The 117982-nt window shown below is 41.2% G+C and overlaps 2 protein-coding genes across 3 annotated transcripts; one reads left to right on the forward strand and one right to left on the reverse strand.

The window, feature by feature from the left end:
* Positions 1-25928: 25928 nt before the first annotated feature.
* Positions 25929-94569, forward strand: CNOT6 (CCR4-NOT transcription complex subunit 6). Of its 2 annotated transcripts, none has more exons than XM_041762552.1 (12): positions 25929-26049; positions 49601-49714; positions 72325-72511; positions 74835-74920; positions 82388-82492; positions 82575-82643; positions 83696-83853; positions 84610-84764; positions 85346-85500; positions 86399-86629; positions 88140-88342; positions 90551-94569. In XM_041762552.1, the coding sequence occupies exons 2-12, from the start codon at positions 49603-49605 to the stop codon at positions 90761-90763; spliced, it is 1674 nt and encodes a 557-aa protein (XP_041618486.1). In that variant the 5' UTR covers positions 25929-26049; positions 49601-49602; the 3' UTR covers positions 90764-94569. The 2 variants fall into 2 exon arrangements, with proteins under 2 accessions (XP_041618486.1, XP_041618487.1); XM_041762553.1 differs by having other exon boundaries at positions 82388-82477.
* On the reverse strand, positions 61536-62161 carry FIGLA (folliculogenesis specific bHLH transcription factor). Its single transcript, XM_041761099.1, is given in 2 exon segments — positions 61536-61613; positions 61616-62161. Coding segments are annotated over 2 exon segments (624 nt in total).
* Positions 94570-117982: the final 23413 nt, after the last annotated feature.

The following is a 117982-nucleotide window of genomic DNA, read 5'->3' on the forward strand; positions in this document are numbered from 1 at the left end:
CAAGGGCAAAGGGCCCTAGGAGGGACAGTCTTCCCAGTCAGAAAGATTTTTTTTCAAGATGTCAAAACCTAATAATAAACAGAAAATAAAAAATATAAACAATACAGAAGCCAACTCAGATCAGGAGGGCAGAGAGGAGGAGACTTACAGAGAACTGGAACCAATGACACCGGCTCTTTTTTCCCTCCTCCTCATCACATTCTGAACGTGTATAGGCTTCATTCACACAGACCAGCTTCTCCCCAGGTGGAGACGTGGCAACCTCCGTTCCAAGATCAGAGGGAAAGCCACATCTCTCTGTTCCAGGTGGAAGGAGCTCCCATGGACCTTGGCTCTGCCAACATACACACCTCAGATCCCTCTGACCAGGGGTGGCTACTGTGATTGAATCAGCAGGTGTCAAGGGCCTAAATCTGTGGCTGGTGGGGGAGGAGGTAGGGGGGTCACTCAAGGGCATAGCTAAGAACAGACCCCCTTCTAGGTCTTGCTCTTGGCCTTCCTTCTGCCTGGAAGCCTCTTCCCCAGATAGAATGCCTCCCTCTCTTGGTCTCCCTAGTCTCTGCTCAAATGTCCCCGTCTCAACAGGACCTTTTCTTGTCCCTCTCCTGCAACTGGTGCTCATTGTCCACTGACCTGGCTTTTGGTTTCTCCATGGCATGTTCCCCCACCTGGCTCCCATTTCTGTCCCTGTCTCCCCTCCCCACACTGGAATATAAGCTCCTTGGGGCAGAGCTTTTGTCCAGGTTGTTCACTGCTGTATCCCTAGTGCCTAAAACAGAGCCTGGTGTGTAGCAGGTAATCAGCAGACACGCAGATTGTGTGGCAGAAGGCAGCAGTGTGTATAGGAGAAGTCTCTCAAAAGAAGGAGGAATAGCACAAACATGGCGCTGGGGTATTGTTGAAGAAAGGTGAGTGGTGTCTCCTGTAGCTGAGGTCTAGGAACACCACACCCTGAGCTAGCATTGTCTTCTTGGGCTTCAAGGCCTGCACCCTATTGGGAAGGCTCCTTCCACTTATTCTCCTCTCCCATGGACAGAACTTCATATGGGTGCTCGGGAAGAGAGATGAGCAGGAAGGGAAGGGGTGGGAGCTGTGCCCATAGAAGCAATGGATAGCCATCTAGCTGGCCCCTTGCAGGAGTCAGTGGTAAAGCCACATGGACTTCTGGACACCCGTCCTATCTGACACATTCCTCTCTTGTGGACAGGAAGCTGTCTTGGGACCAGCTGGGGATGGGGTCATGGTGGGGAGGATGACACTTTGTTAGGACTCAGAGTGCCCAAGACAAGGCCCTGAGCTCTTGGGAACAGACTCCACTCTGGGGAAGGGAGGGCAGGTAGAAACAAAGAGTGGTATCCCTCCCGGTCCTCTGCCCTGCTTGGTCCTGCTGGTGAGGTGGGCTTTCATCCTTGATGCTCCAGTGGACACAGCGTAGCTCAATCCTAAACACCCACGCCCTAGAAGACTAGCTCCAGGGGTCCATAGATCTCTCTCCTTTGTTCACAGAGGTGTCCCAAGAGTGTGGATGGGGTGGGCCCTTCACTGATATTTGTGGGGCCATGGGAAACACCTGGGTTTGCTAAGCAATCGATCTGAAGGGACAGTTGAGTATCCTTTGGGGTAGCCCCAAGACCAGAACATGGTCAATGTGTCATCTTTTCAGAAGACCACTTTCCAGTAGCAGGGCTGCCCAGGATGGGGGAAACCAGCTGGACAGTTGGCCAGATCCTGACTCTGGGGTGCTGAAGAGGGCTTTCCACTTTGGTAGGCTTATCTCTGGTGAATTCCAAGGGCTTTGCACTTGGGAACACTTCTGTTTCTAGGCTTACCTGTCAAAGTGTGGGTGCTGCTGCTCACCTGATGCTGGGGAAGTTCTGTTAGACTCACCCTCCTGCTCCACGCCCAAGCTCACAGGACCCCCAACATCCTGACCTGCAGAGGTAAGAAAGAAATCTCTCTGAACACAAGTAGCCTCCATGACAACAATCTTCAGGGGAACCCTATAGTTCATCTCGTCAGATGATTATACCCCAACTGTCCTCTCACTTCATTAGCACCTGAGTCCCCTGGGAGCTTGTGAAAGACTCAGATTCCTGGACCTGGGAGTCTGCTTCCCTAACAACCACCCCATGGAACTGGGAGTGTGAAGGCCATGTGCTTCAAGGCTCTGCATCAAGTAGAACCAATGTGTTCCAGCCATTCACCAGGAAGCTACTCAGCCTGGAACTACTCACTACGCCTTGGGGAGCCTCTCCGGGAGAGTGTGGGGTTGAGGCCACAGTCACCCCCAACTGGAGGGTGGGGTGTCCCAAGGAGCTGTCTCCTCCTAGGAGCCCAATCTTTAATACCCACAGTGCCAAGGGACCCTCCAGCTCCAGGACCAGGGGTCTCCACATGGGGGTGGGAGTGTGGGTGGTAGGCTGAGTAATAGCCCCCAAAGATACCCAGATCCTAATCCCTAGAACCTATTAATGTTGCCTTATATGGAAAGAGTCTTGGCAGATGTGATTAAATTAAGGATCTTAAAATGGGGAGAACATCTTGGATCCTTGGGGCCAGCCTAAATGCAACACAAGTGACCTTATAAGAGTGGGCAGAGGAAGAATAGACAGAAGAGGAAGAGGTAATGTGAGCACTGAGGCAGAGACCAGAGCGACACAACCACCAGCAAAGGAATGGCTGCAGCCACCAGAAGCTGGGAAAAGCCAGGAACAGATTCTCCTTGGAGCACCCAGAGGGACCCAGCCCTGCCGACACCTTGAATTCAGCCCAGGGAAACTGATTTCAGGCTTCTGGCCTCCAGAACTGTAAGAGAATAAATGCGTCTGGTTTTAAGTCTCCAGTTTGTGATAATTTGTTACAGCGGCCAAGGGGCCTCTCTTCCAGGAAGCTGTGACCTGGTGCCTGGCTGCTCTGTCAGCTGGTCGGTGGAGGGATTAGCAGGGCCTAGAGAGGAGTCATCCTGGGGGTTCAACTCAAAGCCAGCAGCTCCAAAGACCACCGTTCCCCTTCAGGGTATTGTTTTCAGTCATCTGACAAGCTGGGGGCCCAAGAGCAGATGTCAGCCTATTGGCACAGCGGGTCCCCAAGTCCCTGGGCCAGGTGGGTAAGGGCCCCCCAGGGCAGCCTAGCCTGGCCTGAACAACTGCTGAAAGGCAGGGTCAGGTCTAATTGGGCTCCTACATCTACTACCTCTCAGGGATGGGGTGAGCCTGAGTCTTTGTTCAATGAGCAGTCCTGTAGACCCCGAGAAAGCTGATTTATTCAGGAAAGCTTCAGGACCATATTCCCAGTCTCATTCCCTAGCCTCAGGCCCCCTCCTGTAGGCCTCTCTCTTGCCCACTCCTAGAAGCAGATCTGAGTGTCAGCAGGAGGGGAAGCCCTGGTACTTCACTCTGGGAAGCCTCCCTGGACTTGTCCAGAACCCTGCTTAGGGCTTCTGGTACCATCAGCAGATTCCTTCATTTCTTGGCTCAAGACCCTGCTTCCCCCTCCTCTCCCTGCCCTCCTGCACACACACACTTCTGTCCACCCAGCCTCCACCTAGAACTTCTCCTGTGAATTTGCATGGCCACGCTCCTCTCCTGTCGGAAATCCAAGCTCTGGTCTCAGCCTGCTGGGCTCTGAGCCTTGCTGTGCTCTTCCGGGCAGGGGCATAGACTGGACTCAAGACCAAGGGCATTCATTACCTGGGTTGACTGAAACCCGGTGGGCAGACAGCAGGCATCCCTGGTCGGTGGCTGGTACCTTGATCCCCAGGCCTGTGCATCTCCTCACCACCCTGCCCTCTCCCCACTCTGCCCTGGCTTCATGCTCAAGCAGATCCCAGGCATTGAGATGTCCTGTGCCCAGCGTAGCAAGCCCACAGGAAACAGTCCCTACAAAAGTCCCTGAATGGTGGGACTTTTGCTCCTGGGTTGAACCTCTGCCCACCTCAGAAGCAATAACTTTGGCAGGGAGTGGAATTCTCTGAGTCAGCCTTTGGGCCTGGACCTGGTGCCTGTGGGTGCTGGGAATGGCGATCTCCCTAGAGCTTCATTTACCAAGAGTGGGACCAGGGAGATGCCTGAGGGAAATCTCCTGTAAGAGGTAGTGGATGCTGGGTGGGCAGAAAGAGCAAATGCTTCGCCAGAAGATGCCCACATCTGCTGCGACCTCTTATGGCACCCCTTGGCACTTCCCGCCTTCCCACTGCCAGCAGCTGCTCAGACCTGGCTCTGGGGCTGCACCTGGCCACCGGGTATTCTGTTTAGACTATAGGGCTTCACCAGCGCCTATCTTGGTCCCAGTGCAAACACTATCTTCCTTTGTAGGGACCAGACAGAGCCAATCAAGTCCTGCCATGGGACTGTCCTCACCTTCCCCAGCTGGAAGAGGCCCTAGGGGGCAGCAGGACAGAGAGACATGCCTGCCACTTGAGATGGGAGAATTCAGTGTCAACCTCCCTAATCTCAAAGTGATGGGCAGTAATCCTGCTTACCTGCTTGCACCAGGGTGAGGACAGCCATGGAAGGAGGCTTTGCAGGCTAGGTGCATTGCTGACATGTGAGCTGGCCCATGGCCTCCCATGGCAGTTCCCCTAAAGCGACAGACACAGAGCTTGGAGTTTGTGCCTGGGCCAGGGTGTGGTCCCCAGATCCCACCCCATGTGAGGCCACCGGTGGAGGGCATTCTGGAGCCTTCTCTGCCCTGCCTCTACCCCTTGGCAGGGCTGGGAGAAGCAGCATTTGTCTTGGTTTCCTTGGCTGATTGGCATCCCGCTCAAGCTTAAAAATTCTATGTTTTCAGGCCTAATCCACTCTGAAGGGAGCAAGACTGGGGGGTTGAGAGTTCCTAAATGCTTCCCACAGCTCCACTTAGGCCAGAGTAGTTGCTCATGAGTGTCTCTGATCTGTTCCTAAGAGCTGGAAGCTCTAAAGGGTCCCTCAGAACCCACCAAGCCTATTGGCCTGTGTGTAGGGGAATGGAGAAGAGGCTCATGGCAGCCACCAAACACTGAGCACTTGGCCAGGCATAAAGGGGAGACTCCACACTCCAGAAAGCACCAAATCAGTGAATGGAGTTTTGCATAAAGCCCAACATTATCCAGTGCAAGTACTACCTTAAGTGGCACAGTCCTCAGAGGAGGAGAGAGTCCTGGGGTTTGGGGTCATCAGGGAGGCTCTCCAGAGGACAGAGCTGGGCCTGGGGCTGAAAGAATGGGGAGCAGCTGAGGGTGCCTGCAGATGAGGCCAGGGTGTGGCAACTTTGACTGGAGTCAACGATGATGACTCTGGAATTCCCCTAGGGCTTTCCAGATGCTGGAGAGCAAGGGCGGAGTGGGTTGTCCCTCCTGTCTTGTTCCTTCTGCACCAGCCACAGCTGGGAAACTCTGGGTGGTACCTGCCGCCAACTGGCACATTCTATCTTTCCCAGAGACTGGAGGTGGGCTGAGAAGAGTGATGGAAAGGTATCCTGGATCCGTGCACTCAAGATAAGAATGGAGGTAGTCAAGGGGAGAAGGTGATGAAAGGGGCTCCCCCCTCCACTCCTGCCACCCAGATGTTATGCAAGGAGAAAGGCATGCCTCCTGTCAAATTTTCTGGTCACAGGTCAGCTCCAGTGGGTCTCCTCCCCACCAGTCCAGAAGATCTAAAGTGGGGAAGGTGGGGGAAGCATTTCATGTTCATTGTCAGAGAGGAAGCTCCCTCACCCCAGTTCACAGACAAGAAAACCGGACTCAGAGAATAGATAAAGCTCCTGAAAGGCTGGGCAGGTGGGAGCTGACTAAGAGCAGGCTAGGGTGGCTGACTGCTGACCCCCTACAGAGTGGAGGAGAGGCTGGAGGGACCCTGGAGGGAAAGGGCAAACCTCAGGAGCAGGTGTAGTTACTGATCTGGAAGATCACATCTGAGAGTCACACCATCTGACAGTGGTCGGGGCAGAGAAGCTGACGTGGGCTCAGATGGGGCTGCAGCAGATCAGGGTGGGGAAAGCCTGGCTGAGGACTGGGCTAGAGGCCAGGGGAGGCATCAGGACCAGAGCAGGTGGCCCAGCAGTACCACCGGGATCCAGCTGAGAGGTCTCTGGGGCTTTCTGGGCCCGGCCTCATTATCTTTGGCTTTTACATCCCAGAGCCCCTCCAGGCACATTCCATGATTCCCATTTGGGCACCTCAATTTCTCTGCTTTCCATAAGCACGTTCCAGCATCATCTCACAGTTGACCCTATCTATGAGTCTCTACTCACAAACTACAGCTTACCCAAACTCAGAGCTTTACCCCTCTTCCCGCTTTATCTCTGGAAGTATTTCCTGAATTTCTCAGGGTCCTGGAACGTGTTGGCCAGTCACTAGACACCAGCAGAAACACAAATACGCGGTGGGCACCTGCTACCTTCACAGTGTAGAACCCACAGTACTGGGGACCACCAGGGGAAGGAGCAGATACACGGTAGTAACGCTGCTATCTGTGATGAAGGAAAGGCTCAGTGTGTCAACAGGGGGTGAACAGGGAGGGGAGGCCTCTCCAGCCGGGGATGCAGGGGAGGAGCTGCTATGATCTGCAGGCCACCCTCAGCAGGCCTGGGATGCAGGAGGATGGAGCGAGGCTGTCACGAGACACAGTAGGGAGTGACCCAGGCAGAGTGGGACAGGTTGCTGGGCTGGACTCACACACACTGGGTACCTAGTGGTAGGTTTGACTTTGTGCTTAGCGCCACAGGAAGCCACCAGTAGAATCCCAGCAGAAGTAGGGGGTAACCGACTTGCCTCTAGGAAACTTGCTCTGGCTGCCCTGGGCAGAGGGAATTGGAGAGATCGATAGTGTACTCTAGGAGACCCCTTCGAGGTCATGGCAGTCATGTGGTTCAAGATACGCTCTTGAGAGAGAACGCTGGGAAGAAGAAGTGGATGGATTTGGGGAGCAGGATCAAGTTGGCTTGGGGGATGAGGAAGGGGAATTGCCCAGGAATAGCCTGCATCCAGTAAGGGGAGGCTGATACAGCAGGGAGCAGTGGGAAAGAAGTCCATATGTTCTGGGGGGTTAGAAGCAGCAAAACAGATATGAGAGGCCAATCAAGGTGTGGATGGACAGGCAGGTGGACAAGTTGTCACAAGGGTTTGGCTACTCAGAGGAGGGGTCCTTGGCAGGTGACACAAGCCTGAGAATCCCCATGGCAGCAAGGACACTTGTTTGAACCACAGGCAAGTTCTGGTTCTCATCACAGAGTCAGAAGAGCTGAGTTGAAGTCCACTCTATCACATAATGGGCTTGTTCACCCAGACACCCTCACTGCTACTCACCCTCTTGGAGGGATTTTTATCAGCACTTGAATGATCACAGGGGAACTCCTGGCTCCCACAGCAGCACCTCCCACCCCAGCCTCAGGTACATGCCCAGGTCCTCCCAGACAGTGTGCCTGGGTGTCCTCAGGTACCCCCGAATCCCATAAGCCCGAATGAAACTTACAGAATTTCCCCACCTGCACTGACTCCAGTGGTTCCTTTCATCCACACCTGCTAGGTGGTTCCTCTTGCATCCTCTCTCGGGGTGATGGTCATGACAGATGGAAACCTAGTCAGCACTCTGGACCAGAGGTTTTGGACTTCAAGGTACATATCAATCACCTGGAGGTCTTATTACAATGCAGTTCTGGCTCAGCAGGTCGGGGAGGCAGGAGATTCTGCATTTCTGACAAGCCCCCCAGGTGCTGCAGCTACTGTTGATCCTGGGAGCACAGTTGGAAGCTTGTGTTTTTTCTAGGCCCTTCTCCCTTGGCTCCTGTCCCCATCTGCATCCTGCATCCTTTCTGAATCTGTCCCCAGGGATCCCTGGGTGGCGCAGCGGTTTGGCGCCTGCCTTTGGCCCAGGGCGCGATCCTGGAGACCCAGGATCGAATCCCACGTCGGGCTCCCGGTGCATGGAGCCTGCTTCTCCCTCCGCCTGTGTCTCTGCCTCTCTCTCTCTCACTGTGTGCCTATCATAAATAAATAAAAATTAAAAAAAAATAAAGTTGTTGAATGTGTCCCCAGTATTCTCCTACCATACCCCACTGTCTTTAATCTAGATGGTTACAGCCACCTTCTCCACCAGAATTCCTTCGGTTCATGCTGCTGATGGGTGTTCCCAGGAGAAACCAAAGGTTCTAGGATCAGTATGACTTATCCAGTTGCCTTGGTCGAAGTCGACAACAGAGGGATGGGGGTCCATGCCTTCACCCTATGGCCAAGGCAGGTTGCAGAGTCCAAGGAGCTCCTCACCCCTGGCACTGTGCATGGGGCTGGGAGATGCCCACAGAGCAGATTTTGGAGGGACTGCCAAAATCCAGGCCCTGAAATGTTCTCTAACAGGCTCATACCATTGATCCCAGGGGCACATGTCCGATAGTGGGCCTAAAGGTCTGAGGCTAAGGCAAGGAAGAACCAAGGATGAGGCCCTACTCTAGGGGAGGGAGGGAGGGAGGGAGGGAGGGAGGTCTGGGCCCCTAGTGCTCTCAATCAGTCGTCTCAGATTTTCATCGTGTGGACTAAAATCATAGCTGTAGCCCCAGAGGTTTTGATTCTGTCTTCCTGGGGGAGCCATTATTCTCAAAGAAAAAACAACCAACAAAACTGACTCAAGGGGGCAGCCCGGGTGGCCCAGCAGTTTAGCGCCCAGGGTGTGATCCTGGAGACCCAAGATCGAGTCCCACGTCAGGCTCCCTGCATGGAGCCTGCTTCTCCCTCTGCCGTGTCTCTGCCTCTCTCTCTCTCCTCTCTGTGTTTCTCATGAATAAATAAATAAAATCTTAAAAAAAAAAAAAATGACTCAGAGACGCAGATGCCCACCTGGTAGAGCGCAGCCGCTCCGGGTCACTGATGTCAATGGCCCCACCTGGCGGCCTTTGGGTGAATTACATGGTGTCCCCAAAGGAGGGCTCCCAGGGCATCCTGTTTGTCCCAGGATGATCTTGCTATGCACAGGATCTCTTCTGATAGCTCCAACAACCCTTTCCCCATGTCACTGATGGTGAAAAAGAAACTCAGAGAGTGGAGGTGATGGCTCCAAGTTCATGCACCTGGAGGGCAGAGGAAATCAGGGTGAGATTCCAGGTCTGTCTGAACCCCAGCTCTGTCATCCATGCCAGTAGCTTGCAAATCTGGCGGGGAGGCAAAATCACTCAAGGACTTTTTTCAAAGTAGAGGTGAGGACTTTAGGATCAGCCACATTCATGCGATTACTTCTCCCAGGCAAGGGAGCCACACAGAACAATCATAGGCAAGGAGACCATGGCCACCCAGGGCAGAGGCTGGCCTCAGTGCTGCGATGGGCTCTGGAGAGCCCTCCCTGCTAAGCCAAGCCTTACCCCATCAGTTTCTGGATCATTTGGAGTGCCTGGGGGATCTCAGGGAAGGGGTGAGGGCTGTAGGGGACACTTCGAGGCTCAGGGCAGCATCTATTTACCAACCAGTGGTAGGGGATGTATTTTAGTGTTTTAGCAACAGACATATGTGTGTATACATACACACACACACACACACTCACATAAATCTGCATGCATGGGGAGAATAGATGGGAATAGACAAGGGAGCAACAGCAGTAATACCATTTCAAAAGCCAAAAAGCAGACACTTGAGGGGCTACTGACCTACCAGTGTGCATTGGCTGGGTGTCTGCTGGTTTCCCAAAACCCTATTAACATGAGCCTAAAGGAATAAAGGCCCTATGGGTCCCTAATACAAAGAAAAAGGGGTGTCCACAGCTAAAGGTTTCCACGGAGGAATCAGGAGTAGGTACATTGAGCTTCAGGGGCTCCCAAGCCACCCAGCCCAGAGGGAGTTCTGGTGCCTAGGGCACAATTGCCTTCTGCAACCCCGGTCTCCAGGCAGAGCTGGCCCCATGATGGTGACTGCCAGCCAGCAAGCCCTGCCCCCCAATATCCTGGTTGTTTCTTTCCCTATATGTGAATGGAAGAACAAGAGCCTCCGGACACGAGGAAAGCCAATTTCCTGACAGAGAGAGATGGAGAGATAGGAACCTGCATGGACTCCTGGAGACACAGGGATAATCCTGGGAATGGGCAAGGGATCAGAAAGGAATACTCTGATTAGAATCCTCAGAGAGAGGGGCACCTGGGTGGCTCATTTGGTTAAGCATCTCCCTTCAGCTTGGGTCATGATCCCAGGGTCCTGGGATGGAGCCCTGAGTCCCCAGGGTCCTGGGATCAAGCTATGCATTGGGCTCCCTGCTCAGCAAAGAGTTGGCTTCTGCCTCTGCCCCTCCCCCTGCTTGTGTTCATGCCCTCTCTCTCTCTGTCAAATAAATAAATCTTTTTTTAAAAAAAGAATCCACAGAGAGGTCACAGACAATAATACATATTGTATTGTCACCTAAAAGATCGCTACAACATGCTTTTTCCTCTCAGCTGTGTTTTTGAGATTTACTCATCGCAAATAAATCAAGTAGTTAAATTTTTCAAAGTTCCTTTGTGTGTATATCCCACAATGTATTGAATGACACTTAGGTTGATTCTGTTTTGCTTTGTTTCGGTTTTTCAGTTACAAATAATGCTTAATTGCCCTGCACCTTTTGGAAAGTTGCTTTGAACCTCTCTGGGCTTCGGTTTACAGACACTTTCTCAGTCTACAGATACTCATCTACAAAAATGGGAACAGTAGAAACTACCAAATAGGCTTCTGATGAGGATTCAATGCACTCATAAATGTAAGCCAGCGGCGGATCTCAGTCAAGGGCAATTTTGTACCCAGGGACATTTGACAATGTTTGGAGACGTTTTCAGTCATCATAACTTGGGTAAGGAGGCCACAGCTATTACTGGCATCTTGTGGGTAGAGCTCAAGGGTGCTACTAAACTTATCCTACACTGTGCAGGATAGCCTCCCACACAAAGAATTACCCAGCCCAAAATAGGAGTAGTGCCCAAGTTGAAAACCCTGGAATAGTGCATAGCACCAAATAAGCATGAAGTAAATATTAGTTATTTCCTGAGTTGCAATGCAAATTCTTTTTCTTATCTTCTATATACAAACATAAGAATCTCTCACAGAATGATTACTGCCTTCAAGTACTCATGGAACATTTGCCAAACTTGTTTTATTCAGCCATAAAGAACACCTCAGTAAATTCTAAAATGTAGACATTATACAGAGTATTTTCTTTCTTTTTTTTTTTTTTAATTCTTATTTATTTATGATAGTCACAGAGAGAAAGAGAGGCAAAGACATAGGCAGAGGGAGAAGCAGGCTCCATGCACCGGGAGCCCGACGTGGGATTCGATCCTGGGTCTCCAGGATCGCGCCCTGGGCCAAAGGCAGGCGCCAAACCGCTGCGCCACCCAGGGATCCCTACAGAGTATTTTCTTACCATGAAGCAATACTTGAGAAATTAACTACAAAAGGAAGGCTTATTCCTGCCTCACTCCTATTCCCCTACACCTTCCAGAATTCCAGAGCCATCCAGAATTTTTAAAAATTTCATAGGTAACTATTTTTAGAGAAGAAACATGAAGTAAAATATTAAACATCAATGATAATATCATATATTAAAAGCTATTTCACATAACCCAACTTATAGGAAAAAAAACACAGTCTTGTGTAAGTTTATAAAATAAAAAAAAAGAAAAAAAATTTGAGAAAAAAAAAAGAAAAACAAATGAGTTAAGCATTTACTTCTAGAAAGAAAATAAATAATAAAACAAGTACCAACAGAGTAGGAGGAGGAAACTAGTAAACTTCAAAAAGAAATTAATGGGGAGCCTGAATGGCTCAGTCACACGCATCTATCTTTGGCTTAGGTCATGATCCCAAGGTCCTGGGATCAAGCCCTACATTGGGCTTCCCTGCTCAGTGGGGAGTCTGCTTCTCCCTTCCCCTTGTTCATGCTCTCTCTCTCTCTCTCTCTCTCACTCTTTCTCTCAAATAAATAAATAAAATCTTAAAATAATTAATGAAATAAGAAGCAAGAGTAGCCCCAATAGATATTCCCTGAAAACCAATAAAATGGACAAAACTCTGACAAGTATGTCTTCAAGAGGGGGGCGGGAGCTAGAAACAGAAATGGGCAATATTAGGAATGAGGAAAAGGATGTGACCATAGATATGTAGGAAATTAAATGCTCTAAGAGAGAATTCTGTTCAAGATAGAGGGCTGAGTACACCCATCTGAGTTCATTCTTACGGAACCACACGAATACTACAGTGACAGGATGAGGAGAGAGGTAAATAGGCCCACAGTACAAAAACAAGGAGGACAGTGAGGGGAAGCAGCAATACAAATTTGACCAGTGGAAAGCAGTTATTGGAGTTATAACTTATCTAGACTTCAGACCAGAAAAAAAAAAAAAAAAAAGTAACCCAGCTGTGGGGAAAGCAGAAAGGCTAGATTAAAACCTCAAAATCTAGCTTCTGCACCACAATGCAGGGCATTGGATCCAGTGGCAACAGCAGAGCAGCAAAGTCTCCAGCCATTCCAGCTTTCATTCCATAAGCAGAGCACTGGTGATGGGGCAGGGGCAGCAGCAAGGCCTTAGGCAGGGTGGGGTCCTGGGCCCCTCTGGGGAACCAGGGACTGGTTGGTGCCCTGCAACTGCACAGCAAAGCAACTACATCTCCCCACTGTGTGCCCAGAGCCAGTAGGAGATTCAGGTCCAGTAGCTTCTGTTTACCCCTATCCCCTATAAGCAAGTCACTGAGAAACAGCAGTCAAACCCAAGAAGTGCCTCCTGCCCTTTGAAAGGGTAGCTGGCACTGAGCAGGAGCCCAGAAGCACCAGAATAAAGCCAATCAGAATAGCACAGTAAAGACTCAGAAAACAAAACTGTCCTTAGAACTAAAGCCTGCAGGGACGCCTGGGTGGCTCAGCGGTTGAGCGTCTGCCTTTGGCTCAGGACGTGATCCTGGATTTCTGGGATTGAGTCCCGCATCGGGCTCCTTGCTTGGAGCCTGCTTCTCCCTCTGCCTGTGTCTCTGCCTCTCTTTCTGTGTCTCTCATGAATAAATAAATAAAATCTTAAAAAAAAAAAAAAACAAACCTAAAGCCTGCAAAAGGAGATACATTCGGCATTCTAAATTGGGCGACCCCTGCTGACACAGAAGATACAAGTGGGATGAAGAGTTCTCTCACACAATAACCAAAATACAAAGGGTACTATAGAAAATCAGCTGTCATTCCCAGAACATGGAAAACCACAACTCAAATGAGAGAAGGCAATGAACGGAGGCCAGTACTGAGATAAATCACATGTTGGAAATATCTGACAAAGATTTTAAAGCAGCCAGCATAAAACACAAACAAACAAACCATGATTTGACAGTCACTTACAAATTCTCTGGAAACAAATGAAAAAATGGAAAGTCCAAGCAAAGAAAAAGAAGCTATAAAAAGAAAGAATTGAATGAAAATGATGGAACGAAAAAAAATACAATATCCAAAATAAAACCTCACTGTATACACTTAGTGGAAGAGTGGAAATGAAAGCAGATAGGCTCAGTGAGCCTGACACTAGTAGAGCTAACTCATCTGAGCAATGGAAAAAAAATAGGCTGAAAAAATAATCAATAGAGCCTCAGGGACTATGGGTGCAATAAAGGACATCATAAAACTCCCAGAGGATAAGGAGAAAGTGTGTGCAATGGAAAAGGTATTCATAGAAATAATGGCTGAGATTTTTCCAAACTTGGAAAAAGACGCAAATCTACAGATTCAAGAACTGATGAGATCTCCAACTATGAAAACCCAAAGAACTCCACACCAAAACACGTCATAATTAAACTCTGGAAAAAAATCTGAAAAGCAGTTGAGGAGGGATCCCTGGGTGGCGCAGCGGTTTGGCGCCTGCCTTTGGCCCAGGGCGCGATCCCGGAGACCCGGGATCGAATCCCACATCAGGCTCCCGGTGCATGGAGCCTGCTTCTCCCTCCGCCTGTGTCTCTGCCTCTCTCTCTCTCTCTGTGACTATCATAAATAAATAAAAAATTTAAAAAAAAATTAAAAAAAAAAAAAGCAGTTGAGGAGAAACAACGTACTGCCCCATGAAGGAAAGCAATTCAACTGACAGCAGATTTCTCATCTGAAAGAAAAACTGTCTACTTGGAAGGCTACATCTGGCAAAATTGTCCCTCCAAAATTAAGGGGAAATAAAGACATTTGCAGATAAAGAACAACTAAGAGAATTTGTTGCTACCCTTAAAGAATGGCTGGAGTGCCTGGCTGGCTGGCTCTGTAGAGTAGGTGACTCTTGATCTCTGGGTTGTGAGTTCGAGCCCCACATTGGGTGCAGAGATTACTTTAAAAAAAAAAAAAAAAAGGACTGGTTAAAGGAAACTTCCCAGAAATGAAAAAAATAAAATGATGACAGAAGAAACCAGAGCACCCAGAAAGGAGAGGAAAACAATGTAATGGGCAAACAGAATAGGACAGCCTTCCCTGATGAGTTTTCTTCATCTTGTTTTACGTTTGGAACAAAAGTTATACCACAATCTGATATGGTGTTCAATGTATGTAGAGAAAACACTTAAGAAAATTATATTTTGTAAATTGAAAAGATCAAGGAACCTAAGTGGAGGTAAGTTTTCTATAGTTTGCTCAAAATAATAGAATGTTGACACTAGCAGGCTATGATTAACTTCCTCGTGTGAGCACATATGATAACATCTAGAGAAAATGACTAAGAAAAGTATGTAGTGAAATACTCAAAAAATCTATCAGTAAATCAAAACGAAATTAAAAAATGTTCAGGGCACTGAAAGGAAGCAAGAAAAAAGAAACATAGGAAGAAAAAGAGACTGTGAACATGCAGAAAACACAAAACAAAGTGGCAGACTTAGCCCTAATGTATCAATAATTGCTTTAAATTTAAATAGTTTAAATACACCAAAGAAAAGATTTGGAAGAGTAGCTTAAAAATAATAACCGAACTCTATTGTGTATAAGAAATTCACCTCAGGCATAGGCAGGTGCAAAGTTAAAGAATGGGAAAAAATAGTATCTCTATCTCCAAGATAGTTTGACTGGAGTATTTTACCAAACATTTAAACAATTAACACCAATCTTACACAATCTATTTCAGAAAACAGGAACGGAGGGACACTTTGGAACTCATTTTCTGGACCATTACTCTGATAGAAAAACCAGACAAACATAACACACGCAAGAAAACTACAGACCTGTCCCACATGAAGTTAGATGCAAAAATCCTCAAGAACATTTTAGCAAGTTTAATCCAAGAATGCATAACAAGAGTAATACACCATGATCAAGTGGGATTTATTTCAGATATGTAAGGTTGGTTCAACAATTGAAAATCACAAAGGAGTATATCAGTTTACACAGAAAAAGCATTTTCTTGAATTCAACCACTAAATCATGATAAAAATTCTCAGTACACCGAATAAAGAAGGATTTCCTTGGCCTTGTAAAGAACATCTGCAAAGCCTATTGCTAACATCATTCCCAATGGTGAAGACTGCATGCTCCCTCTCCAGGATCAAGAACAAAGTAAGGATTTCTGCTCTCACCAGGCTTATTCAGCATAGTACTGTTAAGAACTCTGACACTGTTCTTAAGAACTGAGCACTGTTAGAACTGTGACAAGGCAAGAAAAAACAAAACAAAACAAAGGCATAAAGATTGGAGGGGAAGAAATGAAAACATCTCTACTTGCAGCAGCATGATTGTCTACATATAACATTCCAAAGAATATGCCAAAAATCACCGAGAACTAATATATGAGTCTGGTAAGATGACAGAATACAAAATTGCTGCACAAAAATCACTTATATTTTTGTATACTGACACTAAACAAGTAGAAATCAAAGCCAAAAATACCATTTAAAATTGCTTCAAAGCAATGAAGTGCTTAGGAATAAATCTAACAAAACATACACAAGATCTGTTGGATAAATTTCTAAAATGCTGATTAAAGAAATCGAAAGAGATTCGAGGGACATACCATGTTCAAGATTTGAAAGAGTCAATAGAGTCAAGATGTCAATTTTCCCAAATTGATCTATAGATTTACCTCAATTCCTATCAAAGTTTCAGCAAGGTTAATTTTATAGATATAGAAATGCTTATTAAAAATGCTTATTTTTTATATGGAAAAGGAAAGGCTCTACAATGGCCCAAACTATTTTTTAAAAGAAACATAAAGCAGGAGTAATCATTCTTCAGATGTTAAGGCTTTACTAAGCTACAATAGTGAAAACACTGTGATATCAGCAGAGGGGTGGTCACATAGATCAATGGAACAGAAAGAGAGTTAAAAAACAGATCCACAAAAAAACAAAACAAACAAAAAAAACAGATCCACAATTAATTTTTGTCAATTAATTTTTGACAAGGGAACAAAAGCAATTCAGAGATGGCCCACCTTTTCAGTAAATAGTACTGGAACAATTGTGCATTCATAGCCAAAACATAAAAGCAAATAAAACCCTTGAACTGAGCCTCCCATTTTATATAAATTTTAACTCAAAATGGATCATGGACTTAAATGTAAGATGTAAAGCTATAAAACTTCTAAAAAATAAGAGAAAATATTCTGTATTCATATTCTGTAGTCTGACAAAATATTCTGGCAAAGCGTTCTTATATTTGATACCAAGAGCATGATTCATAAAAAGACTAACTGGATCTCATCAAATTTTAAAACTTTTGCTCCGTCATAGACCCTGTTAAGAGTATGAAAACACAAACTGTGGACTGGGAGAAAATATTTGCCAGTTACATATCTGACAAGGGACTTGCACCTAGAATACACAGAGAACTCTAAAAACCTGACATTAAAAAGACAAACAATCCAATTAGGAAATGGGCAAAAGACACACAGAGGCATTTCATCAAAGAAGGCATAGAGAGGCAAATAAGCAGATAGCTAATGGAAAGATGTTCAACATCATTAACTGTTAGAAAAATGCCAACTAAAACCACATGCCTATCAGAATGACCAAAATGAAAACTAGTAATAACACAAATGCTAATAAAGACAGGGAGAAACTGGATCACTCCCCAGTGAGGTATGAGTGAAATAATGTGAAATAATACAGGATAATATAATTTTTAAAAATGCTGTCTGGCTAAAAAAATGCTGGCTGGAGGCTAATCAGTTCTCTTGGAGCATCCAATTAAGCCTGCACCCCAGCCACCCTCTTTATTGAGCTATCAATCTTCTGCCCACTATACACCTGCCTTAATTACCCCGGGGCCAGGTACCAGACGACCAAGGACAGCTCCTATGCCCCAGAACCCACCAAAATGATTCAAATAAGCTAATCCAAAACTTATTTAACCTTGCCTTGCCCATTTTTTTCCTGCAGAAATCACAACAAACACAATTGCCCATAACTGCCCTCTTTCTGCCTCCTGCCCAATCCTGGTGCTTCCCCATGTAGCCCTACACCTACATGGTGTGTTATATTCCTCCCAATGAGCCTGGGTCAACAATACCATAAAATTCTTTGTTTTTTCTCTTTTGATCTGTGTCTGGCCTCCCTGTACCTCACCCAAGGTAATACACTTGAAACATATGGCCACTCTGGAAAATGGTTTGGCAGTTCCTTTTAGAACTAAAAATGTATGGGCAGCCCCAGTGGCCCAGCAGTTTAGCACCATCTTCAGCCCAGGGCGTGATCCTGGAGACCCGGGCTTGAGTCCCACATTGGGCTCCCTGTGTGGAGCCTGCTTCTCCCTCTGCCTGTGTCTCTGCCTCTCTCTCTCTCTGTGTCTGTCATGAATAAATAAATAAAATCTTAAAAAAAAAAAAAGAACTAAAAATGTAGTTATCACATGAGCCAGCGATGACACTCTCCAGCCTTTATCACAGAAGAGTGAGAGCTCATTTTTAGCGGAAAGTTGTATGTGAATGTTGTGCGTGAATGTTCTAGCAGGCTTATGCATAATAGCCCCAAACTGGGGATGACCTTAATGCCTTTCAACTGATGAATGGTTAAATAAACTGTGGTATATCCATACCGTGGAACAGTATTTAGTAATAAAAACAACTATTGTTTCAACAACTCAAATGAACCACAAGGAAGTTATGCCAAGCCATCACCAAAGGATACATGCTGCATAATTCCACCTATATGGCCCTTGTGAAAGAACATAATTAGAGAGATGAGGTTAGTGGTTGACCTGGGCTAGGGACGGGTGGGGAAGGGGAGGACGTGTCTGTAAAAGCACATTGCAGGAAGTCTTGAGGTGATGGCATAATTAAGTATCATGACTGTGGTGGTGGTTCCATGAAGCTACACACATGACAAGATTGCATAGAGCCACACATACATGTACGCTTGCATAGCCAAGTATATGTAAAGTGGTACAATCTGAATAAACTCGATGATTTGTGCCTCATGTCAAGTTTCTGGTTTTGATATTGAACTAGAGCTCTACAAGATGTGAGCATCAGGGGAGGTTGGGTGAAGGGTGCATGGGACCTCTTTACACATTTCCTTGCAATCTCATGTGATTCTATAATTAATTCAAAATGAAAAGTGTTTTTTTTAAGCTGGAAAGAAACTTCCATAAAGGAAAATAAGCACAGCAAAACTTCAAAATCTTCAAAAGTCTCAGAAATTGGCATCAGCTACATATTCAACTGAAAATTATGTTGTTGTTGTTGTTGTTGTTATTTTTTAAATGTAAGAGAGGCTAAAACCAAAAATGAAAGAAAGCACTCAGAAGAAATCAGACCCCAGGTCCCCTCCTCTACTCTGCTCAGCCAGGTGTTTGCCCCTCCCCCACTCTGGGGTTTTTTATTCTCTGATGAGAGTAAAGCAGAGGGTGTCTCAATATTTATTCCTACACAGCTGTAAGAATGCTGGCAACTGAAGGGATGTTGGAAAATTTCATCTTTATTCTGGAAGAAGAGTTATCCTGTAGTCGCAGTACAAGTTAGCCATTTGGCCTCTTTAAAATAACTTTAAAAAGAGGAAAATGGGAGGATGGTTAGCTATACAGCAGTCACTGGTTCTTGCCCATCTGGTTTTCTAGGAACACTTCTCTGGAGGTAGAGTAAGTTATTGGTCAGCCCACCTGGCAGTCCTTTGTCCACTGGCCTCTACAGCTTTACCCCTGCCTTCTACAAGGTACGTTATCTTTCGTGTTCACATTAGACTTGGGAATTAGAGTGCCTGCTTCCGGCTGGTGCAGATTTGAGAAATTGGGTGTTGCTTACAGGGTTAAAAATTGCGGAGTCATGGGCCATATTGGTGGTTCTCTTGGCAATATATTTCCCTCCAAAACCTAGTAGGGTTCCATTCTATTCACACTTTATTAAGTCCATATGAAAGTACTCATAGCCAAAGATATTGCTTGGACACAGTTTTAAAATCTTAGGAATTGAGTCATTTCCTTATTTGCTTTTGTGGTCTGCTCATTACCAAATTTCACAACCTAATGAAACTGAGGCTATTTTTTAAATAATCAACTCAGTTTGAAAGGCAACACTCTCAGTCTACCTTTCTCCCAGCAAGCTTTTGGTTTCTGCATGATGGGGCATCAATCTTATTTCCAGCCAAAGATACACTTTGATTCTAGAAGAATTTAGCCTTGAGCTGGTATTTTGTATCTCCGTCATAAAATGCTCAGCAACTAGGTTTCTTCCAGCTTCCATTCTTATTCTGACGTTGTGGGCTCATTCTCATGGTCAAAGATGGTAGCTTCAAGTTCCAGGCAGCAGGACAGCAGGAGGACTAAGGGAAGGAGGCAGCAATAGATGGGGGCTTCTTTGGGGTTGGGAAGAGGAGGCTCCCTTTGTTAGAAGAAGCATGCATGTGGATATCTGGTACACAGAGGGATGACCGTGGCTGAGATGGTCGTCTGTTCAACAAAATTCACGCTGTTCCTTCCATTTGTATAGGTTCGTTGCTGAGAAGCAGCTGCTCAGACAGAATCAAGTTCTAAGCTTGTGAAATCTTTCCCAAGGCTTTTTTGCATTTCGTGGGATACATGACTAGTTCTCGCCAGCAGAGCACGGGAAGGAGTGCTATGAGTAACTTCAAGCTAAGCTAGTTAAGAAGCACTTAGGCTTCTCTCCATCTCTGCCCTGTTTACCAGGGGGATACAGAGGGCTCCAAAGCCTAGGGCAGGGATTCTTAATGTTTTTTATGCCACAAGCCACCTTGGTAGTCTGGTAAAGTCTGTAAACCCCTGTTTACAGAATAATGACAGAATAATGTCTTCTAAAGACATTATAAAGACAGAATAATGTCTTCTAAAAAGCATTAAATATGATACATAGGATTACAAAGGAAATCAGTTACACTGAAATATGGTTACCAAGATATTCTATTATGACATAATTTCTATGCATTTGAATAGCATATCAAATCACAAGATCTACTGGAGGCTCTAATAGCTACTGCATTTTTGAAGTAATAAATGAATGAAAATGATATTTCAGGATATCCCCAACATTTTCTATTAGGATGAAGACAATGTTTTCAAACTAGAGAGAGAGGGTTACTCAACATTGTGAAAGCACAAAATATCATTGAATTGCAAACTTTAAAATGGTTAATTTGGGGTGCCCAGGTGGCTCAGTCGGTTAAGCGTCTGCCTTCTGTTCAGGTCATGATCTCAGGGTCCTGGGATCAAGCCCCACATTGGGCTCCTACTCAGTGGGAAGTCTGTTTCTCCCTCTGCCGCTCCCTCTGCGTGTGCTCTCTCACTCTCTCAAATAAATAAAATCTTTAAAAAAAATGGTTAATTTTAAGTTATGTGAATTTCACCCCAATCAAAAAAGAAACAATTAACTGGGGGAGGGGAGATCTCCCCAACTAATAGGATAGAATATTAAACTGTCAGGCTGGGGTTTCCACTGGTGATACAGGTACTACTTATTCTACTGGGATTGTTACCTAGATTCAAAATGGCAGGAAATGTGAAAATTTTTTCATCTGGGTTCACAGCATCCTACCTTGAGGTCTAGGCACAGATCCCTAAGGAGTACCTGGACCGCCCCCCACCCCCACAAAAACTCTTGAACTAGGGATGACAAATCCACAAGAGGAAGGAGCTTGGGTCCCCAGGTCCCTGAATCACTACATGCAAGAAACTCGTTTGCTGATAAGAGTTGTTACATGAGCAAGATATTTTGTATTTGTTTATTATAGCAGCTAGCATTACCCTGAGGCAGTAAGTTCCCATTTCTGCTTAATTATGAGTCAGGCTATTCCAGAAACTGAATAAATCCTAACAAATTCAGAGAGTGACCATAAATCAAATTACACATTAAGACTCTGGAGACTCTGTCACCTCAGCCCCTCCCAATGAAGCCCCATGGCCCCTACCATCTCTGGAGAGACCCACAATTGGTCTCCTGCCATCACTCCAACACCCCATATGTCCCATAATAAGTAGCAAAGGAACAAAATATTTTTTACCCAGGGTAGTAGTATCAGTGATGAATCTGCCCATAGAATTTGAATCAAATAACCCTGTTTGGACTTGCAGTCTCAGAGTCAGTAAGCATCTCATCCAGTAAGCATATTTGAAGGGGTTTTGGTGTGTTTGTTTTGTTTTGTTATTTAAGGCCAAAGCTTTGTAATTAATTCAAATCTTACTAGAGAGTGTGGCTGGAGTAGGGCCAGAGATGAGACATTAATTTTCTTCTTCATGCCTTTCTGCTGTTTGGTTTTAATCATTTTTGAAGTTTTTTGTTTTTCTTAAGATTTTATTTGTTTATCCATGTGAGACACACAGAGAGAGAGAGAGGCAGAGACATAGGCAGAGGGAGAAGCAAGCTCCTGGTGGGGAGCCTGATGAGGAACTTGATCCTGGACCCCCGGGAATCACACCCTGAGCCAAAGGCAGATGTTCAACCGCTGAGCCACCCAGGTGTCCTGGTTTTAAGCATTTTTGAAACCATGACCGCAAATTACTTATACAACCTTAGAAAAAAAATACACTTGAAAACAGAAATGGATTTGCAGCCTTTGCCTGTTCTCACTACTTCTTTACAGTGAGTCTTCAGGTAGAGAATCCAAGCTCTGAAATGGGAGAACCCCACCCTGTCTCCCACATTCTGAGGCACCAAGGCACTTTCTCCTCACTGTGTACTGGTAGTTGAACCAGGACTGGATGGGTTCCCAGAGAAGCAACTAGCAGGAGGTCTGAGCAGGTACAGCTGATACAGAGGCCTTGGACCTCTGCTTCTTTCTGCCTTTCTACATCTATTCCTTTCTTCGACAAACAGTAGCCTCAGTTTTTTGGGGGGATTCTCTCCCCCCACCAGTTCTTTTCATATATGCTTTGAGTGATGTTGAAGATAATCCAGGTCCAAGAGTGGGCATGTGACATCTTCCTGGCCAGGATGGAACATTGCCCTGAATGTGGCATTTGGTTCAGGGATGGAAATGAGGCAGGCCCAGATGTCTATGGAGTCTGGCAGGAGCTGGCATCCACTCTGCTTCAGTGTGGTCCCTGATGATAAAAACCAACATGGAGGTGAGCAGAACTGAGTGGCATTAGCCCCCAGATCAAGCCACACCTAAAGCTGATGTCTATTTCCTGGCCTTTTAAAGCTGTTTAGGCCAGCTAATTCCTTTCTTGTCTTACAGCTGTTTGAGTACAGTTTTCAACCAACCGCAGGTTAAAACAATGGACAAGGGACCTTTCTGAAGAAAACCGTGACCTGAAGGCCTTGAGCCCAGAGAAAAAGAGACAGATGACTAGGGTGGATCCATGTCTTTGGGGAGTCAGAGATCTTGGTCATCAGTTCTGGTCCCTAGCCAGCAAGTCTCCACCCTGAGAGAAAGCATCAGATTATCAAAGATGAGTGGCCAAGGTTCTCATAACAGAGAGGAAGAAACTGGGAAAGCCTGCAGGTTGGAAAGCCTCAAAAGCAATCCCAGTTAGTGGCATGGAGGCGACAACGTGAGTCAGACTTATATGCGAGCTCACAGCATGGCAGGAGACATAAGAGCATCTTCTGCTAAGTCCCCTAATGGAGGGACAGAGGGTGGAGAGCTGAGGAGACAGTGACCAACTCTAACCAGGGAAGCCATCTCAGAGGTGTGAGATGCAATCTGCTCCTGTTCTTTAGCTGTCCTCAACTCTCCCCAAGGAATCCCTTGCCCCGTCTCAATACATTTGGTTCATGAAGGGCTGACCTCATGCCTTGTTACACAGAGATGGGGCTTAGGCCAGGCCAGGCCAGTGAGAGACTGTCCTGGGCTTTTTGCTAGAACAATGAGGAAAGAAGTACTCTATCCACATGGAGAAACTGGTATAATCTGGTAGAAGCAGATGCTGGTGGCCATCTTCCTTGCCTGGTCAAAAGTCTGTGAGGACACTAGTGTGGAGGAGCAGAGCAGAGGAGCAGAGTGAGGGAGTCAGACTGATTTTTGAGGACATCTTATGATGCCTGAACTTTTCAGTTACATGACATCTGTGTACATAAATGACCTCTTTTTTTTTTGTTTGTTTTTTTTCATAAATGACCTCTTGCTGCATAAAGCCTATTTGAGTTGGGGTTTTATAACTTGCAATGGGGAAGTCTTACCTAACACATGAGGCTCTTTGATCTGGATCTGGAAAGGTGAGGCATTTGACGGTTTCTCTTCACAGAGAACAAGATGTGCTTAGGGAGGGCCACCATTGGTACCTTCTCTGTGGTACCTAGCCTAAGGAGATGGCCCCGAATAAGTCTATCCTCCCTGTATGTGCATGCAGCTCCTGACTTACTTGTATCTTCTCTTCTTGAATCTGGCTTGGGCTTGTGACTGCTTTGACCAATAGAATACAGAGAACATGATATTCCTCAGAAGGCCTGCCAGCTTCTTCTTCCTTCCTCATGGAGCGCTAGGTTGCCAAGTAGGACATCTAGAATAACCTGCTGGAGGAACAGGCCACAGAAAAGCAGAATGACACATTACACAGAGATACAGGTCTCACTGGGGGGCCCTGAGATGGCAGACATCCAATCCCTAGCCACCACCTCAGGTATAGGCATGAGAGACCTCCAGTGAGACCAGTAGAACTGTCTAGCTGGACACCAGAATCATAAGATATAAAAAAGTTGTTTTATGCACTAAGTTTTTCGTTATGATTTCCCATCCTCCATATACACTGTGCCGATTATAAAAAGTAGCTCCCTCTAGGTGGATGAATTACCAAAAGGCACCTGTCTGTCCAGGCTACAGCATCGGTTGCTAGGGCACAGTGCTCAAGTGGGGGGAGAGACCTAGATGGCTATCAGTCCCTCAGGTAGGTGATACTGAATAGCAGGAGCTGGACGCCAGTACTTGGTGGTCTGGGGTTGGAGCGTATGGACAGGAATGCTTAGGGGTCAGTCTGCACTTGTCTTATCAATCCCTCACCCCTGTTGGGCTTTTGGTGCTGCCCAGCCCCCTCCCTCCAGTGTCCTCTGGCACTTGAGGACTAGGCTGTCACTTGACTTTTTGGAAGAATACAGGTAAGGACCATCCCAAGGCCATGCTGGAGAAACAAGCACGGAACTCCAGCAGCTTCAGTCCTTCCTCTTTTCCTCGCTCTTCCTACTCTCCTCTGCACCTCGGCAGCAAGCAGCCATCCATTTCCCATAACCTCCTAGCCCAAGTCCATCTTCCCTGAGGGGATGTCTCACTTCTTTGCTACTGTTAATTTCCGGAACCAATCTCACACCCGTTTATTTCTTCAGGGCTGACTTTTCCAGGAGCCAGTGACCCATCCCTGCTTGCCTATCCTTGGTAGGTGGACGGGCGGCCATCCTTTCCCCATGCATGCCTCTCTAAAGAATGTTTGTTGGACGTCTCTCTTGGCCTAGACGGGGAACTTACTAGGGCCAGGGTGGGGCCGGATTCCTCTGTACAGTCTGGCTCCAGCACGGGGGCTCAGCACCTGTCAGGAACGTGCCCCGAAGCAAGCACCAGCCCCAGTGATCTCTGCTCGCCTTCCGTCGCCACCTAAGGACAACAGCTTGATTTCTTTTTAAAAACATTTTATTTATTTATTCATGAGACAGAAAGAGAGAGAGAGAGGCGAGGGGCAGGGGCAGAGGCAGCAGGGAGCCCGACGTGGACTCATCCCGATCCCGGGCCTCCGGGATCACGCCCCGGGCTGCAGGCGGCGCTAACCCGCTGCGCCCGCGGCTGCCCGCAGCCTGGCTTCCGAAGGCCGCCCTCGGGCCGGGGCGCTGGCTGGGACCCCCCACCACAACCTACTTACTGTACTGCTCGGCCGTGAACGGGCCGACCCGGGGCGCTAGTTAATGCTTTTCCTGCCTGTTGGAGGCAAGAAGCCGCAGCGACCGCTCACGGTCTCGCTCGCAGGTCTCCTCCGGCAGATGAAGGCGCCGCTGAAGTCGTCTGCGAGCCGCCCCGCATCCCCGCCAACGGACAGGGGCACGAAGGGGAAGGAGGCCGAGGAAACGGTGGGGAGACAGCAAACAAAAGTGAACAGCCTGGGACAAGAGAAGGAAAAGAGGATGGATGGCAAAGCGGAGGGCAGCCGAGGGAGAGCGGGGACCCCGCGGGACGGCAGCCGAGCAGAGCGGCGAGCGGGCGGAGCGGGCCAGGAGAGCGCCGGGCCGGCCCATCGCCGCCCAGCGCGGAGGGGGGCCAGGGGGCGGGGCTTGGGGCGCGACCCACCCGCCGCGCAGCGAATGGTCGCGCCCGGCAGCGGCGGCCAATGGGCGGCCGGGATGTTGGAGCGGCGGCGGCGGTCGGGGTGCTCGCTGGCTGGGGGACGGCGGCCGCCGCCATGATGCTTGTTTGCTTTCAATGAAAACGAGGGGGGCGCGAAGGAGGAGGCGGCGGCGTCGGTGGAGGCGGCGTCGGCGGCGCGGAGGCGAGGGCGGCAGCGGGCGCAGCGAGGAGGGCGAGGCGGGAGGCCGAGGGGGCGGGAGGGCGTAGCGGTGGCCCGTCGGGGCGGCTGACGCGGTGGCGCTCGAAGGGGGAACAAAGAGCGGCGGCTGAGGCGGCGGAGGCGGCGGAGGAGCGGCGGCGGCGCTGCAGCGGCGGGCGGGACTGGTATGGTGGTTCCACAGGTCAGACCCCGCTGCACTCACCGGGAGGAGGCGGCGGCAGCGGCAGCAGCGGCAGCGGCGGAGGAAGGCGGCGCACCCCGAGAGGTGAGCAAGGCGGGCCCGAGGCCCGGCCGGGCGCCGCTCCCCGCACTGGCCGCGCGCGGGGCCCGCTCGGTCGTGGCGCGTGGGGCCACGGCGCGGGCGGTTTGAGTGTGAGGCTGGCGAGCCCGCAGCTCGGCCGAAGCGGCGGCTGTTGGGGGCCTCCGAGTGCCGCCGTGCCGATCCGGCCAGCTCCCAGGCCGCGCCCCCGCGCCCAGCCCGGGGGGCGGGGGGTGCTGATTGACGGCGCGGGCGCGGGCGGGGGCGGGGGCGCGGGCGGGGGCGCGCCGGGGGCGGGGCGCGGCGGGGCGGGGCGGGGCGGGGCGCGCCGGGGGCGGCGGGGGTATCCGCGACTCTTGGCCGGGATGGGTGGCAACTTTGGCGGAGTGGCTGTGTGGGATCGTGCGTCGTGGAGTGTGGAACTTCGCAGCTACCGCGACGCGGTCAACCAGCGGTTGACCCCCTAACCCGAAAGTATTTCAAATTCATTTGAACGCAGATTTGGGGGAAGTGGGCGGGACTGACAGCGACCTGATTCAAGAGGCCCTTAGCACCCGATGGAGAGATTTCTGGTATCGCTCAGAACTTACTGGAAGCAGTTTTCTCCCGTCACCCCGACCGCGTGTCTCCCTTTTTATTTCTAAACACCGATCGTTATTTTCTTTGGAAACTTTTTCTCTTTGACACTTTTCTCCCTCCCTTTCCCCCCCGGAGAGCCTGCTAAGGAACACCTGTAATCGTTTCTTTAACTGTTGCCGCAGATGACAACATTGTGCAAGTACCCTTGCTTGACCCATCTTGCATTTACTGTGTTGAGCTGAGGTAATTTAAATAATCTGCTTGAATTTGAGTTCCCACACTTACTGTTTTCTAGGTGCGTTGTCTCATTCGTGCTAGTATGGAATTTCTTACATTCTTGTGTCTGGAAATTTCATTTTAGGGAGGAAGAGAGGGAGTATGAACTAGTGAAAAATAAAACGGCGGGTGATGGCACTGATTGTTTTTCACAGGACGCTAGGGTTTGCCATTCCAGAACAGTTCTGCAGGCTTTCCGGGCTGATGTGGTCATAGATCAAAAGGTTTTGAAGATTTTCTTTGTAATTGCTGTCAGAACAGTTGTCACAGTCTTCAGAATGTGATGTCTGTTAGAGTTAAAATTGCTTCATATTTTTTTGACCAGTGATCTAGTCTAGTCAATATGCTTTAAACAATATTTGAAAAGCTACGACTGTGGAAACAGACCTAGAAAGGTTCATTCAAGTGACTTGGCCAACATGCTTGCAGTGAAGAGGGAAAGCACATGAGTATATGAGGTATTTGCTGGAGATTAGTTCTTTTGGGAGGGCAGAAGGTGTTTTAATGGGTAGAAATTATTTGTGGTAGTTGTGTCTCTTCAGTTCGCCATTAAACAAGATACTAAAGTAGTCAAAACAAGAATGGAATAGAAGACAAGTTTTCTTGTGAGACTGAGAAGATTTGCTCTGAGAGTTGATACGTGCATAGCTTCAGAAGTGTCTCAATCAGTGGTAATGTGGATGAAGAAACCCTTTGAATACATACTTGGTTTGTAGGTGTTTTCAGGTTTCTTAAATCTTGGTGGCAAATTAAACCTACAATTTTTGTGAAATTTCAGACTGTTAAGTTGGTTATAGAACTTGGTCCTGGCTGCAGATAAAGGCATTAAAGGAATTTGCCCGCTGTACTTGTAGTGATAAATTCACATTTCGGTCAGTGCTTAGGCATTCCACTAGGTACATGTTAACCTTCTTACATTGTTTGAAGCTTAAGCGTTTTTCATATCCTAGTGCAATGAAAGGCATAATGTATGTAAGGCATACTGGAATAAATGGTCAGTGGTGCTCACTGCTGTAGACCTTGGGTCATAAGGGCAAGAGACCAATATTTGCACACTGGCAACTTCCCCATATGCAGAGTAGACTGGTTGGGAAGCCCTTCCTTTTTTTATTTTTTTATTTTTTTTAAGATTTTATTTATTTATTCTTGAGAGACACATAGAGAGAGTCAGAGACATGGAGGGAGAAGCAGACTCCCTGTGGACTCCATCCCAGGATCAACCACTGAGCTACTCATGAGCCCCCGAGAAGCTCTGCTTTTAAAGTGTTTATCGCTTTGGAAAGGTCCAAATAGGTTCAGCTAAGGACATGTATTTTAATGCAGAAAAGGCTTGGATTTGTAGGTATGCAGTACTTGTATATGCTTTATTGTTGTGAATGGAACTTAATGTTATTGTCTAGAAAAATGTTCCAATTTCAGTGTTAATCCTTAGCTTCCATCTTGATGTACTTGTTTCCTTAAACTTGGCTGCTACTCACTTTACCAAGTAGCCATTTTACAACAAAGTGTGATTAAGAAAATGCTATATGAAATTAAGAAATACTGAATAAACTGTAAACTTATTTATACAGAGGCTGGCGCATTAGAGTACAGTGGAATGCACCATATTTTAGTATTTGAACAAATATTAAAGAGGAGAAAGTTACTTGTGTCCAAAATGGGGACTTATACATACATTGCTTTAACCTTACCGCTTCTCTGGCCTTTACCTCTCCTTCATCCATCTGTATTTTCTTGATAACTTCATTTATGTGTCAAGGAATAGCATATTCTGGGTACAGTGTTGGACTCAGAGAATTCAAAAATGAATTCTACTCAGTTTTTGCCATGTAGTCTATAGGCATAGAAGGTGTACATAGTGCAATGAGAGAATAGAAGAAAGGATCATTAAATTTGTGGAAGACGTGTGAGCAGCTTACAGAAAATGACCTGGAATAGATGTTTGTCAAACTAGGGAGAGGGGATCATTTTAAATGGAAGAGAGTGGTGAGTGTACTGAGATGACAAGAGTTGGGGTAAGGCCAGTAGTGAGGTGTACTAGAACAAGAGAGTGACTGGAGAGGTGTGTGTCCTAGGTTTTGAAGGACGGTGTTTGCTCAACTAAACATGAAGTTTATCTTTATCCCAAAAGGGAGGAGCCGAAATATTTTTATTAGGGGAGCAAGGTGATTTAATAGACTACTTTGACATCCAGTGTGGAGGATTTAGTGGAGGCCCTACATATAAAATATAAAGTCACTTTTGAGACAGTATGGAGTTAGTGACTCTCAATCTTTTTAACCTGGATATAGTGTCTGTTGTGTTGCTTATATAACGAACTTGAGGGTTTGGCCAATTGCTTTATAATAGAGGGTTATTTGAAATTAAAATGTCAGGATGTTTTAGAAGTTAAAAGCAGTCAAAATAATGAAACCCATAAAATGGTACACTTGAAAATTCGGGCATTTGTTTTTTGAGCTAGGCTTAGGCATACTGTAGAGCTTAAGCTGGAGAAAACCACCCTCTGCTCACTAGAAGTGAGGGACACCAAGTTTAAAGGTTGTGACTGTCCTAATAGTCTGCTGGGACATGGGCTGTATGTATGTGAATCTTGTGGGAGGGCAGAATTTTCTCTCCAGTAACTTACTGCAGTTGGAATATTGAAATTTTCTTAAAGTCTAAGAGCTCATCATAGAGCTGATAGTTTATGTAGCCCACTCTGCTGTGAAGCAGCATAGAGGTTCATGAAAGTTACCATGCTATGCAAAATTGTGCAGTAAAAACTATAGGCCCAAAGGAAAAAATGAAATCAAAACACAACACTAAAAAACTTAGTGGCTTATTGTTAAAAATAAACCTGATGAAAATGGTAACACGGTTTTAGACATGTGAAATGGTTAAGGAATGAATATATAAATGCTGTAATAAATGGGACACTTTACATTGAGAAAGTTTTGCTTGTGGAGAGGGGCATGGAAAGGTTTGCTGCTTGTGAGTTTCTGTGAAATGGTAGAAGGCAGGTTACCTGAATGGTAACATGATTACATGGTTACCTGAAGGTTAACATGGAATGTTAAGAGTAACTCCAGATATGGGTGGGTAGGTGTGGCTTATCATACACATAGCGAACTCATGGGGCAGATAGTGTTTGAGGTATGTGTGTTTTGTTTGTTTCTGCACAGCTCATTTTAGCTAGGTGCAGTTTTCTACCTTCATCTAGTGCATTAGATGCAGATAAATGGTATGCAAATGAGAATTTCACTTTGTGCTCACATTCCCTGATATATCAATCACGTTGGAACAAATTCACATTTCAGAACAAGCAATATAGCAGAACTAATTATACGTGAATACAGCATTTTAAAATAGTACTAAAACTTGGTTCCAAAAATACTTAAACACCCATATGTCAGGCGCCATGTATAGACTTGCTATCCTTATGGGGCTTATGGTCTTTTGTCCCAAGTGGATTTATAGTGGGGTATAAAGACGAATGATCCAATAAAGCACTCATCAGATTATACAGTAATGAGGAATATACAAAGCATTTGGGCCATGCTGAGGAAGGAACAGCTAATTTTTTTTTTTTTTAAGATTTATTTATTCATGAGAGACATACAGAGAGAGAGAGGCAGAGACACAGGCAGAGGGAGAAGCAGGCTCCATGCAGGGAGCCTGACGTTGGACTCGATCCGGGGTTTCCAGGATCATGCCCTGGGCCGAAGGCAGGCGCCAAACCGCTGAGCCACCCAGGGATTCCGGAACAGCTAATTTTGTTTGGGAAACTTGATGGAGTCATCTTAGAGGTCTTTGAGCTGAGTTTTGAAGGGTGAATAGGCACTTGTCAGGCTGAGTAGGACTTTTCCTGGAGAAGGGGAAGCATGTGCAAAGTGAGGTTACATACAACTTGGACTGTGAAACAAGATGCAAGGATGAGGACAGGAGGGGTGGCCAGAAAGAGTCAGTGAATAGTCTTAGGCTTTTTCTTTAAATGTTAGGACTTCTGTCTGTCTATAATGGGGATCCATTGAGAGGTTAACTGGATAGGAGTGGGGAAATTGTGACACACTTTTTTAGGAGACACATAGTAAAAATGTGGAGGTTAGATGAAAGGGGTCAAGAAACTGAGGTCAAAGAGTTCATTTAAGTCCTTGTGAGAGGTCAGGGACATAATAGGAGCTGGAAAAGAATAAGATAAATATGGGGCACCTGGGTGGCTCAGGTCGTGATCCTGGGGTCCCTGGATCCAGTCCCACATTGGGCTCCCCATAGGGAGCCTGCTTCTCCCTCTCCCTATGTCTCTGCCTCTTTCTCTGTGTCTCTCATGAATGAATAAATAAAATCTTTTTTTTTTAAAGGATCAGATAAGTTTGAAAGATAACAGAATTAGGGATAGATTAGCGATGAGTTACAAAAATAGCGTACCATTCAGAAGTTTTTTAGCTTGGATAACTTGGTATGGTTTAACTTGGGAAGTAGAGGAAGAAGAGCAGGTTTGGACAAGGAAAGTGGAATGGCTTGCTTTTGATTCTTCAGTTTCACATGGCCTGTTGGATATTTAGGTGGGTATGTCTAATAAGTATTATCTGGACCAGAGAGTGCTTAGGGATTTTATAGATTTGACTACTATATAGTTAGTGTTGGAATTTAGAGCATCACTTGGGAAGAGTGTATGAACAAATGCTTTTCACCTTTTTGGGGGTGGTAGGGTTCCCATTTGAGAATCAGTTGAGCATTTTTGCATGTGCTGAGAATGAAAGTACATGTAAGTGTGAAACTTACTCATGGAGCTCACGTTAATATAGAAGAGGAAAAGGAGAGGGCCAAGGGAACCCTTAGAAACAGCCAATATAAAAAAAAAAAAGAAAAGAAACAGCCAATATTACATTTTGGACAGGACTGCAATAAAATGATTAAAGAGGTAGGAGAATAGGAGAGAGCAAAATTACAGATGCTAAGAGAAGTAGAAGCGCTGAGCAAGAGGGTGTTTTCAGTGGTGACTAGTGATGGCCAGGTTTAGGATAGGATGAGCTCTGAGAATGGCTTAATAGGATTTGGCGGTTAGGTGAATATAAGCAGAGAAAATTTTTCTGGGACTTGGGAGCGTGCGAGTCAGACTCTAGGTTAGGTTTTGAGCAAATGGGAGGTTAAGAAAAAGTTTATAGACTGCTGTTTGAAAAATTTAAAGTGGAAAAGAGGGAAAGAAGGTAATAGTTTAAAGAAGAAGACAGGATTGAGAGAAGGTCGACACCTATATTTTTCAGTCTTATGTTTTCTTTAAGTCCAAAACCGAGGAAATGAATTTCTAATATATATATATATATTAGAAACATATATATGTATAGATAGATATCTAACATATATATATCTATATATATTAGGCTTTTCCCTGATATGATTGGCTGAAATGATTGACTTTGGTCACATGAAGTTATTTTCTTTGTGATTTCAAAAACAAAATTTTCCTCATTGGAGGTAGATCTGATGTAAAATCATAATGTTAGAACTTTCAGTCTTAAATTACTGGAAGACTAACATTTGCTTTTCATACCCCTTGCTAGGTTTGTGATTGTCCTGTGCTCAATAGTCCAGAGTTGAGTGAAGTGTCTGATGCACTTTTATTTTTATTTTATTATTATTATTTTGGTTTAGAGAGGGGGAGTGCAAGTAAGAGTGTGAGAGGGAGAGGGAGAGAGAACTTTGAAGCCAACTCCCCTTTGAGCACAGAGCCCACACAGGGCTAGATCCCTCCACTCTGAGATCATGACCTGAGCTAAAAATCAGGAGTTGGTCACTTAACGAACTGAGCCACCCAGGTGCCCCTAAATGTAGAATAGTATCAAAGAAGGAATCATTAGGGATCCCTGGATGGCGCAGCGGTTTAGCTCGGCCTAGGGCGTGATCCTGGATACCTGGGATGGGTTCCCCACATCGGGCTCCCTGCATGGAGCCTGCTTCTCCCTCTGCCTGTGTGTCTGCCTCTCTCTCTCTCATGAATAAATAAATAAAAATCTTTAAAAAAAAGAGAGAGAGAGAGAGAGAGAAGGAATCATTAGGCTTAGTCATTTTCTTTCAAAGTCATTTGCTACAAAAATATACCTTAAAAAGTAAGCATGTGGAGATCTAGCCAAGCAGAAATTAACCCGTGATCTTTTATCCAAAAAGAGCGTTACAGGTGATTCTCTCCATTCATCTAGCTGTTGTATATAGGTTTTTTAACTAGGCAGATTTTGAGTGGGGGACGTGTGAGTGGGATAGATGAAAAAGGGTATTAGAGGAGTCCCTGCTAATTAAAGACCAAGCAGAAATGAAGATGAATTCATGTTAAGTCAAAAATATTATTTGCACTGAGCTTTTTGGGGGGCAGTTTTTTTCTTTCACAAGACGGTATAGTTAGTTCTATGTAAATACCACAGCATCATAAAACAGTATCTGATGAAGCCAACTGCCATATTTTGTGGACCAACAGCTTTTCATATATTTTCATTTAAAATTGTTGAAAGTGAAAACCGTACTTTATTTGGGACATTTAAAGAATTACCATTTGGTTTCTAATTTTAGGGAAACTAGAGAAACTCAGACTTAGGGATTTGTAGTCACAGGAAAAAAATAGCTTTGTTGAATGCTACTAATGTAAAAGACATTGTGCTTTACATGTGTTATCTTATTTAATCGCCATACCAAAACTGTGAGATAGATAGCTTCTTTGTAAATGAGGAAGCTTTAATCTTAAAGGTGAATGTAAACACATCTTTCTTGAGATAGGTCTGTTTGACTCTAGTTTGTATTCTTAATTTCACTGTACTTCCCCCACTTCTGTCCTGACACACACTCATGGTGCTGTGGCTTGGAATGGACCTTTGATACAGATTTGAAAAATACAGGGAGACACAGTTGCTGCCCCAGACTTATAACCATTTACACTGGTGGCTAATCATGTTGATAAAATAGAGCTGCTTGGCAGATTCTTATTATTTTTGATTCTGTTTTAGGTTATAAATAAAAAACCTCATGAAAGTCCACATAAGAATACTATTCATGCTGGTCCAAAATCCAGTTTTTTAAAGCATTTCACTGTTTTAGGAAAAGGCAATCACATATGCTGTCAAAAAAGCCATGTATATAAAAAAAAAAAAAAAAAAAAAAGCCATGTATAGTGGAACTCCATTTGGACAGAGTTGCGCTAGATTTCTTTCCAAAGCTTCTGAAACATCGTTCAGTAGTTTTAGAGCAATATTTTAGTGTTATTAAAGGCTTCTTGATGATTTGTAAGGTCAATATCATGAATAATTTTATTTTTTTATTTTTTTATTTTTTAAGATTTTATTTATTCATGAAAGACAGAGAGGCAGAAACACAGGCAGAGGGAGAAGCAAGCTCCATGCCAGGAGCCTGACGTGGGACTCGATCCCAGGACTCGAGGATCACGCCCTGAGCCAAAGGGAGGCAGGTGCCAAATTGCTGAGCCACCCAGGGATCCCCAATAATTTTCTTTAAGAGGAAAAAAAAGAATGAGTGGGTTAAAACCTCCCAAGTGATTGTATATATGAATTAGCAGCTAGAATAAATATTGAGTGCCTCAAGAGCCCCAAATCTTCACTAAATAGTGGTAGCTATGTTATTACAAGTCATTGTAAAGAGAGGGAGAAGCAAATGGATTATGGAAAATCTGAAAAAAAAAAAATAGAGAAATGAAAAGATTTTTGTTCGCTTCCATCAGCTGTTATTTGGTGCCGAAGCTGTAAACCGGATGGTTGTTGGTAATCTCATGCTAAGGAGCACACTTAGGATTGATGGCCTCACTTGTCTTATCTTTTTGATCTTGGTTAGGTTTTACCACACAAATCATGGTTTTGGCATAACACTGTATTAAGTGAACACTCAGTTTTTGCTGATTAGATGGCAGATCACATTTGTCTTAGTATGTTGTTCTGTACTTTATGTTTGACTTCAAATGTAGAAGATAAAAATCTAACCTTGCAAATATTTGTATTTATTTTGGGTTGAAATTTGTGAGTGGCCTATACTTGGTGTCTTTATGGTTGTATTTTGAGTTAATTTATTGGGTGGAATGAAATTGCTAGAATTTGAATCGTTTTGGCCTTTAAAATTGGTGGCTTCTTGAGGTTATCACATAGGAAACTTCTGTGTACTACTCTCTATATTCATTCATGTGTTATTGGGGCACATGCACATGGTTAGAATTGTGTTTTAACAGCAGTGTAGTCCGTCTGTTACAGGCGGTCTGTTCTGGGTTGGGCACTGTGGATACAGATGGGTTTGCCAGTCTTTTCCTTTTAGAGATTGGTATTGACTGCTACATCCTGCTGTTCAGCTGTGTTTTTGGAGGAATATTTTACCATAATTTCAAGATCCCTGTTTTCAAGGAGACCTTTATTTATTTATTTATTTATTTATTTATTTATTTATTTAAATGTCTTTGATTTTTTTTTAAATTTTATTTATTTATGATAGTCACAGAGAGAGAGAGAGAGAGAGAGAGAGAGAGAGGCAGAGACACAGGCAGAGGGAGAAGCAGGCTCCACGCAGGGAGCCCAATATGGGATTCGATCCCGGGTCTCCAGGATCGCGCCCTGGGCCAAAGACAGGCGCTAAACCGCTGCGCCACCCAGGGATCCCTTTTTTTTTTTTTTTTTTTTTTTAAAGATTTTATTTATTTACTCATGAGAGACATAGAGGCAGAGACATGGACCTTGGGAGGACTCGATCCCAGGACCCTGGGATTATGTGGGACTTTATGAGGGCCATGTGGGACTCGATCCCAGGATCCTGGGATTATGACTTAAGCCAAAGGCAGATGCTCAACCACTGAGCCACTGAGGTGCCCCAAAGAGGTCTTATTGATTGGAAATTTTAGTTAAACCAATTTGTCCTGAAACTTATTTTTGTACTACTTAAGGATTTATTAAGGAAATTGTGTATGTGATTTTGGGGGGAGGAGGAGTTGGCTATAGTTCTTAGAGATATTACTAAGATGGTATTTGTTTTTTTTTCATTCTTACTCTCTTACAAGTGTACAGTGGACTTTTCCAGAAGCCAAAAAAAAAATGATGTGTGATATCTGATGAGATTCAGAGTAGATGTGCAAATCCAGCTATCTTTAAGTATGTCATACATTAAAGAGATTTGCAACAATATAAGACAGTGTCATTCTTTTTATGAAATTTTACTTTGTTTTTGAAAATAGTTTTCATAAATTGTTAACATATGGTAGGTTTATTATATATAACAAGTTAATGGATATTTTGAATTTTCTTAGTTCTGGTTTCTAGGACAGCAAATGTTGACAGGTATAACCCACATAGATGAAAGCTCTTTGAGGTACTTGTGAATTTTTAAGACTGTGTAAGCATCCTGAGATGATAGTGTTTGACCTCTTCTGTCTTAGAGTATTAGACAGAGTTTGGGAGTAAAGAAGGCAGGTGTGGACTAGCTCTGGAAGATGATACATCTGAGAAGGAAACTGGAGGGCTTATGGTCTCAGCAATACAATATTTGGAGATGGAACATGAGATCTTGGCTTTATCAGTGATAGAATTCTAGAGTTGGTGAGGGGGCTTTGTGGCTAGATTTTACTAGGTTCAAACCCCCAGCTCTATTACTTACCAAGTGTGTGTGACCTTGAGCAAATTATTTAAACCCTATGTCTTAATTTAAAATAAAATGAGGATAGCATCTACCTTGCTTTGAGAATTAAATTGAGAATAATACAGGTAAATGACTAATGGTTGAGAGCACAGACTTGTGGATCAAACTTGGATTTAAATCATAGTTGTGCCACTAGAATCTCTGTGACCACAAGCAAGTAAGTTATTCTCTGGACCTTCCCTGTGTTTGTAAGGAGAATGATAGTATTTATTTGCAGGAGTCCTGAGGGTTAAATGATATAATGTACATGAAAGGGCTGCATAGCCCTGTCACGAGAATTAAATGCTCAAATAACATTGGTTGTTCCTGCCTAGTGCCCTGTGGCAGATAGGCATGCAGCAGTTTTGCCCTTGCCCCCATTTGTTCGGGATTTGCCCATATTTTGCTAGAGCATGTCACTAAGGTTATGTTTATACAATTCAACCTTAAGTTTGTCTCCTTGATTCTTATCCTAGGCTATCCTAGAACCAGTATTCTCAGTTTTTGGTCCTTTCTGTTTGATTTTTCTAGATTTTGCCTTCAAGATTAGAAGCCTAGGTATTAGTTTTTCTTATTGCTGGTAAAATTGGCACTGCTTCTGTTGATACACCTGTCTCTTACAAAATGTTGCACTTTTTTTTTTTTAAACTATCACATCTTCTTTCCTTGAATTTTAAGAATTATTTGCTTAAAATTACTCATCAAGAACTTATTTGCCAGGCTCTGAAGAGATAAAAATTAAAATATAAACACAGGGAGCTGTATTAGAGTAGGTGAGATGTTAAAAAAAAAAATAGGGTTAGAGTTAAAGATACTCTTATAGAAATATCTTCAAGGTTCGGAATAGCTCAAAGCAGGGAATGATAAGCTCCTGTGTTTGGGAGGGATAGGGGAGAAGAACCTTTTTGAAGTTGGATATCTGATTGGCATTTGAAGATGCCTAGAATCCCTAAGGTATCTGGAGGGGAGGAGAACAGCATTTCAGGCAGAAGCAACAGCATATGCTAAAGCCTGGAGTGTGGTGAGAGGTAAGTGGGAATTGGATAAGACTGGAGAGGCATGCAGAGGTTGGGTCAAAAAACTGTTTTGTAAATGAGTGTGGGTCTCCTCTGTGTAGTTCAACACATTTTTTAGCCTCCTTTATGTCAGCACAGTATCAGTCTACGGGTACAAAGATGAAGGAGATGTGGTTTTAGGACCTGGAGGTAAGTACTTGTATTTTTAGGAGGTCACACTGGGTGGTGTTTAGGCTGCATTTGAGCTGAGGGACAGCAGAAGAACATGGGTCTGAGACTGTTGGGTTAGCTCATATCTCAGGGAAGAAAGAGCCTAGGAAATTGAGGCAGGCAATTGAGAGGAAGATTTAGGTTGTTAAAATGGGCTGGGGGACTGGATGTGAAGGCTGGGGTTGGGTGGGAAAAAGTAAAGGATTGTACTCCTGTTTCTGGCTTTGAAAACTGGGGTGGGGATCATAGAGGAAGGACCAAGATGACAATTTCAGTTTTTAGTAAGATCCTTTGGGTACCTTGTTTTTTCCACTAGCTTTTTATTCTCTCTCTCCAATTCAGATACCTGTTTGAGAAATTATCATGAGTTGTAAGATACCTGCAGTAGTATCATTAGTTATTTATGAGAGTAGCCCTTGAACTCTACAGATCTACAGTTAGGAGTTAAGTTTGCTTTTTGGATTAGGATAGTCCTCTTTTGCAGAGGTTTTAATTTATTTTTTAAATTTTTTAATTTTTATTATTATTATTTTTTTTTGCAGAGGTTTTTAAATGCTTGGTTGGCCACAGTGAAACTAGACGTGGTGGTGGTAGTTTTGCTGCTAAGGACAGCTCCTGAATGAGGTTTATTGTCTGTGTGAACTTTTAATCAGTCATGGTGGAAAAAGAAAACGAATAGTGATGACATTGAGAGTCAGAATGATTGAGGTTTAAAGTGAGCTGTAGCAGGTCTAAAGGAGACTTAACAATCTAGTACAAGGGGGCTGGTGGCTTTTATTAACAGAGAGTCCAATGTTTTTCATGTTTAGAATTCAACTAATAAACCTGGAAAAAACAGAAGGTAAGTAATTTACAGGGTGTGGTTAGGCCTGCCATCTCAGCCATAATTACTATTAATTTAAAATTTCAGAGTTTTGGGCAGCCTGGGTGGCTCAGCGGTTTAGTGCTGCCTTTCAGCCCAGGGCCTGATCCTGGAGACCCAGGATCGAGTCCCATGTCAGGCTCCCTGTATGGAGCCTGCTTCTCCCTCTGCCTGTGTCTCTGCCTCTCTCTCTGTGTGTCTCTCATGAATAAATAAATAAAAATCTTTTAAAAAAATAAAATTTCAGAGTTTTTGTTTTTTTAAGGTATCAAATTATTGTGTTATTGTGTTTATATAACATCTTTTTTATATTTTTATTTATGATAGTCACACACAGAGAAAGAGAGAGAGAGAGAGGCAGAGACACAGGCAGAGGGAGAAGCAGGCTCCATGCACCGGGAGCCCGACGTGGGACTCGATCCCGGGTCTCCAGGATCGTGCCCTGGGACAAAGGCAGGCGCTAAACCGCAGCGCCACCCAGGGATCCCGTTTATATAACATTTTAAATGTCATACATGCCTTGGTAGGAACAGAATCCAGGTTAAACTTGTATTTATTGTTATGCACAATTTTGCAGTGTACCTGTGGATAAATTGTTTGGATTGTATTCAGAGGGGAGTTTTTTCTTTGAGTTGTTTTTTTTTTCACCTTTTTTTTTTTTTTAAAAGATTTATTTATTTATTTGTTTGTTCATGATAGACATAGAGAGAGAGAGAGAGAGAGAGAGGCAGAGACATAGAGGGAGAAGCAGGCTCCATGCCTGGAGTCCGACGCGGGACTCGATCCTGGGCCTCTAAGGATCATGCCCTGGGCTGAAGGCGGCGTTAAACTGTTGAGCCACCGGGGCTACCCTGTTTATTTGAGGTTTTTGTTTTGTTTGTTGTTTTTGTTGGAGTTGTTTTTTTGTGGCATTCATGTAATGGCTTGGTGTTTTTGTAATAATTGGGGAATAGAAGGAAGATAGTGGAGTTATTTGAAGGATGGCAGTTGTCTGCCAGTTGTATTGAAAGAATAGTACTGGAATAAAGTCTGAAAAGTAAATATTTTAAATTCTAAACTAAGATGTTTGAATATTTTCTAAGCAGTAGAAAGTTGAGGGAGGGCCAGTGATGGGAGAGAGGGTGCCATAGAATCATAGTTTTAAGCTTGTATATAGGACCAGAAATCATTCCAGACGACTTTCCAGTTCTTTACAAAGAATAGCTCTTTTTCCTAAATTTTGCAAAAGTGTAATGAAAACTCAACTTGAGGAAGAATAATTTGAGAGTGGTACCTAGGTTAGTTGTAATTTTAAGGCATAAATTCCAAATATAAGAGGCCATTATATTAGTTGGAAAAAGGCAGGTAAAGATCTTAGATACAGGTACACTTAATGAAAGTAATGCCTGTAAAAATGAGGGATGCAGTGTAATTATATACATGGTTGTGAAACTTTTGTTTGCTCCCTTAGTGGATTAAGCTCCACAATCATATATTTCTTATTTATTCTTTATTCCTAGCACCTGGCAGAGTACTTGGCACATAGAAGGTGATTAGAAAGTATTTGTTGACATCAGGCTCCCGGTGCATGGAGCCTGCTTCTCCCTCTGCCTATGTCTCTGCCTCTCTCTCTCTCTCTCTGTGACTATCATAAATAAATAAAAAAATTAAAAAAAAAATTAAAAAAAAAAAAAAAGGGGGATCCCTGGGTGGCGCAGTGGTTTGGCGCTTGCCTTTGGCCCAGGGCGCGATCCTGGAGACCTGGGATCGAATCCCACATCAGGCTCCCGGTGCATGGAGCCTGCTTCTCCCTCTGCCTATGTCTCTGCCTCTCTCTCTCTCTCTCTGTGACTATCATAAATAAATAAAAAAATTAAAAAAAAAATTTTAAAAAAAAGAAAGTATTTGTTGAATGAATGATTCTGCAGAGAAAGCTAGCTAATGAAGCATAATTCAGATGTGCTTAGTTGCTTTTGGATTTCTCTTCTAGGAAAACCTGCTTCTGGATCATGAGAGAAAGAATGTTTAGTCCAGGTCATTAGTGTAATGTGCTAGAGCTGACGAGACACTGGGCGATGCCAACCTTGTGGGGTGATAGATGCTGGAGTAAATGTCCCGTGTGCAGGGGAGGGGAAATGGTGAATGTGTGCTTTTGTTGGGAAGAGCTTACAAAGGCTCCACCACATGGCTTGAGTTTGCTTGTCAGCTTGGTGGAGTAGGAGTTTAAGGTGAAGCTTGTTTGGTGAAAGGATTAGCACATACTGAGAAACTACGCCTTAGAAGTAGGTTTGCTCTAATCAATTTAGGACCTTATAGGGTGGCCTGTGTGTAAGTGGATGAAGAAAGGTGAAGACGTGGTTGGCTAAGTGTAGATTGTAAAGGACTTTGAAGTTTGGACGTTAGGCAGATGGGCCATCTTATTTTAAGCAGGAGAGTGGACGGACTCCTTCTGGGACTCTGGAAGGTAGATGTAGAGGAGATTGTTTAATACTTGAAGCTGAGAAATGACGAGGGGCAAAATGAACCAGTAGCAGTGAAAATGGAGAAGAGAGATTTAGAAATCCTAAAGAGGTAAAAATCATTGGATTTAGTGAAAAATTGGATTGGAAGAAATAAATTGACACTAAGGTTAGTGTCACTACATTTTCAAATATAATTGACTCTTGGGACGATGCCTGGATGGTTCAGCAGTTGGGCGCTGCCCTTCGGTTCAGGTTGTGATCCCGGAATCGAGTCCCACATCGGGCTTCCTGCAGGGAGCCAGCTTTTCCCTCTGCCTGTGTCTCTGCCTCTCTCTTTCTCAATCTGTGTCTCTCATGGATAAATAAATAAATCTTTTAAAAATATATAATTGACTCTTGAACGATACTGGGTTTCAATTGCATAGGTTCATTTATATGTGGATTTTTTTTTTTTAACAGTACAGGTATGTAGCTGTATTTTCTCTTACGATTTTCTTAACATTTTCTCTAGCTTACTTTATTGTAAGAATACAGTATACTACATACAACATACCAAATATGTGTTATATGTTTATGTTATCAGTAAGGCTTACAGACGACAGTAGGCTCTTAGTAGTTTTCGAGGAGTCAGAAGTTACATGTGGATTTTCAACTATGTTGCTCAGGGGTCAACTGTATACTCTAACTTGTAGCTCTGAGAGGAGCCTGTTGAGTTGAATAAAAGGGTTTTTCTGGACATGAGTTTATTTCTTCCTGGTTCCCTTCCTTCCTTTCCTCTGTCCTTCTCCTTTTTTTCCTCCTTCATGTTTGAGAAAGAAGTAAAACATAAAGAATGGAGGAGAAAATGTAAAAGGGAAAAGAGAGAGGTTAAATTTAGCGTTTTATTTCGTCAGTTGAGAATGGCTGTAACTCCCATTTCCTTGAAAAAGATCTGGCCAATATAATTAAAATAAATTCTTTAACTTCAGAGTGCCTTTTAACAAACATTTTTATATATAGCCAAAATAACATGATTTCATAATTACTCATTAATATTTTAAATATGAACTGGGTATTAAATGTTTTTCCAGCTGTTTACAAAATGTCTTTCATTGCTGATTTGTAGATCCTATATAGGGACCATTTATTGCATCTGATTATATCCCTTAATTCTCTTTAAATCTAAAGTAGTCCAGCTTGTTGAAGGCAGCAGACCAGTTATCTTGCAGGATCCTGCATTCTCATTTTGTCTTATTGTTTCCTTGGTGTCATCTGGCCAATTCCTCTAGTTCTTAAGGTAAACCTGCTGATGTGTACTTCATGTTCTGTGATGTCGTTTTATTGAGAGACTCAGTATCTGGTTAGTGTTGCGAAAATTAATGAAGCAGGTAACCTTTTATTTTCCTCCTTTGAACATTTTCTACCTTACAATCAGAAAACAATTTGGGTGATGGTATTACTTTAGCATTACACCACTGCCAGTGATTCATATAATGGTTTTAACACAATTTGTAATCCTTGCCCAGAAAAGGAATTACAAAATGATGTTGCCTTTTTTTTTTTTTTTTAATTTTCATTCTTCATTTATTAGTTGTCATTCTTTTGTAAAGCAGGACTATTGTTCGACTGGAGCTGTCTGGTCACCAGAAATGTGGTACCCGCTGAAAAGATGAACACTCAAATATTTCTCTTTAGTTACCAGTTTTCTTAGTTTAAAAGCTGCCTCAGATGGTGGCTGACATGCACCTATTATGGCTTTCCCTTTCCTCTCCTCTCCCCTCCCCTCTTGCTTTTTTTATGTCTTGATTAGTGCTGTAGTTTCCTTCTGCTACTAATCCTGCTTGCTCTGTTTTCTGCAGCACTAATAATGATCATGTTATTCAAAAGTTTTTGATTCAGTGGATTTCATTCCATTATAATTATGATTCTTTTTGCTCAAATTGTCACAGCTTCAGCCAGTGAGGACCCCTTTTAGCTGGCTCTGTGTCATATTGACTTGTGTTCTTGGCACTAAAGGATGTGTCAGGCTTTACACATTTTATACATTTCCTGCCCCAAACTTGTGATTGGCCATTTTACACAAAGAACTTTGCTTTCTTGGTAGTAGAGGTCAAAACTGAGGATTAGGGGTGTTATTATTCCAGAAATAATAATATTTCTAGAACATGTCAGTGTGTCGTTAAAAACAAATTTAAAGTAATGAGTTCAGGGGCGCCTGGGTGGCAGAGTCCGTTAAGTGTCCAACTCTTGATTTTGGCTCAGGTCGTGATCTCAGGGTCCTGAGATCGAGCTCCTCTCTGAGCGCAGAGCGTGTTTGTCTTCTTCCTCTGTCCCTCCATTGTGTGGGCTCTGTCTCAAATCAATTATAGAATCTTTAAAAAAATAAAATCATGAGTTAATACTGATATTCTCAAGTCAATTTGTTGTTTTCACTTAATTTCCTTGATTTATAAATGTTTTCTTACCCTGAAAATCTTGGGTCCTAACATCTTTAACCTAAGTATACTTATTTCCTTAATCCTAAACTGTGAAGTGAACAACTCAGTATGATACCAGTAGTTAATATTCTTTTCACAGCTGCATGATTTAACATAGTATGGCTGCATAGTAACTCATTTAACCATACATTCTTATTAATGGTCACTTAAATTGTACTTTTATCATAAACAGTACTGTAATGAGCAATTCAGAAAAGTACATGGGGTTGTATGTTGTTGGTAATTGCTTGTCTGAAAATGTCCTTTTGTCTTCACACTTGACCAAGTGTTTGAGTTCAGAATGTTTTTAGCTAAGGGAAAGTTTATATAAAGTGAAATATATAGACCTTAAATGTATAGTTTGAGTTTGATAAATACGTATATCAGTATAAATCACCCTCATTTAAGATACTGAATACTTTCATCAATTCCTATAAGGGCAGGCACTGTTATCACTGCAAATTCATGTACATGGAATCTTTTGGGTCTTTTTATATTCGGTGTAATGTTTGAAATTCATCTATATATGTGTATATGTGTATGTATCAGTTGAATTTTTTTTATTTGCTAAGTAGTATTTGGATATATCACAATTTGTTTTTTTTTTTTTATTTTTTTTATTTTTTTTGATATATCACAATTTGATTTTCCTTTCATTGTTGATGGTTTCAGTTTTCGTTTTTGACAACTATGAATAACACTATTATGCACATTTATATAAATGTATTTTCTGGAAGTACATTTTTTATTTCTCTGGTAAATACCAAAGGGTAGGTATACTGAGTTACAACTTAGGTTATTATTCTCTTAGATATTACATTATCATCTCTTGTTTTTCCATAAAAAAGTGTGTTTGAGTTTTGCCGTTTGCCTTTTGTGGGAATTATGTTTATGTATTCTGTGACTTTCCTTTATTGCCTAATCTTGTTTTAGAGATTCTAATATTCAAATACTTCTTCCCCTGATAGATCTGTACTCTTTTTATTTCAGTTTGTGTTGTCCCATAGTTGACTTCTTTATTTGTAATTTTTGTTCATCAGTGTTTTCTTTAGCTTCTTTAAGCACAGGAAACAATTTTTTGCAGAATATTTTTCTATTTCTGTAGTTATTTCTTTTTTTTCTCTTGTAGTAGTGATTTTATATGATCATTGTGCTGTGTGTTACACTTATGTTTGACCAGTCAGTATTGACTTTTTATTCAGATATGGCGTGGGTGGGTTCTTAGGCACTTCTGTTGGTTTCCCCTCAGATTGAAGATTAGGTATGGATTGGGAGAGGCAGGCTGTTGGCACACCTTTTGACTATGGAACGTTATGATTAGTGGATTTCAGCTCCCGATTGACAGTTTTTGTAGTTACACACTCTTTTCCCATGGGGAACATTCAGATATTTGGTTGTCCCCAATTTTGATTGTGAGTATAAGTTGATTCCTGGCAGAAAAATAGACCAGAGTCTCCTATCCCTTATCTTACGTCCCTGTCTCCAGTGGCTGTTCCAGTCTTAGCCAAAGAATGGTTAAAATTGATTTACTATAAAGGCTGTAACTAGGGATCTAGGAATCTTTTTGGAGCTGTGAGATAATGTAGAACTTTTTGCAAGGACCTTTGTGAAGGTATTATTCTAGTCTGCTTCTCTAGTTGTTTTTTCTCTCTACCTTAGATTCTGATAAAATCCCTTATAAACCCTCCTTATGATTCCTCTCATAGCCCCCTCACTGCGTCTGTACACACACATACACAGCATTTCTGGAATTGTAGGGTAGAGAATATGTGGATTCCAAAATTTTTTTCCCCTATTAGGATGACAGTTTTTCTAAGTTTGTGCTATGCAGATAGAGTACTCTTAGTTAAATGCTCCAGGATAGTTTTATTAGTTATGTTGTGGTTCGTAACTCTGCTTTGCAGCACTAACTTTCCCACAATGGTTATAGTTCTGTATTTTTAAGCCGTTTCTTAAAATGTTTAATTATGAAAGCATATCTTTCTGTGTTGGTAAATAATGTTCTGTTTCTTTAAGGTGAATAATTATTCTAAGATAATGAAAAACTTTCTCTGAGATTTACAGTGGGGATGGATTTTATGCTGCCAGGATCAGTTAGTGATGCCTGGCATTGGATTGGAGGAATAGGGGATTATGAAAAGTCAGGTGCTACATACCTGCTGACTCTGGCGTAGCTGTTTTTAAAAGTCTTTTGTAATCATTGGCAGTTTTCAAGTCTGTTTTGGAAACCTTTTAGTCTTTTTAGATAAAAATATGGTATGTCACTGCAGATTGTTTAGAGGAGAGATCTGCTTGTTGATTTCGAAGTCTTGGGAAACATTCTAAATTGTATGCATTCTTACATCTTTTTCTCTACCAATGCTATGTTTTTGTCATACCCCCCCCCCAAAAAAAAAGTGGGAGTAGGGTGTTGCTCAGTGAGCAGATGTGTTCCTCTTGCTGCTCCAGGAAAAAGTTTGTCCAGTTTGCTACCTTTTTTTTTAATTTTTATTTTTTGACTATAGTTGACACACAGTTATATTGCTGACTATAGTTGACACACAGTTATATTGCTTATATGCTGTCATAATCCCCCCCTTCCAAATCTTTACTCTCAGGAATTGGAAAATAAAGATGATCTCCTTGCTGCATCCGAGTTTAATGAGCTGTCTCTTAATTTTAAGGCCACCCATGCCACATTATGAAAAACCAGGAAAAGGAGTGGCTGGCTACCTAGACAAAATTATGACTCTGGTGCAATGATACCAGGTCCATTGCCTGGTTTTCAGATTTCTTAGTTCAGTAACACTTCTGTCCATTCTCTGAAGTGTGATCAAACTCTAGACCTTGATTTAAACTAAGTAGGCTTGCATGAGGTTGATAAATCAAACTTCTCAACTTTTTTATTTCCTCTAAAGATTTTATTTATTTATTCATGAAAGAGAAGAGACATGGGCAGAGGGCGAATCAGGCAGGGAGCCAGATGTGGGACTCCGGGATCATGCCTATAGCTGAAGGCAGGTACTCAACCACTGAGCTGCCCAGGTGTCCCCAGACTTCTCAACATCTACTGAGAAGTCAGATAATTAATAATAAGACCAAAATACTAACCTTAGCCTGACAGAGCCAGTTTCTTATATTGTTAAATTCTATTGGGAAAAGTCAATGAAGATCAGATGGTTTTGTTTTGTTTTGTTTTGTTTCAAGTAGAATTTAGTTAGAATAATAGTGTTTGGGTGATCTTAAGGGCTGGTCTCATCAAGCTGTGGTAGCCTGACACAACACTCTATATTTTCTAGGTTATTACTGAAGTATTCATATCATTCAGAAAGGACACTTGCTTTGCCAGATTGTCCCTCTATTCAGGAACAGTTTCTGACTTTATAGCTAGCTCTCTGTATTAGGTATTTTGTATCATCAGTGGAAAAACTTTAGTCATTGTGTTTCTATTTTCAAGAAGTTAACGTATAAGAGAACAGTTTGTTTTATCAATAATATTTAACAAAACAAAAAATAGATGTGTTATTTCTTGTGCTGATGATTAATCTCACCATTTATATTTCTTCAAGCAGCCTTTTAAGGATTATTTTACCTCCTGTGTTTTGACTACCCAATCAAAGCCCATTTCTGTTTCAAAAATAGCTTCACTTCCATCAGTAGGGAGGCAGCAAAGCATAATGAAAGTTGCTTTGACTTTTTTCCAGTCTTTTTTTTTTTATTGTGGCAAATACACTTGAAATTTACTATCTTAACCATTTTAAGTGTAGCATTCAGTAGTATTAAATACATTCATAATGTTGTGCAACCATTACCACCATCCATCTCCGTAATTCTTTCATAATCTGAAATTACCGTTCTACTTTAGTACCTCATGTAAATGAAATCATACAGTATTTGTCTTTTTTTTTTTTTTTTTTGTAATTGGCTTATTTCACTTAGAAACTAGCTTTAACTTTTAATCAGACACAAAGCCTGACTCTGCTGCTTCTCAGCCTTAAAATGCTGGTTAAATTGCTTAAATCTTTTTTGGGCTTCAGGTTTCTGTCGGTAAATGGAGTTAATTCTGACTCTGCAGAAAGAACTAGCAAAAGACTAAATCTAGTGAGATAAAAGGAAAACCAAGATAAAAGATCCTGGAAGCCAAGTGAATAAGTATGTCTACAAATGAGTGATCATCTACATCAAATACTGATCATAGGACAAGCAAAAGGAGGTCTAAGAAACAATCATTGGATATAACAATATGAAGTCACTGGTTTTCTTCTTGGCAGTTTTTGGTGGAACATTAAAAGCACACACTGATTTGAATAACTGGGAAAAGAGAACTAGGAGGCAGAGCATATACAACTCCTGAGGATAATTTTTTTTTGTGAAGAGAATGAGAAAAAAAATATAACTGGTGGGGGAGTTGGGGTCAGGACTTTTAAATAGAGGGGATAATACCATGTATATGTATATTGAAGGTAAAGATCTAGTATAGAGGGAAAAAGTGATGTAGGAGAGAATCGCCAAGTAAAGTCTTTGAATAGGCAAGGTGATGTGGTGGGGTTGATTGTTCAGAGGGCAGGCAATTTGTCCTACTAAAAGAGAGTGTAGATGGGGAGGTGGGAGTTCATCGAAAGGCCTCTTGCAGTGGTTTTCTGTTTCAATGAGAAAATAGATGTAAGAAAGGGAAGATGGAGGAATATGGGTTAGAGGTTTGAAGAGCGAAGTCGGGTAGAAGGGACTAGGAGAATTTACAGTTGATTTCCTGGCAGTGTAAATAGTCTACTTGAGGTAAATGATTGCTGACTTGCTCACTTTAAGTTCACATGGCGATAGGTTTTTCTCCAGCTGTATTTAGTAGGTATCCAGAGTAGGTGGAGAGTTGGCTAAAGTGGATTTGGGTTCATCCCAATGCATAAGGTGAAGTGAGACTTGGTCAAGGAAATTTGGGGGATATACAAGGATGTGAGACTTCATTTCACCTAAATATTTTGAAATGTACTGGTAACATAGGTTTAAGGAAATAACCACAAGTGAAATGAACAATAGTCTTTCAGTATCAACTTACATTTAGTACTTCTCATTGTCTGATTCTCAGAAATGTCTTTTACACTTGGTTTATTCAAATTATACTCAAACAAGGTATATATAGTGCATTTGATTGCTTTGTCCTGTAAATTGTTTAATCCATGTCAATTGCCTCTCCTCTTTTTTTGTGTGTCATTTATTTGTTGAAGAAATTAGATCTTTCTCATGTAGCACTTTCCATATTCTGCATCTAGCTGGCTATATTTTTGTGGAGTTAAGATTTAAAAAAAAATTTAATTGTGGTTTAAATATAACCAAATTTATGTCTTAATTCCTTTTAAGCATACAGTTCAGTAGTGTTCAGTATGTTCACATTGTTGTGTCTTGTGTTATTTTTAACATGTTCCTCTATTTTGTTCAGCTGGCACTGGAAGTAGTAGGGCTTGATAGGATTTATGTTCAGTTTTTTATTTATAATATGTTTGGATGAGGTGTCAAGGGCATTGTAGTATTGGCACATATCTCATCCTAATGATGATATTGACCATTGGGTTGAAGTCTCATAGCCTTAGTTATCCATTGGATTTTTTTTTCATTAGGGGTTGCGAAATAGTGATTTTTCTAATTATCTAACTCTTTATGCATTTATTAGCTGGAATTCTGTTAAGAACATTCCTTACCTAGTTTCAGCCAGAAATGCAGGATAAATGCTTGATTCTTTCTTTTCCCAATTTTTAGGTGACGGAGGTTTTTTTTGTTTTGTTTTGTTTTTTTATTGAAGTTTTGAATTCATGCAGTTTATAATGACTCACAGTCATTCTTTTGATGTTCATGTGGTCTTACGGGTGGCCACTGGGAGCTTCTTCATGCAGTCTGTTGTGTCTTCCACAGTCACAGCATCTTTGTTAGCACCCAGCCCTTTTTTGTATTTTTCTGATCCTGGGCCTGAAATCCTCCATTTCTCCTAGAAATGCCTAGTTCTTTTTAATGGGAAATGGTATTTAGAGATCATAATATGTGTATTTACTTTTAAAAAGATACTGTTTTCAGTTATGTGGTTCTTCAGAATGCTGATTTTTTTTTTTTTTAACTCAACAGGCATGCCCAAAGAAAAATACGAACCCCCTGACCCTAGGAAGATGTACACAATTATGTCCTCTGAGGAAGCAGCAAATGGAAAGAAATCACATTGGGCAGAGCTTGAAATAAGTGGTAAGACATGGCACATATAAATTTATGGTATGGAAATCAAGATATGGTAGAAAATTAAGATTTCTAATGCCAATGCACAAAAGAGGCAATGTTCTATTTTGCTAGTGCTAATTTATCTTAGAAGTGGGAAGGTTCAGTGGAAATAACATGGTTTCAGTCAAAGTTCAAAACCCATTCATTACTTATTCTTTCAGTATAAGTGTCCTTTTATAAAATGTGGATAATAACAAGGATGAAATGAAAAAACACTTGTGAAATGCCTGGTGCACAGAGGTTTGTTCTGATATGTAATTCTCTGATAAAGTAGAGTCAAGCTTTTGTATTGTCAAATTACAGATTCCAGTGGGGTGGGAAATGCCTATCCCTAAGTATAGGTTATGTAATAGATTTGTTTCTCCTTATTTTCTTCATTTATTTTTCAGTCTGAGTCTCCAAGGATGGCCTTATTCAGAAACATGAAATCTTAAAAGAATTTAAAGCATATCCCAAAGTTCCCTTCCACCTTAATGGCAGTCTAGACATAGTCAAAGAAATAGATGAGCCTCCAGAGATATCCTCATCATTCCTGCCAGTGGACATGCAGCTTTTTTAATACTTCAGAGGTGGAAAAAGGACATTATAACCTCTCAAGGCAACCAGTGCTATTTTTAGTTTTTATTTAGTTTTATTTTAGTTTTGTATTAATGTTGGTCTGATTGGCCTTCCCATACTTTTCTTCCAGTCTGCCTTGATTTTTGCCTTCTGAAATAATGAAGAACACGTTTTCTCTTCTTTTTTTCTGACTATCCTGGATTTTTTTTTTTAAATTTTTTTTTAATTTTTTATTTATTTATGATAGTCACAGAGAGAGAGAGAGAGGCAGAGACATAGGCAGAGGGAGAAGCAGGCTCCATGCACCGGGAGCCTGATGTGGGATTTGATCCCGGGTCTCCAGGATCACGCCCTGGGCCAAAGGCAAGCGCCAAACCACTGCGCCACCCAGGGATCCCCCTATCCTGGATTTTTAAAAATTTTTTTTATTTAATGCGGCAAACATACTGAGCATGTGCTGTGTGTAAAACATTTTGCCAGGTGCTGTACTAGGTATATGGAAGATACGTAGATGGGGAAAAAAACACAGTCCCTGCCATTCTGGAACTTATGCATATTAGGGAGTGAGAAGAATAGAATATACTTGTATAGATAACTAATAGACAAAATATAACTGCCATTTTCTAGATAGAAAAATATTTACAAGAAGCCAAAAAGGAAGTAATGATAGTAATATTCTTCCCTTGTCAGCTCAAAATTTCTGGTTAACCTATTCAGTAAACCTAAACATTCCCTGGGATATGCACATTAATCTGGTTTCTCTCTCTTGGTTTTTAGAATGCTGGTGGTAATTAAATTGAGTTTCTGTTTCATAGAGTAGGTGTGGTAGTGTAAAATTTTTCTTTTTTTTCCCCCTCTCCTGTCATATTTGACTTTCTGGGTCAGAGACATCCCAAAGGGAAATACACTTTCTGATTTATCAGTTACCTTCAGAGTTTAGGCAATCACCCATTCCTGCTTTCCCCTTTTAATTTCTTCAGGTTTGTATTTAATTGTATTTTTCTCTTTTCAGTCTGTATTAGCAGTTTTTGAGTTGTAAGTCATTTGTTTGTAGGGAAGTTTCATTTTTCTAGTAATGTCAGAATAAGCTTAGAAAGTACTTACTTAGGGGATCCCTGGGTGTCTCAGCAGTTTAGTGCCTGCCTTTGGCCCAAGGCGTGATCCTGGAGTCCCAGGATCAAGTCCCACATTGGGCTCCCTGCATGGAGCCTGCTTCTCCCTCTGCCTGTGTCTCTGCCTCTCTCTCTCTCTGTGTCTCTCATGAATAAATAAAATCGTTTTTGTTTTGTTTTGTTTTGTTTTTGTTTTTGTTTTTTTTTTTAAAGAAAGTACTCACTTAGATTTATATCTCTGAGGTTATGGGGATTCTCCACTGTTTCCTCTCTCTACTTCATGTTGGGAACTCCTTGGCAAATTTAAATAACTTTTCTGCTTACTGTGAGAAAGAAATCTTTATACAAGACAGGAAGGAAGTATCATGTTAGTATCATGGAAGATAAACTATTGGTTGAAATAGGTCAGTAGAACAGGGCTTTGTAATAAAGCCACTATCAGGAAGGTCACTTTATTGTCTCAGCCAGTCTTTAATACATAAGCTCCAACATGTATAAATTGTCAAGGCTGACTTCAGTTCATGCAAAGACAGTTCATATACTTTATCACCAGTTCTTTAAGATTCTGTGATGCAAAGTCCTAGGGACCTGAGGTCATTGACTCTTGGACCCTCAGTTTTCTCATGCACTCCTCTGGTTCCAGGGGGAATGGGTGGTGAGTTCCTTTTGCCATTTGGAGGTAAGCAGAAAAGCCAAATGACTATTAATCATTTACCTTTTAATTTATTTTTTAAAAATAAAGATTTTATTTATTCATGAGAGACACAGAAAGAGAGGCAGAGACATAGACGGAGGGAGACGCAGGCTCCTCACAGGGAGCCCAACGTGGGACTCGATTCTGGGACTGGGATCACACCCTGAGCCAAAGGCAGATGCTTAACTGCTGAGCCAGCCAGGCATCCCAATCATTTACTTTTTAAAGAAAGCCTTTTGAATGAAACACATAAAACCACAAAGACAAATCTATTAATGAATTATTATAAGGCCTAAGCCTTGTAACCACTGTCCAGGTCAAGAATTCCAGCTCTGTCCATCGTGACAGCCAATCATAACCACCTCCCTGCTCTCAGAAGTAACCATTATTTTCTTACTTTTCCAGTAATCACTTTCTTTGTTCCCTTACAGCTTTAATACCAAATTGTGTGTATCTAAGCATTATGGTTTAGTCCCCATCCTCTTTTTATTTAGTATGTCTTAATTTACAGGTTCCCTCTCTGTTGAACTTGGGGTGGTTTGACTTTTTCACCACAGGCTCTGTTTTGCTTACGGAGACTCATGCAGTTGAACATGTTTTTCATCCCCTACAAATGGGCATCTGGATGCAGAGGCTTGGTCAGGCTCAGATTTGACCCCTGGGCAGGGCTTAAGATGATGCTTGCTTTTCCATCAGATTACAGATAAAATCTGAAGGTCTTTTCCACTAATGTTCGGTGCCTAGAGCCATTAATTCTTTTAGGGTTTGCTAAATAGTAATACTCTAATTCTGTCATTTTTTTCATTAAGTGAGCTGCATCTATAAAAAGATGCTTTTCCTTATTTATTGATGACCCAGGATACAGTTTATATAGGAAAGGCAGAAAAGAAAGCTTGTTCCTTTAATATACTAGTTTTCAAGATAAATTGTCATCCTTTGAGGGTGATTAGTTAGGTTTTTTTAAAGTGTCATTATTAACTACTGTAGCTAAACATTTGGGTTTCAGGTGTAGATCATAAGTTGTAATTATTACTTTATTTTGTTGCTTAAATTGTCCGGTTGTTGACTAATGGGAGAGCTTTTTAAATGATTTCTGAGTTTCTGATACAACTCTAATTGTCTTTAGTAGTTTCCTCGCTATGTGATATAGCAAGATTTTCTTGGCTCATCTTGTGTATTTCTTGCCTCAAACCTGGAATAATATTTTTTCCAAAAAATCTGTTTGTCTTTTTTTTAGTTGGAAATGATATTTCAAGACCAAAATATCTGTTGCTAGGGATGCTTGTTGCTATTGGGTGGGTCATTGTTTCTAGGTGTTTCCACTGGACAGAGCTAGGAAATAGGACTATATATATCTTCATATGTGTGTGTATTATATAATATATATAGCGAGAGTTGACATATATTTGTATATGTATACATGCTTAATATGATAAAATATTTTTAAATATATAAAATACATTTGTATATTTACAGTTACAAAATGTCTTATAAAAATATACTGATACTTTTGATTTGTATTTAGAATAAAAGGGATTTTATTTAACCTTTTCTATAATTACATGTGTATCTCCTTTAATACTGCGTGTCCTAGTTCTCAGGGATATGGGATGATGGAATTTGAATATCCTGTAATTACTTATTTGGTTTATCCCATATTACATTGCAGTCTCAGAATAACAGTACTAAAAATACTACCACTAATATGAGTACTGAAAGCAGGTAGAACTGCTTGGAATATAGTTCCCATTCTCCACCCCACTCCTGTAAAATAGTTGTACTCTATATTGTGAGAGTGTAGTCATGACATACTATCAGCCTTCCCATTTAATGTGGATACAATCCCCACTTGGACTTTGTTTTGTTAGTAAATATATATATTCAGTGCCTCCCACTAGTTCATTTATCTCTAATAATTTTGGACTTCTGGAATCTTGTTTTCTAGATGTTTCCTTAGGAAGGGCTCATGGTAGGAAGATTCTCTGAGTTTCTTGCACATTAATAACAGTTTGTATCTTTATATTCAAATGTCAGTTTGGCAGAATATAAAATAGGTGGCTCACATTCTTCCCTGAAATATCCTGAGTATGTTACTTCCGTTTTGCGATAGGCTTTGATGACAGTTCAGTTTTCTTTCACTTATTAGTTAGTTGCTCTTTTTGCCTACATGCCCAAAGGATTTTTTTTTTTTAAGTCAGTAAATTTATTGGAATATATCTTGGTGTTGGCTTTGTTCTACCTTTATATTCTCGGGTATGGTATATTAAGAAAAACATGTACGTGTGTAGTTTGAATTTTTTTTCTTTTAATTTCAGGACAGTTTGGGTAATAACTTTTGGTATGCTGGTTCCTTTGGTTTTTTTCAGAGATTTATTCTCTAAATTTGCATATTTGTCGCGAATCATTTTTAAAACTTTTTTTTAAAAAAAATTAAGGTATAATTTACAGGAAGATAAAAATAAAATACAGTAAAACTCACCTTATTGTTGTACATTTATATATACACAGTTGTATAACCACCACCACAGTTAGAATATGAGTTTCATCACCTCCAAAAAACTTCCCCATGTACCCCCCCCCCCTTTTTTTTTTTTTAAGATTTTATTTATTTGAGTTAGGCAGAGAGCATGAGCAGGGGGAAAGGCAGAGAAAGAGGGACAAGCAGATTCCCTCCTGAGCACAGAGCCCCATATGGGGCTTGATTCCAGGACCCTGAGATTATGACCTGAGCCTAGGTCAGAGGCTTAACTGACTGAGCCACCCAGGGGCCCCTAACTCCCTTTTAGGCAGACTCTGCCTCAGCTTCCAGCTCCTGGCATCCATTGTTCTGTTGTTTTTGTTTTTTTAATTAAAAAAAAATTTTTTAAAGTTGACTGACTCTACACCCAGCATGGAGCCCAATGTGGGTTTTGAACTCAGGACCCTGAGATCAAGACCTGAGCCAAAATCAAGAGTCGTATGGTTCGCTGACTGAGCCACTCAGGCATCCCTAAAATATCCTTTATTTTTTTAGAGCAGCTTTAGGTTCACAACAAATGTGACACAGTATGGTGGATGACTCCTCCACAACCAACATCCTCTACCAAAATGGTGCATTTGTTACAGTTAGTGACCCTACATTACATTAATAGTGACTGACATTATCATCCTAAGTTCATGCTTTACCTTAGGGTTCACTCTTCGTGCAATACATTTTATGGGTCTAGACAAATATATAATGGCATATATCCACCATTATAAATCATAAAGAATATTTTCATTGCCCTAAAAGTCCTCTGCTCTGCCGATTCATCTTCATTCCCTCTCCCTTAACCCCTGGAAACCAGTGATCTTGCTGTCTCCATAGTTTTGCCTTTTCCAGAATGTCACATAGTTGGAATCATATAGTATGTAGCCTTAAAGATTGACTTCTTTCACTTAGTAACATGCATTTAAGTTCCTCCATGTCTTTTCATGGCTTGATAGTTCATTTCTTTTTAGTGCTAAATAATATTCTATTGTCTGGATGTACTATAGTTTGTTTATCCATTCATCTACCGAAGGCTATTTTTGTTGCTTCCAAGTTTTGGCAGTTATGAATAAAGCTGCTATAAACATCCATGTGCAAGTTTTTATGTGGATGTAAGTTTTCAGTTCTTTGGGTAAATGCTAGGGAGTGCGACTGCTGGATCATATGTTAAGAATATGTTCAGTTTTGTGAGAAACTATTAAATTCTTCCAAAATGTCTGTATCGTTTTGCATTTCTACTGGCAGTGAATGAGACTTCTTGTTGCTCCACATCTTTTCCAGCATTTCATGTTGTCAGTGTTCAGGATTTTGATCATTCTAAATGGTATGTATAGTGGTATCTCATTATTATTTTAATTTTTCATTTCCCAGATGACATGATTAAAGAACATCTTTTCATATGTTTATATACCATCTGCATATTTACTTGGGTGAGGTGCGCACTTCTTTTGCCCATTTTTAATTGTGTTTTCTTATTGTTGAGTTTTTTTTTTTTTTTTATTGTTGAGTTTTAAGAGTTCTTTGTATATTTTGGATATAGTCCTTCACCAGATAAGTCTTTGCAAATGTTTTCTCCCAGCCTGTGGCCTGTCTTACTCTCTTGACAGTGTCTTTTACAGAGCTGAAGTTATTAATTCTAATAAAGTCCAGCTTATTATTTCTTTCATGGGTTGTGGTTTTGTTTTGTTTTGTTTTAAAGACTTTATTTATTGATTCATGAGAGAGCCAGAGAGAGAGGCAGAGACATAGGCTGAGGGAGAAGCAGGCTCCTCATGGGGAACCTGATGCAGGACTCAATCCCAAGACCCGGAGATCATGACCTGAGGCGAGCCGAAGGTAGACGCTTAACCACTGAGTGACCCAGCCATCCCTGGGTTGTGCTTTTGATGTTATATCTAAAAAGTCATTGCAAATCTAAATCATAGATTTTCTTCTGTTCTATCTTCTAGGATTTTTATGGTTTTGTGTTTTACATTTTAGGTCTGTGATCCATTTTGAATTAATTTTTATGAAGAGCGTGAAGTATATTCTTTCTTTTTTTTTTTTTTTGTCTTGTGGATGTATTGCCTTTGCTCTTCTGTCAAAATCAGTTGACTCTGTGGGTATTATCTGGGCTCTCTCTCTCTCTTTTTTTTTTTTCTTTAAAGATTTATTTATTTATTCATGATAGAGAGGCAGAGACACTGGCAGAAGGAGAAGCAGGCTCCATGTCAGGAGCCTGACGTGGGACTTGATCCCGTGACTCCAGGATCGCACTCTGGGCCAAAGGCAGGCGCCAAACCGCTGAGCCACCCAGGGATCCCTGGGCTCTCTGTTATGTTGATCTGATTGTCTTTTCTTTTGCCAGTGACTGTAGCTTTATAATAAGTGTTAAACGCAGCTGGTATCAGTTCTCCAGTTTTATTCTTACTCTTCAGTTTTGTGTTGGGCTGTCCTGTGGTCTTTTACCTCTGCTTTTAAACTTTAAAATTAGTTTGTTAGTATCCATAAATTAACTCGCTGGACCTTTAATTGAGATTGCATTGAATCTATAGGTCTAGTTGGGAAAAGCTGACATCTTGATAATATATTGAGTCTTCCTATCCGTGAATATGGAATATCAATTTATTTAGTTCATTGATTTCTTCAAAGTTTTGGTTTTCCTCATACAAATCATGTGTATATTTTGTTAGAACTGTATTTCATTTTTGGGTTGCTAATGGTATTGTTTTTAATGCAAAATTCCAATTGTTCACTGTTGGTATATAAAAAAAGGATTGATTTTGAATCCATAGTTCTTCATTTACTTGTGATTTTTAAAAATGTCTTCCTTTTCTAAAAACATTCTCATTTTGTGATTATTCATTATTAAGTTCTTGGCAATTTAGTTTTCCTTAACTGAGTTTTTCTAATTCTTCTATATTTTTATAACTTTCTTAATGTCAATTTTTTGTAGCTCAGTTTGAAGTTTTAAGTAATAGTCTTTGGAGCATGTTTGTGGTATGCTTTCCTTGTCTGTAGGGAGTTATTCTGGTAACCTTTTTTTTTTTTTTTTTTTAGGATTGGTTTATTTATTTTAGAGCATGTGCATGCACAAGAGCACATGAGTGTGTGTGGGTGGGGGATAAGGGGAGAGGGAGAGAGAATCTCAAGCAGACTCCCCACTGAGCAAGGAGCCCAACCCAGGGCTGGATCTCATGACCCTGAGATCAGGACCTGAGCTGAAACCAAGAGTTAACCACTTAACCAACTGAGCCACCCAGGTTGCCCCTATTCTGGTAACTTTTAAAAATACTTAATAATTTTTATGGGACTTGAGCATTTAACGTTTCTGTTCATTTTTATTTAAACTTAGTTTTTCTGAAGTTCTAGAAGTTATGATTCAGGATTGTTTTTCTAACTTCAGAGCTCCCTCTTCTGGTCTTTGCAGTGAAACTTTCTGATTCTGTTCCCTTCTCTCATTTTTATTTCGACCTTTCCCCCCCCTTCATCTCTTTTACGCCTTTCTCACTAAATTTTAATTCTATTTTTGGAGGGTTTTTTTCCCTCAGTGAGGAGCTTTGGTTGGTCAGTTTGGAACTCCTGGGGTCCAGACTGCTTTCAGATTTATTATGGACACTTTTCACTCATAATTAAGTTGCACTTAACTCCTCCCAGTTACAGTGATGTTCTCAGAAGGGTGCTTTCAGTGATATTAGTTGGTTTCTCTCTTTTTAATTGTTAGTTGGGTTTAAATATGTTGTCATGTGATTTATATTCTATTTTCCTATCTGTTTTTTGTTGCCTTTTCTCTTTTTTTCCTTTTGGATTAACTAAGCATTCTAGGTAAAATTCCATTTTATCTCCTTTGTTGACTAATAAGCTCTAATTCTTTGTTCAATAATGGTTGCTTTAGGGTTTATAATATAAAGTGAATCAAGAATATTCATATTTAGCATGAATCTTAACAATCTGTTTCTGTTTATTCTGAAGCTTATGCTATTGCTGTCATGTTTTCCTTATATATGTTATAAATCTCACACTATAATATTTTTCCTTTAAAGGGTGAAGTATTAAAAAAAGTTTTTATTTACTTGTGTACGTACTGTTTCTAGTGTTCTTCATTCCCTTGTGTGTAGGCAAGTTTCTATTATTATTTTCCTTCCAGTTGAAGAACTTTCCTTAATATTTTCTGTAATGGAGGTTTGCAGGTGATTTTTTTTTTTTTTAATTCAAGTTTCATGTTTGAAAAAGTCTTTCACTTTGCTTTTATTTTTTTGCAAGATAATTTTTCCAGGTATAGGATTCTAGGTTGACAGTGTTCATCTTTCAGTATTTTGAAGATCCTGTTCTACCATCTTCTTGTTTGTGTTTTTATGAGAAGTCTGCTGTTGTTCCTATCCTAGTTTCTTTTATGTATGTCCTTTTTCTGTAGCTGCTTTAAGATTTCTCTTTATTGCTGGTTTTAAGCAAAGTGATTATGATGATGTACCTTGGTGTCTTTTTTTTTTCCTTGTGCTTAGGTTTTGTTGAATCTCTTGAATCTGTAGGTTTATAGTTTTCATGATACTTGAAAAAGTTTAGGCCACTCTTCAAATAATTTTTTATGTTCTCCCCTATCCCACCCATCTTTTTTGGAATACAGTTACTTGTATCTTAAGTTGTCTCACAGCTCGTTAATCCTTTGTTTAAATTGTTCCATTCCCACCAGCCCCCCCGCCCCCCCACCTTAGGACAGTTTTTATTGCTTTGTCTTTGGTTTCATTAATTTTTTTTTTTTTACAGTATGTAATTTGCTGTTCATTTCATCCAGTATTGGTGTATTTTTCATAACTGGAAGTTAAAAGTGTTTTTTTTTTTTAATTTTCCATGCCTTTACTTAACATTTTGCCTCTACCGTTTTTGAAGGTATGTAATATATAGCTAGAATAATTTTTAATGTCCTTATTTGCTAATTCCATCTTTTTCACCCTGAGTTGCTTCAGTTCCTTTCCACGCCCCCTACCCATTCTCTTTTTCTTTCTCTCTTTTTGTATGTCTGGAAATTTTTTATTAGACACATCATGTTGTTAATTTTACTTTTTTGGGTGCTGGATGTTTTTATACTCCTATAAATACTCCTGAGCTTTGTTCTGGGCTTTAGTTAAATTACTTGGAAATAGCTTGATTCTATCAAGTACTTGCTTTTAACTACTACCTTTCTAAATTCTCTGACTTATAAAATTTTCCGTCTGGTGAGACCACAAACTATTCCTGGTCCTGTATGATTCTAAGGGTTGTTCCCTCTGCCCTTTTCACTTTGTCCTCACTTCCCCATTTCTGGCCTAAGGCTTATTTGCTTATCACTACTCAGCTGAAGACTCAAGAGGGTCCTCAGATCTCTAGAGCTTTCTTTCTATGTGGTGCTCTCTCCTCTTTGGCACTAAACCCTGTGAACTGTAGCCACTTTGGCGTTTCTGGAATGCCAGCTTCATATCAGTTCATGTAGTAGACTGCCAGACTGCATCTGGGTTCCATCTCCCTGCACTGTTCTAAGGAAACTGTCCAGGCAGAATGGTCTTAAAGGCTTACCTTGTTTATTTCCCATCTGTCAATGATTACTCTCTTGTGCTGCCTAGTGTGTGATGCCTGATACTCAGTATTTCATATACTTATTTGGTTTTTATTTTATGTAGGAGGATAAATCCAGTCTGTGTCACTCTATCTTTGCTTAAAGTGTATGTCCATCATAATTTTTTATTTAAAACATTGTGTTTGCTAATTCCAGTATTTGAATCTCCGGGGAGTTCTGTTTTTGTTGTTTCTCTTTTCCTTTTCCTTTTTTTTTATTTTTTATTTTTTTTAAGATTTTGTTTATTCAGAGAGGCAGAGACACAGGCAGAGGGAGAAGCAGGCTCCATGCAGGGAGCCCGATTATGGGACTTGATCCCTGGACTCCAGGATCACGCCCTGGGCCAAATGCAGGTGCTAAACCACTGAGCCACACAGGGATCCCCTGTTTCTCTTTTCCTTTTGGTTTTCAATCCTTTGGGAATTTTCATTGAATGCTGGAAATTATATGAAACAATAACTTGATGGTCTGTGGGGATGGTGTTCTCTTCCTTTGGAACAGATTTACTTTGGTCCTTGGCAGGTAGGAGCAGCTCCCCATAGTCTAATTCATCTCATTTGAATTATTTAAGGTTGTTCAGCGGGTTGGCTTACTGCAGGTCACACTTACTCAATTAGTAGGTCCTAACTGGAATCTTGGTGGTTCAGCAGGGTCTTTTTCCTTAGTGTTTCCTGCATTCCTGTGTTGTTTCCCTAGTGGCAGAAGAGGTATTAAAGCTTCCCTTAGCCCCTCAGCCTCTCTGCTTTTGCCTTATCTTCTTACGTTTGCTGCCTGTGATTTTCCATATTTTGCCAAGGGTAATGAAGGGACTGTCTTGCCTACTACTACTCATTGCTTTTCGTCTAAGTTCTTTGTCTCTCATTTCTTTGCTGTCTTTGTAGTTCTCCAGTGCTTTTATATTCATTTTTGTGTTTTGTACCCTGTTTTCAATTAGTTTTTCTCTCAGGAGGATGATTGGTCAACAAATTATTCTGTCGTTCCTGTAACCTTCCTATTAGTGGAAATTCAGATGCAGACAAATTTTTAAATTCTGCCTAAAGAATCTGCAGATACCAAACAACTTTCATGTTCCTCTGGTGGTTCTTCCATTGTGTGGCAGTGGCATTGTAATTGCCTGCTCTTGAGGTGTATCTGTAGCTCTCAGCAGCTACTTGTTCCAGGCCCTGGAGGTGGCAGTATAGGGTAGGGAGAAATATACTAACCAGAGCTGTCCTGAAGAACCTTCCAGGAAAAGGGGCCTTGGGTCTGGACTGCTTGGTAGTCTTTTTTTTTTTTTTTTTTTTCAAGCTTTCAAGACTGCATATATTTGTTTCTAGAAGGGAGCCCTGGGCTGGCCTTTTCACTTTTCATACATGGGGGAGCCAGTGACTCAGGACTTCCACTTCCAGACTCTTGGTTGGGGAGATAACTCCAGTTGTAGACTTGTCACACTCTGATGACAAGTGTATGCTGACTCACCACTGCCACCATCTGAGCAGAGCCTTTCCTCCTCATTCTTCAAGCCCACAGTATAGCTGGCATGTTGGGTGATGTTCCTTGATAGCTTTCTAGCCAAGGACACAGGCGTTTCAGAAGTATTGTTGCTATGGTTCTGGTGCTCTGGATTTTGTTTCTCAGAGTCTGTGGCTCCTCTGAAAACATCACTGAGAACTTACATATAATCAGTTGTACCTTAAAGGATATCACCTTTGCTAGGTTTCCTGCTTTGGGGAAGAAATGGCACAAGTGTCTTCACTTTGGCAAAGCCAAGGTTGAGATTTTTTATCTGCTCATGCTCCTTGGTGTTGGCCATGCACCGCTGCTCCACCACCAATTGGAGCTCTTTGGTAGAAGAGTGGCCTCCCGAGGGCAGCCACATGAGCTGGCAGATGGTGACCAGCTGGGGCAGTGGCCCCAATTGTTCCCACAGCATGTCCTGCAGCTCTTTGACCTGCAGGGCTCGCAGAAGAGCAGGCACAGGTGCTGCGTCCATGGGGGGTGGAGGGTAGGGAGACAGTAGGTGTCCTCAGTAGTCTTGAAATGATATTTGAATCAGGTGCCTTAATTAGCTCTAGGGCCACAGGTTAGCCTTTTCTAGTTTGTGACATTTTCTGACATTTTGAAGTCTTCAGTTGAATTTGAGTTTAAAGTTTGAGTATGCTCTATTCATGTTTTTCCATGGAAGAGTGGTAGACCATGTCTCTCAAATTCTGGATCAAGTTCTGTTTTTTTTTTCTTTTTTTTAAGAGAATATTTAGCACTTTTTGATGAGTGTAGCTTTTGGTAAGTGTACTCCGGAGTCAAGCAACTTTCAATACGTTACCTGCTTGTGCAGCTGTCTGCCCTCTGGGTGACCCTAGTGTCTGCTTTGAGGAAGTTTAGAGTGGGGACAGGTAAACAGGAGCGGAGGGAACTTAAGTGGAGGCAGGACATCCAGAATAGGAGTTTTGAGGTCATCACTTACTACTGGAAATCACTTACATGTTGTTTACTCATTTATTCTTAAACTTCTAATGTGGCAGATGATGGGACATAAGATTTCAGGAATCTTGCAGGCTGTAGGAGAAGACTCCCAAGAAGATAATTATAAAACTGTGATAAACACAGGACAGAAAGTCTGACCTATTATCTTTTCTCTAAGACGGTCTTAGCCAGCCTGGCAGGATCAGGGAAAGCATCCTAGAATAGCTGACTACTGAGTTAATGATATTAGCCAGGGGAAAGTGGAGTTAAGGACATCTCAGGAAGAGGAGACATGGAGAACCTAAAAAAGCATACAGTGGAGATCTCCCTTCCATCCCCCCCCCCCCCACACACACACACATTCCAGCTCCCAGCATGCCCACACATATGCATTCACATGGAGTTAGTAGTTTCTTCTGCATTATTCTGGAGTACCTCACGATATACAAAGCCAAATACAGATTCTCATTCCCCACCTGATTTTTGATTCAAAAGAGAATATACTGTATACGTATTTCTGCACTGCTTTTTTCTTCATGTAATACTGTATTTGGAGAGATAAGTATATAGACAACTCTCTTGTACTTTTTAAGCTCCATAATATTTGTCAGTGTGGTGGTACTATAGTGATGATCAGTCTGTGGCAAATAGTGCCACAGTGAATAACCTTGTAGATTGGTTTGCATCTCTCCTAATAGGAGGTCAGAAGGGATATATATGCATTTATAGTTTTGACATATGATATTCAGCTATTTTTTTTAATAATGAAATGCAGAATCAACTTATCTAGTCCTGGCATTTTTATCATGATCATGTTATTTTATAAATTAGGGAGATTTATAGGAGTCTTTCCATTTGTTTCTCTTTGTATCTTTAAGTCTAATATACTTGTTAATAGATTTATTCCTAGGTATTTTACCTTTCGGTTCTTACTATAAATAGAATCTTCTACTGTTTTTTCATCCGACTGTTGTATACATACAAATTACTGTTTTCTGTATATAATTTTGTTCTCTCTTATACTATAAACTTAATTTTTATATAACAGCTTTATTGAGATATAATTCACATGTCCTACAGTTCATCAGTAAAGTACACAGTTTGGGGGGTTTTTATTATTTTTTTATTATTTATTCTTTTATTAACAGAGTTGCGCAACTATTAACGCAATCACTTTGAAAACATTTTTAGCATCCTAGAAGAAACCTTGTACTTATTAGCAGCCCCTTCACATTTCCCTCTAATCCCCTAGCCATAGGTAACCAATAATTTATTTTCTATGTCTATAGATTTGCCTATTCTGAACATTTTATCTACATGGAATCATATAACATGAGGCCTTTGTGACTGCCTTATTTCATTAGCATTATGTTTTCAAGATTCATCCATATTGTAGCATGTGTCAGGATTGCGTTTCTGTTAGCAGCTAAATATTCCATGTGCAGGTATCATCACATTTATTTGTCTGGAAAAATACACTCCTGTGTGTCTCCTCTGCTTTCAGTACTCTATTACAACACTACTTCCACACATTACAGCATTTTCCACACGCCAAGCAATTCTGTGACACCATCTCAGCTGGGTATCCTATGATTTTAACTTAGTTCTGACAGTAGTGTCAGGTACCACAAGTTAGGGGTTCAGTCCCATGGTACTGTTTCCCTCAACTTCAGACAGTAGCCACAAGTCCAGGTTGTTATATTGTGCTTCTGACCGAGGAGCTATAAATCCAGAGCTTCCCAGGACCCCTCCTTGGGTTTAATTTGTTGTATTGGCTCACAGAACTAGGAAAAGAGTTTACTTACTAGATACTGGTTTATTATAAAAAGTCAAGAACAGCCAAATGGAAGGAGATGCAGAAGGCAAGTTGTAGGGAACAGGCAAGAAGTTTCCGTGCTCTTTCTGAACCCCTCACCCTTTGCATACTTCCCTGTATTCTTTTTTTTTTTTTTTTTTAAGATTTTATAAATTTATTCATGAGAGACAGAGAGAGGCAGAGACATAGGCAGAGGGAGAAGTAGGCTCCCCACAGGATTTGATGCAGGACTCGATCCCAGGACCCTGGGATCACGCCCTGTGCTGAAAGCAGATGCTCAACCGCTGAGCCAAGCAAGCATCCTACCTCTCTGTATTCTTCATCTTGGAATCTCAGAACTCCACAGTTCAGGGTTTCCTTCAGAGGCTTCATTAGGCACAGTTGATTAAATCTGGAGATTGATATAACTTTTCCTGCCCCTCTCTCCTTCCTGGTTGTTGGTGGGGGTGGGATTTTGGGCTGGCGGGGACTGAAAGTTTCATCCCTCACATCTTGATTGGCTTCCCTGGCAACCAGCCCCCATTCCTGGGGCTTTAGAAAGTCACCTCACTTAAGGTTAAAACTCTAGTAGTGTCTTTCAGGAGGGTACCTGTGATAACAAAAGATACTTCACTGCTTAATCACTTAGGAAATTCCAAGGGTTTTAGGGCCTCCACTCTGGAAACAGGTGAAGACCAAACGTATTTTTCTTTAATTTTTTTTTTCAAGATTTTATTTATTAGAAGGAGAGAGAGACAAAGTGTGTGAAGTAGAGGGAGGGAGAGGTACAAGTAGACTCAGAACTGAGTAGGGAACCCAAGCTGAGCAGGGAGCCAGACACAAGGCTCAGCCTCCGGACCCTGAGATCATTACCTGTGCTGAAACCAAGCGTCTGATGCTTAACCACCTGAGCCACTCAGATGCCCCCCAAATGTGTATGTATTTCTTGTTATAAGTCACACACTGTTTCTACTTGGTTCTAAAGGATAGTGCTGCAATGAACAGTTGTGTACAAGTTTTTATGTGGGTATTTTCATTTCTCTTCAGGTAGATACTTAGGAGTGGAATTACTGGATCATATGGTAATTGCTTAACTTTTTGAATAACTGCCAGACTGTTCTCCAGAGTTTCTGTATCAGTCTACATTCTAAACCAACCTTGTAGGAGGGTTCTCTAATTTCTCCACTCTTTGGTAAAAATTGTTACATATGTCTTTTTGATTTAGTCATCTTAGTGGAGGTAAAAGAAGTATTTCATTATGGTTTCCATTAGCATTTCCCTGATGGCTCATGAAATCCAGAGTACGTTAATTGGCCGTTTGTTTATCTTCCTTGGAGATGATATAAACTTGATAATGAAAAAGGATGTAACGAGTGGATGAGGAAAGTTAAAATGATGATCTGTTTCTCTTTCATTGTAGGGAATCAAGTTTAAAAGTGAAAATGCAGTTAAAACTGTAAGGAATCTTTTTTTTTTTTTTTTTTAAGATTTTATTTATTCATGAGAGACACAGAAAGAGAGGCAGAGACATAGGCAGAGGGAGAAGCAGTCTTCCTCGGGGGAGCCTGATGTGGAACTAGATCCCAGGACCCTGGGATCACGACCTGAACAGATGCTCAACCACTGAGCCAGCCACCCAGGTGCCCCAAAACTGTAAGCATCCTAACCTTTAATGTTTTTAGAATCTCTCTTAACCTTAGATCAGTGTTAGAAAATCTTTTACAGCAAAAAGTTTGAATGTCCATAGTTCCATCGTTTTTTTAAAAATTTTTTTCTTTTTAAAATCACATTTAAGAATCATGTAGGGACACCTGGGTGGCTCAGCAGTTGAGCAGCTCTCTTTGGCTCAGGGCATTTGCAGTTGTTTTCCTTTTGGATGAAACTTCCATTTGTTAATTCATGTGCTTTGTTGTGTTCAGTAAAATTCCTTCCCCATCAACTTTACTATGTTTAAATTAAGCACTATCTATGTATTTAATCTGCCAACTGTTCTCTTTAGTGCCCTTCATGTAATTCAGTTAGGCTCTCTCTCCCCCGTAGTCCAGTTTGCCATTCTCACAACACAGTCTTCTTCCTTTTCCCAAGTTGCAGTTTCCCTAGCTACGAGCCTGAAATCCTGGTCTGGACACTGGATTCTGGACACTTTAGAATGGAATTACTTCCCAAAACACACCTCTTAATTGAGGTCAGGATAATCCCACCTGTATGGCTGATGTATTTATACATGACTCTTTAGACTTGATTTTTTTTCCCCCCTTTTCTTCTTCACAGACTACTTAGTTTCTTTTCTGGCTACCCTTTTGATTGAGAATTTTGTATGCTTCTGTTAAGTTCAAATATAAAAATGCATTTTTCGAGCCCTTCTTTTTTTGTTAAGTAGCATCTTGAGGCTGAAACACATGCAAAACATGCACTCCGTAGTTTGTGTTAAGTGCTTTACATAAAATGCGACAACCGCTTTGCAAAAACAGTTTTGAGTTTTTTTTTAAATGTTAAAACATAACAGTTTTACTCTTAAGTAGTTGCCTAAGAGAAAAGTTATACCCTCTACAAAGAATTGTACATAAATGTAGCTTTACTTGTAATAGCCAAATACTAGAAATCATCCACATTATTTTAATAAGTAAATGATTAAACAAATGCTGGCATATCTAGATAATGGAATAGTAAAAAAAGAATCGCTTATTAAAAATCAACTACATGGATGAATAATCAAAATAAATAGAGAAGCTAGACCAAAAAAAGAGAAAGTATATACTGTATTACTCCCTTTATATAAAAATTCTACAAAATATAAACCAATCCTATGGTTGAAAAAAGCAGAACAGTGGTTGCCTGGGATTGGGGAAGGGAATGGACAAATGAAGGAGGTGGGGAAAAGGAATTACAGATTTTAGGGAATGATGGATATATTCCTTGAATGTGGTGATAGTTTGAAAGATGTACGCACAGATCCAAATATATCATCACATCATTCACTTTACATACATGCTGATTAATATATGTCAACTATACCTCAGTACAGCTGTGTAATAAAATCGATCTTGATCTGAGAAAGTGATTTTCCTTATTGTGTAATAATTAGAGTAGAATCTACAGTATAGCCTATTTATAAAACAAATTTATTTACTTTTCAGTTCATAGAACTGCGGCATACAGCTAATATTCCATGTAAATAAAGCATTTAAAGTTGTTTTGAATTTTGTAAGGCCTTTGAATTTCCATATGAATTTTAGAATCAGCTTGCCAGTTTTTAGACATGCTGGCATTTTGATTGTGACTGTGTTGACTCTCTAAACCAGTTCAGGGAGCTCTAATATCTTAACAATATTGAATCTTCTGATCTCTAAACACTGAATATCTCTCTACCTATTTAGGACTTCTTTAATTTCTTTTGGGGTGTTCCGTAGTGTTTAGTACCCACGTCTTGCTTGCATGGTTTTCTGTCCGATTTGCTTCTGTGTCATAGTTTTGGTGTTATTGTAGATGTTATTTTAAATGTGTTTCTGATTGTGTGTTGCTATATATATATATAGTTTGATATATTATTTCTACACTGTTGCTAAAAACTCCCTGATTAGTATTTTTATAGAATCTTAGGATTTTACATAGATGATTGTGCCATGGCTTTACTTCTCTCTTTCCACTTCAAAGTTTTTCTTGTCTTACTGAATTGGCTAAAACTTACAGCATAATTTTGAATGGAAATGGTGATAGTGGACGTATCTTACTTTGTTTCTGATCTTAGGAGAAAACATTAATTCTTTTATCATTAACCTTCTTATAGATGCCCTTTATCAAGATTGAAGAAGTTCTGTTCTAAGCTTACTGAGAGAGCTTCTTTTTTTAAATTGATGATTTGATTTGATTAGGTGCTGATTTTAAATGTTATTTTGTCAAATGCTTTTTCTACATCTCTATAGATGATTCTCTTTTCTATTGAATAATTGAATATTTTCTTTTGAGTAATTTTTTTTTCTAGTACTTAACAAACCTTGAATTTCCTGGGACCAGTCTTCCTTGGTTATTATCCTTTTAATATATTGTTAGATTTGATTTTTTAAAATTTGCATTTATGTTCATGAAGGATTTGACTTGTAGGTTTTTTTGTACTAGTATTAGAGTGATGTTGGCCTCATAGAATGAATTGGAAAGTATCTTTTTGTTTTCAGTTTTCTGGCTCAATCTGTGTAGAATTGTTCTTCCTTAAAAGTTTGGTTGTATTCACCAGTGAGCTCTTCTGGTTTTTGAATCTTGTTTGTGGGAAAGTTTGTTTTGTTTTGTTTTTTTTAAAGATTTTATTTATTTATTTATTCATGAGAGACACAGTGAAAGAGGCAGAGACACAGGCAGAGGGAGAAGCAGGCTCCATGCAGGGAGCCTGATGTGGAACTCGATTCTGGGACTCTGGGATCATGCCCTGAGCCAAAGGCAAATGCTCAACCGCTGAGCGTCCTGTGGGAAGGTTTTTACCAAATGACATTCATAATGTTGTGCTACCCTCACTACCATCCATCTCTATGGCTCTTTTTATCTTGTAACTTGCCTTCATTTTTGAAAGATATTTTTGCTGGGTTGTTAGACTCTGAGGATTTTTTTCCCCCTTTCAGTACATTAAAGATTACTGCTGTCTTCTCTCACTTTTTTTTTTTTATAAGTGGAAGTCTGCAACATTTTATCTGTTTCTCTGTGTAATTATTTTTCCTCTGACAGCTTTTAAGATTTTTCTCTTTATCACTTGTTTTCAGCCATTTGATTAAAATGGTGCCTTCCTGTAGTTTTCTTTCTTGTTCTTCATGGAGTTTTCATGCACTTGGGTTTCATGAGCTTTTTGTGTCTAAGTTTTTAGTTTTCATCAAAAGTGGAGAATTTTTCTTCCTCTTTGTTTTCATTTTTTTCTTTTTGTAATAGCTTGAGATATATCTTACATAATTTAACCACTTAAATTGCACATTCAGTGATTTGTATATTCATAGAGTTGTGCACTAATTACCACAATCAATTTGACATTTTCATTGTCCCCAAAAGAAACCCTGTACACAATAGTGACGTTCCTCATTTCTTCTCCATTAGCCAGCCCTTGGGTAAGCATTAATCTTTTTTCTGTCTCAGTGGATTTGTTACTGTCCTGGACATTTCAAATAAGTGGAATCCTATAGTATATGATCACTAGTTTTTTCCATTTAGCATAATATTAAAGTTCATCCATGTTTTAGCATGTATTAATATTTCACATACTGTTGTATGAATATACCATGTTTTATTTATCCATTAATCTGTTGACGGATATTTGGATTGTTTCCACTTCTTGAACTCTTAATAATTCTGCTATAAATACTCATGTATAAGTTTTTATGTGGATACATGTTTTTCTTTCTTTTGGATATATGTGTAGGAATGAATTGATGGCTTATGCAGTAACTTGTGTTTAACCTTTTCCGGGAGCTGCCATACTATTTTCCAGAGTGGCTTCATTACTTTATATTCCCATCTGCGGTATATGAAGGTTCCAGTTTCTGTACTCCTTGCCAATACTTGCTGTCATCTGTGTTTTTTTTATTACAGTTATCTTAGTTATCTGTGTATGAAGTAGTATATCATTGTGCTTTTTGATTAACCTTATTATCTTACCTTAACCTTACCTTACCTGTCTGGCGATACTGAGCATCTTTCCATGTGCCTGTTGGCCACTTGTATAAGTACCTGTTCTTTGCCCACTTTTAAATTGAATTATTTGTCTTTTCTTACTGAATTGTATCAGTTCTTTATATGTTCTGGATACAAATGTCTTAATAAATTTATGACTTTTAAATATTTTCTCCTACTCTGTGGGTTATCTTTTCACTTTTTTATTGATGGTGCCCTTTGAGGCACAAAAGGTTTTAATTTTAGTGAAGTACAATTAACATATTTTTTGTTGCTTGTGCTACTAGTGTCCTATCTAACATACCATTGCATAATTGCGTGTTTTCTTCCAAGAGGTTTTGAGTTAATTTTTGTATATGGTATGAGGTAGTGGTTTAACTTTATTCTTTTGCATGTGGATGGATATCCAGTTGTCTTTGGGTTTATTTCTTAAGATTTTTTTTTCTGTCCCCAACACATACCTGTTTTCAGGACACCAATTATGTATATATTAGGCTGTTTAAAGTTGTCTAAGAAGTGCATTTTTTCTCTTTCAATTTGGGTAGTTGTATTGCTGTATCTTCATTTTAGACATGGTATTCAATTTTAGAAGTTCACTTTGGGTGTCTTTGCTATCTTATATCTCTGCCTAACAAGTTTAGTCTTCTAGTTTCTGACCATATAGAATACACTTAGAGTAGTTTCTAATGACTTAATTTTATTGTCCTTATCTCTTCTGGACTGGTTTTGATTGATTGCTTTCTCTCTTCATTATGGCTGTTATTTTTCTGCTTTGCATGCCTAGTAATTTTTTATTGGATGCCAGACATTGTGAATTTTGCCTTGTTGGGTGGAACATAGTTTTGTGCTCTTATAACCAGTATTGAGCTTTGTTTTGGGATACAGTTAAGTTACTTAGAAGCAGTTTAACTCTTTTGAGGCTTGCTCTTAAACTTTCTTTGCTAAGGCCAGAGCAGTCTTTTGTCTAGGGCTAATTTTGTATGGCTAAGTCTGGCACCTTTTGAGTTATGAAATCTTCCCTCTGGTAGTTGGGAATATCAGCCTCAGTTTTGCATAAACCTGGGGATTGTTGTTTCTTTTCCTTTTGGGTGTTCCCTCTGGCTCAGGCAGTTTCTCGCATATTTATAATGATAGGTACTCAGCTGAAAACTTGAGGAGGGATCTCTTTCCTATCTCCAGACTTCTTTTTCTGTTCATCTCTCTCCTTTCTGGTACTCTGCCTTCGTAAATCCTAGTCATCTTGGCTTCCCTGTCTCCAGAACTTGGGGGAGATCACTGTGCTGCCCCTAGGATCCCTTCCCTGTGTTACTGTCCAAAAGCTGCCTGGTTTGTGATCCTTCAGGGGTGGGGTCACTCTGCTGGTTGATGTCTGATCTCTGAAATCTGTTGATTCATGTATATTGTCTGGTATGATAGTTGTTCAGGTAGGATAGTAAATTTGGTCCCTGTTACTCTATCCTGATTAGAAGTCTCAAGATTGCTTTTTCAGCCAATAGAAAAATCAGTTCCTAAAGACTAGTGTATTTCCAGTACATCTCTGTTTAATTCTTTCTCTGACTAGATCCTGGACCATTAAAGAGATTGGGGGGAAGTTCTTAGTTCTTCAATGGACTGTAGAAAAATTAGCATCTTATCAAGATGTTACCGAAGTACTAGTTTAATGTTGCATTGAAGTAATTGTTTTCTGTTACTAAATTCTGTGTCTACTATTGTTTGATTATATATTTATGGTTTCATATCTGTAATGTTTCTGGGTATTTTTGCTTGTAATTATTCAGTACAGTTTAACTCTGCTAATCTGAGAGTATATTGTGTACCTTTTGTTTTCAGGCAGAATTCTTATTTTCTAGAGTAGGAATAGCTTCTCAGATACTGGATTTGATTTTTTGCCATAATTCCAAATTAATTATGGTGAAATACTGGATTTATCATTACTATAAATTATTCATACCTTTTCTTGCATGTCATAGCTAAGTAGCAACTTTAAAGAATAGAGTCTTAACTATTGTGCACTTAAAATAATGGTGCACTCTATAAACATTAGATTTTTTAGTTTGTTAAGGGGAGTTTATAACCTAATAGCAGCACATCCTTCTAGAATAGGTAAGCTTTCTCCTGTTAAACCCTTCCTTACAATTTTTTGTATGATAAATTATTATTACTCATAGAAACATTTAAATGTCCCTTAATCCAGGGACCAAACTATAGAGAGCATTATATAATCCTTTCCCAATTTTTTTCTTCTCTTACAGGAAAAGTAAGAAGCTTAAGCTCATCTTTGTGGTCACTAACTCACTTGACAGCTTTGCACCTCAGTGACAATTCCCTGTCCCGCATTCCTTCAGACATTGCCAAGCTTCACAATCTGGTGTATCTGGACCTGTCCTCTAATAAAATCCGGAGTTTACCGGCAGAACTCGGAAACATGGTATCACTCAGGTGTGCAGACTTTACTTCTTAGATGACTTTATACCCCCTAAAAACAAAATAAGGCATTTATTTTGCCCGGAAACAGCAGAACCAATGAAATGGTATTTGAACAAAAGCAAACCTAACTATAACCTTTACATGAAGTTTTCTGAGAAACTTGAATGTCAACCAATAAATAATAAATCCAGTAGTTATCTTGCCTAAAATTTGTTTTATTGCTACATTTTGTATGATGTACTTTATTTGGACAAGTGGGGATAGACAGATAGAAGGCAGTTATGTTATCCCACATACACACTCACCTATGACAGACAGTTGTGGTACTTTCCACCCCTAGATTCTGGGGCATCATACCCTGGTTAACACAGGGTCCAGGAAGCCACTGTTAATGAGCCATCCGTGGGCTTATATGCATGATGGTAATAAAGCCTGGACTTGAAAGAAGCTAGAATTAGTCACTGGGTTTGGGGGACTATCATGTGGAGTATAGGAAGGAGGTAGATAGGGCATGGAGTCACCCAGTTCAATTTGGAATCCTGACTTTACAAGGTGTTGATTTGGGGCAAGCTTCCTAAACTTGCTGAGCTTTTTGTTCTCTGTAACGTTGCTGTATAATAGTTACCTGGCCAGGGCTAAAATGAGAGATAATTGTAGTAATGAGTGAGAAACTACCAGCACCCTGCCTGACACAAACTGTATTTAATGGTAATTGCTATTTATTTTATTATCTCTGTTTTATAAGGTAGATGGGATCTACCCAAGTTGAATGTAAAGCTAAGTTCCAGTTAGTATGCTAATCCTAATGGAAAATCTTGCTCCATTTCATATTACCTGCCTTTTCTCTTGATTCCACTGGCTTTTTTGCTGCCTTCTACCATTTGCTGCATAGTAAAAAGAAATAAGGACCTGGTGAGAGTTTCTTTACCTTTATTGCTCCCAGTCCAGCATTTTGACATTGTTTTAGGCTTAATTACTGAGTATAAACTATGATCATTTTTAATCTCCTTTAGAGACCTCCTTTCCTATGTGATATATGTGGAAATAAATTGAAACTAGTTGTTCCTGTTTGGTTTATGGCCTCACCAGCCTCTGGTTCATTAAGTAAAAACCAAGGTACATTTAAATTCCAAGAACCAGGGGATTATAGAAGTAGTTCTTATTTACATTTAAAGTTGATAAATAGGGATACCTGGGTGGCTCAGTGGTTGAGCATCTGCCTTTGGCTCAGGGCATGATCCTGGAGTCATGAAATTGAGTCCCACATTGGGCATCCGGCATGGAGCCTGCTTCTCCAACTCTGCCTGTGTCTCTGCCTCTGCCCCCCTCTCTCTCTTTCTGTGTGTATGTGTGTTTCTCATAAATAAATAAAAATCTTTAAAAAAATAAAAAATAAAAATTGATAAACTTATTTAGAAAATTTTAAGTATCTCAATGTTGGTTGGGTCTTTTTTTCCTACTGAAGACTCCTTTGATAGCTACAATATGGTTATCTGTACAAAAGAATCATTAAAATAATCATTAGTAGTTAACATAGCTGACATATCTAAAGCAAAACTTTAATTTGGAGAAATGTTAATGATAAACTTAATTTTGCAGCTGTCATGAGCTATTTACAGTTGGTGCTACACGATCATCTTAATTCTCCTTTAACAATTCACAAGTTAGGCTGTTTTATCATTTCTTCTTTCTTAAAGCTGTAGTAGACTCCACATGTGTTGGTTCAACTCTGCTCTTGGGGTGGTCTGTGGACTGTGCCAGTTTGTAAACTGTGTCATCAACCTGCAGTGAAATACACAACATGTGAGAGTAGTTTTGTATCTGTTGAGTTTAATACTTTTTTTAAAATTAGGGGTTGTGTTTTGTTGGTCTTTTTTCCCCATCTCATTTTTCTCATAATTTAATTTTTTCTTGTATTTTAAAAATGTTATCAAAAAAAAAAATGTTATCAGTTTGTGGCAGTCTGAGACTTTTTTGTTTTATTTTTTACTATATATCGTTGAAGAAGTACTACTGTTCTGGACATTGGAATGTAATATGATTTTGTCATTCTTAGAAGATTATATTCTTAGAAACTATATTGCTGGGACACTTGGGTGGCTCAGCGGTTGAGCGTCTGCCTTCAGCTTAGGGCATGGTCTCGGAGTCCCTGGATCAAGTCCCTCATTGGGCTCCCTGAAGGGAGCCTACTTTGCCCTCTGCCTATGTCTTTGCCTCTCTCTCTTTGTTTCTCATGAATAAATAAATAAAATCTTAAAAAAAAAACTATATTGCTAATTTTAGCTATGAGTTAAAAGGTAATATATATACTGACATGGAATTTTTACATCCACAGGGAACTCCATTTAAATAACAACCTGTTACGAGTTCTACCTTTTGAGCTGGGAAAACTGTTTCAATTGCAGACTTTAGGCCTGAAAGGTATGATTTCCCATATTTGTGTTTCTTGTGGTTTGTATGTATGTCTTTGAGTCTAAAAAAGCTATACAAGGGAATCCTTTTGCCAGGAATTATCAGGCTCACTCTTCTCCAAACTTCATCAGTTTATTAGATATATCCCAGGATTTTTTGTCTTGTCCACCAGTAGACTGTCTACTAACCTTTGTATTTTTTCACTGCTAGCCCAACTTTGCTTTCTAGAAAGCTTTTGTTTCAGTCAGTTCTGCGTTCTGATGATGCATTCCTGAGGTCATACTTTGTTTCATCATACTATGAATGGCTTTTTTTCCCCCCTTGTATTCAAATCTAAAAAACCAGAGACTCCCAGAATGCAGAAATCAGTGAGTGAAAAATCATGATACATTTGAACCTGCTAATAACTAATAACAATCAGTTTTTGAGCATTTTTTAAAACTTGGTTTATGAGGACTTCATTAATCGATTAGAATTTGAGGACATAATTGATCCAGTGAGAACTATTAGGAAATACATATTTTTTTAATCAGCAAAATTTAAAGTCATATATTTTTTAAAGATTTTATTTATTTGAGAGAGCACAAACAGGAGTAGGGGCAGAGGGAGGAGGATAAGCAGACTCTCCCACTGAGCAGGGAGCCTGATGTGGGGCTCAATCCCAAGGACTCTGGGATCTTGACCTGAGCCAAAGACAGATGCTTAACCAGCTGAGCCACCCAGATGCCCCTAAAAGTTATATTTTTAATAATATGTCAGTACCTAGAATTTTTTTTTATCACATTAAGTGGTTCTTTACCAGTCTTGTATCTACCTTACTCTATAATCGATTCCTAAAAAACAGTCACATAATAAAGTCTTCAAGAATTTTACTCTTATTTCTTAAGAAATAAGATTTTATTTCCTATAAATCCATTTCATATCATAAAAGTAACAGTAATTTCACAAAAATAAGTAAAGTAGAAAATACAAAAAATACATTTACAAATGTATATAAAGCCATATTCAACAAACATCAGCTTTATAAATGATTCTTTGGAAAGTTTTTCTGTGTGGGCTTGGCTTGGCTGAGGCTCCTTAAAATAAAGGTCAGGGAAATGAGCGAACTGTAGATCTGTTCTGCCTCCCTATGGTGAGTGTACCTTTTAAATTTTCTTGTTTTAACTTTGAGAAACAAAAATATAAAATGTAGCAATGTGTATCTATATATTAACCATAAGAATTAACAGTATTTTGTGACTTTTGTGTCTATTTTCTAATGCATAAGAAACAGGACATTATAGAGTGTGAAAACCCTCTTTGTTCTTCTTCAGGTCCCTTGCTCATCCCAGAGGCAGCTACTATTTTTATGTCCTTTTAGTAGTTTCAGGTTTTGTAATCTTGCAGTATTTATCTTACAGACCTTTGACTGTATTCATTTCTGTAAGGATTCACAATTGTATTTGAAGTGAGGGTCATCGGTCACAGATTTTCACATTGAGTTAATATGTATGAAAGCCTTTGAAGTGTGGGAGGGGGTAGGCCAGTCTTGTGGCACCTTAGTTTTTGAGGATCCCTTGTTCTTCTTTTTCAGAAAGATCCTCTAATGTTTGACATCCAGATTTTACGTTTCTTTCCTGGAAGGATTGTTTCACTGATTGCACTTCTTTTGGGACAAATTCTGTTATTTTTCTGAGCTTGCCCCAGCTCACTTGTTAACTTCAAACAACCACTGATAATGGTCCCCATTTCTACAGTTTTGAAATTTCAAGAATATTGTATAAGTAGATTGTGCTGTATGTAACCTTCTGAGATTGGTTTCTTTCACTCAGGTTAATTTTTTGGTGATTCGCGTGGGTTGTTGCGTGTTTGCTCCTTTACATTGATGAGCAGTGTTCCATGGTATGGATGTATCATGATTTGTTTAACCAGTGACCTATTGAAGAACATCTGGCTTTCCAATATTTGACAATTATGGATGAAGCAGCTATGAACAATTCTGTGTACAGGTTATTGTGGAAACATAAGTCTTCATTAAGTCCTCATTATTCTAGGATAGATGCCCAGGAATGCAGTTTGCTCTGTCATATGTTAGTGTCATGTTTAGTTTTCTAGCCAAACTGTTTTCCAGAGTGGTTGTACTATCTGACATTTTCACCAGTGATAAATGAGTGATCCAGTTACTCTGAATCATCACCAGCTTGGTTTTGTCACTATTCTGAGGTGTTAGAGATATCACTGTGGTTTAATTTGTGTTTCCCTGTTAGCTGAACCCTACATAAAGTGAAATCATGTAATATTTATCTTCCTCTGATTTATTTCACTTCGAATACCATCTTGTAGGTCCATCCATGTTGTAGCAAATGACAAGATCTCTTTATGGCTGAGTAATATTCCATCGTGTGTGTATACCACATCTTCTTTATCCATTCATCTATGGATGGATACTTGGATTGCTTCCGTATCTTAGCTATTGTAAATAATGCTGCAGTAAACATAGGGGTGCCTATGTCTTTTTGAATTTGATTTTTATATTTTTAACTTGTATCCTCCCTCCTTACGAATTTACTTCTAGTTCTAGGGTTGCTTTTTTTTTTTGTACAATTTTTTGGGGGAATTTTCTGTGAAGTAGAGAATTCTGTTATCTGCAAAGAGGGATGATTTTATTTCTTACTTACCAATATTGTCTGCTTTTTCTTTCCTATTCTTGCTTTATTGTACTGACTAGAACTTCTAGCACTGTGTTGCATAAGAGTTGTGAGAACAGACATCCTCTTTTTCTTGATCTTTTTTTGAAAGTATTTTGTCTTCATTGTTAAGTATAATGTTAGCAGTTAAGTACTTTATAGATTGTCTTTACCAATTTGAGGAAGTTTTCCTCTATTCCTCTTTTTCTGAGAATTTTTAATTTTGTCAGGTACTTATTTTACGTCAGTTGATATGATTATATAATTTGGCTTCTTAAAATTTTGCTTCTTTGCTTTTGACTTTTATATATTGAACCAGCCTTGTATTCCTGGAATAAATCCCACTTGGTCACGGTTCTCATTCTTTTTATTTATTGTTTACTTCTGTATGCTAATATTTTCTTAAGGATCTTTGACTCAATATTCATGAGAGGTATTTGTCTTTAATTTTTTTTTTTTTAAGATTTTATTTATTTATTAGAGAGAGAGAGGCAGAGGGAGAAGCAGGCTCCATGCAGGGAGCCCGACATGGAACTAGATCCCAGGTCTCCAGAATCACGCCCTGGGCTGAAGGCGGTGCTAAACCGCTGAGCCACCCAGGCTGCCCTGTCTTTAGTTTTATTTGTTTTATGCTCACTCTGTCTGGTTTGGTATTAGCTTTATAAAATGAATTTGGAAGTGTTCCCTCTTTCTGAAGGAGTCTATAGAATTAGAGTTAATTCTTTAAGTGTTTAGTAGAATTTTCCAGCAAAACAATTTGGGCCTGGGTATTTCTTTTCTGGTAGTTTTTAAGATTTTATTTGTTTGTTTGTTTATAGAGTATGCATGAGTAGAGGGGAGGGGCACAGGAAGAGGAGGAGAGAGAATCTCAGGTGGATTCTGTGCTGAACACAGAGCCTGACTCAGGGCTTGATCCTATGACTCAGATCATTCCCTGGGCCAAAATCAAGAGTCTGACGCTTAGCCAACTGAGCCACCAAGGAGCCCCTCTTTTCTGGTAGTCTTTAAATTATGAATTTGTTTCCTTTAATAGGCATAGGGCTATTTAAATTACATACTGAGTTTGGTCAGTTTTGTTTTTGTTTTTGTTTTTTCAGGGAAATGGCCCATTCATATATGTGTTTAAATTTATGTATGTAGAGTTCTTCATAATGTTCTCTTATCCTTTTGATTTCTGTAGGGTTTGTAATGATAACCCCTTTCATTTTTTATATTGGTAATTTTTGTCTTCATTTTCTTTGTCAGTCTTGGTAGTGGTTTACTGATTTTATTGATCTTTTCAAAGAAACAGCTTTTTTTTTTTTTTTAAGATTTTATTTATTCATGAAAGACACAGAGAGAGAGGCAGAGACATAGGCAGAGGAAGAACCAGGCTCCCTGTGGGGAGCCCAGTGTGGGACTCGATCCCAGGATCACACCTTGAGCTGAAGGTAGATACTCAACACTCAATCACTGAGCCACCCAGGCATCCCAAGAAACATCTTTTTAAAAACTCCTTCTATTTTTCCTGTTTTTAATTTCATTGATTCCTGTTCTTTAGTATTTTTAATCCTTCTATTTGCTTTTGATTTATTTTGTTCTTTCTAGGTTCTTAGGATGGGAGTTTAGATTATTGAATTGAAATTTTTCCTTTTCTAATGTATGCATTAGGTGCTCTAAATTTCCCTCTTGGCTCTACTTAAGTTGTGGCCAACCACAAATTTTAATAAGGTGTGTTTTCATTTTCACTAATTCAGCACATTGTAAAATTTTCCTTAAAACATCCATTTTGACCCATGGATTATTTAGAATTTTCCAGCTGTTTGCAGATTTCCCTTTTGTCTTATCAGTACTGATTTTTTGTGTGATTCCCTTGTGATTGAAGAATTATGGAGGATTTAAGTTCTCTTAAATTTAAGGAAATTTGGTAGTTTATGGCCCAGGGTATGGTCTATACTAGTTTATGTCTCTTAGGCCCTGGAGAATATGTATTGTGCTATTGTTGGATAGAATGTTCTCTAAATCTCAACTGGATCCTATATATTAATCTAGTTAGTGCCCATTAGATTAATGGTATTACAAGGTTTTTTCCTAGTTTTGTCAAGTTGTTGAGAGAGGAGTGTTAACATCTCCCACCATAATTGTTGATTCTCTATTGTCCTTTCAGTTCTATCAGTTTTTGCTAAAGTATTTTTCAGTCTCATTTTGTGGATGCATGCTTAAAATTGCTATATGTTCTCCATCATTACATAATGTCACTTTCTGTCTCTAGTAAATTTATTTTCTCTGAGATTGACTTTATCTGATGCCAATTAGTCACTACTGCTTTCCTTTGATTAAGGTTTTCATGACCTCTTTTTCCATCCTTTTCCTTTCAGCCTGCTTAGAGTGTTGTATTTGAAGTGAGTTTCTTATGGACAATATATATAACTTATCAAGTCTACTAGTGCTTTCATTTTATCATTTTGAATGAAATGCAGGATCCCTAACTCTCTTTATGACTTTTTATTGGCTCCCATCATCTTAAATATTTTCTCTACGTATATTTAGAACCAAACCAGTGTTACAAAAATATTTTAACAGCTGAACATGAGTTAGAAATCTTAAGTGAAGATAAGGCTATTATATTTGCCCCCTTTTGAAGACCATAGTCTTCTTTCTTTCTAGTGTTTCAGGGTTCCTTCTTTCATCATTTCTTTTGGATTTGGAGAACTTCTGATTCTTTTAGGGTAGATCTGCTGGCAGTAGATTCTCTTAGTTTCTGTCCTCTGAGAATGTCTTTATTTTTCTTCTCTCCTAAAGGCTATTTCCAGGGGCGTTTGGGTGGCTCAGTTGGTTAAGCATCTGCCTTGGGCTCAGGTCATGATCCCAGGGTCCTGGGATGGAGTCCCGCATTGGGCTCCCTGCTTCTCCTTCTCCCTCTGCCCCTCCTCCTTGCTCATGTTCTCTCTCTCTCTCTCTCAATAAGTAAATAAAATCTTTTAAAAATAAAAATAAATAAATAAATAAATAAATAAATAAATAAATAAAAATAAAGGCTATGTTCATTGGGTATTGACTCTGGGTTACAAGTTCTTTTCTTTCAGCTCTTAAATATATTGTGTCACTTCCCTTTGACTACCCATGGCTTGTGATGATAAATCTGTTACTGTTCAAATTGTGTTCTCCCTAGAGGTAAGATGTTTTTCTCTGGCTGCCTTCAAGACATTTTTCTTTGTCTTTAGTTTTCAGAAGTTTAATTATGGTGTGGCTTGCTGCGAATTCTTTTAAGTGTATCCTTTTTGGGTTTTATCAGATTCTTGAATCTACAGGTTTGTGTTTCTCTCCAAATTTGGGGAGTTTTTGAGCCATTATTTCTTTGAGTACTGTTTCAGCTCAGTGCTGCTTATTCTCTGCTTCCACAACTCCAAGGACATGAAACTTAGAATTTTGTTGTGGTCCCACAGGTCCCTGAGGCTCTGTTCAGTGTTCTCAGTTTCCTTTCTGTTGTTCAGATTGGGTAATTCTTACTATTCTGTCTTCTAGTTCATTGCTTCTTTCCTCTGACCCTCTATTTTGCTGTTGAAACCATCCACTGAACTTTTTATTTCGTTTATTCCATTTTTTAGTTTTAATATTTTCATTTTTTTAAATGTGTTTTATACATTTGTTCCTTTTCTTTGTAGAGGCTCCCTGTTTTTTCATTTACTTAAAACATGTTTGTAATTTCTCATTTAAGTATTTTTGTAATGCCTGCTGTATTTAGATCAGATCATTCTAATGTTTTGTCATCTTGGTGTTGGAATTTTATTTTTCTTCATTTAGTTTTGAAATCTTCCTAGTTCTTGGTATGATGAGTGATTTTTTACTTGAAACTGGACATAGTCATATTATGAAACTGTGGATCTTACTTAAACCTTCTGTTTTTTCTGGCTTTCTCTAACACTCCTCTGGCAGAGAAGGGGGGGGCAACATCTTTTGAAAATCTTTTTTCATTTGGCGTGGTTAAAACCTTATAATCACTTTATGATGATTTATTAATCATTTTTCTTCTTCAATCTTTAATATTTATTAGTCTTTCTTAAAGTGGAGCTGGAGCATCCAGAATAATATATATACCCCTGTGTGGCATGGATAGGAACTTTGATGTTCACAGCAGTTCATTGTACTGTTAATTTTCATAAGTATGTAAGATACCCTTCTGAAAGGATTTGAGACTCTTGTAATGTAATTACTTGTAGAGCAATGTAAGCCATTGCATTTGCTTTCATTTGTGGCACTTATGAAACAGTTATTGAATTTACAGATGGCTTATAGCCCTGGGGTTTTCCCCTTTCCTTGGAGTGACTTAATCTTAAACCAAATCTGTTCCATCTTGTTATTACTTTATTTAGTAGAATTTTTAAAAATCTTAAGTGCAGACTACATTTGTCATTAGTATAACTTCTTGTTAGCTTTATGTTGTATTCTTAAGTTTTGATTCTCTGATTTATTATAGTAGCTGTCCTCTTTCCCTTGTCTGACCCCTCCTTCCCACTCTTCCCCTTCTGGTTTCACTTGGGTTTGATTGTCGTAAAAATGTTGAGGCAGGGCCAGATATAGAGCACTATTAGATCTCTTCTAGATTGACATCAGTCCACAAGAGTCACTTTCTGGATACTTCTATAGAACATGGTATGAATCATTTTTATTCTTTACATCAAGAACTGGAAAAATACTTCCTCTAGTTTGGTGTATTACTAGTAACTATATACATTGTTATAGATGATCTGATCATTTTGGTATGTTTCTTACTTTTGAAATATTTTGTTACCTTTCTTGGTTTCATTTTACCTACTTAAAATATTTCCAGGAAATCCACTTACCCAGGATATATTGAACCTCTATCTGGAACCAGATGGAACAAGAAGGCTACTGAACTATTTGCTTGATAATTTGGCAGGTACTGCAAAAAGAAGTAAGTGGTCATTTGTTCAAACGATTTTTTTTAGGAAGATGTGTAAGAATATTGCTTAATTTTTTGTTTTATATTCAACTAGTTTCAACAGAACAGCCACCTCCACGATCTTGGATTATGTTACAAGAACCAGACAGGACAAGGCCAACTGGTTAGTAGCCTTATATTTTTTTTGACTTATTTTTACTTGGCATTATAAACCTAACAGTGTTGTTGGCCTGGGTTAGATATTGGACTGTGTGACAGTTGAATGCTTAAGGTTTATTTGGTTTGAGAGGTAATAATAAAGACTTAATCATTACTTATCTGGCCTCCCTATTATGCCATAGGTATGCTGTAGAGCAGTGCTTCTCAACCAGAGGCATTTTCATCCCCCAAGGAACATTAGCAATGTCTGGAGACTTTTTTTTATTGTCACAGCTGTAATTGCTACTGACATCTCAGGGTTAGAAATCAGATGTTGCTAATATAGCCCTCACCCCATAGCAAAGAATTTACCTACCCATGATGTTGTTAGTGCCACAATTGAGAAGCTCTGCTGTAAAGTATTGACCAAACTCATTTATCATGATAAATACACCAAAATCTTTATATTGGAAGTTTCCAAACCCTAGTATGTTCCAAATGTATTTGATAACTACAGAATTGTGAGATAGCCAAAACACTTACTTGAGAGAGAAATTGAATTAATGACCTCTGATTTCCTTTTAACCTAATTTGTATGAAAATAGCTTGGGACTTATAGGAAAATAGCTTGATGGATATAGTAGGATTTGGTCTGTGATACCTCTTTCTTTACCATGAATTAGTAATAGTTGGTCTATAGAAGAAAATTAGCCATGCCTATTAGGAAAACTGTCAATTTCCCACATTCTATATTAGCAGTTAGCAGAGTGATAGAGGAAGTATAGACATGATAAACCCTGGTCTTAGAAGCAGAGGGCTTAAGATCTTGGTCTTTGAGTTTCAAACCTTCAATGGGTATCTCTGTAACTAGTAACACATCATATTATGATTTGCTCAGCTATCTGTCCTTCCTTCCTTATTCAACTTTATTTATATCTTCTGTGCCTGGCATTTAGTAGCTTTTCAGTGAATATATATTGAATGAATAAAATCAAACCTAGCATTTAAGTGAAAACTACTGAAATCAACTTTTTTTTCTGCCACGTGTGTGAATAAGTAAAGTTATCTTTCCTACAGCCTTGTTTTCTGTCATGTGCTATAATGTTCTTTGTGATAAATATGCGACCCGGCAGTTATACGGCTACTGTCCGTCTTGGGCACTAAATTGGGACTACAGGAAAAAGGCCATTATTCAAGAAATTTTGAGCTGCAATGCTGATATCATAAGTCTTCAGGTAAGTCATCAGAAGAGTGTAAATTGCACAAATGCCCCAATGTTGATAAGCAAGGGACGAATTCGGAATACATTACCCTGACACATTTGAAATTCCAGCTCAGCAATTCTAAAAATATTGGCTCTGTTTTTAGCAAATCCTGGGAGCATTTACTACCTGCTTTGTTTTATAGCACAGTGCTACCAAATGGTGCAAATTGGTTAATTTGGGTTTTAGGCATTTGCTATGACAGTCAAATATTCGTCTTTTCCTTCCAAATGCCCTTGCACTATGTTTTAATTGGGTGACAGGGTCACTGAAATTGTGGCATTGTAAAAGTATGGTTTTACTTTATCATCAGCAGTAATAGAATAATTAGGACATAGCAGAGAGCAAATTGAGCCTGATGCATACACAGTAACTTTAGGGTCTCAGTCCTCATTGTACTCTTACAATAATTTACATGACCTTGGGCGAGTCACTTTCTACCTGTGGTCTGAAATTAGAATCTGCAAAGTTCCTTCTACCTCTCTGATTCTTATTCCCCATCAATTCTAAAATAAAAGAAAATATACACACATAGAGGTGTATGTCTTTCCATGTTGAAAAGATGTGACATTAAAAAAAAGAAAAAAAAAAAAAGAAAAGATGTGACATTCCTTATTCTGCAGATAAGTCCTTTGCAATTATTGCAGCCCTTCAAACTGTACATGTAAAGTTAATGCATAGTACTGATTTGGGTCTTATAAAATAACTTTGCCATTTGCAATTTTTCAGGAGGTTGAAACAGAGCAGTATTACAGTTTTTTTCTGGTAGAACTGAAAGAACGTGGCTATAATGGATTCTTTAGTCCTAAGTCTAGAGCTAGGACAATGTCAGAACAAGAAAGAAAACATGTCGATGGCTGTGCAATATTCTTCAAGACAGAAAAGTAAGTCATGTTTAAAAAAGAATTTTCTCAGTATTTGCAGGGAGTCCAGGGTGTGGAAATTAGTTGGCAAATTGGAGAACGAAGCATTGTATTACTCAGTAAAGCAACACTGTTGACTTAAAGTGTTTTGAAGCATCAGAAGTGATCTTATTTTGGAGACTTGTTGAAAGTGCTGCTGTTTCTTCAGGTGTTCACTAGGGTTTAACTCCAATTGTTAATTGAAACACCTTGTAATTAACATTCCCTCTAGAATAGTAGAGGGATTCTTAAACCTGTATTTTGGAAAAGAATTATTTAAAAATTACAAGATGGAATATTCCAACATGAAACTTAAACAGAGGATGACTACATTATCTTACATTGTAAAAGGATTTCAAGATGTTATTGGTATCAGTAACAGACTGAGAACAACTTGAAATGGATGTGGGAAGCATGGTGTAAAGTGTGGAGGATTTTCCATGATGTGATTTATATGCCATTGTATTTGTTACAGAAGCTTGGGAAAACTGCATTTCCCACAAAGCTAATACTTTGGTATTCCCAATTCTATGTTTGTGTGTGTGTTTTTGTTTGTGTTTTAGATTTACTTTGGTTCAGAAACACACTGTTGAATTTAATCAGCTAGCAATGGCAAATTCAGAAGGGTCTGAAGCTATGCTGAACAGAGTCATGACAAAAGATAACATTGGAGTTGCAGTACTGCTAGAACTTCGAAAGGAATTGATTGAAATGTCATGTGAGTGACCTTTTCACTTCCTGTAAAATTGACCTCCAAAATTTAATAGAAAGCAGAAAATTTGTTCTAATATTAATAGTCTTGTCTAACACCTGAAGAAACTCAGTGAGAACTTAAGTCATTTCTATAATATCCTATCACTTTTTCTCTACCACAAAGCTTAAGATGACAAAGCAGTGCCCATAAAAGTGTTTCAAACTTTGAAAGGCATAAAGCCAAAGGAAAAATTAGGGGTTTTTTTGCTCCTAATAATTTTTTACATAAAAGAAATGTTGAAGTAAATATTAGTTAAAATAAGAAGAACTCCATATGCTCCTGTAATTTCTTGGCACAAGGATACTCTGTAAGCTAACTTCTCTTCCTGACTTACTTGTAATTATTATTTGAAATGTTTTGAGTTTTGGATAAATGGACCACTAATTTCAAATTAAAAGTATATTTAGAGTGATCATCATGCCAAAAACTGAAACTTCTGTCACTCAAGGAACAGTTGGGACGGGAGATGTTTAACCTGAAGGAGAGAAAAGAAAGATGAAACTTAGTGCCTATATTAAATATATCTAAGAGAAAGGATATAGATTTAATTTTGTGAGACTCAATATAGAACATCTGAATGAAGTCAGAAGTGTCAAGGAGACAGCCATTTAAAAATAAGCCATCCCAAATAGAATGGGTTGTATGTGTTCAAGTAAGTGAATGCCCCACTTTGGGTTGTTCACCCAGCTTGTAGAAGGCTGTTTCTCATGTTTGTGGTACAGCAGATGTAAACATCAGGTGCGTGGTTGTTAGGTAAATATAAGGTCCCTTTTTGTTCCTGAGACTCAGATACTACTTGCTTTCAGCTAGGCTGATGGGCGGGTTTTGTCTGTCTCTTTGTTTTCTTTTTTACCTAATATAGCCGGAAAGCCACATCTTGGAACAGAAAAACAACTTATTCTTGTGGCTAATGCTCATATGCATTGGGACCCCGAGTACTCTGATGTGAAGTTGGTTCAAACTATGATGTTCCTCTCAGAAGTAAAGAACATTATTGATAAAGCCTCACGAAATCTCCAGTCCAGTGTATTGGGAGAATTTGGAACTATTCCACTGGTGTTATGTGCAGATCTTAATTCTTTGCCAGATTCTGGTAAGAAAAGATATTTTATAGAATGCCTTTTTGACTTAAAATGTTTTTGTAATCTACTGTTTTCGGTAATTCCAATTCAATCAAAATGAAAATTTAGCTGCAACACTGCAGCTAAACTGTGAATCAGGTTTAATATTTAGGTGTGTGTAGTAGGAAGACTATTTTGAAAACAAGATGATGTTATGAAAACCAGAGGAGGAAGGACATTAATCATCTTTAATAATCATGTAGTCGATAACTTGAAATAACTTGTTAAAGAACATATATTTCATTATCCCCAGGTCACATATAATCAGACTCTGAGAAGGTTATTAAGCAAGCTTCTCTGGGATTCCAGCATGTAGTAATAGGCAGTTTAAATTGGCTATTTTCAGGATACTAATATTAGTGGACTTGATACCAATATTACTTAGGTGGAAATTGAGATCCTTTATTTACAGAGATGAGGCTAGCAATTTGAACAAAAAAAGAACAGGGATCTTGACTTTTATTACAGTGTAGAAGAATACAGAAAGGCTTATTCTTGAATACTTTTCAATTGGATAGTACAGTGAACAAACCATAGTTCTTATAATATCAAACTGAGTATTCCTTTTTGTATTTCAGCTCCTCGTTTATACTCTCATTCACACAGAGTACTTTTCCTTGCCTTTGCTTATGTGCCTGGGCACCCATGTATACACACACACACATTTGGGGTGGTTAAGTTCACCAGCACACACATTGTTGACACCATGATGGATGAGAGCCAGTAAGAAGATAGAAACTATTAAAATGTATTTTTAGGGCAAGTAAAGGTATCTGAGATCCATAACTCTTCAGCCCATCTCATCCAGCTCTCTGGGGACATGGCTGCTGAAGCAGTGGGGATTATTCTCTGACAGTTTCTCCACATGTGTTCTGCCTTCTGTTTAACTACAGAGCATCTGAGAGGCAAAAAGAGAATCTACTCAAATAATACTTATTAAGCCTTATTTCAGTGTTGAAAAAATACAGTATTTTAATAGCAAACACATGAGAAGATGTCCAGCTTTGCTAACTAGTTAAATGAAAAGTAAAATAACTATTTGCAGAGCCCATCTAGCTGGTAGCATTCTCTTCCATTGTTGGTAATATGTATACCAGCACATTTAATCATAATCTTGGTATTTCATACCAAGTAAATAATTCAACATAGGTAGAAACCTAGATACTAAGATGTTGATTATGGAGTTAATTCTTTTTAAAAAGTAAAACCACGGGAATTTTTTTAAAAAATAAGGAACTAGTATAACAACTATGAAACACCACAGCAAAGTACAAAATATTCAGTATACTAGGATCAAAACCGTGTAAAAATAGATTTAGATAAGTTCTGGGAAATGTGAAGAAAAAAAAAAACAGACCAAAAAACAAGACATTTTAGAAAGGGGGACTGTGTGGCACAAAGTATTTACTATTACATTTTTTTAGTTTTGTACACTGCATATTTTACTTGACAGTTTTCAAAATACCTGTGTTTTCATTATAGGTGTTGTAGAATATTTGAGCACTGGTGGAGTAGAAACAAATCATAAAGACTTTAAAGAACTGAGATACAATGAAAGTCTTACAAATTTCAGCTGTAATGGGAAAAACGGGACAACCAATGGAAGGATCACTCATGGTTTCAAGTTAAAGAGTGCCTATGAGAGTGGCCTGATGCCTTACACAAATTACACGTTCGATTTCAAGGTGACTTTTGAGATTGGGAAACTTTTCAAACCTCCATTTTTTGGAGAGTCTTTCTTGTAACTTTATTATGTCTTTGAAATGTTGATGTGTGTTCAGACTAGAAGTAAACCATGTTGAATTAGTTGACAGCAGTATTCTCTTATTATTCTTCTGTGGAATTCTGTGTGATTAGTGTCCCATTCCTACTTCGTAGGTACCTATTAGAGTCATTTCCAGGGTAAGAAATCAGATGAAATAATAATAATAAATCCTGAGTTTAACTGTCACTGTTTGGGGACAATTATGTTATAATAATGTTCATTACTTAACAGCTATTCAGAAAGTACCATAGTATCTAATTTGGTGTCCATTGGAATGACATATTTCATCTCTCATATTTTAACTGGAACTACTCTTTGAGTGCCAAAATGTGGTTTATATTAGCCATTTAATAATATAATTTATATTTATTTATATGCCTTCACACACAGTTAATTAAGCTTACAATGTAGAGCCTTGCCTTAGTGCTTCTCCTCATTTTTAATATCAGTGGTTGCTTAGGACTTGCATTCATCTGTTCTTTTTAACCATTTTTTTGCATTTCTGCTCTTAAATCTTAGTTTTCCATTTCTAAACTCCTGGGAAAATCATCATTCAGGTTAGATTGTGTGTTAGAGTGTTAAATACTGCTGTTAACTGGTTCTTAATTTTGCTGTTAAGGGCTTTTAGACTTCTTTGAGAAACTGTGGAAGAACTTGAAACTTTTTTTATTGGACTTTGGAGGAGCCATAGTACTGTAGATAATTTAACCCTGTAGATAATTTAACAGATGAGTGCGTGGAGGTGAAGAGAAGCTGGAGCAGACTCTAGGGAAAATGAACAATAAATGACAGAAGAGTAACCAGAGGAAGGAGGAGATCAAGGACAGTGTCGGAGCCTAACTGCCAAGACAAGAAGGCCTTTTCTAGGGAAAAAGAAGCATTATGTAAGCTTCAGAGAGCTGTTGGTGAGGGAGGCTTCACTGGAGGGGTAGGCAAGAAGACTAGAATGTGGCGAAGTAAAGGATATTACTGGGCAGTGAGGTAGTAAAAACTAACTTTGAGATTCTTATTTGAAGCAGAGTGATTGAAAAAGAGGTGAGGAGTGATGATGACCAAATGGTGGAAGACATTAGGGATTTTGTTTTCTTTCTGTTCCTGTTGCTGATAACAGAAATAAAAGGAAGATACTTAAATGTGCTTAAATATTTTTAGCTGAAAGCATGTCTAGGAGAGGCTGAAGTTTTACGAGGAGGAGAGGGGCAAACTGAGAGGTGGTCAGCTGGGTGCCCAGCGCTGGGCCTGGGTGCTGCTGGGAACAGACAGGGCAAGATGTCCCGGCCTGTGGAGCTCACAGTCTGGTGGGAGAGACCTGTCTCCACAGTGCAAGTGAATGTGTAGTTATACCTTGGGGAGTGCATGAGCAAGAAAAGAGACTTAGAGGTGCTGGCAAGTAGTGAGTACATGAGGGCAAGATTCAGGAAGGACTTTTGAAAGTGTTTGAACTCCACATGAAGGCTGAGAAGAAATTAGCCAAATGACACATAAAAGAAAGTGTTCCAGACAGAGGGCACAACGTGTGTGGATGCCTTGGGGCAGGATGGAGCTTGATACCTACAAGGAATGTCCTTCTCCCCACCCTAAAAAAAATGGCTAGCATGGTAATAGGGTAGTAAGCATGGGAAAATAGTACAAATCAAGTTAGGAAAGAAGCCAGGGGATTTCTGGGTGGCTCAGTTTAATGTCTGCCTTTGGCTCAGGTCATGAATCCCGGGGTCCTGGGATGGAGGATGTTCCCTGCTCAACGGGGAGACTGCTTTTCCCTTTCCTCTTCTTACTCGTTCTCTTTCTCTTTCTCTCTCTCTCTCCATCACTATCTCTCTCTTTCAAATAAATAAAATCTTTTAAAAGAGAGAGACACCGAGGCCATACCATGAAGGATCTTGTAGGTCTCATTAAAGATTGTGAAAAGGTCCAGAAAAGAGGAAGAATGAATGATAATCATCCCTAAACTGTCTTCATTCTGCTGGATTTGACACCTGGGGGACCGTTTGGTTTGTGTAGTACCTCTTCCCATGTGCTAATCACTTTCTCTGTTTACCCAAGATGACTGCAGGGTATGTCTTGAGAGCTCTCGTGTTTCAGTATTATCTTATATAAACCCTCATCTTTTTTTCCTTCTGTTTTTCAGGGTATAATTGACTACATCTTCTATTCTAAACCTCAGCTGAACACTTTAGGCATCCTAGGACCTCTGGACCACCATTGGCTAGTTGAGAATAATATCAGCGGCTGCCCACACCCACTCATCCCCTCCGACCACTTCTCACTTTTTGCACAACTGGAGCTCTTACTGCCTTTCCTGCCCCAAGTTAACGGCATTCACCTTCCTGGCAGGAGGTAGTCAAGTACCTTCAGAGGACGACCTCAATTTCACTTTTAAACTCAAAATCTGAATATAGGGGAGTGAGGTATGGCCACCAGGGTTGTTATTTTTTTTCTTTTTTTTCCTTTTCCTTGATGATTTGAATTTTCAATCTTGATTATTTGATAAGGATATAGTATGAAAGCCAGGTGCTAGCAACAGACAAATTCTGAGCCCAATATGCTTTATATACTGTTAGACAGGGATTGGTGTGTTTATACCTATCTTTAATTTGTTACAAGTAATTTTCCTGTTTCTTCTATCCAATATAATATTTTCATGCCTTGAAATAGGAAAATATTTGAACAGCATATTCTCTTTGCACAGAAATCTGTAGCACTACTTTTTTGAGGCCAGTAATAACATCCAGAGACCATTCTTCCATACTCCACTCCCTCCCTTTTCAGACTTGTTTGTAAAATAGAGACTTTGAATTTAGCCTTTATGATTGTATATGATCCACAGAAGACCTGATTTATGAAATTTTGTACTAAAAAAAATCAGATTTGGAAATGATTGTATTGTAAACTAAGGCTAAGTTTTTTTACTGTTTCATGTGTTATAAAGGCCAGCTTGTAAAAGAAGTTGCAACAGACTTTCTCTGCTGATGATTTGCACTGTTAGGGTTTTTGTTAGCCCTTTTGTACTACTTTATTTTTAAACTGAGAACATTGCTCTTTAAATCTAAATCTGCTTAAAGCTTTGGACATTTTCTCAGACCAGAGGCAACTTACCCATGAATTCCTGGGTTTTTACAAAAACTATCTACTAGGACAGATAAGCTGAGCAGTGAATAATCTGTAGGCATTTATGGACTGAATGTAATGGTTGATATATGTACATTCTGATATTTTTAAATCTTTAACTTTTTGAAGTTAAAAAATTACAGCTGCTTGGATGCAGCTTCTTAACTCCTTTTGGAGACATTTCCTGTCCTGTCTCCACTGTGCCTGCCTCAGTTTGTTCTCACCAAGCACTGCCTGTGCATGCAGAGAAAATCTGTGCATCCTCTTTTATATTTTTTAAATACTGTTTAACATTTGTGAGAATTTTATGAAAACGCTTTTGTATAAGCTGTGGCTTTTTCTCCCATTGTGAAGCATTGAATATCACATTTTGGAACGTGTTCCATAGGGTGGGTCCCTGGGTCTTGGCTCACCAGACCCAAGCACTGCTTCGTGGTGTCCTTGCACAGTGCTGTCCGTCACCCAGAATACTACTATCATGTGAATTCTTTTTGTTTCCCATATATTCCTTCGTCTCTATGTTTTTTTTTTTAATCATTCCTTTTTTTAAAAAAAGCAATTTTCCATTCATGAAGCAATGTAAATGAGATGTGTTTTCAAAACAGGTCCCTAAGACAATTCTTCAGATCATTTATAAAGTGACTAAGACATAATAGTTCACCCAAGATAAAAGTTATATTGTACCTTGTATTTTCCCATAGTGTCAGTGGTAGATTAGAGATTAAAGCCAGCTTTTAACTTTGCAAAGTTAACTTGTATGTGTTCTGTTCTCATTCATTCTCTCAAAAATCAAATGAATTCAGAGGGAACTTGGTCTAACTGCTTTTGTTTCAACTGCAGGCAGGGGAGCAAAAGGATAACATGTGAGCATTAAGAACATGTTGAAATGTTTTTAACAATTTTTATACAGAAAATGAGTCATTTTGGATAATGACTTAAAATTTTATGAAAAATATTTAGCACTTAAATGTGCTTATTCTGTTTTTAAGAGAAAATAAAATAACATACCGTTTAAATAAATGATTTTTTTTTTTTTTTAAAGAATTTTCCAAAAGGCTTTGATCTTGAATCTTTGTCTGGGACCTGGTTTTTCCTTTGAGGTTTTTAAAGATTTTGTTGTGATGGGTTTTTATTTTTTGCTTTTTGTTTAAGTTGTGCTGACACCAGACATATCCAGTTTATAATCAATACATTGGAAAGCTGGTATTATTGATGTAGAACCAATGCATAACTTTTTATGGGGTTTTCGTTTTTATTTTATTTTTTGTAAGGTGTGAATAAAAGGTGTGTTTACTCATTTTTCCTAAACACTGTGTTGGTAATGTGCATCATGACAATTTCCAGTGAGGGCAAGCTGGAGCTGGTTGGACTGATGAGGCAAGGGAGACCACTTTTCCTATGATCTGCATTATGGTCCAGAGAGCTTTATGGAAGGGGAGCGGAGAAGCACTTACTCGTTTGTCTTTGTTAATAGAGGATGTATTCTTTTCATAGATGCTGGAACTAGAGTGCACTTGTTAGATGCTAAAGGTTTGAGCTTTACACAAAATGTTGTCATCTGTATTTGTTATTGTCTGCGATATATTTGAACTTGGGGGCAGCATAGTAAGATATAAGGGCCTGTTATGTCTTGAAACTATTTGTTCTTGCCTCTTCCGGGCACACTGCATTCTGTGGATATGTTTGAACTGCTACTCCATCTTACATAGTGATAAATTGAACCAAGAGTGTAGACTTAAAATTGTAACCTTCAAAAGAGGAAGAAATATTTTGGGTCTGTAAAGAATAAACAGTCACCAAAATAGGCTGATAACTTTTGTGAAGCAAGGTTTTGTATTCTAAACATTTTCAGTGTCCTGAAGAATTTTCAATAATTCATACTCCTTAAAATGCAATAAAACTAGTACATTTCCTCAGTATAGATTGTTTTTCAAAATTCTGTAACAATATATTTAACGTGATGTTGCCATAATGTAATTTCAGTGTTCTTGCTGGGGATAAGTCCATTTTATGAATGTTCTACAGAAATTTTGGGGGTATGTTTTTTGTTTTTACTGATCAGAAATTTGGAGGCACACAATTCCTTGTTGTAAATCTCTTGAAGTACATTTTACCGTATTATTGGTAATTGTTTATGCATTGAGAATTTAAATGTTCATCAAAATTAATTTATGGCATAATTTAAAGTTGTAGAAATAAATTGTTGATTACAGCTTTCATAGTCCTATAAGACAGGCAAGGAGAATCTCCAAGAAATGTGTTTTTACTCTTGATTTGGTGACAGCCAGGAAAACTTATTTTGAGTTAGCACTTTGAAACCTAAAGACATTATTAATTTGGGTGGAATGCACTTCTAAATGTTGGAATTAACATTTCAAAGCTCTTCGAAGATTCGGGTTTTCAGTAATAAATTCCAGTTGTAGTAGTCCATTTTTTACTATTTAAATTCATGGAATTCATTTCCATAGTGACTTTTAAGGTTTTGGGGTCATGTAATGTATCAGACAAATCCAACCTAGGCAAAACAGTTAAAGCAGTCTGTTCTTTTAACGAATCAGAATTTTCAGTACAGGTGCTGCAGATAATTCAAAGAACACCTTTAGCAAGTGTTTCTCCCCTGCTCGTAAACAGTATTTTTTAAGATGTTCATTTTGCTCTTCTTTTTGGTTACATAAAATTTAATAACCGGTATGTTGAAGTAGTGTCTAAAATAGAGTAGTCTTTATTCACAGTACATTATATTGTGTAATGCACTGGACTAATTTTTGTTTACCATTCATGTAACAAAACCCAGCATATTATCTGCACTAAAGCTCAGAGAATGTCGCATTTGCCTAGGCAGCTCTTTGATAAGGGTGATGGGAAACCGAATATGTACCTATGGACTAGTGGTAACAAGGGCTTTTACTGTTCTTTTCAGTGGAACCTTCTTGGTCAAATTGTAACTAGCTAGTATTATATTTATATACAGGGTCTCTTTTCTTTACTGATGTATTTTCCTACTCATAGCCAACCAATAAATTCAATATCTGTTTCAAATTTTTAGAAGTGTAATTTGTATAGTTGTAGTACTGAGGTTTGAGAAAAATAACTGTTAGTCAGCAGACCACATACTTAAAATTCTGGATTATCTGGGACAGGGTTATAGCTCACCCTTTGAGAAGGGGGCAGAGGGGTTGGGGGACCAGGACCATGATACAGGGAAATGGTGCTTTGGTTGTGTTTTTCTGTATAACACTCTATCTTTGCCAAAGTTCAGTTTTATATTTAGGCACCTGATGGTGCATTTGCATTTAGGAATTTTGTTGTTGTTACCATATACCTCGTTAATATAAGAAATGGGCTCATATGTCTTCCGTCTTTTGGAAGGAGTTTGATATATTTTAAATAAATGCTTTTAAATTCAGTAACAAACATTGTGTTGGTGGGGTTATACTAATTCATTAGATGTTCTACTTTTCACATGTATATTTTATTGTATATATAAACTTTAAAAATGTGACTTCCCAGCTCTTCAGAAAAAGTCCATTTGTTTTTTAGAAACTACTTCTATAATTGTAATTTTTAGTGTAGATGCTAGAAGAAAATCATTTAAAATCAGATGACAATGAATTTTTGCCAAGATGTCCACTTTTTAATTTTTTTTTAATTTAAAAAAAATTTTAAAGTATTTTTTAATTTATTTGTGAGAGACGCAGAGAGAAGCAGAGACGCAGGCAGAGGGAGAAGCAGGCTCCTTGCAGGGAGCCTGATGTGGGACTCCATCCCAGGACTCCAGGATCACGACTTGAGCCAAAGGTGGGTGCTCAACTGCTTAGCCACCCAGGTGCCCCATTGCCCACTTTTTCAAAGTACACATCTTCTACCCAATCCTTAACATATAGTTTTATCTCTGTAACAAGTTTTGTTTCTCCTTAAAATTGCCCAGAAGTAAGTGTATAGAAAAGTACTATGTCCGTGTTACTTTATCATTTCTAGTTTATGTTCTTTAGAGGAACCAAGTACCTAAGGGAACGTAAAGTGAAATATATTCAGAATAAAGCTTTTGTGTTCTGGGTAATGATGTTATAGATACTGAGAATTCCCATTTTGGAATATTATCTATGCGTTCAAATTTAAATTGATTTTATTTTTTAAATTGATTTTAAAATAAGGTTTCATAAGCACTGTGAAGACAGTTTTAGTAAACAGATTATGTGTTAGGAGAATCTTGCAGAGGATAGTTTTTACTAGAATTTTTATGAGCCTTGGAGAAATAGCTAAGTTAATTTCCTCCAAATAGTGAAACAAAATGTTTAAATTGTTCCCCAAATGACTAATCAACCAGTTTGTAAGAATTGGGAAAACTGCTGGATTACAAGATGGCTTGTGAACCAGTTTCTGTGGTTTCTTCAGCAACATTAACATTTTAAATCAAATAATTAAGGAAATGGCAATTTTTTAAAGTAGGCAAACTTCAAGTCATTCTAATGTATTTTAAAGCTATTAAATTATTTTGAGCTTGTCACAAGAAATTGTGCTCACCACATCAACATGACCGGAGTTGGGCAGGCTGGAGAGTTCTTAATGCCAGATACTTGTCAGTCTTTGTAGCACAGTGAATAAGCAGGCCCCAGGGAGCCTGTCAGCACAGCACAGCTGTGTCTTAGTTAATGTCTCATCCACCAGCCCTGTCGGTTGAGCATCTCCCCCTGTGTGGCAAACCTACGCATACTGTTTCCCAACATTGTGTAACTCTTGAAAACCTGGTATTAAGGACATTGAAAAGGAATGATAGTGTGACCAAAGCAGGTGGCTGGTTCTCAGGGCAGTGACGTAGGTGTGTGGGGGACATGTACTCAACATAGCTTTGTGAGTTACCAGAGCCCTTCTCTCCTCGACCACAATGCTTGCCTGCTGTAACTCTGAGCAGCCCAGATGGTGAGGGCACTATGTGTAGTTGGTCCATTTTTGGTGATCAGTTATTAATGTACCTTTCTTGGTCACATAATGAATTTCTTCTTGTCAGACACTGCATTATGATTGGAAATAGAGACTTAATCAGCCATGGTCTCTGACTTTAAGTTGCTTATCGATCATTAAAATCTAATATAACATGTACTAAAGGCATAATGGTTATGGAGGGAGCAAATTTCTCTACATGAACCTACAAAATTTTCCAGAGGTCACCTTAGAGCTACTTTTAAAGGACTAAAAACCTGTTTCCCAGCTGAATAATAGCTATAGTAAAACTCTTCATGGAATCGTGGTTAGTTATGAGTTTCAACACGAGGTGAATCTTGAAGTGGGAAACACACTAGCAGAGTGGAACACTGGATGCCTTTGGACCTTGAACCATATAAAGTTTGAACTTAAACCTGTAGGTGGTGATAAAGAGCCATATAACGCTTTTAAGTAGGTGCAGCATTACCAGGTTTATATTTTAGAAAGGTTATTATTAAGCAGTGCTTTGGAGGGTGAGTTAAAACTGTAAAACTAGTTAACTGGCTCTGGCATGGTCCACTTGATAGATAAGCTGAGGATGGCTTGCAGGGCAATAAGAGAAAAAAGGAAGGGGAATTTGAAATGTTCAGGAGTCAATAAGAACCTCGATTTGTCCCTCATCCCTTGTGGGTGAAAAGACACGTGAGTTTTGTTCAGTCACTCATTACTTTCATTAGGCAAACCCTGACTCACCGTGTCTTAATAAGTATTTGCCACCAAGGCCCTCATTTGTTCTTTACTGACCTCACGAAAACACTTAGGCAAAGAATTGTTTCTCAAGCTACACTACTTCATTTTGCATTATTTTCATAGTTTAGTTTGCAAAACAGATCCAGTGTGCTTCTAACTGTATAGTTAAGTAATTACTAGGTGTTATGAGATACTTTCATAGAGCAGCATATAACAAATGGAAGGAATCCAAGAATTCTAAGCCTTGTTAAGTTTCCTGTCATGCAGCAGATTAGACCTATGTTCAATATGGTATCCTTAGCCACATGTGCCTTTTGAGCACTTCAGATACGGCATGTATGACGGGAACTGTAAGACGTTTTTTGGTTAAATGAACCTTTATTGTGATAGGACCAAATTTCCCTTTATCTGAAACATTGTATAAGACATGAAACCCGTAAACACATGACCAATTGATGTCAAAGAACTGACTCCTCCTAACAATATTTTACTAGCCAGAGTAACATTATAATGTGTTTGAATTCTTTCTGCTAGCACCATGAGTTACTGTGCCAATGCAGACCATTAGTAATTGAGATGCCTTTTTCATTTTAATATAAATTATTTTTCTGGTTTAAAAAATAAGTACAGACAAATTGTTAACTTTAAAATCAGTGCTAATACAGAAGTAAGTTAGTCACACAATTGGAACAATAAAATTTAGAATGTGTATCACGAATTTCATGATGGACAATTGCAACTTGTTGCATCAGAGGAAAAGGAAAAACCTGTGTAAAGAAATAAAGTGAGCAACATTAAGATACATTTTCTTCAAATACATAGTGAATTTAATGTTTCCTGCCAACAGTTAAAAAAAGAATAGATGAAATTAATCACCTGAAATAATTAGAAGTCTAACAGAAATGTCATTTTTTAAAAACTCTTTATAACAGGATATGAGCTTATAGATTTGGCGAGCTGTAAAAAGGCTTGTTTTCTTCCACAGGAAAAAGCCATTTTAATGGAGATGCAGTATAAAAAATATATTTCCATTAAGGAAATTTTGTTAGAAAATGACACAAAGTATTTTACAAAAATGAAATAGTTTCAGTTATGCCAGCTGTTACCTATAGAATATAAGACCTTCCTAGTACTCTTAAAGATTGTTCAAAATTTAAAGTTGAAAGTAGCTTTAGATAAGTTACTAGCTTTAGATAAGTTGTGTGATACAAAAGACACTAACCAGTTAATACTTTGTGTATGCTTTTTCTTAAAGGACGTCCAATTTACAAAGAAATGTGAATTCTCAGCCTAAAATCAGACTTAAAACCTAGATATATTTGCATCTTTTACATCTTCCAAAGGATTTCTTCTAGTTATGAAGAAAGATCGCTTCTGTCACTACAGATAGTGTTCCAGCTGCATTAGGTCAAAAATCTGGATTGGAATTTTAATGAGTTTGGATTCCCTTTGTTGTTTTGTTTCACTTTATGATGCATATTGAAAATAGTTGCACTTAATTTCCTGAAACAAACTGAAAAGTGTCATAATTGCTAAAATTAAGTATAGTTTTAAAGCAGGGAACCCTCACCAGCTTGTGGAGCCTATTCAGAAGGACAGAAGGCAATTTAATGGTCTTATCTTTACTAATACTCATTGGTTGAATTATGAAGAAACTTTAACAATGGTTTACAGTTCTTTTAATAGTGATTTAAGATTATTTTGCAACAAAAATGCTCGCAAAATATGCAGTAATTAAAAGCAAATCATGTCAGTATGATACACATTTTCTTAGTAGTATCAAGCTGCAAATGAGTGAACCAAAATTGAAGCTCCAAGGAGAAGAAAGGGTATTTGTGATCTTCACAGACAGGGACAAGAATTCATGTTGAACTTCACAACACAAAGTTGTGTGAACACCAAGAGTGCTGCTTCTAACATTTTAAGTGTCATCACATTTTGCAAATTGGCTGCTAAAACTGCAAGTAAAACCTGAAGAACACTTTGTTGGTAGCTTGGTAAGTTAGAATTGCTTTTTAATATATGCAAATTTGAATTGGATGTTACTCAAGCTGACGATTAGTACTTGAGCAAAAATGCTCGTAACTTGGAGAGAAGTTGATAAACTTTTGCTACGAAGTTAAATAGATTATAAAAGAATTAAACTGGCTTTGCTGATGTTGTTTGAAAGATTTTTTAAAAGGTTTTATTTATTCATGAGAGACACAGAGAGGCAGAGACACAGGCAGAGGGAGAAGCAGGTTCCCTGCAGGGAGTCTGATGCTGAACTCGATCCTGGGACCTGGGATCATAGGCCAATGCTCAACTGCTGAGCCATCCAGGTGTCCCGGTTTGAAATTTTTTTTTAATGACTTTTAATGATTCAGTTATGAGAAAACAAGTATATTTGGGATAATTTGGATATATGAATCTACTCTTTCAATTATGTTTTATGTAATTGTTAAAATCATTAAAATATTACACTAAAAATATTGATGCAGAAAGTAGGAGAAATAGACAAAGGTATGAGACTGAACAAAAAAGTAAAATGATAGGTATAAGTCAATATTAATGTGAATGGATTAATAAAGGTCAGGCTAGATAAAAATAATCGAACCATATGCTAACTACAGAAGACACATTTTAGATTTAAAGACACAGGTTGAAGTAAAAGGATGGAAGAAGGTATGCAAACATACCTTGGTGTGGCTATACTAATAAGACAAAACAGATTTGAAAGCAAAAAAAATTACTAGAGATAAAGGGACATTTTACAATCATGAGCAATGCTAAACGATAACCACAAACTACATGAAGCAAAACTGACAGAATGAAATGGATAGATGATTGATGTTAATCATTGCCCAAAACGCTATTCCCAGCGGATTGAACACTATAAACCAAGAAGACATAACAGTATAGAATACTCTACCTAACCATACCAGAGTACAGATTCTTCTCAAGCGCACATGGAACATACTTCAGTAGACCATCAGCTATGCCATAAACCAGTAAGTTTAAAGAATGGAAATCTTACCAAGTATATTCCCTGATCACAATGAAGTGAAACTAGAAAGAAAGTTGGGAAATTTGTTGGAAATATGTGGAAGTTAAACTGTACTCCTAAATACCAGTGGGCCACAAGAAAAAAAAAATCTGAAGATAAATTAGAAAATACTTTGAAATAAATGAAAAGACACAATATGCAAAACTTATGTGATGCAGTGAAAGCGGTACATAAAGGGAAATTTGTAGCTATGAATACCTACATTTTAAAAGATCTCAAATCAGTAACCTGATCTTCCACTTCAAAACACTGGAAAACAGGGATCCCTGGGTGGCGCAGCAGTTTGGCGCCTGCCTTTGGCCCAGGGCGCGATCCTGGAGACCGGGGATCGAATCCCACGTCGGGCTCCCGGTGCATGGAGCCTGCTTCTCCCTCTACCTGTGTCTTTGCCTCTCTCTCTCTCTCTCTGAGACTATCATGCATTAAAAAAAAAAAAAAAAAAAAAAAAAAACCACTGGAAAACAAAGAGCAAGGTAAACTCAAAGCAAGCAGAAGAAAGGACATAATAAGGACAAGTGAAAAATAATGAAATAGAGAATAGAAAAATCGAAATCAACAGATACAAAAGTTGATTCTTTGGAAAGATCAGCAAAATTGATGAGCCTTACACTGAGCAGAAAAAAAAGATTACTAAAATCTAGAATAGAAGGAGGGACATTACTACCAACCTTATAGAATGAAAATTATTATGGAATACTATGGACAGTTGTAGTCTAATGACTGAGATTATGTAGGTGAAATAGACAAATTACCAAAACTGACAAATTAGGAAATCCAAATAGGGGATCCCTGGGTGGCTCAGCGGTTTAGCACCTGCTTTCAGCTTGGGGCGTGATCCTGGAGTCCTGGGATCGAGTCCCACATCGGGCTCCCTGCATGGAGCCTGCTTCTCCCTCTGCCTGTGTCTCTGCCTCTGTGTGTGTGTGTGTGTCTTTCATGAATAAATAAATAAAATTTTTTTAAAATCCAAATAAATATTTAACGAGAAATTGAATTAAAAATGAAAAGTATATAGAAAAGCCCAGGTCCAAATGGTTTCACTGGTGATGTCTTCCAGGTACTGAAGAATAAATAATTCTTCACAATCCTTTCCAAAATTAGAAGGAACAACTTAGCTCATTCTGTGAGGCCAATATTACTCTTATGTAAAAGCCAGACAAAGACATTACATGGGAAAACACTACATCAAAAGCTAATGTTGCTTTTGAATACAGCTAGGAATATTTTCAGCAAAATAGAAGGAAACTAAATCCAGCAATATGTAAAATGATTACGCAACATGACCAAATGGGATTTACCTAAAAAAATGCAATATGGGCGTAATATCCCCAGTTAATGTAATACACTCTATCGATAGTTTGTAGGGCAATTTCACAAGATCATCTCATTAGCCTCAGGAAATAAATTGACAACATTCTATGACCTTTCATTTGAAAACAAAAACACCAAACTAGGAATGGAAGAGAACTTCCTCAGCCTAATAAAGAGCTTTTACAAAGAACCTACAACTGACATCCTACTTAATGGTGAGAGTGAAGGCTTTCCTTCTAAGATCAGAAAAAAGACCAGATGTTCACTCTTCTCACTTCTCTTCAACGTTGTACTAGAAATTCTAGCCAGGGAAATAAGGCTTGAAAATGAAATAAAAAGTAGTAAGATCAGAGAAGTAGAAGAAAAACTGTATTTGCAGATAACATAATCTTGTACATACATAGAAAACCCCAAGTAGTCCACACACCAAAAACCTATTAGAACTAATAAATGAATTCAGCAAGTTTATTAGGAATAAGCCCAATATACAAAAAACATTGCATTTCTATTCACTAGCAAAGAAAAAAATGTAATTTTATTACAATAAAAATAAATACTAGGAAGAAATATAACAAAAGAAATAGAAGATTACACTGAAAATTATAAAGCATTGAAAGAAGACTCCTAGATAAGTATTAAGACTACATGTCCATGGACTGAAACACTTAATACTATTAGGATGATGATACTCCCCAAACTGACCTATAGATTTAACTCTGGTCCCTATCATAATTCCAGCTGGCTTTTTGTTTGTTGCAGAAATTGACAAACTGATCTTAAAATTCATGGAAATCCAAGGAACTCCAAAGAGCCAAAGAATATTGAGAAAGAACAAAGTTGGAAGACTCAAACTTCCTCAGTTCAAAATGTATTACAAAGCTTCAAAAATCAAGAAGTGTGGTTTTGGCCTAACAATAGCATATAGATCAATGGAATTGAATTGAGAGGCTAGATATAAACTCATATTTATGGTCAATTGATTTGAGACATAACCAAGGCATCTTATTAGGAGAAGGAATAGTGTCTTTAACAAATGCGGCTGGACAACTGAATATCCAGAAGCAAAAAGAATGAAGTTGGATTTCAGTCTCACACCATGTACAGTAACTAAATGGAATTTTTTAAAAATCTAAATGTAAGCGCTAAAACTAAAATCCCGGGATCCCTGGGTGGCGCAGCGGTTTGGTGCCTGCCTTTGGCCCAGGGCGCGATCCTGGAGACCCGGGATCGAATCCCACGTCAGGCTCCCGGTGCATGGAGCCTGCTTCTTCCTCTGCCTGTGTCTCTGCCTCTCTCTTTCTCTCTCTCTCTCTCTCTCTGTGACTATCATAAATAAATAAAAATTAAAAAAAAATAAAACTAAAATCCCTTAGGGGAAAAAAAAACATAGGTATGAATCTTCATGACCTTGGGTTGAGTAATAGTTTCTTAGATAAGACATCTTAAAGTGCAAGCTTGGGGAAGAAAAGAGGTAAATTAGGTTTCATCAGAATTAAAACTTTTGTGCTTCAAGGGAAAAGAAAGTGGAACCACAGTCCACAGAATAGGAGGAAATATTTGTAAACCATGTATTTGATGAGTCTGGTTTCCAGAATATATAAAGAACAATTATGACTCAACAATGAAAAAGCAACCCAATTTAAAAATGGGTAAAGAATTTGAATAGACATTCTCCAAAGCAGACCTGAGTTTCTTTTTTGCAGTGATAAAAATGTTCTGAAAATGCATAGTAGTAGTAGTTGCAGAACATTGAATATTCTAAGAATTCCCTGAATTACATACCATAAATTTTATGGTGTATATAAATTATCTCAAAAGGCAAATGAAAATCATTTTTTTTTCTGGGACTTGAGTTACTTGAGAGTCACTCGTGTTAATGCATGTAGTTGTAAGCTGCATTGTGATTTTGCATGGTATGAATATTCCAGTATCTACCCTTCTTTGCAAGTATCTTTGAGTTGTTTCTAGTTTTCTTTGCCCTTCCCCCAGCCCTTACAAATTATTCTGATCTGAACTTTCTGGGAGGTGCTGCAAGCAAGGAGTGCAAGCTTCTCCGGAGTGAAGTCCTGAGGGTTGGAATGGTTAGGGGTTGGGGCACGTGTGTGTTTGACTTTACTAGAGATGCTCACTTCTGTCCAAAGTGTTTCTGTCCCCTCTCCCACCAGAAGTTTATAAAATGTTACTGTTCTCCAACCTTGCCAATACTCTCAGTTTTTGTCTTAGTTTTTGGCAATCTGATGGATATAGTGGTAATCCACTGTGATTTCTGTTTATATTTCCTTTATTAATAACAGGCTTTTTTTTTTTTTGCTACTTCAGGTTCCCCTTATGATTGGGCTCCCTGCGTGGCGCCTGCTTCTCCCTCTGCCTATGTCCCTGCCCCTCTCTCTCTGTATATGAATAAATAAAATCTTAAAAAAAAAAAAAAAAACATAGTTACTAAGTCAAATGGGCAAAATAAGATATTTAAGGAAATCCTACTTTCCACCATATTCCCTCTTTCGCCAGGATTATGGTTGGTTTCTTCCTAGGAATCTACAGGGAAGAGGAAGCTAGCCATTGCAATTAACCTCAGGACTTCTTCTTTTTTTTTTTTTTTTTTTTTAAAGATTTTATTTATTTATTCATGAGAGACACAGAGAGGCAGGGACATAGTCAGAGGGAGAAACAGGCTCCATGCAGGGAGCTCGACATGGGTCCCGGGTCTCCAGGATCAGGCCCTGGGCTGAAGGCGGTGCTAAACCGCTGAGCCACCTGGGCTGTCCAACCTCAGGACTTCAAATGTTACTCATGGTCTCCCTCTGCTACTAAGTTTTGTGATCTCCCTTCCCTTGTTTCCCTGGGAAGGCTCCAGCGGTAGAAGGTCCCAGGGCCATCTCAGGAGGGGTCCTTGGCTGAGGCCCCAAGCCCACCGTTATTTCCAACAAGCTCCTGTAGCACACGGTGTTCTTCCAGTGATCCCCTTGGACATTTTAATCTGGTGCATTAACTGAGGAACATATGTAATGTTGGAAGAAATTGGCCTGTGGTCATGTCAGGTCACATCATGTCCCCACTGCCTTCTTCACCAGAGATGCACAGTGATTCATCTCCTTATTGGTTTCTTTTTGTCCAGACCAGATCCTTACACAAAGACTCAGAACACTTGAGAATCTTGGGGGCTGTGGTGTTGATGAGAGATATAAATTTAATCTGGTTCCTGATGAGCTCCCTGTTCTAGGTTGACCTGTGAACTTGTCAAAATGCACCCTTCTCCATCTATAATCCCCAAGTATCCTTGTCAAAATAGAGAAAAAAGCCAGACCCTTGTTTTCATATAAAACAGATACAAATGGATTCAGATTGTCCGTGGTGGGTTGGTAGTCAAACCAGGGAGAGCCCCTCCCAGGAAATGTGAAGCAGAGCTATCCTTTTCCTTAACTTACAATTTGTCAACAAAAAAGGAAGTTTCTTCTGAGACATCAATGCCTGGCTCTGGGCGCCTTCCCATCAATGCTGGGGATCTGTCCAGAAACGTGGGTCTTCCAGTAGAACAGAAGCAATCAAAGCCACTAACTTATTTCAGTGAAACTATCAGAAGCCCCAGGGAAAATCAAATTCCTGCTCCATTCCAGGGAAGAAAACAACTTTGAAATATTTGCAACAAATCGCTTTGTTTAGAGGCTTGTGCAGAGTGTAACAGGTGATTTAAAAAAAATCCCGGTTTTAACTAACACATACTTGCCTAACGCCTGCCACCTTTAAATTACTAGCTCTGTGTCACCTGCCAAGTGTCAGAAGGGTCTGTCACACAAGGCACCCCGCCGCCCCACGATCCCAGCACAGTGCCCCTCCGGAGGGGCGGGGCCATCCCACTGCCAGCAGGGGAGGAACAGGATGGTTAGCAAGGCAAGAAGTCAGCCCCAAAGCTGCTCTTAATCAATGTTTATTGGGAGAGTTGGGGAAGCACTCGAATGGTCTGAGCTGGGCAGCAGGTCCCCAGTCTGCAGATGGCAGCATCTTGTCCCCAGGCAGGGATACTCCATCCTCAGCTCAGCGAGGGCACGTCAGGGCCCCCTGCAAAGGAAAAGCCAAGTTTGAGTGCGCTCTCCCCCTGCCCACTGCCACTAAGCAGCTGAGGGGGCCCCGGGCGGGGTTCCTGGAAGGGTCATGCCCCAGGGGCCCTCTGCAGCCCCCCTGCCCTACATATAGGGTCAACGCAGTTCCCACCCAAGGATGACCTTTCCCTGGCCGTCTTCTGGCCTTTGTAGCGTTTTGAGGAGTGGAGTGTTTGCATTCAGTGGGTGGGTGGCGGCGGGGAGCGGGTGCCCTCCCCGGGAGGGCCTGCAGTGCCCACACAACCAGGCGCACCTTCACGGCCCCCGTGGCCTCAGGGCCCAGCTCGGCCACACGATCCTGGAACCCTCCATGAGACGCTCCGGTCCACGTCCAGAGGGACGAGGACCCCTGGAGCTAGTAAGCAGAGGAATGGCCAGGTGCCAAGGCAGAGGCAACAGGGTGCGGGCCGGCTACAGTTGGGGCCCGGGACAAGCTGAGCCCTGCCGCCGCTGCCCGCACCCCCCCCAGTGGCAACGAGCTGGGCACTCACTGGGGTGGCCAAGCAGAGCCACACAGCACCAGGAGGGCAGCGGTGAGCCCCAGGGCGCACCGGGCTCCATGGTGCTCCTGAGCGCAGAGCTTCATATACCCCGTCTTCACCCGTGTCCCAGGCGGCACCTGTCCCAGGTGGGCAGTCCCTCGCCCACCACGTCCTCCTGAGAAACACGCTGTTTGCTCCGCTAATAGAGCCCTGGCCAACACAAGCTGGTGGGCCCGGGAAGCCCGTTCCCCCACCGGCCTCGGGCACAGGGACTTCCTGCTGGTAGGATCCCCTGCCCTGGGCCAGAGGCCGGGCTTCAGCCAAAGCATGAATGCAGCAATGCTTTGTGGGCATGAGGCCCACCCGGGCCTTTGCCTTTGCAGAGAGCTTTCTATATTGACCCCAGCTGGTCTTCCAGCAGTGGACCCGGGTGAGGAAGGGGCAGAAGTGGCCCCAGTCCATCCCTCCAGATGCCAGACCATGGAAATGTTGTACAGTGGGGGGTCCTCCTGGCTCCCCAGGTTAGACCTTCCTCCTGGTGGTCCCCCTGGTAGGGCCACAGGCAGTTACCTCTTCAGGTGCTCTGCACTCCCCGCCTACAGATGTGGGGTTTAGGGTAGCCATGATGAGCGTGGGCACACACGAGTGGTCTTCACCCAATCCTTATATTTTTCCTTGGCTATTGGGGGGGGTCTTTTGCATTATAAATCTATGTTTTGTTGATCATTGAAGTAATTGCAATAGGAAACGCATTTTCAACTTGTGAAACTTCACCTCTGGGAGATTTTTTCCTAAGGGATGCTGGGACACAGTTCGATGGGAGTGCCAGATGGGGTGAAGGGTGCAGCCAGGGGGAAAAGCAGCTCACCCTGCACCGCACCCGCAGTGCCCCCAGCATTCACCAAACAGATGCTTTCTCTGGCAAAGCCTGGGCTGGCAGCTGGGATTACCTCCTCCCACCAGTCAGGGTGACTGTGCCTCCTGCCATGGGAAAGGGTGCTGGGGCTGAGGAGAAAGCCAGAAAGGTTTCTGGACACAGCTAGGAGGTCTCCCCTTCTGCTTCAGCGTTTCCTGGCAGTGTCCCCTGCTGGGAACATTGCCTCCACTTGGCTGAGGAGATGTAGCTTAAGGAGAAGCTGCAGAGAATCGCCAGGGAAGTGTGCCAACTGTGTGCATGTGTTGGGTGGGGCGGGTGGCACTGCTGGAATGTTCTCACAGGCCTCTTATTCCTTTGAGGCTTGGACACATGGATCCCAAAAGAGCAGGCGTGGCTCATCCTGGCTTGGGATTGAGAGAAAGCCTTAGCAGCCCCAGGGCCAGCCAACCGCTGGGATACAACCGCAGCCTGAGGACCCCAGGCCCCCTGGAGCCTTGGGGGTGGGGGTGGGGAATCTCAGCCGGAGCCTCTTGGAGAAATGGAGGGCCAAGGTCAGGCTTCATTCTCTGTGGGGACTTGAGCCACGACTTTCCAGTAACATTTGGTTGTGGGAATTGCAGATGGAGCTGCTCTCTTGTTGGTTAAACCCTGGACATGGTGGCATTGCTGGCTTCACCTGGACTCCTCAGCCACCAGTCGCCGGAGCACACCCCTGACCGCAGAGCTTGGGCAGCACTGAAATAGGGCAGGATTCTGGGTCAATGGTCCTCAGAGTCGACTTAATTATTGATCCCGTTTCACGGTTCTGGGGGCTGTATCTCGGGAGCAGATCTCAGGATACAAAGAAGCCATGGACCTGCCTCTGATAGCGGGCAGTCAGGAGGTCCTGATGGCTCTCCCCGCCTGGTCATCCACACTTTTAGCTGTTAGACAGAGTGGGTTTACAGAAAAAAGAACAGGATGGACCAGATTTCCTGTAGGCGTAGGAGCTGTGTGGATGCTTGCGCCTGGCCCACTGCTGCCCCCAGAGACAATGGCTGCTGCCAGCCTGTCCGTGTCCTGTGTGGCTGAGGGGTCCTGCTCATTGGTAGTCCCACTGCTCCTTGACTTCTATCCAAGTGGCTGTGGTTCAGCCAGTGCTGGTCCTCTCTGCCCCTTGGCCCTCATCTTTCATGGGTACAGTCCAGGGAAGCAGCCCCTCGGGCCCACAATCTAGACTCCAGGCTCTGGCCCACACTCCAGGCTCTGTGGGTCAGGGCTCCGAGTACTCTGGCATTCTGTTCTTCTCTGCTGTTCCTCCCTGGGGGCCACAAAGGGAGGGCTGAATCAAGGCAGAATTCCTTGGGCTCTTGGGCAAGACCCACCTAATGGCACTACAATCATAACACTGGGGGACATGGGGCAGATGGCTTTTCTTTGAGCTTTATCTGACCTTCTCAAATGCACTAAACGAGAACTGGGTCCCAACCAGAGAAGATGGTTAAGAGTTGACGCAGACTCATGGAGCGAAGATACTTGGAATCTGAGCTTTCTTGACCTTCCTCTCCAGAGCCAAACCATGTCACTGTGTCCCCAACTGGACTTCCATCTTTGCTTCTGGTACCCAGGGCAAGTGCCCCCTGCAAATATTCAATTACATCTGAGATAAGAGGGAGCAATAAAAGTAGTTCATGAGGTCACATTTAACATTTCTTTGGTAAATTTTTTTCCTGATATCAAACACAAGTGCCTCGTACTTTTATTTTCCAAGTTTTGTCTACTGCTTTTGCTAATTCTTCCCAAACTCCCCAACAGAAGGTTTCACTGGGATCCTCTAAAAGATGAGGACATTTACAGAGACACCCCTTCAAGTCTTCTGTCCTTCTGCTCCATTCTGGCGAGAGGGCCCCAGGGGCTGCCCCATTCTGAGAATTCTGTCCAGGAAATTACCTTCTCCTGGGTTACATGTGTCCCACTCTCCTCCAGTTTTCCCGAAGGATCAAGGTCAACCTCAGGCTCCAGCCAGGATGAGGCTGGGTTGGTCACCGGCTGTGTAGGGTGTGGGAAGGCACCCTGGGCTTCAGCTGCTCTACTCATAGGACCATCAACCAGTAAGCCCGTGTCCATCCCTTGCCCAACCTCCCCGTTCAGAGCCCTACATGGGGCAGTGCCCTCCCAGACCATGGGGTTCCCCTTCCTTGGCACTGCCAATCCCTCCACCTACCACTCCCCCTGGGAAATTATTCCTCTATTGTTTGTCTGCTAAAGTTAAATTATTATTGAGATGAGATTCACATAACATACAATTAACTATTTAAAAGCAAATAGTGTTGTGCAACCATAACCTCTATTTAGTTCCAAGACATTTTCATCACTCCAAAATGAAACCCCATACCCATTAAGTTCCTGCCCATTCTTGCCTCCTCCCCAGCTCCTGCAAAAACCATCACACCGAGGTCTGTCCCTATGAATTTGCTTATTCTCGGTGTCTCATATAAATGTGATAATACAGGGGCACCTGGCAGGCTCAGTCAGTTAAGCCTCTGCCTTCAGCTCAGGTCTTGATTTCAGGGTCCTGGGATCAAGTCCCATGTCGGGGTCTCTGCTCAGCTGTGAGTCTGCTTCTCCCTCTCCTTCTGCCTGCCACTCCCCCTGCTTGTGCTGTCAAAGAAATTTAAAAAAAATTTTTTTTAAAGTGATACTATACACAACTTTTTGTGTCTGGCTTCTTTCAGGGAGCATAATATTTTGAGGTTTATCCATGTTGTCGCAGGTGTCACTGCTTCATTCTTTTTTGTGGTTGAGTGTTCTATGTACACATCACCAGCTGCTTACCCACCAGTGGGAGCTATTTACACCTTTAGGTTCTTGTGAATAGTGCTGTCATGAACATGTATATACAAGTGCTTATTTGAATACCTGCTTCCACTTCTTCCAGTAGATACCCAGGAGTGGAATTGCTGGATCATGTGCTCATTCTATGTTTAACCTATTGAGGAATGCCAAGCTGTTTCTACTGTTTTTTATGTGAGGTTTCCAATTCTTTCTCATCCTCACCAATAGTTCCTGGTTTCCTATTCTAAGCATCCTAGTATGAATAAAATTGTACCTTAATTATGTTTTTGATTTGCATTTCCTTAACGATGGATGGCTGTTTATATATCTTCTCTGGAAAAATGTCTATTCAACTCCTTTGTCTATTTGTTGGGTTGGGTTCTTTGTCTTTTTGTTTTGAGCTATAAGAGTTCGTTATATATTTTGCATACTAGACCTTTGTCAGATAAATGGTTTGTAAACATTTTCTCTCACTCTGTAGGTTATTTTTCTTTTCACTTTCTTGATAGTGTTCTTTGATGCATGAAAGTTTTTAATTTGGTGAAGTCCAATTTACCTGCTTTTTCTTTTCTTGTTTGTGCTTTTGTTGTCATATCTTAAAAATCCGTTGCCAAAGCCAAGATTTGTTCATGCAGATTTATCCTGATATTTTCTTCTAAGAGTTTTATGTTTTTTGCTCTTATATCTGGGTTATTGATCAATTTTGAGTTAGTTTCTGTATATAGTGTAATGTAAGAGTTCAATTGCATTTTTTTTTTTTTTTGCATGTGAGTATCCCGTTCATCCATTTTTTTTTATCATTTAGAAAATTTTTGGCTTGTTTTGTCATTGTTGTTTTCTGGACAGTTTTCTTTGCCTTCGTGGGTTTACAACTTGAAATAGTTATTATTAGTCCATTTTGAGTAGAAATTTGGGAGAGAATAAAGTAAATGCATATGCTTAATGGGAAATCATAAGAATTAAATTTGAAAAGGTCTCTAGTATCTTTCTACTCTCACTGATGGGAGCTAACCTTCTAATTTCTAATGACCATTGTCAAGTCAAGCACAGAGAAAGCAAGCACCATGTTTTCAAGCAAGTAATGACTAAAATTGTTTTGAAATTTCTAATGATTTGATAGAAGACAAGAGAATACTTTGGGACAAAAATTACCAGTGTTTACAAAGTTCTGTAGAAACAGAAATCCCTAGTGGTGTTTAAGAGGCCTCAGAGATCAAGCATCCATCTTGTAATCTCCTTGTGTACAAATCTCATTCTAGAAGTTAATCCTACAGACATAACCGGACATGTCAACAAAAATGCCTTGTGATGATGTCCATGACATTATTTATAAAAGGAAGCAGGTCTGTAGTATGGCTTTTGTGGGGTCATCAGTACTTCTGCTTTGGTAGGTGGATATCTTCTTCCATAAATTAAAAAAAAAATTAAAAAATAGGGGCACATGGGTGGTTCTGTTGGTTGAGCATCTGCTTTCAGCTCAGATCATGATCCCAGGAGCCTGGGATCGAGCCTCATGTTGGGCTTCCTGCTCAGGGAGGAGTCTGCTTCCCCCTCTCCCACTCACCCTGCTTGTGCTCTCTCTCTAGTAAATAAATAAATAAATAAATAATCAAATAAATATCTTTTAAAAAGTAAATATGTAAATATATATATATATTTCATGGCTGCACTGATCAATCTCAGCTGGATCCATTATTATACATATTCATTACTATTATATTGCTTTTTTAAAAAATTTATTTAAAGACAAACTAACATGAAAACCTTTTCAAGGTCTTAAGTGCCTCACCAGCTCCTGGCTCTGGGCCTACTGTCCCTAGTGCAGAAGCCATCTGCTTTTATTGGAAGTAGCTGGGGACAACTTGGTGCATAGTCACGGAAACCATGGGCTGTCTTCATAATGTCACTGCCAAAAATGATGCAGGAAAATGTTGTGCATCTGGACTGGGCTGGGGTATGTGGGGGATCACCTGCTCCTCTGCACTCCACTCTGGCTGTGATGCAGCCTGGGCACTCCAGCATTGCCCAAGCCTGTGTAGCCTGGTCTGGTGGTCGCTGGGTCAGAAGGCCAGGCACTAGGGCCTAGTGCAGGGCCTGGCTCTGCCCCTGACCTTCAGTCAAGGTCACAGGCTGTTGATCAAGTCCAACTTGTGCTTCCCCACAGAGGGAAAGCTGACAGAAAAGGTGAGGGTCCTGTTCTTTGTGCAGGGAGAGCTTAGCCTGGCGACCTGGTCATGCTTGCTTCGCTGGCCTGTTTGCCTTCAAGTCCACCTCAAGTACAGAGACAGCTACCATGTTTCTACAAGGTGCTGACTGGAGGGAGTCGGCACTGTGCCAGGTGGGAACCCCTGCATGCCAGGACCTTATCCAGGCTCCTGCCCTGGAGCCTCAGACGTGCTGATCTGTACCCAAGCAGTCTGTTGTGGGGCCTTGGGACTTGACCCGGGGACACCTTTCACCATGCAGATATGACCAGAGAAGGCTGACAGCCAGCAGAGACTGGAGTGAAGCCAGAGGAGGTAGAGGCTGACAATCTGTGAGTTCCTGGAAGCCCTGGCTTCCTGGTGGCGTTCCAGCGGTACCCCCACATCCCTGTCCTGAAGTTCTCTGTGTCTAGAGCCCCCACCCCCTCTTCTGTGCCCCCTTCTGGCTGATGGTGGTCAGAGTAGACCTATTCCTCGCTTCCCATGAGCCTGTGCGCAGTGATGGTAGGCCTTCTTCAAATGCACCCCAAGATTTCCAGCTCCAGAAATAGCCCCCCACAACCAGCCAGCAAAGTGTGTGTCATGGGGTCCCCGTGTCACAACTGAGGCTGAGGGACTGGCCCCAGGTCCCTAAATTGTTAATGGTCAAGGTCAGGACTTCTTTGCAGCCTACCTCACCCTTCGCCTCATGCCCCCACTCCCCACCCCAATCCTCTGCGAACCTCTGGCAGCTGGTGGTGGTGGTGGGTGGGGAGCTGAGGGCCTGTCCTGAGCCTGAGGATCTGTAGAGCAGGGGATGCTGACACTCCGGGAACAACTAACCACGTACTTAGTGGCTGAAAACAATGTGCTTTTATTTGCTCATTGTCTGGAAGCTGGGAGTCCAGTATCTCTGGGTGGAAATGAAGACTGCTGTCAGGGCCAAGCTCCCCCCAGAGGCTCTATGAGCCTCTCCCAGCTTCTGGTGGTGGCTCAGATCCCTTGGCATGTGTTGGTACCACTCCCATTTCTGTCTCTGTGGTCATGTAGCCACTTTGTCTTTTGTGTGTGTGTGTGTGTGTGTGTGTGTGTGAGAGAGAGAGAGAGAGAGAGAGAGAGAGAGATCTTTATACCTCCTTCTTTGAGGTTACATGCCATACGTGCATTCCGGGCACCAGGATAGATAGTCTCCTCATCTTCGTTTCAGGATGATTAACTTCATCACATCTGCCAACACTCTTTTTCCATATAAGATTAACATTCAGAGGCTCAGGAAATAGGATCTGGATAGTTTTGGGGTACTTCTCCACCCTCCACACCCTCCAAGCTCTGTGTAGCCTCCTCCCCGTGTCAGGCCAGCAGAGGGTGTCCAGAGGGGTGTCCGAGCCTCACCAGCATGAGGAGAGGGTGCAGGATGGACAGCAGCTATCAGTACACACCTGGGCCTTCCCAAGCGGCTCCAGGACACACCTGCCTTCCGCTGCCAGAGGGGCCACTGACACTGAGGTGCCACTCCTGCAGGTGACATGGTCAGCCTGTCCTGGGCAATGTTCACAGGACCTCCTTTGGGCCAAAACAAACATTGGCTCGCTCCTCTGGGAATGAGGTGCTGAAGGTGGATGAGAACTTTGGTGGCTTTGGGTGTCGGGGTCAAGTACCGACTTTTGGGCTGCAGAAGGACCATGAAGCCCACCAGACCCCAGAGCTAAGTGCTTGGATGGGAGGGAGCTCTGGCAATGCTCTGGCAGGGAGCTGGCCGTGTCTGCCGGGGCCCCATGGCTCTGACTTCAGCAGCACTGACAGGGGCTTCCAACAGTCGTCCCTGTGCTGTGACACAGGCGACATTCCCTTCACATCCAGCTGGGGCCACCACGTACTGTCCCCTCTATCCCTGACATCCCAGGAGCTCCCGTATTCTCTTATTCCCTTTGTGCCAGGTCAGCGTCTCTATTTCCAAGCCCTGCCTACTAGCCTGGCTAAGCAAGTGGAGCAAGCTGCAGTGGGCCCTGACACCAGTTCTGTCCCCTAGCAAGGAGCATGGTACTCTGGGCAGGTGGACGCCCAGTCCCGCCCCCCACACCTGTGGGTGGGTCGAGCCCCCGGTGCAGGCTGAGGCCCTGGGTCTCGGGGGTCTGCCATGCCAACCTTTTGCTTTTTCTACAACAGCTCACTGTCGCGGGGTCCCCTGATGGCCACGCACATTTGGGGGCTGCTGAGGCCAGCCCTGGCACTGTTCCCAGGCTCAGGACAGACCCCCAGCCTGAACCCCCCGTTTGCACCTGTGCAGCCTGTGCGCACACAAGCCTGGGAGCGGTGCCCACGCTGCCCTTCTCATTCTTTCTGGGTTCCTCTCCCAACCAGGAATGGGCAGCCCTGAGGGGCTCCTGGGTCCTGGGACCCCACCGCACCCCACGGCAGCCTGGTCTCAGAGACCCCAAAGGCCATGGCCGTCCTGTCTCCTCCAGGGAAGTCCTCCTGGGCCGGGCCCGCCAGGCCAGCCAGCCCAAAGTGCCCCCACTCTCCGGCCTCGAGCCGACCCCGCGGGGACAGGCGGGGACAGGCGGGCGCGGCCAGGGCTCCTCTAGGAGCGGCCCCAGCAGGGGGCAGGGTCAGGACCTTCAGAGCAGCTGGCTGCAGAGCCCGAACCCGAGGGCTGTGGCGTCCTGCCCAGGGGACCCACCTCCCCTCAGGCTCTTTCTCATGGCGCCTTGCGGCTCTGGGTAGTGACCCTGTCTCCGGGGCCTTCTCTTGGTCAGTGCGGCTCTGGCTTCTTCGAGTCCTTCCCTCTGCCCCTCCCCTGACCGGGGTTGCGTCCCCCCAAGCCCTGCTGCAGGGGAGGGCGGGCACGGCCAGCCGCCGGCGCTTGGAGTTTGCTGTGTGGGCCGGAGGCATTGGCCACAGTGGCGGAAAAGCTGGCCTGCGTGGCTTACGCAAGATCTGAAGGTCCGGATTCCCGGGCAGCTGCCCTCCCAGGCCCGCGGCCCCGAGCTGCCCGCCGTGACACGGCTCTGGGGGCTCGCGGCCCCAGCAGCCGGCTGACTCACACCCTGTGCAACCAGGCCCCGTTTTCCCATTTTGGCCTGGGCTAGCGTGGGGCCCTAGCATCCTGGGACCGAAAATGCTGCTGGTGGTTCCCTAAATGGGATGGTGTGGGGTGAAGGGGTGCCTAGTACCACACTCATAGGTCAGAAGAAATGTAGCCCCGAGAACATCAGCAGCCCATCTGAGGTCTGGCCAGTGGGTGGGTCTGTCTAGTTCCCTGGTGTCCCCATGCCAGGTGTCCCGCAGGACTGGGAAGTCCCCCAGTGAGCAGCGCTGGGGCGGGGAGCACCCAGTGAGGGGTGGGAGCTGGATCGTATCCCAGCAGGATATACCAGCCCAGACTCTGGATCAGGGCCCCACCAACACAGAGAGGTACTTGCTGCCGTACAAGGAGAGGCCTGCTAGGGGCTGATTCAACAGCTTCAAAGGGTTTTAGTAGCAATCCCCTTCTGCTACTCCCATTTCTCGGAGGCCATGGGGGGACCATGACACCTGGCTGCACCCCAGGGAAGGGCAGCTAGGAAAGGGGGGAGGGCAATGCCTGGCTGCCCACTGCACCCAAACCATCTCTCTCTCTCTTTTAAGATTTTATTTATTTGCTCATGAGTGACAGAGAGAGAGGCAGAGACACAGGCAGAGGGAGAAGCAGGTTCCCTGTGGGGAGCCCGATGTGGGACTGGATCCCAGGACCCCGGGATCACACCCTGGGCCAAAGGCAGATGCTCAACCACTGGTCTGCCCAGCAGCCCCAGCCAAACCATCTCTGATGGATTTCTGGCCACGTCCAGGGCAGTGCAGAGATGTCACCCTGGGAGCCGCACCCACTTGGCTTTCTAGAGCCTGCGCCCCACGGAGGGCAGCTGAGGCCCTCCAGGATGCTGCTTTACCTTCCAAATCCGCACTTCCCTCTCCGCAGTCCCCCTTCAGGATTACCCCCACCCCTGACACCTGCATTATGGCAAACTTTGCCACCTCTGGTCCAGCTCTGGCAGGAAAGTAATAGGGTTTCTATGTCTCCCTGCAGACTGGCTCCAAAGGGCCCGAGGTGCACCTGCCTGCGGCCCAGCATGGGGCCCACTTGCCGCAAGCCTGCAGTGGAGGGCTCCAGGGGCTCCCTAGATAAGGAGCAGCAGATCCACAGAGGGTGCCCACTGACTCCCAGGTCAGCCTCATGCCAGGGCTGCATTTCCCCCAGGTAACACCACTTTGACTCAAATCCTTCTCAAGACAGACTTCCCACCGCCCTGGCCTGTTCTCTTCCCCAAAGGCCCACCCTGCCTGGTAAACCTGATTTCGACTAGTGACTCCTTTCCTGCTGAACTTTTTCTTCTCCCTTCTGGGTTTCGGCACTTTCCTGGGCCTGAGGAAGCCAGGAAGAGCCTCGGGTGTGGGTCAGGGTTTGTGTCCTGGCTTGCCCCTGGCACTGTGGCTGCTGGGCTGGGAATGCTCTGGGCTTCCGGTGATGGGGGTGCAGCAGGTCTGGGAACCCACTTTTGTAGAAGACCACATAGGAAAAGCGTTTTATGTTGTTTTTCCTGCATAACCAATCTGGTCAGGGACCCAGCTCACAGCGAGCTCCTCCTCTGCTCCTGTGTCTCCCAGAACATCTTCTCCTCAGCTGAGAGCCCAGCCTGGGGCAGCCCAGCATCTCTCCTCCCATCTGGGCCCTGCTTCCCAGGACGCCCCACTCTGCTCCTTCAATAACTGAAATGTAAGTCAGAGCACATCCTCAAAACTTTCCTCTGGCCTTAAAATGAGAGGCCACCTCCTAATTTTTGGCTCCCAGGCCCCATGAGATGCCCCTGCCACTCCTACCCCACCTTCCTTCTGAGCTGAGCCTCGCTACCACTCTTCCAGGCCGAGCTCTGCCCAGTGTCACTCCTTACAGCATGGACTCTGGCCTGTGAGTTCTGTGGGACTGAGACTCTGTGTGCCCCATGGCCTAGGACGATGTGTGGCTCCCTTGGCTGTCAGATGGGTGTCAAGATGTAACAAACAGCATCAAGGGACACTCCAGTGGGCCTTGGCCCCATGCTCCCTAAAGAAGGTGAGCCACGACTCACAGGAGTGTGGGGCTGGGGCAGAGAGGTTCCCAAGGTGGAAACACACTGATGGGATGCCCCAATGGCCCCAGTGTGGACTGAGTTCCCATTCACACCTGTAGACCTTGGTGCTCTGGGGAGTGAGGCAGGGCTGGGACCTTGTGACACTGAGTACAGCCCTGAGCATTCAGCCAGGTAGGACAGAGGAGCCCAGAAATGTGAGCACAGCCCTGCCAGGAACAGGGCACAGTGGTGCTTTCCTTCATGTGTGGGCGTGCTCTGGGCAACCAGGGAGGCATCCTGATGGCTGACACCCGGATTGACGTATCTCTCCAGGAAAAGTGGCTTCATCCAACCCATAATGTGATAAAGTTGAAATGCCTAAGCCTAACTGGTGTGTGTATTCTTTTCTGTACTCACATTTAGATAAGACTTATTATGGAAGTAACAACAACAGACCCATCCATACAGGTGCCTTTGTGGGGAGGGGCTCTTCCCACTAGAGTCAAAAATAAAGCCAGGACAGTGGGCATCAGAGCCCGAGGAGGAATGCAGGCACCCAGAAGGCTTCCCAACATCGGAAAGGCATGGACAGGGCAGGCATAAGGCCTGCCCACAGGGTCTGCTCCCTGGGTGAGGTGTCCCCTGCCTATTTTCCACATCCCTAGGTCCAGCCTGAAGCGAAGTCTAGGGGACATGGCTTGCTCTCCCTTCTGAACCCCTGCTGCTGGGCCACATCCATATGGCTAGTGTCATGCCTCAGTCTGCAGCCACCTCTCAGCCAGGCGTTCGCCTATGACGGGAAATCACACAAGCACAGCAGGGCAGAGCTGTGGAGGGCCCTGCCACACCTGCCTGGCTGGAACGCCTCAGTCTGGGGGTGAC

This window comes from Vulpes lagopus, chromosome 7, assembly GCF_018345385.1.
Source record: "Vulpes lagopus strain Blue_001 chromosome 7, ASM1834538v1, whole genome shotgun sequence".
NCBI lineage: Eukaryota > Metazoa > Chordata > Mammalia > Carnivora > Canidae > Vulpes > Vulpes lagopus.

What these genes read in the sequence shown, in the direction of transcription:
- CNOT6 (XM_041762552.1), top strand. Translation starts at nt 49,603, where the DNA reads ATGCCCAAAGAAAAATACGAACCCCCTGACCCTAGGAAGATGTACACA. An exon ending in GGCAGAGCTTGAAATAAGTG is followed by an intron (nt 49,715 to 72,324) that starts GTAAGACATGGC and finishes CTTCTCTTACAG; the next exon opens with GAAAAGTAAGAAGCTTAAGC. An exon ending in GGAAACATGGTATCACTCAG is followed by an intron (nt 72,512 to 74,834) that starts GTGTGCAGACTT and finishes TTACATCCACAG; the next exon opens with GGAACTCCATTTAAATAACA.